The following is a 144,179-nucleotide window of genomic DNA, read 5'->3' as shown; positions in this document are numbered from 1 at the left end:
ATTTTCCCCTCTTTCTAATTCTGCTTATGAAATCATGTCCACAGAATTTAAGGGAAAATTCCACAGGTATCTGCAATCTGGTTGAAAGTTATATCATATATCTGATCCGATCTATTAAAGTAAGCCTTATCTCTAGGGCTCTGATAGCAGTCCCATCTCTTGTTTCTCCGAATACCAAGAATAATGTTTGGCTCACTATAGCGATGTAAAAGTATTAGTTGATTTTCTTATTTATGATGGTAATACTAAACTAGCTTTCAGTATTAGAGAGATGGTTCAGCAATTAAGAGCACTGGCTATTCTTGCAAAGGATCTGGGTTGGATTCTCAGCACCTACATGGCAGCTCAAAACTACTTGAACTACTTGGCAAAACACCCACACATACATAAAATAAACCACTGAAAAGAAAAGAACAAAAATCTAACACTACTGAATGCTGGAAATGGTCCATTTCTTCAGGAAAGAGTTTAAATTTGGCTTTTAAAAATATCTAGCTAAGTCTGGCTTCTGTCAGATAGGCAAGTTATCCTTTGGGGATAGTTTTTCACTGCCTGGTGGAAAAGTAAACATTATATGATTAAACAATAGAAAATACATCAACTTCTGAAGCAAAAATTTGGAATGAGTGACTGTTTTTAAATCAAGTGTGAGCTGACTGTTTTTAAATCAAGAATCACAATCTATAGAAGAAACCTGAAATTCCCTATTCTTTGATTGTTAAGAAGCAGGATCAGGAATCTGGAATATTTCAAAAGTTGTAAAAGGCCACACACAATGATAAATTACTAGGGGATGGAAAGAAATTCGAGAGTAGAATATGCTCAGAGAGCAACTAATCAACAGTAGAGATGAAGAATCTTGCAAAGGAAGTAGAACTTAGAGGACAAAAAAATGTAGAAAAAATATTAAGAGTTGCAAATTTTTAAACCTAGGGCTTCTGTGGATGAGGTAAATGGGAGTGCACTATAGACCTAAAAGGAAGTTGCTATTTGAAAAAAAAAAAGAATCCAAAGAGGTAGTAGGAAAAAATTCTCCTGGAATTCAGGTTTATTTTCTTCAAGAGGAAACTCCAAATTCCAGAATTTCTAAGATTTTCCAATTGTTCTTATGATTCCTGTTTCTTTGTTTTTGTCCTTGTATGGTCTGACTAATTCAGTAAATTCAGGCCACAAGTGAGAAGAGTGGATCACCTATCATCACATAGGCCAATGATTTGAATAGACCTGTCTCAGAAGAAGAAATAGAAAGAGTCAATAAATAAATGTTCAACGTTTCTAGTTACCAGAACGCAATTTAAAGCTACTTTGAAATTCCATCTCACCCCAGTCAAAGTGTAAACCATAAAGCAAACAAATGACAACAAATTCAGAAGAGGATGTTAAAATTTGTCAGTAGTGTAATCTAGTCCAGTCAATACTGGTAAGGATATTGGTGGAAGTACAAACTAGTATGAACACTATGAAAATCATTATAGAAGCTTCTCAGAAAACTGGAAATAGAATTGCATATGACCCAGCTAAATCCAAAGGATTGTATATCACAATACAGATATATTTACACATTCAAGTGCTTTCACAAAATCAAGAAAATGGAATCAGCCTAGCTGTCCCTAAAAAGATAAAAGGATAATGAAAGCTTTATATATATATATATATATATATATATATATAATAGAAATATTACATAAATATAATAATTAAAACATGATATGCATAATATATAATATTTAGTTGTCTGGAAAAATATTAAATAAAAATATCTGTAGAAAATAAGTGGTCCTGGAAAAATTATTTTGAAAACATTATATCCAGATCCACAAAAAATACTACATTGTTGTCTCCTATAAAGATCCTATTTTCTGTTAAATATGTATATCTTCTTGTAAGTGAATATAGGGAAAGCAAGGGAACTAGAAAGGGGCCTGCAAAACTGGAAAAAGGGCTTTTAGATATGGGCTAAGAAAGACAATAGAAAAAGTAGAAGAGAGGATTTAGGGGTCTAAAATTCAGTAAGATTAAACTGTAATCAAATTCGTATGAAAATTCCTTGGGAAATCTTTTACTTTTTAAACTAATTTTAAAAATAAAGCAATCTCGATGTGACATTTTATTCATTTAGAATTTCACACAATATATAATGAACATATCCATTCCCACATTCCTCACAGACCCCTTCACACCTCCCTCCTCCCCAACTTCATGTCCTCTTTTTATTTAAAAATTCATTGACTCCAGTTTGTGTTGCCTGTGTATCATTGGGTATGGGGTGGCAGTATATGGGTATGTCCTGTTTGTGAGAGTATTCCACAAACACTTATTCTTTGTGTTTTTTTATATTTACCATCTTGTACTACACAAAGAAACTTCCATGTTGAAGTCTGAGAGTTGCACTAGTCTACACATGCTAAAGGACACTTTTATATTATGTCCATTTACCAAAACAATAATAATAAGGTCATCTCTGGGACCTGTAAGGTCTCCAACCACAGGTTCTTAGCCAGATTTACAACATATCACACTGTTAAATAAAATTTAAGGAACTGCAGAAAAAGGTATATCATTTCCAAACTTTAGTTACTAAAAATTGTAGTCGTTGATACTTCTCTCTTTCTCACGCTGATGAAACTATCCTCCATATTCTACAGAGTGGTCCAAGAAGCAGAGCCATCTCTTCTGCTGCTCTAGTTTGCTTCCTGCTGCTGTGTTAAACTTCATCAAAAGCAAACTTGAAGAGGAAAGAGTTTATTTGGCTTTCAAATTTCAGTCCAGCATCAGGGAAGACAAACCAGGAACTAAAGGCAAAAACTTAGAAACAGGAACTGAGCCAGAGACCTCGGGGCAATACTGCTCTGTGGCCTACTTCTTGTTGCTTGCTCAGCCTGTCATTTTATACAACCCAAGACCACCTAGCCAGGAGTGGCACCTCTCAAAGTGTGTTGGGCCCTCCCTTGTCAATTAGTAAATAATTCCCCTCAGATTTGTTCGCAGACCAGTCTGATGGAAGCAATTCATCAGCTGAGGCTCTCTCTTCCTGGGTGTGTCATACTAAAACTGAAGTTAATTACAGCAATGTCTTTCCTCCAACAGCCTGTTCAGGAGCTGAGCCTTTCTGTTTCAGTGAACCTCAAGAAGCTTAATTCTGTCAATAGCCAAATCCTGTCCCAATGGATTCTAGAAGTGGCTATGTTCTTGGATGTTACCTTGTTTGTAGATTTATGAGATATTATGAGCCAGAGAGTCAAACAGTGGCATCCACAGATAGCTTATCCAATTGCACTGTGAAAATAGTGGTTCATTGTTGTGTGCCACTGACATTTGGGGTGCCTTGTTATGCATGATATACAATTGATATAACAAAATATGTAACCTCTGGGATCACTGAGGTTTCACACGGTAACAGTAATTTGTAATGTATACCATTTTGAGAATACAAGTGACAGCAAGTATTACATTATAATGATGACCATTACATGCCAGCAGAAAAGGGAAAGTTGTTTTCGATACAAGGTCTTAGAAAGGTCTTTTGTACTATTGTTACCAAGGATACATAATTAAATAGTATCAAGGACAGAGAACATATTTTCTACCAAGGGCTAGAGGTTAGAAACTCAACTGGCAGGCTTGGAGAATCTCTTAGATTAATAAGCTAAGACATCTCTCTTTACCAGAGACCTATGGGGACATAAATCTCCTTTATGACTTCCTTTCAAAGCCTTCACTTGAATGATAACAACATGGATGGGAAGGGTAAAATGGAAGGTCCCTGATGCATTCATTCTGGGTAAATGATAAACAGAATGTATGAGTAATTTACTATGGAATATTAAACTGATAAGTGTGGTAAGCAAAAGGCAGAATGCCTGTAAAGTTTGATGAACTTTTTCGTTGTCCTTCTGGACAAGAATTGGGGGTGGTAACATGGAGTAGCATGGTGATGAGAGCTGAAATATCAGAAATGCACTCCTCTTAACTATGCTCTAGTTGGCCTCAGCTTTGAGCTTTTTCTGTCAAAATGGGGATGGGGAAACATTTATAAATTTTGAACTCTAATTTATGTATTTCCTCAACCTTTACAGATGAAAAATATAAAGGTCCAGTATGTACACCTTTGAAGACTCTAGCACTATAACAGTCCTCTCCCTTCCATTGGCTTTCATTTGACTATCTAGAATAGTAGCTAATCCTGTCACAGTGTCACTTATGCCTTATGGATTTTTATTGTAGGAGTCTTACAATAGTACCATAATATAGATAATGCAGCTATTGTTATTTGTACTTTATGGATGAATAGATGGAGTGTTAAGGAATTTGATCAAGTAATATAAATGCTACAATCTCGTCAATGGCAGATCTCTTAAAAAAAACTGTCTCTTTGAATGCAATAGCCTTGAGAAAATTCATTCTGTGCTATTTTAGGATTACTTTGAGAAGAAAGTGTTAGAAATGTCACTGGTCATTACTGTATAGATATATGAGCTCTTTCAAAAATGAAAGGTTTATTTTTCCTTTCTGACCTATATAGTAAAGATACACATGGCTACATATATATATATATATGTTTAAGATACAAATGGCCACATATATATATATATATACACGTGTGTGTGTGTGTGTGTGTGTTCAAGATAACAAAAGATGTTCCTGTAAGAAAAAGTATCATGCTCAATCAATTTGCATATGATTGTCAAACAAAGATAGGTGAACACTGAAAATACAGCACTTTCCAAATCTTTTAACAAGATTGTGTACAATATAAGCCTACAATCAATTTTAAAATATTCAGATCTAGAAAATACATTTTGCAATTGAATCCATTTGTCTAAAAGTGTTTTATGGTACTAATATACATCAGAATATTGTTCATAAATCACAAAATGTTGGTTCACTGATGGGGAATCTCCTTAAGCCAAGGGCCTTTAAGAGGCTGTACAAGGTTGGGCATCATCTTGGTTATCAAAAGTAATCGGACCCACCAGCACACTCTGTTCTCATACCTAGATGTGAGATTCAGTTTCTGTTCCCCGTTGTGATCTGTTAGTCCCCCATTAAATAAAGAACCCCTTATTATACCTTATTCGAAGTTATTGTGGGAATATTTAATTCACATACACATTAATCTGATGCATTTCCCTTTATCTGGCTGCCCAATGTGGGATTGAGTCCACATTTACCATGACAGACCATAGTCCTTTTCCCAACAAAGTTTATCCTCAGGGTTAGAAAAATAAATTAGAGGCTGACTATAACTGGTATAGAGTTGGAAGCTGAGGTAGAAATTTTGTAGACTCAGGGATCTCACTAAAAAAAGGAAATTGAATGGGATAATAGGTAGATTAATGTGAACTTACTCTCATTAATAATAATAATAGTCAATAATTGAGTGAATACTTTTGAGCTATTATTTATGGACAATTTACATTGTTAATTGTCTTTAGGTATAGGTATAGATTCTTATATATTGATACAATTTCAAATTATGTTTGTTATATTGAATATGCTTCTATTTCTGTTTACAATATTTTATACCTATGCAATGTTATTTTGTCATATTGTTTCTACTTCTGTTTAAGACATTTTATTTATTAATACAATTTCAGGATTTATTTATCATATTACATTATACATTTCTACCCCTGATCAAGATACTTAGACATTGTTTACATTTTGAGGTCATTGTCCTCATTTGCTGCACAGTTGTTTAAAAATTGTTTAACATTCTAATATGAATCCTTAGTCTTTAAGTTATATAGGCATTAAATATTACAGTTGAATAGTCATCTGTTTGTCATACTTATAGTTAAACTAATCAGATTCTTTAGATACATAGAGATTGTATTCCGCATAGATAAGTAATCTTCATAAACTTCAATGAACTGTAGAATATGGCATTTAAATAACTTAGGGTTCTGTTGACATGAGACACAGTAGCTCCTGGTAGCACTGATCTGTTCCAGAGAGAATGTTGAGCACAAAAGACACTCTCAAGTAGTGTTTGAGAAAACTGGCCTTTGGGCAAGGAACTGCCCATGCCTTGACCACTGACAAAATGCATAGTGTCCAGACTGGACAAGCAGGATATAGGAAAAAAGACTGTCAAATGTTGCCAAGACAGGGTAAGATGTTTTTGAAAATTTTCCCACCTGTAAAAATGGTCTGTCAATTACTCTAGGCAAGTTGGTTGCTCTGACGTTGAAAATGAGACTTTCGGTGATTGCCCATGTAGCCAACTGTTTCTGTCATTTACTGCACATTTTGGAAGCTGCTTGATTTCACTTCTTGCCTACTCAAGAAATATCTCCCTTCTCAGGTTTTCAATAGAGTTGAAGACTAGATATTCAAAGTTACTTAGCCAATATCTAATACAAGACTTAGACTCCTTAGGATAGAATAATTATTGAACCATTTAGCATATTTTTCTTGCTTAATATTGTTTATGCTGGTTATAATTCCAATTTTTATACTCGACATTTGTTCTTATTGTGTATAGTTTTGTATTGGGTTTAGAATTCTCTTATTTAAATAAAAAGGGGAAGTGATGGTGAACCTCCTTTAGCCAATGGCCGATTTGGCATGGCCTTGGGTACCAAAAAGATGTGGACCCACCTGTGTTCCCACTCTTGCTCTCAATTCTCACATATGGATGCTGTGTTTCATTTCTGTTCCCTGATCTGGTATGTGAGTCCCCTTAAATAAAGAAGCCTTTATTATACCCTATTCAGAGCTAATGTGGAATTACTTTATTCACATTCCCATTTATCTGGTGCATTCTCCTTCAGTCCATAAACCACACATATAATAAATGTTACTACTAATATTATATCTTCAATTCAAGAAAATATATTGGAAAAAATGACCCCATCATTTGGCAAACCTATTAGACTTTGTGGATTGCCTAGAGCAGTGGGAAATATATTTTGAAACTATTTTGGTGATGCTTATTTATAATTTTCAATTATAAGGTAAAGCCTTTTTAACTACAAGTGGACCAGAAGAGTTTGGGAATGTGACATAAACACTTTATTTCTCTACTGAAATGTCATGTCTACCAGAGAATGGTATCTGAGTCCTCTGTGTAGCCCATAGACATTAATGCTAAATTGTGGCCTATTATTTTCTCAGTAACTGCAGAAGTTCTAGACTCTAGTTAAAGTTGATGAACTTGGTATATTTTGAGAATAGGGAGGGAGGAAAAAAAAGAAAGAGACAGGCACATACATACACATACATGGCTGGTTTGTAACTTTTATATTACTTAATTAAATTGCTTAACTCTCAATCTCTTCATCCATAAAGTAGGAATAACAATGGCTGTATTATCTCTAACATGGTACTATTGTAAGACTCCTACAGTAAAAAGCCATAGGCTACTTATACCTGGGCATGGCAGAAAGGCATAAGTGAGCCAATGGAAGGAAAAAGACTTTTATAGTGCTAGAGTCTTCAATGCTGTACATACAGGACCAATTACATCTTTGATCTGGAAAGGCTGAGAAAACACAGAAATTATGTATATATGGGAGATTCAAGAATATGCTTTTTTTGATCTCTGAAAAGTCTCCATCTGTAACATGAAGGGGCCTGCTTGTTTGTGTTTTCTGTCCTGCCCAGTTTTGGGCACCATTCTGTAACATGAAGGGCCGGTTTGTTGAGGTTGGGGGTTTCTGTTCTGCCTGGTACCCCCAGCTATTTAGGTCCCAAAGAAAATCACACAGAGATCTCTATAAGTTATAAAGCTGATTGGCCCATTAGGTCAGGCTACTTACTGGCTAACTCTCACATCTTGATTAACCCATTTTTTTTCTGATCTATGTTAGCCATGTGGCTCAGTACCTTTTTCAGTGGGGCAGATCACATCCTGCTGCTTCGGTGATCTGGGCAGGAGAGGGAGGAATCAACTTCCTCCTTCCCAGAATTCTCCTGTTCTCATTGCATCATTTCTACTTCCTGTCATGTTTTCTTGCCTATACTTCCTGTCTGGCCAATCAGCATTTATTTAAAACATGATTGACAGAATACAGACTATTCTCCCATACCATCCATCAATTTCCTAGGACTCCGAGTTTATTTGAATTTAGATACAAATGCAATTACCCAGTGTTTTCCAATGCAGCCAGCTGTGCTTTTGGTTTCAGCCCCATCCTTTTAAAAGAGGTGTTACAATTCCTTATAGCAATTATCCCACATGCTTTCAGTCACTCGAGTATAAAACTTCAACTTATAAATATGGTTTCCAAGAATATTACAACTCAGAGAGATTTCAGAAAACATAGAACTTTGTTATGTCTCAATTTAAGCCACAGGAGTGATTGTTTTTAAAACTTAAGGGTAAGAATGTGTACTTTTCAGGAGACATACTTGGATACTGAATCTTCCTTCCTCTAAGAGCTAATAACTTCTGCCAAATATGAAAATGGAAATGCTTAGATTATAATGATACTCAGATGATTGCCTTTGAGCCAACATCAGGATTAAGTGATTATGTAAAAAACAGCTGAGGTAATTGCTTAAAGTCTACATTCATGTTATCTCCTTTCCAGATCTTAAGTTCTTCTAGTGATTCAAATGTTTACCCAGGTTTGGAAACTAGTCAAATTAATGCATCAGAGGACCCCTCCCAGACCTTTTAGAGATTCCTGTATTTTTAAAAAGGAAAACACAGTTGTGATGTATGTTTATTTTACCTTAACACAAGCTAAAATCATTTGGAATGAAGGAATCTTAACTGTGGGACATTTGTTTTGTTAATGATGGTGTAGGAGGCACTAATCCACTCTACATGGTGTTATTTCTGGGAAAGTGGTGCTAGGTTGCATAAGAAATCAGCACAAACATACAATAGAAAACAAGCCAGTAAACAGTGTTCCTCCATGACCTCTACTTTAATTCTTGCCTCCTGATTCCTGCTTTGAGTTGTGCCCTGACTTCTCTTCATGATAGATTGTAAGGTATATGATAAAATAAACCTTTTATTCCCTAATTCGCTTTTGGTTTTTAAGTGCACTAGGAAGAAAACTAGCCCAGCAATTCTATGTTCCTGAAAGGATGTGATTGTTTTCCTGTTTATGGAATTGAGAGTGATCGTGTTAGGCAACGTTAGCAATATTCTAAAAGCCAAGTATTGCTTTGTCTCTTTTTATTTTAATATTTCTTTAAATTTGAGAGTTTGATACATTGCTTTTTGATGATTTTATCCTCTCAGCTTCAATCACCACTCCACACCTTGTGTCCTTGGTTTTTCTTTAAACTTATAGAATCCTGTTAGTGTCACCTGTACACAGATGTGTGTCTATTCATTGGATTGTGAACTGACTAGGAACCTCACCCTTAAAGAAAGCCAAATCTTCCTTTTATAGAAGTTCTTGCTTTGTCTCTTACATGCAGACACTGAATGAAAAACACTTATTAACACAGAAGGAATTGCTTTAGAGGGAAGTAAAGTAGCAGGTGGGGATGGAATATAAAAGAACATGATGAGAAGGAATATGGTCAAACAACATTGTATGCACACATGAAAAATCATATGAAACCAATTGTTTTGTTTAATTGGAGCAAAACTAGACATACGTGTGACATCTATTATATGCTACACACTTAGAATTTCATTTAATTGAATTTTCTTATCTGAATCAAAGAACACAAAAATTATTTCCTTGACAATCTATCAGCATTTTGACTATAGTGCATAACATATCCTTCTACATGTGTAAGAATAAATGGCCTACACTATATACAATGATTGCCTTAGAGATTTAAGGTTTAGTTATCTTGGTAGCTAATAAATATTACTAATGGAGCTGGGTGATGGCAGACACCTTTAATCCCAGTACTTGAGAGGCAGAGGCAGGCGGATCTCTGAGAGTTCGAGGCCAACCTCGTCTACAAGAGCTAGTACCAGGACAGACTCAAAACTACAGCGAAAGCTTGTCTCAAAAAAAAAAAAAAAGAGAGAGAGAGAGAGAGTACTAATGGAAAATATTTTGTGAAGAGATGAAATATCTAAAATTCAATATATCTTAATATATTATGGATGGGGGCTACTCTGTATGGACACCCCTTGGGGGAGGGGGTTAGAAGTTGCAGAGTCAATGACATAGACTCCAGGAGCCAGGTGTGTAGCAAAAGCCAACTTGCTTATTGAGTATATGAGCGGGCCTCTTATAGCCACTCTCAAGGTCCTATTGGCTCAGGTGGCTGACTCTGCTGCATTGTCCTTTCCTCCTTGGCATCTCCATGAAGGTGTCTCTGTGACAGCGGTCTCTGGGTGTAGGCCAGACCTTAGGTTGGCTCAGGAAGTACCTCTGTGCATGCTTATGTAGGCTGGTTTGGGCAGTGCAACTGTGGCTTGGGTAGACTGACTGACAGTTTCTTCTATATATTATGTCACTTACCATTGAGATGTTAACAAATGTTTCCTCATAGCAGATAGTGTACCTACAAATATATTATGTTGCTTTTCATTGAGAATTGGGAGCAAATGTCTACTCATATCATACAGTGTACCAAGAACAAATCAAAGAAATGATTCCATCCAAGTCTAAGTTTGTGAACCAGTGAGTTTACTGGGGTTAGGGATGGGAACATAACTGATTTCAAGGCAGAAGCATCACCTAAAATCTCCAGCCCAGCATGGGTGAGAACTCTTGAAAACTGTGTCCCCGGAATGCCTTGTACAAGTTGAAGCGAGTTTGACATGTTGGAGAGCTGCCCTCCTCGAGCAGTTCTTACTGGTTATACAACCTTGGGAAAGAACCTTGGGAGGCTTGTCATTTTGAGGACCTTCTTGACACTTCTGACTGTTCACATCCTAAGCGTTATAAGTTTTGCTTACTTCTTGTACTTTAGGGAGTCTCTCCACAGAATATAATGTTTAAATTTGAAGAAAGTTCCTACACAACAAAACTACAAATGGCTTATCTCTAAAACAGCACTTTCAAAAGTCTACCAGACAGTTATCTGTGTCTATCTCAACTTGAATACATTAAAAACATATGTATATATACACACACATCAGTAACTATGCAAAGCAAGTCGGTATTTCCAACAGTTATATCAGATACATAGTGTTAAACAAAGAAAGTCACTACTGAGATTTGGAGATTAATTTTTGTTTTTGATTTTTATTATTTATTTATTTATTTTGCATGCAACTGCAGTTTCCCCTCCCTCTTCTCCTCCCATTCCCTCCACCAACCTCCCTTCCATCCTACTTCAATCAACTCCTGCTTTGTTTCCATTCAGAAAGGGACAGGCCTTTCAAGGGTATCAACACAACATGGCACATCAAGTTGCTGTAAGACTAAGCACCTCTGCTTGTATTAAGGCTGGGCAAGGCAATCCAGTATGAGGAATAGGTTCCCAAGAGCCAACCAAAGCATTAGGAACTGCCCAATGTTAGGAGTCCCACAGATAGACCAAGCTACACAACTGTCACATATATGTAGAGGTCCTAGGTTGGTCCATTCAGTCTCCTTCTTTGTTGGCTCAGACTCTGAGTACCTATGAGCCATATTAGACGTTTCATGAATTTTCTTGTGATATCCTTGACCCCTCTGGCTCGTATAATTCTTCCTCCCATTCTTCAGCAAGATTCCTCAAGCTCGACAAATGTTTGCTTGTAGATCTCTGCATCTGTTTCTATCAGTTGCTGGATGAAGACTCTCTGATGACCATTGGAGTAGTCCCCAGTCTGATGATGCTGATGGGGATGGTCAGTTCAGGCTGTGTGTCTTAGATTGGGTCATATAGATTCTTGTGAGTTTCCTTTGCACGAGGTTTCTTCCTGATCCCAAAATGTGCCCCCTTCCAGTCATCTCTATCCACCCCCAACCCAATCCCTCAAGTTCCCATCCCCATCTTTCCCTAGTCCACCCAGGAAATCTCTTCTATTTCACTTTCCCAGGAAAGTCCTGTTTGGGCACCCCTGTTTGGGCATTCCTTGCTACCTAGCCTCTTTGGGTATCCTTTATTACACAGAAATATCCACTTATGAGTAAATATATGAAATGTTTGTCTTTCTGGGTTTCTGTTACCTCACTCAGGATGATTTTTTTTCTAATTTCATCCATTTGCTTTCAAATTTCCTGATGAAATTGTTTTTAACAGCTGAGTAATACTCTATTATGTAAATGTACCACATTTTCTTTATCTATTCTTTGGTTAAGGGGCATTTAAGTTGTTTATAGGTTCTGGCTATTGCAAATAAAGCTACTATGAAATAGTTGAGCAAGTAACCTTGATATGATTGAGCATCCTTTGGGTATATTCCCAAGAGTGGGATAGCTAGGTCTTGAAGTAGATTGAGTCCTAATTTTCTGAGAAACCACCATACTGATTTCCAAAGTGGTTGTATAAGCTTGCATTTCTACCAGGAATGAAGAATTGTACCTCTTGGCTACATATCCTCTCCAGCAGAAGCTTTCATTGGTGTTTTTGTTCTTAGCCATTCTGACAAGTGTAAGATGGAATCTCAGAGTCATTTTGATTTGCATTTTCCTTGGAGTTTAAGAATGTGAAAAATTGGGGACTGGAGAGATGGCTCGGTGATTAAGCGCACTGACTGTTCTTCCAGAGGATCCGGGTTCAATTCCCAGCACCCATATAGCAGCTCACAACTGTCTGAAGATCCAGTTGCAGGGGATCTGACACCTTCACACCAATGCACATAAAAAATACAGTTAAATAAACCATAAAAAAGAATGTTAAAAATTTCTGTAAGTGTTTCTCTGTCATTTGAAATTCTTCTGTTGAAAATAATCTGTTTAGGTCTGTACCCATGTTTTAAAATTATTTGATATTTTGATGTCTAGTTTCTTAAGTTCTTAATATATTTTGGAGATCAGCCCTCTGACGGAAGTGGGGTTGGTGAAAATATTTTCTCATTCTGTAGGTTACCGTTTCATCCTATTGACAGCATTTTTTGACATATAGAAGCTTTTCACTTTCATGAAGTACCATTTACCGGTGATCTCAGGATATGTTCTACTGGTGTTCTCTATTCAGGAATTTGCCTCTTTGCCAATGTGTTCAAGGCTACTCCCTACTTTCTCTTCTATCATGTTGAGTCTATCTGGATTTGTGTTGAGGTCTTTGATCCACTTGGACTTGAGTTTTGTGCAAGATAGTAGGTATGGATCTATTTACCTTCTTCTACATGCCAAAATCCAGTTAGGCCTGCACCATTTGTTGAAGATGCTTTTTTTTTCCATTGTATAATTTTGACTCCTTTGTCAAAAATCAAGTGTGGTTAATTTGTTAGCACAGTACAACAAACTTTATCTGAAGAAAATAAGTCACAAAGAAATTTGAGGAACATGAGTGATGGGTCAGTAGTTATAAGCACTGATTGCTTTTCTAAAGGACCTGGGCTCAGTTCCCAGTACCCACATGGTGGTGCACAAGTGTTGTAACTCAGGCAACAGCCGACTTCAGCTGAAAACCTTGTCAAAGAAAGTAGAAAAAATGGATGCCTTTAATCAACAAATAATCACTTATAAATTTCTATGTAGTAAGCATTATAGATACAAAGATAAATGGGAATACATAGATGTTCTTACATATTAATAAGAAAAATTCATTGTGCTATGAAGGAGAAAACATAGCAGAATATTATACTATATAAAAATCATGCTGTATAACAGAAATGTAATATACATGTATATTTTCCTGAGAATCATTCTATTGGATATGGGCAGAATAAAAACGCAGAAACCATAAGCCTATGCATTTTAGGTAAATGAGGAAGCTTAATTAAGAGAAAGAGGTATGTTAAACAACAGACATACCCTGGGATATGTTTATTTTTTGTAGATAAGCCAAAGTTTTGAATCATTAGAAGACCATTAACATGTGAAAAATTATCCCAGGAGACCTCTGACGGGACACTCAGTGAAAAATTGAGAAAATAGTATATTTAATCTTACTTAAGGTACACACAAGGTTTATTTCTTAGAAGTGAATATTTAAGGGCCATTCATTTGATTGTGTATCAGTTAATTATAACAAATTGAAACAATGCATTAGGACAATTTGTCTTAACCAATAGTGCTATTTTGGGAGAAATAGAATGTGATCATAATGTTCTACTAAAATTACAGTAGAAAAATTTAACTTGGTTAAGGCTCAAATTTGCTAAAGAGGTATCAGTTATTCAGAAGTCAGTGGCAATGCACGAAGCATTTCTATTATGTCTGTTTTTTTTGGTTTTTTTTTTTTAGATGTTCACTGGAGGTTTTGCAACTAAAACCTGTGTAATAACCCTTGAGTGATTCAAGTGTAATTTTGCAGACATCCAGATGGCTGTCTGACTATCAAATTGTGTACAAATAATGGGCAAAATCTTTAACCAGTATTAAAGGGAAGTTGAATAAGCTTTACAAATGTACTCCAACACCAACACACACACACACACACACACACACACACACACACACACACTACTTTCATCTAAATTAAAATGAGAAAAAGTTCCAGCCTTTTGAGATCCTAAGGGCATTTGATCTGCATTCCAAGTCAAATGTGTTTATAACCACCCACCCATCTGTAATCTTTTCTGTCACAATTATGGTTTAAATTCTTATTATCTACTTTTGAGATTACTTGTCCTAATGAAAACAGTTTTTATAACAGGAAAAAGAATCTATTCATCAGAAAATTGCTCAGGATGCATCCTTGGGTTCACCTAGTCTTCCACAATATTGTTAGTGGGAATTAGATTCAACTCAATTCAACATATATGATGTAATAGTAGGATATTAAGGTGTAGATCAAATCATGTAGAGACACAGCAGCAGACTAAATGCCAAGCTGTAGAAAGTTATTGGCAGCTCATAGCTACTAGCCCATCACTCTATAGAATGAAAATACATCTCCTAAAGTGAATGTGGATATTCTCTAAGCCTCTCCTGAGCCTCATTTTGTTTGTTTCTCTCTGTCTTTACATATTGCTGTTCCCTCCAGTTTTCTTCTGCTGCCACATAATCTTGGGCTATCTCTCCAATAGAGCCATGCCTATTACAAATAAACTATTACAAGTAAACTAAAGTTTATTGGACATTTGCACCTAAATACCTTTTTTGAAATGAGCTCAACAATTCTGTAATTGAGATTTTTGTTATTCCTTCTTAACTTTATTCTCCAATGTCATTATCTATTTAAATGATTTCTTTCTACTTACATGACTGCAACTGTTCACTAGTGGTGCAAGATGAGCAATCATTAGACCTAAACTTTCACTCCTCTCCAACTCACATTACCATTCAAATAATCTGGTGCATTTTATCTATTCTATTTTAAATGCCTGTCTGTCTTTGCCCTGTGCTCATTCTTGGCATTAGAATTTAGATAATTAGTGTTTGACATGTGCTGCTATCACCTATAGACTTAGCCCTTCAGCCCATCACACATGATGATGCTTCGGTGACTCATATGTCTTTATTGACTCATATCATTTCTCATTTTACTATCAGCCCCTCATGGAAAGAGATCATACATATCTTATTTGAGTCTTATCACTAAGATCTTGTTTATGGTCTGGCATAGAATAAACCAATTAAATAAATAAATGCATTACAGGGAAATTATTGCAATAGTCCTTTTCAATTTCATTCCTGAAAGATACTCAAGGTACATTAAATAATGAAATGGAAGTGAACTTACTTATTTCTTTATAGAGCCAAATATTCACTCTATCAGTGACCTAATCTTCCTAAGATCTCTTGTATTTGGGCCTTTTGACCTGTGCATGACAACAATATGTTTAAGTGATTGCTCACATTTGGAAAAACAGTGTCGCCTCCCAAAAGCTCATGAATTTAAGGTTTATTCTTGATGTAAGCAAGCTGAGAATTGGGACTTTGGGAACATGATTAGATCATAAGGTTGTTCCTTTATACATAAATTAACCTGTCAATAGATTCCAAAAATAGAACTATGTAAGATAGAACCTAAGTAGATGAAGTAGGTCACTGGAGCCATGTCATTGAAGACAGTATCTCTTGTCTTCTTGTTCTTCCTACAACAGTAACAGCTGCCATATGTTGAATAGTTCTGTTCAACTAGTCCTCTCTGCCATCATGGCGTATCTCATCACAGGCCCAGATGCAAAAAAGCCAGTCATCCATGAATTGAAACTCCCGTGAATCTTTTTTTAAAAAGATTTATTTATTAGTTATGTATAGTGTCCTGTCTGCATGTATCCATGCCTGCCAGAAGCGGGCACCAGATCTCATTACAGTTGGTTATGAGTCACCATGTGGTTGCTGGGAATTGAACTCAGGACCTCTGGAAGAGCAGCCAGTGCTCTTAACTTCCAAGTCAACTCTCCAGCCCCAACTCCTGTGAATCTTTCCTACATTAACTTATTTGCCTCAGATGTTTGTCACAACAGTAAAAGATGGAGCAAAACATTGAGTCTCTAACCAGAGCTATATCTGTAAGTTAGACAGTGGTAAGGGCTAGTAGTACTATCTTGTCTATCATGTTCATAACTATATTTACAGTGTCTATTCCAGTGTCTCTTATATAATAGGCACCCACAAGCATGTTGCATGAATAAATGAGGTAAGCAGCTCAGCTACATGCCTCCTGTGGTTGAGTCATTTCTTCTGCAATTATAAACCTCATCTCCACACAGAAGCAGGCAGCTATCAAAGCTTCTATCTTCAGAGCCTGGCAAGGAACATTACAATCTGATGTCACCCAATTAACACTCCTGAGGTAGAGTGCCATATTGTATAGAGGCCCATGTATGTCTTCTTAGTGCCTATATTTCTCATATGTACCTGGATAAATATATAGCAAATGTAACAGTAGCTCCAGTATAGTTGTTCAAAGTCTTCTTTATCAAAAGTACATCCCAAGTAAGGACATCTGAAGTAGAGTCAAGCAGGTTGTCACTTTTTATTTAGTGACATTAAACATTTAACATTACCATTTCCTTTTCTGGATAGGTGAATGCTCCCTCTGTCAACATCATTAAGCTTTTCTCTTTTTCAGTGAAGATCCCAGGGCAGACTCTCAATGGATGTGTGATGTTTGCGGAGAATGTTCAGAAGACACCTCCATCCCCTACCTCATCGTTTGTCTTTCACAACTTTCTTGGGACTCTTGGATGATAGATTGGGGCTAAAACAGAAGCTCTTCTTCCCATATACTCCCTTTTAATTCTTTTCTTTCTTCCTCCCTCTGATATCTTCAACTCTGCAAACCACAAACATATTTTTGAATGCTTATTTTGGGAGCTCAGCTAACAGATTGCAATTCAAGTGACGGCCTTTGTAAGTTGGAGAGACTCCTGAATTTTAAAGCTGGTCCTTCTTTTCAGAAATACCTTTGTGTAAATGGAAACATAGAGTGTGTCAGCATGGGATTCCCAAGTCAAAAGAAAGTTCACTATTTTCCACCAAACATGGCTTAATAAAAACCCACCCAGTGATAAAGATAATGAGTGCAGCAGTTATATAAAAAGGTGAACCTATGCCTGAGAAATTGTGGAAACCACCCTCACCCTTTAATTCCAGGTAGGCAACAACGGACCTGCTTATTTCTGTGAATTCTAAGCAGAGTTGAACTTCCCTGTAATTAGGACAAATCATCTGAATGTGTTCTTGAATCTTTTCTCTACTTAATGCACTTTTGTAAAGGAAGGGCAGCAAGGAGTGTCTGACACCAGGATTCTCAAGAGAGTCAAAACTTATTCAAGTTTGGTTTCCCAAGGTCATTTAACTCAAAATTAAATGTTTTACTTAGAATTTTTCGACTACGACATGTTTGTGTAATTGTATAAGTAGTCACCTCTTAATATAAAAAGATTAGCAATATTTTATCTTTTAAAAGACTTTGATCTCTAAAGGTGTTAACCTCAGCCCAAGAGGAAAATACAATTGGCAAGAAACAAAATGTACTGGCTTGTGAGATACTTCAAGACTCAGGAGAATGGAGATCATGATGGAAAATTAGACTGGAAAGTTCCATCTAGGCACTGAGATAAATCACCATAAGCTTTTCTTGCCTGTGGATGTTAAAACAGGAAATGTGCTGTCCCACTTCAAACCATACGCAGATACACACATTCACAAAATATAGACTGGGAGTTACAGAAACAAGTATCATCTTGACTTCCAAAGGTTTTTCACACAAGTGGATTTCCTATGACAACTAGTTTTATACTCTCTGACTTGCCTCTTTCACCTCATTCTAGACCACTTTTCACTAGGGTATCTATCCTCATTCAGTTCATTGAACACACTAAGCCTATCCTTTCCTTACTATCAGTGTGTTTTCTATTGAACTCTTTAGAATATCTAATCTCTCTCTAAATGAAGCAAAATGAAGCTCAGAGATTCTTCAGGCATCCTACCTAAAGTACACTATGTTTTTCATGGAGTCGGTATGTATTCTCTTAAATAACAATCACTGATACTTTTCAACTTGCCTATTCTTTTCGTTTGCTTTCCGTCAGCATTACACTATAACTATTATGAAGGTAGGCAGTCATCTCTCTTCACTGAGTCCCCAACTGCATTATGATGACAAGCAGTAAATACTTAAAATGTGTCCTGAATGGAAGAATTAATGCATGAAATGGTAATGCACTCACACAAATGACCGCCGTAATATGTAGTACAGAATAAATATTGTGGGTCAGTGTTATGAGCACTTTTTATTTCAGGACCTGTTTTCCATTAATTTTAATAATGATTATGTTAAAAACAATGTCTTGTGGGAAAAAGGGAGAGAGAGGAAGAGAGAGAGGGAGAGAGAGAGAGAGAGAGAGAGAGAGAGAGAGAGAGAGAGAACAAGAACATAATATCAGAGGAGAAAACTATTCATCATCAATCTTAATCCAACAATGAAACCTGAAAGCTACATTAATAACTTGCCTGGAAAGACATGCCCAGTAACTCAATAAGGGCATGGATGTCAATGGAGTTACAAATCACTTTCTGATCAGAATTAAGTCCTACTGTGATAAATACCCATAAGTGATACAATTGCCATGGAAAGAATGTGACTAGACAGGTCATTGACCTTAGAAGAGAACCTATTATTATGCTACTAAATGGATATATTATTGAACTGGCTGCAAATGTATTATTGTTATACCCATAGGTAATGTCAGGCTTCATCAAAGAAGTTGCTAATTTTAGTAGATACTGATAAACAGAGACCTACAACTGGTTACGGTAAAAAGAATAAAGGACTATGTAATGTTTAGCCCCAAATGTAACATCTTAATAAAGGTACCCCCCAAAGGTTCAGGGACATTTTCAGAAGATGGAAAAGAGTATAAGTGCCAGAGGTGGTGGATAACTATAAGAACATGGCATTTTATGAATAGAGTAGAGAAGCTGCACATATGCGCTCAGAGTGGCTGTGACAGTGTACACAAGACCTCTGCAACCCAAGCCAGACTAAATAGCAACATGGAGATGAACTTCCATGTATCACCAAGGAGCTATTGGTAATTGATAGCTTCTGTAATGAGAATTAGATTTCTTAAAGAGTATAGCCACTGCTTCAGTGGAAAACTATACATCCAAGAATGTATGGGCAGCACTAACTAGACTTGATGGGTATTTTTGAAAAGGAGGACACAAGGTTGTGTAGATAGGGAAGCTGTGGTAGCTCTGGAAGGAGTAGAGGTGGGGAATAACATAATCAAAATGCAGTACATGAAGGTTTCATAGAACTAAGGAAAAATTTTGAAGATTAAAAGTAAGAAAACTCAATCTCAAAAAATTTGCATAACTGTCTACAAGCAACTAAAGTATGTTCACTTCTTTAAGTGGCTTTAAACCATATGCTTACTGATATGACAGCAATATAACAAACATATATTATTAGAGATGTCTCAGACTAATTTTGCTATAAATGTATAAATTGCTTGGGCCAATTCATTTTCTGCACATATGATTACTTGGTCTTCCAGATGTGGTATTTATTATCAAGAGAAAGGGAAAGTGAAAACTTGGCAATCAATTGGTATTTGGTTTTATTATTCCTCAGACACTTACAATTAAATAAAGACTTATTTTCCAAAAGGCATATAAGCTCCTTCTTCTGTTCTAGATGGATAATTTTGGCAAAACCACATCTATAAAAAGCGAGATTACCCCATACAGCATGAGTTTAAACAAAGGAATCCACTCACTTCTTCTCCTTTGCTGTTGCCCATCTTAGATATACCTCAAACTTCTGTCTCTGGGTATTCAGCAGAGAACACTGTCCATATTGTCCCTGGTGGTACTGCAATGGAGCAAAAGAGGGAACAAAAAGAATTCAGAGGAAATCTGAAACCCAACCCAGGAATCGATCCCAGATCAATCCTTTGTTTGGGCAGGATTCTTTGTGGCCCATTTTTTTTACTGATATTTTTAAAGAATGCATACACAAACATGCTCATATATTCTCTTGCTCTCCATAGACAAGATGCATAGGCTAAAAGATAAAGCATAGAAAAGAAGCACGAGAGGAGCCAACTAGTGATAAATAGAACACAGTAAAAGTCAATTTAAGGATGATCATAATGTGAACTTCCTTAGAACACTCATTTTATGTTGTTAGCAGATCAAGTAATGATGTCAACAGTTTTATATATAATCCATTATTAAACTTATGCTTGAAATAAATTATATAATTTATGTATTTTATGTACACACACCTACATATAACCTTGTATAACAATATAAGCCCAGAATTTTAAGATATAAACCTTATGTTTCCTACTGCTTTTATTATTATGGGTGGTGATGGTGGTAAGCATACATATGTGTCTTTGTGTGATTGTGTGGGTGTGGGGAGGGGATCTGCAGAGGCCAGAAGAGATCATCAGGTATTCTGGGGCTGGAGGTTGAGGCTGCTATAGAGCTCCCAACAAGGCACTAGGAACTAAACTCAATCATCTGAAAGAGTGGCAATTGTTCTTACTTGCCGAGCCATCTCTCCAGCTCCTATAACTTGCATTTCTTAAAAATCATCATAATTTTCAGGATTTTTTGTCATTTTTATTTACGTTTATCAACAATTTTATAGAATAAGCTTAACAGGTACTGTTGTGACTTTTTAACAGATAAGTCAAAATTAATTGCTTCCCTTAGGTAAATAAACAGTAACACTGAGCTCCCTGAAAAAAGCCATGTGCTTTTTACAGTTCCTTCCTTTTCTTTATTCTATTAGCGCTCAAAATATTTTCAACTTTAATATCTTGAGCAATAAGCAAAAGGTTACTATAGTTGAAAAAGCACAGTATTTATCTCTTTGATTTCTAATATATAACAAGAAACATGGTTTATACATACCTATGAATAGTGAAAATCAGATCATCTGTGTTGTAAAATAACAAAAATGTGTAAGACTACTACAGGCCTGCTGTCTACTATGCCCATGACAGGTCTAATCAGTGTCTAGACAAGGTTGAATAACAAAGTTCATGCCCAATATTTGACCTGACATGCCAGCTGCTTGACTGAGTACAAGTAGATGTTCCATAAAATGTGAACAGTGAAGACTTTGGCATCAAGAATGGCAACTTCTGTGAAAATGCCCTTCTAAGCTCCCATGGTCTTTAGATCCTTATTTTCGTCATGTTACTGATTTTACCCCATATGCCCAACATACCTCTCCAAATAAACAACAATGAAAGCAAAACCTATGATTCCTCTCATTAAGCACTGATTTTTCAATGAAATCAAGATAAATAAAAGGGACTTGTTTTCCAACTCAAGTTATTCACTGTGGTCTTAGTGTTCTGTTGCTGTACAGAGACATCATGACTACAGCAACTTTTACAAGGAAACCTTTAGTTGGAGCTTGCTTAGAGTTTCATAGACTTAGTAGATTCTCATTGTGACTGGAAACACAGTGGCATGCAGACATACATGGTCCTGGAGAAGTAATCTAGAATTCTACATCCAAATCTACAGGCATCAGGGAGAGAAGAGAGCCAATGGACTGGCTTGAGCTTTTTAAAAGCCCCAAATGCACCCCAGAGGCACACATCCTCCAACAAGGTCACATCTTCTGCTTTGAATCCTTGTCAAGTAGTGCCACTCATGGATGGATTAAATGTTCAAGTATATGAGCCTATAGAGGCCATTCTTATTCAAACCACCAAAACTGTGAATGAAAAATGGCAAGTTGAGACTTCACCTACCCAGTAATATTTTTGTTTAAAGAGAAGGTCCTGGAGCCTTTTTAGTGTCCTTTGGGGGTTCCAACTACAAATATTTAATGTGACCATTTTCTACTTAAGAAACAGAAGCCCAACAAATTCTTCTGTATGCCTTACCATCTAATCCAACCTAAAGCATGGAACAGGAAAGATGAGGTCACAGATTATCTGAAGGTAGGAGTTGTAGCTTGTACCCTGATCAGCCCCCCAAGACCTGAAAGCATCTCATTGTTTTAGAGGCTATTAATTAGGGTTCACTACATAGAGGAGATGAGTTGTAGCAATGGTCATTTGTACCCTGAAGAGGCTGAGAACCTTGTAGCTTCTCAGTCCATGATTCTTGATGCTTACTCCCAATATGACATTGAAAGCCTGAAAAAATCATAGATAGCATCTGATATTAAGTTCACTGGAACCTGAAAAAGTTGGTTTCTGAAGCTGCTGAAGAGATGATGCAGCAGCAGCATCAGTAGTAATAGCAGTAGCAGCAGTAACAGCAATGATACTTGCAATGCCCAGCAAGAATCTAAGAAGAGTAAGCAAACAGTGTTGCTTTTCCCTTGAACCTCTAGGTCACTGAGAAAAGCTGTTTCCCACTGAGGAAGGGTCTTATGCCTTCTGTTAGTCTTTCTTAGAAATGTCATCACAGACACACCACGATGTGTGTCTCTTATTTACTTATTAATTCAATCAAGATTAAGCATTCTACAGATCTGGAAAAATGGGGTGGTTAAGAACCCTAGATATTCTTTCAGATGAACTGCGTTCAGTTCCCAGCACCTGAAGTGCAGCTTGCAACCATCTGTAACTCTAGTTCCAGGAAATAAACCACCTACTCTTCTAGGCACCGGGTGTACACATGGTTCACAGACATACATGCAGGCAAAATATTCATACATATAAAATAACAAAATAATTTTGGAAAAAGCTTAAGTATCATAAAAGGTGTCTTATGGTTTCTTCTAGAAGTACAAAAAGGGTGACTGACAAGTCTATTTCTCAATCTACTATATGTAGTCTGTAGATTTTATGACAGTTTGTGTACACTCAATTATTCAAAGATGCCAATGATAAAGATATGAACAAGACATGTTTATGAGACTTTGATGAGCTCAAAGTTTCAAGGGAAAAACAAGCAAGTAAATAACCAGCATAGTGTACTAGTGTGATTAATCCACTTTTCAGTCAACATTGAGCACATGTTAATCTCTGTTCTATTGCTGTGAAGAGATATCATGACCACAACTACTCTTGTAAATGAAGCTACTTAACTGCGAGCTTGCTTACAGTTTCAAAGGTCTACTCAGTTATCACGGTGGGGATCATGGCAGCATGTATGGTGCCGGAGCAGGAGCTGAGAGCTACCTCCTGATCCACAGGCTAAAGGAAAGGTAGACACCGGGCTTGACTTGGACTTTTGAAGTCTCAAAGCCCACTCCCAGTGGTACCCTACCTCTGACAAGACCACATCTACTCCAACAAAGCCAAACATCCTAATTCTTCTCAAAGACTGCCACTCTCTAATGAGTGAGCATTCCAATATGTGAGCTGAGCATATGTGGGACGTTCTTATTTCAGTCACTACAGAATCCTCTTTTAGGATTTATGGTTGATCCAGAATTCACTTGCGCTGCTGCTGCTTTCTTTTGGTCCTTTGATTCCATTGCTCTCTTGTCAATTGCGCTAGAGATTCTCTCATCCATTACAGACCAGCTATACTTATTGCACATGACACCAATACTTAGAGTAATTAAAATTCTGACTACCATAAAATGTCCTTTTCAACTTTTGGGGGACGAAACCACAAAGGTACTCTCAGTTTTACACTGAAGCTTTACAGCACACAGTAGTGAGCTAATAACATAGCCAGTAGGAAAAATAAAGGGACTCTTCTTATAGTGCTGAATTCCAAACATATAACAGCTACTTCTAGGAACTGAATCTATAGGTTTGTCATAGCAGGGACCTTGAGAAAAGGAATTTTAATTGTCATTGATTATTATCTGTTGTCCAAATTGAAGCTTAGTATTGGGCATAAATAGCTTTTGCCATTTCTGCAGTATAGTTTTGATAACATGTAAATAAAATATTAAGACCACCTAATCCAAAACTGCATTTCTAGGCCTAATCTCTTCCCCAGAAACACGTGCAACCTTATCTCATACCTCCTGAATCAGAATTTCTTGGCCGAGGTCCAATTATTTATATTTTTTCTTTGTGACTTAATTAATGAATTTAATGACATATAGGAATCAATGACTTGGAAATAAGTGTTCATGTATAGCATATGCACTCGATAAATAATTTTACTCAGATACAATATTCTAGATAATTTTCAAGTATACTCAGGGTGTGATATATCAGTGAGTGATGTTCATACAGAGATTTAGTCCCAATCCAGGGGCCACGGGGGTTTGGTTTTGTTCCTGAGATGGACTTCATACAGAACTTGAGATACCTTGCTCATGTTTGGACAGATGTTATTTTGCATATTACCTTAGTCGGAGTTCTATGACTGTGAAGGGACATCATGACCATGACATCTTCCATACAGGCTAGCATTTAATTGGAAGTTGCTTACAATTTTAGAGGTTTAGTCCATTGTCATCATGGCAAGAAGCATGGCCACACGTGGACATCCATAGCACTGGAGGAATAGCTGAGAGTTCTCTATCCAGATCCACTGGCAGCATAGAGAGACACTGAGAGTATTGAGACTACCTTGAGATCTTGAAAACCCAAAGCCCACCCCAGTGACACACTTCCTCCAATAAGGCTACACCTATTCTAAAAAGCCACACCCAGGCCTTCTCAAGGAATAGCACTCCATGTTGACCAAGCATTCAAATATATGAGCCAGTAGGAGCCATTCTTTCTCACAACACCACACATGTGAAGAAGTCACAAGAGTCAAATTTTTGATTCTACTGCTATTGCCTCCATGCAATCAAATGAAAACTGACAAGGAAACACAGTTGGCCTCCTTATTGGAAACTTCTGTGGTGAAGAATTTTTGGGAATTGGTCTTATTGACCTCATGTAAAAAATAATTTCTTCCTCAGTGGAGTGAGAGCAGTGTCTCTTGGTGTTCTGGCATATTTTGTTGCTACATGAAGCTGATATGTCTTTATATGGTTTCTGTTTATGTAGTACAAAGTAAACTTTTAAAACAATTAAATTTGAACAAATGACACAGGAGTGGGACTGAACCAGCTACCAAGGCATGAGAAAGCAAGCGCCTTGGGGGTAAGAGCAAATCCAGTCCAGGGACAATGTCAGACAAGGACTGAGCCAGCAACCTGGGTCAGAGCAGACCTGAGACAATGAACTCCACAGGAACAGGTACAGGGGAGCAACTACTGAGCCAGTGAGCCAGAACCAGAGACCAGTGAGGGTCCAGATGTGAATCAGGGACCTTCAAGAGAATAAACCTAAACTAGTACCCCTGTGGGTCTGGGTATGAGTCTAGACCTCCTAGGAATTAGGCCTGGTCCAGGATCTCTGCAGGTCTGGGCATGAATATGGGACCTCTGAGGGAGTAGGCAGGAACCAGAGATCTCTGCAGGGCCAGGTGTGATTCTGGGATCACAGAGGGATTAGGCCTGAGCCAGGACCTCTGTGAGTCCAGGCGTTGGTCTGAGATGTCAAAGTGAATAGGCAGGAACCAGAAACCTCTGCAGATCCAAGCATGAGTCTGGGACATCTGAGGGAGTAATCATGAGCCAGGTTCTCTGCAGGTCTGGTTACTCCCAAGTCTGGGAACTCCCAGGGAATAGGCTGGACTCAGAGTCCTTTACAAGACAAACCACAGGCCAGGGACCTCTGCAGGAATGGATCAAGACCAGGGACATTTACAAAAACAGGTCTGAGCTGACTACCTAAGCTAGAGCATACCTGAGAGAGCAAACTCCAAGGGAAATTAGCAAAGTCCAGGAGCACTGAGCAACCTCCAGGAACACGGAGTGACCAAAGGGGTAACTAGAACCATGGCACTGACTGTACCACGGGTAACAACCATCTCAGTCATGGATTCACTGGCACCTAGCATATTAATCAACAGAATCAAAGAGAGCCACAACCACACCTATTATAGGAAAAAAATGCATAGAAAAGAACACATGCAACACCACAAAGCAACACGACACCAGTAAAACCTAAAAACCCTCCAACAGCAAGACGTGAACAAACAAATAGAGATGAAGCAGAAGAAAATGACCCAAAAATAACTTCAGGAGAACGTCTGAAACTCTTAAAGAGGAAATGAGAAATTTCCTCAAAGAAATGAAGGAAAAGACAAAAGAAAAATTAGAAGACATCAACAAATCAAAGAAAACCAAGAGAAAGCAATCACACATATAAAAGAAACTATTCAAGACTTGAAAACTGAAATAGAGATAATAAGAAACACAAGCCAAGGGAATTTTAGAAACAGAAGTTATGAGAAAATGATCAGGAACCAAAAACGCAAGCAAGAACAGCAGAATATAAGAGATGGACGAGAGAATCTCAAGCACTGAAGATACAATAGAGGAAATAGACTCATCAGTCAAAGAAACATTAAATCAAACAAAAGTTTAACCCAAAATATCCAGAAATATGGGATGCCATTGAAAGGCCAAACCTGAGAATAATAGGTATAGAACAAGGAGAAGTCCAACTCAAAAACACAGAAAATATATTTAATAAAATCATAGAAGAAAACTTTCCCAACTTAAAGAAAGATATGCCTATAAAGATATAAGAAGCTTACAGAACACAAAATAGAATGGATCAAAAAAAAGTTCCCTTGCCACATAATAATCAAAGCACTAAACATACAGAGTAAAGAAAGAATATTAAGAGCTGCAAAGGAAAAAAGCCAAATAACATATAAAGGTAAACCTATCAGAATTTTCATTGAAGACAATGAAAGCCAGAAGGTCATGGTCAAGCGTTATGCAGACATTAAGAGATCATGGATGCCAGCCCAGACTACTATGCCCGACAAAACTTTCAATCACCATAGAAGGACAAAACAAGATATTCCATGACAAAACCAGATTTAACAAATACATAGCCACAAACCCAGTCCTTTACAAAATACTAAAAGGAAAACTCCAACCCAAGGAAGTTGGCTACATCAACAAAAACATAGACAAGTGATTGTCTCATAGCAGCAAATTCCAAAGAAGAGAAAAACGAACAAATGAACACCACCAACAATGAAAACTTAATTAATAGGAGATAGCAATCACTGGTCATTAATATCACTTAATATAAAAGGACTCAACTCACCTATAAAAAGGCACATGCTAACAGATTGGATATGAAAACAGAATCCATCCTTCTTTTGCATACAAGAAACACACCTCAAACTCAAAGACAGACATTGCCTCAGAGTAAAGGGTTGGGGAAAAATACTCCAATTAAATGGAACAAGTGGGTATAGCTATTCTAATATCTAACAAAATAGATTTCAAACTAAAATCAATCAAAAGATACAAAGAAGGACATTTCATATTAGTCACAGGAAACTCCATCAGGAGAAAATTTCAATACTGAACATCTGCCCCAAATCAAGGGCACACTCATATGTAAAAGAAACACTTCTAAAGCTTAAATAATACATTAAACCTGCCACACACTAATAGTGGGAAACTTCAACACCCCACTCTCACCACTGAACAGGATAGTCATACAAAACAATGAACAGAGAAATAAAGGAACTAACAAATGTTATGACTCAAATGGACTTACCAGACATCTATAGAACATTCCATCCAAACATAAAAGAATATACCTTCTACTCAGAACTTCATAGAACCTTCTCAAAAATTGACCACATACTTGGTAACAAAACAAACCTCAACAAATACAAAATAACTGGAATCACCCCATGTATCTTATCATATCACCATGGTCTAAAACTAGAAAACAGCAATAGTAATTAAAGAAAGCCTACAAACATTTGAAAATTAAACAATGATCACCTAAATCATCAATGGATCAAGGAAGAAATCAAGAAAGAAATTAAAGACTTCCTAAAGTTCAATGAAAATGACCACACAACATAACCAAATTTATGGACACAGTGACAGCAGTGTTAAGAGGAAAGTTCATAGCACTAAATACCTACATAAAGATGCTGGAAAAATCACAAACTAGTGAATTAACAGAACATTTGAAAACGTTAGAACAAAAAGAAGCAAACTCACCCAAGATAGCTAGACGGCAAGAAATAATCATATTGAGACCTGAAATCAACAAAATAGAAACAGAGAAAGCAATACAAAGAATCAATGAGAAAAAGAGTTGGTTCCTCGAGAAAATCAACAAAGGAAAAACCTTTATCCAAACTAACCAAAAGGCAGAGAGAGAATATCCAAATTAACAAAATAAGAAAAGAAAAGAGGGACATAACAACAGAAATGGAGGAAATTCAGAGAATCATCAGGTCATACTTCGAAAACCTGTACTCCACAAAATTGAAAAACTTAAATGAAATGGACAGCTTTCTGGATAAATATCACTTACCAAAATTAAATAAAGACCAGATAAGCAAATTAAACAAACCTATAACTGCTGAAAAAATATAAAACAGTCATCAAAAACCAAAAAAAGCCCAGGAACAGATGGTTTCAGCTCAGCATTCAATAAGATTGTCAAAGAAGAACTAGTACCAATACTCCTCAAATTATTCCACACAAGAGAAACAAAAGGAACATTGCCAAAGTCTTTTTATGAGGCTACAATTACCCTGATTCCAAAACCACAGAAAGACATTACAAAGAAAGAGAATTACAAACCAATCTCACTCAGGAACATTGATGCAAATATGCAAATTAAAATACTGGCAATTTGAGTCCAAGAACACATCAGAACCATCATCAATCATGATCAACTCAGCTTTATCCCAGAGATGCAGTGATGATTCAACATACTAAAATCTGTCAATGTAATTCAACATATAAACAAAATTAAAACCACATGATCATCTCATTAGATGCTGAAGACACTTTTCACAAAATACAACATCCACTCATGGTAAGAGTCTTAGAGAGAGCAGGGATACAAGGAACATACCTAAACATAAGTAAGGCAATATACAACAAGCCAACAGCCAACATCAAACTAAATGGAGAGAAATTCCCAGCGATCCTACAGAAATCAGGAACAAGACAAGGTTGTCCACTCTGTCCATATCTATTCAATATAGTTCTTGAGGTCCTAGTTAGAGCAAGAAGACGGGAAACGGAGATGAAGGGGATACAAATCGGAAAAGAAGAAGACAGGCTCTCACTATTTGCTGATGATAGTTTACATAAGAGACCCCAAAAATTCTACCATCGAACACTTTCAGTAATGTAGCAGGATACAAGATTAACTCAAAACAATTCAGTAGCCCTCCTGTACACAGATGATAAAAGATCTGGGAAAGGAATTAGTGAAACATCACCCTTCACAATAGCCACAAATTGCATAAAATATCTCAGAGTAACTCTAACCAAACAAGTGAAAGACTTGTATGACAAGATCTTTAAATCGTGGCAGAAAGAAATTGAAGAAGACACCAGAAAGTGGAAAGATCTCCCATGCTTTTGATTAGATAGAATTAACATAGTAAAAATGGCAATCTTTCCAAAAGCAATCTACAGATTCAAGGCAATGCCCATCAAAATCTCGGCAAAATTAGTAAAAATGGCAATCTTTCCAAAAGCAATCTACAGATTCAAGGCAATGCCCATCAAAATCTCGGCAAAATTTCAGAGACCTCGAAAGAATGGTACTCAACTTCAAATGGAAAAGCAAAAAACCCAGGATAGCTTAAACAATCCTGTACAACAAAAGAATTTCTGGAGGCATCACAATCCCTGACTTCAAACTCTACTACAGAGCTACAGTACTGAAAACAGCCTGGTATTGGCATAAATACAGACAGGGGGACTAATGAAAACATATCGATGACCCGGATATTAATTCACACACCTATGAACACCTGAGTTTTGACAAGGAAGCAAAAAATATCAAATGGAAAAAAAGAAAGCATATTTAACGAATGGTGCTGGCATAACTGGATATCAAAATGTAGAAGAATGAAAATAGACCCATATCAATTACCATGCACAAAACTCAAGTCCAAATGGATCAAAGACCTCAGTAAAAAGCCAGTCACACTGAACCTTATAGGAGAGAAAGTGGAAAATACACTTGAACTCATTGGCAGAGGAGACCACTTCCTAAATATAACCCCAGTAGCATAGACACTGAGTGAAAAATTAATAAATGTGACCTCCTGAAACAGAAAAGTTTCTGTAAAGCAAAGGACATGGTCAAAAAGACAAAAAAAAAACAGCCTACAGAATGGGAAAAGATCTTCACTAACCCCACATCAGACAGAGGTCTGATCTCCAAAATATGCAAAGAACTCATGAATAGTTCATCAAAAAAAAAAAACCCAAATAATCCAGTTTAAAAAAATGGAGTACACACCTAAACAGAGAACTCTCAAAAGAAGAATCTAAAATCTCTAAAGACACTTAAGGAAATGTTCAACATCCTCATTCATCAGAAAAATACAAATCAAAACAACTCTGAGATTCCATCTTACACCTGTAAGAATGACCAAGATCAAAAACACTGATTACAACTTATGCTGGAGAGGTTGTGGGGAAAAGGGAACACTTCTGCATTGCTGGTGGGAATGCAAGCTGTTACAGCCCCTTTGGATGTCAGTGTGGCAGTTTCGCAGAAAATTAGGAAACAACCTTCCTCAAGACCCATATATCCAAAGGATGTTTGGTATATATCCAAAGGATGCTCAATTTTGACATAAGGACATTTGCTCAACTATGTTCATAGCACCTTTGTTTGTCAGCCAGATCCCGGAAATAACCTAAATGCCCCTCGACCAAAGAATAGATAAGAAAAATGTGGTACATTTACACAATGGAGTACTACACAGCAGAAAAAAAGTAATGGCATCTTTAATTTTGCAGGCAAATGGATGGAGCTAGAAAGCATTATTTTGAGTGAGGTAACCCAAACACAGAAAGACAATTATCACATGTAGTCACTCATAGGTGGTTTTAAACATAAAGTGAAGAAAACCAGCCTACAAACCACAATCCCAGAGAACTTAGACAACAATGAGGACAGTAAGAGAGACATACATAGATCTAATCTACATGGAAAGTAGAAAAAGACAAGATCTCCTGAGTAAATTGGGAACATGGGGACCTTGGGGAAGGGTGGAAGGGGGGAGGGGAGAGGCAGGGAGGAGAGCAGAGAAAAATGTAGAGCTCAAAAAAATCAATAATAAAAAAGACAAGGAAGTTGAGACTCAAAAATATTATCAAATGTTTTATTTAAATGGGCAGAATTAATATTATAATTATACTTAACTAAACATTTTTTTAAAATTCAGATCCCTAGGTCCTGCATCAGACCCACTACCCCAAAAGTTCTTGGTTTTGAAACTCTTAAAGTTGTGTCACCCAAGCTTCCTGCAAAACTTCCAGTTCTCCCTGAATAACATATCTGGCAGAGCAGAAGAATTGTTATGATTATGCAAGTGGAGGGAAAAGGAAGAACAGAGCTAGAAAACATGAAGATTTTTTAAACCTATACAGACAAAAGTTTAAGCATTGCTTTCCTTTTGACCGTAAGAAAATATGAAGGATAAAAACAGAAAACAGAGACCCTTAGGAACCGATTCTTTACCAGGTCTCCGGCACATCAAAGTCCTACCTTTGAATTGCAGGAGTGAAATGAACATCTTGGCTGTTTTCTCAACTTCCATTGTACTCTTAGACATGACTTTGGTGATGGTATATACCTGTGGCAGGCAATGGCTTACAAGCACTGCACATCCTGTTCTACCTCAGACTGTGGTCCACAAAACCTCAGAATGAAACATTTAGAACTGGCTGCTGCAGTGAATACCCAAAGAGAAATAAAGGACTTAGATCTCAGATTCAGTTGAGCTAATTCTCTACTGATTGCTTTGATGTCTCAAAAAAAGTCTCAGAATTAAAAAACTTTCAGTCTCTGAGTTGTTTATAGAAAAATTCAGGGCAATTAGCAACAGGAAGCATATGCTAAGAATAGGCAATTAAGTCCAATGGATTATTTTTTATGTCTAGCCTTCCTAAGCACAAAACATTAAATCCAGTGACTCACACCTTCATCAGCATTTAAGAATTTCACTATTGGTTTTCAAAGTGTGATCTTTAACCCAGATACATTGGTAAGTTATCTTGTAACTTCTAGAAATGTCAATTTGGGACCTTCGTTTGAAATTTTCTAAATAGCATCTCAGAGGATGGTGCCAAGAGATCGTGATATTAACATGTCCTCTGTGGCCTTCTGAACATGGAACTACTGACCTCTCCTCTTAGATTTGAACAGTGAGTAAGCTCAGCAAATACTATTGCCTCACCCAGATGTTATCTGGGGAAGTGAGTGACCTTCAAATCAATCGAGAAAGAAATTAAACCCATCAAGAATGGAATGTTTTCCAAAAGTCTACCTTTATTTAAAAAAAAAAAGACTGGCTACACTCACTTGTCACTTATATACACATCCACTACCACAGCTCCCCTATATTCTAACACCTTCCAAAATTATTTTTCACAATTCACTGCTGGTCCTTTTATTCAGAAGGGACAGCCATCCACCAGTTAATACCTGTTCTGCATAGCTGTTCCATGTCAAATTATACCAAGGATATCAGTAACTGCACAGTTTTAATGGCCGGTTAAGAAAAGCTAACCAATGTTTTTCCCTTTCTTGTCCCCCCAACCACTAACAACACTTACTTGCACACAAACAAACATGTTAGTACACGTACCCAGGCTCCCTCCCCCTTTTCTTCCCCTCCTCACTCCCATTTGGGTAAATAATTAGCAAATGATACTCAAAAAAGTGTCAAGGCTATACATTTGATACACAACATTTTATATCAGGACACAAGTTTAATTATTACAAGGACAAGACAAATGAGTAATTTGAATTTTGTAGTAGAAAACCTGAAACCAAGCCTCCATGAAAACAAAAAATCTGTAGTACGGTTGGCTAATGCTCAGGTTCAGTGGACTTTATATAGATGTTAATACTTCAGTATTGTTTGTTTTTACAATTGCTTGCTTTATTTAAATCTACTATATAATGAAAGCCAAGTTAAATATTTCAGCTTACAAGTCATCCAGTATGGGTTTCTGCTTTACACTGAGTCACACAGCTTCTACTACAAAACATTGGCTGTCCTCAGTCAAACCCATGGATATACCTTACTTTTCAAACAATACACAAATCTTCAACTATGTTGTGCAATCTGCATGTAGAAGCTGCCTATTAAAAGACCTGTAATACCTGATGATGTAGCTTCATGGTTGAGCATTTGTTTAGAATGCAAGGGTCCCTTTAGTCAATCCCCAGCATTCTATTGGGAAAATGCTAGTAAGAGGCTTGGATTTAGAAAATGGTGCCTGCTCTGTGTAGAATCAAACACTGTGGTTTCCTCTCTTCATGTCTGGTAGTGAAGTACTCGTTAGTCAATGAGAAATAGGAGTAGGCAGAGTTCCTTCTTCCTGAACGTCTTCATCTCAGCCTAGTTTTCGTATAACTGTTCACACTCTGATTTTTCTTACACAGGGAAAATGCCACTAGTAACTAAATTATGTAATTTTACAAGCAAACATACAAACTGAATGTCAAGAGATAATAGGGATAAACTAAAATGCCGTGAAATACCTTTATATACCTACCAGATAGCTAAAACCTAAAAGGACAGACACAATCAATCATGGGCAGGATGCAGAATAACTGAAATTTCTGTATTCTGCTGTTGGAATTGTAAATTACTTTAATTGCTCTGGAAACTGATATTCTCTGTTAAAGTACAAATTTTGCCTATTGTAAGACCCAGATATTTTGATGCTAGATATTTACCCAAGAGAAATAAACACATATATCTAGACTTGTAGTGAATTATAATTCCATTCTATTTATAAAAAAATCAAAACTCAAAAATCTATCCATAATATGGGGAACAAAGCATATATATATATATATAATGCATGTACAATACATACATATATATCCATATATAATAGAATGCGCATTTTTAAGTAACTAATAAACCTCAAACTGTGGGATAACCTAAAAACATTACATGAAGCAAAAAACAACATAGCAGAGTATAAACTGAATGATTCCACTTGTATAAAGTTCAGGACCATGCTAAATTCAATTTGTGGTTATACAAATAAAAGACATGGTTGCAAGTTAGGGACAACATTAGCTCAAGGGAGACTTTTGGGGTGCTATCAGTGTGTTCTGTCTTGATTGGAGTGGTGTTTCTAAGAATGTACATTTTTGTCAAAACTTATTTTAGAATGTGTTCATCTTATGGTATTTAAAATATATCTCAAGAAAAGTAATAGAATATAGAAAATATCAGCTAAAAATGTTCAATACATGTAGTATATAAAAGGTTATATCGGGGCAAATAAGAAAGCCCTGCTTTAAAAGATTAAAAAATATATATCAACTGAAAATGTCACCAGTAATCAGGAAATGTCAAAGAAAATAGAAAACTATATTATAGTAAATTTAAATTAAAATTATTGTTGGGATCATAGAAAAATGTTAACTGTTTAGTTTACCATATTTAGATTAGTTACAAAGAGCACAAAATATTTTTAATTAAGACTATTCTGTTCATCTCTTATGCAAGAGAGGGCTGGGTAACTATATTTACATTAGACAAAGCATAATTAAAGTAAAAACATGGCAAGAGACAAGATGTTGACAAAATTTTGTGTCATCTGATCAAAATGTGTAACGATTATAAATACACAGTGAACTCTATAAAATACACAGTGACACAATGAAATAGGAAACAGTGATACAATAGTGACAGAACATTCTATGCCCTAATTTCAATAACAAACAGATTAGCTAATCAAAAACTAATAAGAAATAAATATGCATAATACTTCATATAAAATAGTCCAAACAAAAAAGAGAAAGCATTCTATAAGTAAGAATAATATACACATTTCTTTGAAGAGTACACAAAACATTCTCTAGAATAAATCACTTGCTATGATTGAAAATTAACATTAAATTATTTCAATATAAAACTAATATATGAACAACTACTCTTGAGCTTGAATATCTGTTCTATCATCATATGTTAACAGTCATAAAAGTGCTTTGCTAAAAAAAAAAAGTAAGTGCTTTGCTGTTGACCTTATCACATATATGATTTTTCTTATGCCTTGTGTTTTTTTTACTAATTTATAAAAATTTCTACTTTTTCCCCTTCTCCCAATACCCTCTCATTCCCCCCACTCCCTCTCCTCCTCCCTCTCCAGTCCTAAGAGCAGTCAGGGTTTCCTGCCCTGTGGGAAGTTCAAGTTCCTCCCCTCTCCCTCCAGGTCTAGGAAGGTGAGCATCCAAAGAGACTAGGATCCCAAAAAGCCAGTACATGCAGACAAAACAAGTCCCAGTGCCAGCTGGACTGGGACTGAACGAGCATGTGATCAAACCGGATTCTCTGGATGTGGCTGACATGGGTACTGTCTGAGAAGCCATTGTCTTGTGCTTCTTTAGTCAATACCTACTTTTATTCTTTTTAAGTAATTTACTATTACATAAGGAGTCGTATATATTTTTTAAAATAATATAAACATGATTGGAAGTGGTAGCACACACCTTTAATCTTGGCACTCAGGAGGCAGAGGTAGGCAGATCTCTGTGAGTTCGAGGCCAGCCTGAATTACAGAACAGGTTCCAGGACAGCTAGGACTGTTACACAGAGAAATCCTGTTTCAAAAAACAATGGATAAGTATATAACATTTTAAATACCTTTTTAGAAACAAATGTTACTGAAAACTGCTAAATTGGCAGAATAGAGGAGGGAATATGGGGGTACGATAGCAAACAATAAAGGCCATTTGAAAAGCCATATCAAAACCTACTACTAACAGAAGCTTCCTAAAATAATACACATATAAAAGCAGTTTAAATAGTGTTGTTATATAATGGGGGAGGGAGTTGCTATACCCCCAAAACATCATATGCTGCCAAATAAAACCACCAGTACCAGAAATGGGTCCGTCTTTCTGAGTCATTGACCAAAGGGGATCCTGTAGACTCCCTCAAATATTTGGGGCTATTGCTAATGTTGTTGGTTACCATCTAAAACAGTAAGATCCTGTTGTTGAAGACATTGCATATTTGAAACACAAAAATGTCTACCTGGTACTCAAGGGTATGTTTTGCACCTACTGGCATTCATAGGTCTGGAAAGTGCTATGTACAATACCAGAATCAGAAATTATCAGTCTTGCCCAACTATACTTGTTGCAGCTACATTAATGACATGCCTGCAAGATATGCTCAATGGTGCAATAGTGTGACAATTATTATAGGAGTAGTCAACAGCCTTTTCATTGGATTTAAGACCTGCACCATGAAGTGGTAGCCTCTTCCTGACTCTGTTAATGAAGCCAAGAAGAATCTGAGAGTAGATAATCCATGGTCCCTACAAGAAAGCCTAATATTATTATTCTTCTAAAGGAATGTAGCAATAAAATGACTCCTAATGACATGTTGCTATACCCATAGGTCCATGCATTATTATTGAACTCTCATCAGAGAATATTCTTGCTGTAGCTAGAAATTAACACAGATACCTGTAATGGAGTGACCAGTGAAACCACTAAACTAGACAACTCTGTTGGTAGAAAGAAAGATTTACTGGGAAATTCAAATAGCCAGGGCTGTGTCTTGGATGGGCGGGTGGAGGGGGCACAAAAAACAGGTAACTTCTTCACAATTGTAAGAGTAGGTATGTTGTTGCAAATGGGGTGGTGGGTGGCGTGTTAGCTGCCCTGGAACTAGCATAAGGGCTTTGATCTCTTGCAGGCTTGTTTGAGTTAATAAGGAAGTAGAAGCCCCATTGGCTATAAAGGGTGGGTGAGGGACATAATGACTTTTCCTGAATAATAGAATCCCACTTCACAGTGGTTTCTGAGGAACATGGTGCTTAGGCTTTTATTTGTTAGCAATTCTTCTGTTTCACTGGTCATAATACAGGCTGAGCTGAGTCTAGAAGGTTAGTGGATACATTGTCAACAGCACTGCCATTTTGGTGTGACCCACTTTGGACCTAATGATACCCGCAACTAGACAATATGCAAAGAGTGAGAGACCTTGAAGTACTCAGTCCTAAATTGGATGCCTCCATCAAGCACCTCTCCCAATGCTCAGGACCAATTTACAAGAGGAAATGAGAAGATTGTACAAGCCAGAGGTAATGAATGACTCCAAGGAAACAGTGTCTTCCAGTTGCAATAGGACTGACATACGTTTGGAGTCATAGAGACTGTGGCAATATACCACCCACACAGGTTCAAGCCAAATAGGGCTAAGCAGTGAGAGGAGAAAGTGGACACAGGGTTCCACCCATAACCAAGAGGCTATTGCAATTGATAGATGCTGGGAGAGGTAAAATCAATTTTCATCAATTCAGTGACATTAGGCATATCCAGCATACTCCAGAGCAAGCAACCTACTCAGAAGTAGTAGGCCAACACATACCTACTACTACTAAAGGGTTTTGTGAATATTTTTAAGAGAGGTAAGTCAGCTGCGTGGATAGGGGGAGGAGGATCAGAAAAGACTTGGGGGAGAAGAAAGAATATGATCAAAGTATGAAAATCTCAAAGAAGAAATAAATACAGGTCAAGACTAATTCATCAAATGAATTTTTTTATATGGGGGGTCTGGATATATAGCAAAAGATGACCTCAAACTCATTATGTTGCCTATGTTGGTCTTAAACTCAGCTAGCATCCTATCTGGCCCTCCCTAGTTTTAAGGTTATAGATATGTACTCCCATATTTGTCTAAAATTCATTCTTTTGTTATAGAAACTGAGATGCACTAATATGTCAGCAGTAGAGGGCTTGTAAAGCGTGTCAGCGCTAAAAATACCTTCTATTGGGCTCAAGAGATCAATCAGCAGTTTAGTAAAGCACTTATTTCTCTCTCAGAGCTCCCAATTCAGGCCCTAGCACCCACATGGCAACTCAAAACTGTCTGTAGCTCCCGTTCCACAGGATCTAATGCTGTCTTCCGAGTTCCAGAGACACAGGGCACACACATGATGCAAATACTCATGTGCAGGCTAAACACTCAAGCACACAAAATAAAATGCATCGATGTGAAAATAATTTTAAAAGGCATGAATATCGCTACAACTTCAAGGCCTGGGACTGCAGCTCAGTGACAGAACAGTTTCATACCATACACAGAGCCCTGGATCCAATCCCCAGAAATCAAAAACATTAAAAAAAAATAGAGAGAGAATCTGAGAACTCCTTTTTTTAGCCAAGATTGCAGCAATTGAAGTCTTCTTTTTACAATGTTGTGTAGTTCTTTTAATATACGTATTATATGTAAGAATCACATACATATATATATATATATATATGTCACACACACACACACACACACACACACATATATATATATATATATATATGTCTACATTATAGACATTCTTTGGAATAATCAGTGAAGTGCTGTAACTAAAGTATATCCACAGTTTAGAAAAAGCAAATATTTTAAACCATTGGATTTGCAAATAAAATTCTCTCTCATTTATTAGAGACCCCAACAATCAAAGCTAGAAAACATTGAGAAAGAAAATAAAACACACGAATTTAGTGATTTCTATTTTTACTTTGCTTTGTTGGGGTTTTTGTTGCTTTATTATTTGTTTTAGACAGCAACAGAGAGAGGGAGAGAAAGAGCATGAAGTTTGGTGGACAAGGAGGTAAAGGGATGTGGGAGGTCTTTGGAGAGGGAAAAGAATATGAATTGAAATTAAAAATTGAAACATTATAACTATAATAGTAAAAAATTAACTTTCTAGAAAGTAGTAAATAACAAAAAATAGCAAATTCGCATTGTAATTGCTATTCTATCAGATTTTTTGAAATATGTGAAATTTTCAACTTAATAAATTCTTTTTATAATTGTTTTCTACTATATATACTATCTAAAATATCACCGTATAATACGTTTTATGCATGGTTTTTAAAGACAGGGTTTCTTTTTGTAACAGCCTTAACTGTCCTGTAACAGCCTGTGCACCAGGCTGCCCTCAAAACTCACAGAGATTCATGTGCCTCTGCCTCCCAAGAGTGGAATTTAAAGATGTGTGCTATCACACTATGCCTATATAATACATTTTAGGCAAGGAAATGTGGTAAGTCTTGTGTTGTCCATCAACTTTGTATTTTATAATAGTTTTAGATAACCAAAAATTTTGCAAATTGAACAGAGACAGTTTCTATGTTTAACTCACCCAGTTTCTCACATGGTAGTATTTACATCACAATAGTACATGTATCTTTCGCTCTCTAAAATAAGTGTTTGTTCTCCAAGATAGCTGATTTCCACTGAGATTTGAAAATATAACACATCTGGTACTCACGCATTTGGGGCTAGACTGGAACTATGTACAGTTTTCTCGCAGCTTACTGACAGCAGTCTATAGGATTTCTTTGCTTATGTAATTACATGAGTTAGTCCCTTAAAAATGAATAAAAACATCTTTCTCAATGCCTGATTATAACCTATTGGTTCCTTTTCTATGGAGAACTATGATGAATACAATATGTATTAATTTCAAAAAGGTTATTGGTAATGAATACAATATAGCTGCATTTTATACATGTAAAATGCTATAATGAAACACATTACTTTATACAGTTGACATGCTAATAAAATGCTTAATGCCTTTACTCCTAGCACTTGGGAGGCAGAAGCTGTCGGAGCTCTGTGTTTGAGACTAGCCTGGTCTACAAAGCTAGTTCCATGACAACCAGGGCTGCACAGAGAAACCCTGTCTCAAAAATACCTACAAAACAAAGAAAACAAACAAAGATAGTGATTTGAAGCAAACTCAAGAACTGGAATTGATGCATTTGAAGTTCTTCTGTGAGTATATATATATACTCTCTGTATATATATATATACAGAGACATTCACACATGGGATATTTTAGTTTCTAATCTAAATCTTGTGAAATTGCCTTTAAATTTCACCCTAGACAAAGGTAAAGATACCTGACAATTAGTATGCACAAATACATTAGTAATTATCTTTTATTGTTTAGTAGTATTCAGTACAATTACACATTTGTCATAATTAGTGCAGAGAATCAATTGAGTGGGAAACTTTCCCATTCACCAATTAAACTGGTTTTCTAGAGTTCTAGGCACCAGCTTTCTCAGTAGTAGTTTAGAAACATTTTGTCCTACACTTTTACATAAACACATGTTCTGCTTTTATGATGGCATTTATTTTCTCTTTGGGGAGACTAACAACTCAGGGAGAGAAACTGCAGAGCCATCGGCAGGTGAGAGGAAGACAGAACATTAGCCCTGCCCTCTGTCTTTTACTCTCATAGGATGCTTCCTCAGCAACACTGTGGTTATTTTTTAATATTAGTAAAATGAAAGAGCACATCATTGTAAAGTTCGCGATCCGTGTGTTGCTTTCTGTAGTGTATCTGGCAATGGAGCTGTGAAGGAAAAATTGGAATAGGAAAACTGTAGAGGCCACCTTTGCTTCATCTATGTACATGGGAAGAGAATTTTTAAGAATTGATACAGGCAGAAATGAAAACAATGTTAGCAATGGAGTCTCTTAGTTGCTCACTATGTTTAGTTGCTGAGGAGATCATGCACTTCTTATGGAGAAGAATACTATTGATCTATGGTTGATTCAGGGTCTCAGAATGTTCTGTCATTTTTTAAATTTTGTAGTAGTTTCGATATAGACATTAATTATAATTTTGTAATATTATGAGTACTACGAACATTATGTTAGTCATAATAATGCTTGCATTGCATAGCACTTTGTGGTTATCAAATTCTTTTATATATGCGGCTTCTTATCATTCTAGCTTGGCCATATTTATACAGAAAACAATGCCTGGAAAGTTACATACTGTATTGCAGAAGTGAAAAAGAAGAATGGCTTAGCAAAATACCATGGGAAAAGAGGAAAATTAAATGCATCCAAGACATTCTTATTTTGAGAATCTCTATGGCGGACTGAGACAGTGATGAACCTAAAAGAGCATGTGTCCAAACTGTCAGCCCAGAGGAGAATAGAGGCATTTATGCCTCAGTTCTGGCTTCCATTGATCAAGGGTAGGCTGAAAGACAGCCTGGTTGACGGTATTGCTGAAATCACAGGATCAAGAGATAGCTACACTGAGTTAGGAGTAAAGCACTGTTAACAAACTGGGTGGAAGTATGAAAAGAAGTAATTTGGGCATTGTTTGCTAGACAATGATGTAAGTTCTATGATTTGAAGGGACTGGAGAATTGTCTTATTCATGCCCTCATAGCAACACTGTGAAACATGGAAAATATTAATTTTTTTCTTTTATTTAGTTTTATTACTTTAAAAAATACCTATCCAAATTCTCATTCCCTCCCCTCCTCCCACTCCCTCCACACACCCTCCCACCCTACCCCCTCCATTCCTAAGAGAGGCAAAGCTCCCTGTCCTATGGAAAGTCCAAGGCCCTCCCTACTACATCTAGGTTGAGCAAGGTATACATCCAAAGAGAATAGGATTCCCAAAAGTCAGTACATGCAGTAGAGACAAATCCCAGTGCCATTGTCATTGACTTCTCAGTCTGCCCCAGCTGTCAGCCACATTCAGAGAGACTAGTTTAATCCCATGCTCATTCACTCTCAGTCCATTTGGAGTCACATTTGGGGAAAATAACTGTACAAATAATTATTATACTATTGTTAATAGCTAATGTGAAACCCCCCCCCGCTTGCTTTGTATGGAAAATATAGGGTTCAATACCACTTATCCCCTCCATTATGAAAATAATAGAATACCTTCAAAGTGTTTTGATAGCTCAGAAGAATGCAGCTATGTAAACACAGTAGTGCTGTTGAGCTTCAGCCTCCATTTGAAAGCAAAATGAGACTTTCATCATTGTGAAACATTGAATTCTACATCATGCAAAGTTGAAAAATAAATGGAGGACCAATTTTATCTCTCATTCCTCATGCACATCTCCAGCAACTTTAAAGAGCTTGGCACTCCTCATGTATGCATAATTACACAGCGTAATGATAAAATTCCATATTTTAGTTCATGTATAATGAGCCTCAAAAGTCAACAATGAACTAAAAATATTTGTAGAAAATATTATTTTCTAATTTTAAAATTGGTAATTCAAAGCTGTTTCTGTTTATTTTGTGCATCAAGACAAACTACTGGTCTGATTCCTTCACAGAATACTTTGCCCCCACCGATCAGGATCCTGCATTTGTGGCATTCTTTGAAGGAGCTCATGTTAAACCTTAGTTGTATCCAGAGCCCTGTGAGAGTCCATGCTCTGTCAATACACACATTCCACCTAAGAGGAGCTTTTTTTCTCAAGTGACCTTTGTGAATATGGATAGTATAAAAATGCCGAACTGGTAGGCTGCTATTAGCTCATGATCTAGGCCTTGGGGAAAGTAATTTCCTGGAATGATTTGTTTTCTCCCAATGAATTGACAAGATTTTGGTGTACCAACTGAACAATGGCCACAATATTAGGAATGAAACCCTAGATCATCAGATTCATCTAAGAAATCAGGTTTGATGTTATAAATTATGTTATTTAGTCTTTGTCTTATTTTACTTTATATTTTGCTTTTTTGTGTTTTGTTTTCTATGTTTTTATTCTCTCATTTGTTGCATCCTGACCATGGTTTTTCCTCCCTCCTCTCCTCCCAGTCCTTCACCTCACCTCACTTCTCCCCCAGATCCCCTGCTCCTCTGTTTCACTTCAGAAAAGAGCAGACCTCTGAAGACTATTAACTAAACATGACGTAACACGGTACAGTAAGACTAGGCACAAACCCTCGTATCAAGGCTGGATGAGGCAACTCAGTAGAAGGAAAGTGCTCTCAAAAGCAAGCAAAAGAGTCAAAGAGAATAATCCCCCCATTCCTTAAATGTCTCATTGTCAGGGATTTTGTCACAGAAACAAGAAAAGTAACTAATATAAAACCCAAAATACTGGGGTTCGGAGACGTCCAGAAAGCTGAAAATGTGGAGGTCTATAAAAGGTGAATCACCAGGAAAGGACAAAGAAATTCTGTGTTTTGTCCTCATAGATCAGCCTTCACATATCTCAAAGTATATTCTTTGTAATATCCTTTATAATGAAGCAGTAAACAAAATTTCCTGAGCCCTAGGAACCATTGCAACCTATTAATCAAACCAAGGGAAGGGATATTAAAACTGATTTATAATCAGCTAATGAGAAGCACAGGTACAGCTTAGGGCTTGTGATTCGTATGTAAAATGTGAGTGACAGATAGTCTTGGAGACTAAGACCTCAATTTACGGGCTCTAATGCTTTTGTCAGACAGACAGAGCTGGACTGAGTTAGAAAACTCAGCTGGTATCTGCTGTACAACTGATTACTTACCTGCTGGCAGGAAAAAAAAATCCTCATATCTCTTGAGGATGCGAAAATGATCTGTGTTTTCAGAGTGTGAGAAGAAAAACTGTTTTGTCCTACACAGCAGGTCAAGGTAATCACACAGAGAGAAAGACAGACAATCCCAAGACTGCATAAACAGCTGACAGCTCATATCTTTTCCTTTTCTTTCTCCCTCTCCCTTTTCGTCTCCCTTTAATTCATCGCATGTGCATATTGTGTGGTAAGTTCTCCTCAATGTGCAATATTATCATACACTTTACTAATGAGAACCCTCGTAGTTGGGTAGATTAAATAAATTATTCAAACTCCCCCAGTGTCTTAGTGTTTCTTTTGCTATGATAAAACACCATGACCAAATGTAACCTGTGGAGTAATGAATTTATGTCTGCTTATATTCGGGTCATATTTCATCACTGAGGGAAGTCGGGGCAGAGACTTAAGGCAAGAACCTGGGTACTGAAACCTAAACAGTGTCTATGGAGGAATGATGTTAACTGGCTTGTTGCTCACAACTTGTGCCGCCTCCAGTCTTATACAATTTAGGACAAGTGGTCCAGGTCTGGTACCACCCTTAGGCTGGTTCTGTCAGCATCAACCATTAATCACAAAAATGTCCTACAGACTTGCCTATAAGCATTTTGATGGAAACATTTTCTCAATTAAGGTTCCTCTTCCCAAATAACTCAAAGTCTGTGTCAGTTTGATTAAAACAAAAACAAAATCAAAAACAAACAAAAAAAAACTGACTAGCATGCGAGATTCTCAGTGTTTGAGCTATATTCAAACCACACATTCTGGTAGTATTCTGATTCTGGTGAATAAAACTGTGGGGTTTTTTGTATTTAGGATTCTAATTTTTTCTTAACATTTTTCTTATTGATTTGATACAGACACATCACTATTCTGGTTCTCACTGTGGTCCTTGGACACAATACCAGGCTTCGACTCCGACCTGGAAACTTGTGTCTAATTCAATAGTCCTTTATATGGCAGTCTAGAGTTCAGAAACTTCATAGTTTAAAGTGTTTTTAGAGATACATCAAGAATCCTCCTCTGCTTATTGATCCATTAAAACATTTTTCTGGTGCAGTATGCTGGAAACTAGAAATTCAGTAACAAAATATTTCTTGTGGGGGGAGAAAAAGATTTATTTCAGCTCACTGTGGCATGTCACAGTCTGCCATGGAGGGAAGTTAAGGTAGGAACAGATGCAGAGGCCTTGGAGGGGTGCTGCTTACCAGCCTGCTCTCAAAGGCTTGCTCAGCCTGCTTTCTTTTTCTTTCTTTCTTTTTTTTAAAAAAGAAAACAAGCTATAGTTTTTTTTTTATTTTACATACCTATCCCAGTTCTCCCATTCCCTCCACCTACTCCCAGCCCCCCCATCCACTCCTCAGAGAGGGTAAAGCACATTGCTTTGGGGAAGGTCCAAGGCTCTCCCTACTATATCTAGGCTGAGCAAGGTATCCATTCAAAGAGAATGGGTTTCTAAAATGCCAGTACAAGCAGTAGGGATAAATCCTGGTGCCTCTGTCAGTGGTCCAGCAATTTGCCCCAGCCATAAAACTGTCAACCACATTCAGAAGGAGTAGTTTGGACCTATGTTGGTTCCTTCCCTGTCTGGTCAGAGTTGGTGAGCTCCTATTAGCTCAGGTAAACTGTTTCAGTGGGTGTCTCCATCACAGTCTTGACCTCTTTGCTCATATTATTACTCCTCCCACTCTTCAACTTGACTCTGTGAGTTCAGCCAATAATTAAAGATGTTTCTCAAACATTTATGGAACTTGCATTCTAATGGATGTAACAAAAATACAAACTGAATCATACACACATGCACTGCCATTTTGTAAACAGATAAATGAGTGAGATGGTTTTTAGTTTTGATAAGTATGGTGAATGAAATTCATAGGGTTTCATGTGGTAAAAAGTATAAAGTCATTTTGACAGAGAGTCAATACCACTTCTATCATTTGAATAAGTGTCTGCCAAAAAGTCCTATGTGTTGTAGACTTGATGGCCACTTCTTTGGGAAGCTGTAGAATTGTCAGGAGCTGGAGACCAAAGACACCCTTGGTCTTTGTGAGGTTGGTATTAAAGGGGACATTTGGACCATAGGTCCTTGCTCTCTCTCTCAATTTTCATCCTAGTCATGAGGTGAATGATTCTGTGGCAGAGTACTTCAAGAGTCTGCTGCCTTGTCACAGACCAAGGGCAAAAAAAAAAGAAAGAAAAAAATACATTGTCTGAAACTTACAGAATTGTGAGCCCAAACAAATATTTTCTCAGAGATTTTAACAACAGGAAGCTAGGTAGAAACAAGCTGTATGTAAAGCCAGAGAATCAATAAGCAGAGGGAGTAAAAATGCCAAAGATAGGGGGCTGTAGTGAGATTGGGTTGGTTCGACCAATGGAAAGGCCAGTGTACCTCGAGCTTAGGGAGCAAGAGAGTGATATAGGGGAAAGGCTGGAAATTTTGTGTCTGTTCTTGAAAATTTGTCTTCACTTAATTCATAAATCATGTAACCATGGAATTGCCCTACATTTTAAGTGAGAAAAAATTGTGAGCTGAGGCACATTGTGTAAGTTATTCTGGCTGCAGTGGAAAACTGATTTCCACAAAGAAAAAAGTAGAGGCAGGAAGATGAGTTAGGAGTGTCTCGCAGTTTTCAATTAAGAGCTGATAAACTGGAATTCTGGGGAGGGGCAGAGACAGGAAAGGGATGGGGAAGAATGCTGAGAAACAATATGTGTTATGATGGTGCAACCAATAAGATTTACTGAGAATGAAGACAGGAAAGAGAGTAATCAGCGGTGATTTCTAGGCCTTGACATGAGCAATAAAAGGATTTGGCTGCATTTAGCAAAATAAATGAGGCAGTGAAAAAAAACAACATAGAGCTCTACTTTGCCATTTTATCTTACCCCGGTTAGAATGGTTGAAATTTAGAAACAAAGACAACAAAGGCTGGTATGGATGTGGGGAAGAGGGTACATTTATTCACTCCTGGTGGGAATATAAACTAATACAGCCATTATGGAGATCCGAATGGAGGTTCCTCAAAAATCTGCAAATGAGTCTATCACATGACCTAGCTCTCCTACTTGAGCATCTATCCAAAGGACTTCATGTCCTAATATAGAAATAATGGCTTTTCTATGTTCATTGCTACAAAATTCACAATAACCAAGATAAAGATAGTTTAGATATCCACCAGTTAATTAATAGATGATAAAAATATGGTATAATTACACAATGTAAAATTATTTAATTATTTATGTAATTTTCATGTAAATTGATGTGGCTGGAAAAAGGATTTCTCGGTGAGCTAACTCAGACTTAAAAAGACAAACATCACTTGTTTTCTCTCATTTGTGGATGTTGGCTTTGAATCTTCAGATATGTGTGTTTCTTTTGAAAGATCCACAGAGATCAGGAATAGATGGCCATGAGTGGCAGCCTTCAAGGTAAGAGAGAAAGAATGTACTGGTATAAAGGGTTAAGAGGGAGTAAGTGGAAAAGAATTGGTTAAATTTGGGTAGAGGAGGGATGAAGATCAGAATAAAGGAGGGAATATGAGGCGATAACACTAAAGTTACTTTGAAAAAGCAATTTGTAAATCTATCTAAAACTTTCTTAGAAGCTTCCTAAGATATGTGTGTATTGTGTGTCTGTGTCTGCGTATGTGTGTCTGTCTGTATAATATATATATATCAAAAGAGTTAAAGTTGAGTTACTCTAAAACAGGGCAACAGTTTCCCCACTAGCACCACAGACTAATACATGGGCTACTTCTTTTAGAGTTGTCAGTTACTGAGGCCTCACACACTGACCTCCCAGACATTACAGGCCATTGTTAGTGCTGTTAGGTGCCATTCAGAATTCAGAATTAAATCCTACTGATGAAGACATCAAGTATTTGGGTCATATAACACTGTGAAATCAAGCAGGTAATTATCTGAAAGTGTCATCACTGTGGGTGAGCTTTTGTAATACTAGAAGGTGTTAAGAGTGCTATCGGAGAAGAAAAGTAATCATCAATGTAGTCATCAATTTTAGCCAGCTGTGTACTCTGTGAACTACAATAATGACAAGCCTAATAAGACATCCCCACTGGTACGATAATGACATGGACCTCATGGGAATAACCTATCAATTTCTGATTGAATTCAAGTCCTGATCCACAAGACAAAACACATATCTGGCACCATTATCAGGCCAAGAATCTGTGGCAACATAGGAGAGAACACATTACCACTATTTTCTTAAATCAACCAATTCCTAATGACTTATCATTATACCTATAGATTAATATACCTCTTAATCCTCATCAAAGAAGCTTCTATTTGTTGTAGACAGTGAGTAACAGAGACTCACAACTGAACAAGGCACAGGAAATAAGGGACTGTGGAATTCTCAGTCATAATCAGAACATATATACTATACCTGCTCTTTCCAAGGCTATGAGGTCATTGTGGACGAGAGAACGTGAAAGGGCAAGGGGTAAAGACATTGGATGACTATAAGAAAATAAACATTTTAGGGCATACAAAACAACTGCACCCTATGGACTCACAGCATTTGTGATATCATACATAGGACCTTTGCAAATCTGAGCCATACCAAATTCAGTCATGGAGATGGGAAATGGGCATAAAATCTAACATCTAGCTATGGAGCTACTGGCAATTGGTAACTGCTGGGAAAAGAAGAGATGGTTTTATCTTAAGAGTGTGGTCCTGGTTAACTCAACTACAGTCTGGTGGTAGATTATATATCCAAGAACATAAGGACAGCATAAATTGGTTTTGATAAGTTTGAAAATTGGGACATAGAGTTGGGTAGATGGGGAAGGCGGGGTGGATATTGGAAGAGCTTGGGAGATGAATGTGATCAAACCTCTTGCACAAAATTTTCAAATAACATATAAAATTAATGAAAAGAGTACTTTTCTGGCCACAATAAAACTTGTTACAAGTAGATAAAAAAAGAGTGAGTGAATCCTGGGGAGACTTGGAGTTACTATCTATAAATTTATGAATCAGAACATGGATGAGGAATAAAGCCATAAAGCTAAATGAGATCATTCTTTTAATAACTTTTTAAGTTTTAAAATGAAAAAAAAATGTGTGTGTGTGCTTGTTTGTGTGTGTGTGTGTGTGTGTGTGTGTCCAAGTGAGTGTAAGTACCACTTAGAGATGAGAAGAAAGTTGTCTGTTCAAACTGAAGTTATAAGCAATTGTAAGCCACCTGACACAAGTTCAGGTAACTGAACTCTAATCCTCTGCAAAAGCAGGAGATACTCTTAACTGCTTTCTCCGGCCCCTGTATTTCTTGGTTTCAAGCCTCTCTGTTGGCTCATGCCTAGAATGTAAGTTCCATTATTACAAGATGTTGTGTTAACCATCAAATCTCTGGTGTCTTTTGTTAATTGCACTTATTAAAAATTCATTTAATATGTACATTAGAATCTTGTAAATTTCTCATTAATGCATTTATCTCTCACTATTGTTGGGAAAGTCCCCCATATCAAAGTTTACAGATACTCAAACCCTTATATAAAATAGTGGATTATGTATATACAAACTGTGCACATTCTCCTCTGTACTTCAAATCATCCCTAGATCGCTCATTCAAAACATTTGCTGAGCTGTTATTATGTAGCCAACACTTCACTCATAACCCCAATGAGCAATGAACAGAAGATCCCTGGAACTTGAGATTCTTCACTACTTTAGTACACTAAGGATTTGGATAGGGATACGCAATAGAGAAAGACCTTTCTGGAAATCAAAATAACTTATCACCTAGTATTAGATGTACTGAGATGATCAAGGACCTGGCTCTCCATCACTGTTCTCTCACAGTGTGGAACACCAAGAGTGAAGGAAACACTGACCTAGTCTGACCAGTACTTCTCCTCTCTTACCATTATCGAGTCACTGGACAGACTCCAGAATGATGGTCCTATTGTCTTGCACCTTTAAATAATAGCAGACAGAGTAGCGCTCCAGGCAGATTGTTTTCCTCTTAGTGCACCAGGCTCGCCTGTGGGTACTGGCACATCTATGTCTTTTAACAAAGCAGACTGTTTGCATAAAGTCTTCAATATGGCCCTCGAAAAATCTACCTGAAGGCTGGGCTGTATCAGGAAACTGCGTTGTTTCATTCCTGAACACCAAGCACCTGAACTGTCCCGCTGCTTCCACCACCAGGAAATACTGAATGCTGTGCAGACACCCTGCCCTAGGATACTGACTAAGAATAACATAAGCTCAAAATAACCCACACTATCCCCAGTGGACCTTACTGCCTGTCAACTCCCTATTTATCCCTGTCTATAATTGGCTGAAGAGGCAGGTACACAACTGGTCTCTGAGCCCTGAAGTAACATTGACTATCGAAATAAATCTCTTTGATGGGTTAGCGTTCATCAAAGCAGAAGAATTAGATGCTTTTCACTCTGTTACTTAGTTGTACTTCAATGCTCTGGTACTACCAGCCTAGCATCAGGGGGATAGCACGTTCGTTTGAATAATAGCAAAGGGGGAAATGTCAGGAAAGATAGCTGGACTTCGTAACAGGAACATGGCAAGGAGAATTGTGCTCACAAACTGGGAACTCTGTTCTTATATAGGTACCTGGTCCTTATACATTGCTAAACGTTTAAACTCGCTGAATGTACAACAGCCAAGATATGCAAGCCTGACTAAGGGGAAACAAAAAGCACCGAGGATCAGGGTTGTCTCTGATCATAAAAAGTACGACTCTATTCCACCTCCTTCAGAGATAGGGACAGTCCTTTAAGTGACTACAAAGAAGTAGGTGAAAGCATTGGCGCTCACTAATCGACTCTTTTCTGATAAACAATCTCAAACAGAACTGAAGGGCCCCACTGAGAACTACCTAAGTCCTTCTCAACTTTCATCTCAGAAGAAGAATTTACCTCGTACTTAGCAACTAATTCTAGAAACACAAGATGAATTAAATTGTGTTTTCTTATGGGAAAGATATGGGGTACTGTTTTCCTCTCACTACTTGAAGAATTACTGATAGCAGGGCATAGGATACATAGATATGTAAGATTAGCAGACTTTCAGAATAATAGATTTTAAATGGCCTGCAGGAGAAAAGCCAGATTTTCCAGAGCTTGTTATTCTTAACAACTGACACTTTACAGCTCTTGGTAAATAGCTCTCCGTTGCCCTCTCACCCCGGATTCTAATTCCTCTAGTTTATTATGTGAGTTTGATTATTTTTGCTACCCCACATTAATAAAATCTTTGACTCAGTTATATTTTACTGAGATTAAAATTTGTTTAGATCTCACCCTCTTTCCCCTACCACAATAAAAGAACAAAATAAAAATACCAAAGATTCTCAACAGCAGTATGGAGCAAAGCAGAAGAGTATAGAAAAATTACGAATGTTATAATTATCCCCACCTTGAACTTGATAGTCTTAAATTAGCAAGTCATTCTTATTAATTTCCTAATTCACTGAAGAGGCAACAATGGCCCAGATAAGTAACATGACCTACTAAAGGTCACCCAGCTGAGAGCCATGCCAGGATCTGCCGGGCTCCTCAAGCACTGACACACCCATTACTTAGCCTACTTAAAGGTTTGAGCAAGAGCGACAGTGATTTAAAGCAACCCAGCATAAGGCAGAGCCTCTCTGTGTATGTTGATCTGATCAAGTTGCTGCAGCATAGTACTGCAGTTTAGGGGATTGAACAACATCTATGTGTCACAGCCTTGGCAGCTGGAAGTCCAAGAACAAGAAGTTGACGCATTGTATTTCTCCTGTGGCTTTTCTTCTTGGCCTTCAGAGTGCTACCTTCTAACTATGTCCTCATTTGACCTTTCTCCTATGCAACTGTATCTATCTCTTTAACTGCTTTTAATAAAGTCAATCATACTTAATTAGATCCTCACATTTATGCCATTTTTAACATTAAGTAATTTATGTGTGGTTTGAAACCAACATCCAAGCAAGGGTTCCTTGACTGAGTTACACCCCCATCACTGAGGTTATTGACCTTGTTAATGCACTGTATCCAAAATGAACTCACATCTTGAGGTTCCAGGAGTCAGGATTTCAACATATGAATTTGGGTAAAGGGTGCAGTTTAGTGCATATCAATATGAAAATTATTAAAATATCAATAATTAACATACAACACACTCTACATCCATAAAACATTTCATTCTTCCTTCCCAAAATCATGGCATAGATAATTTTCTTTCATATCTCTGATAAACCCCTACTAAGTCATTTGTCTTCTCTTTTTTTCTCCAACCCTACTACACCGTGTCTCTGTAGGTTTTTCCAGTAATCCTGTGGTTACTCCTGTCTTCTTCATGCCTTTTTCATATGTGAATCTAATGTTCTCCAACAACCTCTTTACTCATTCAAAGGCAAAATCTTCCTCCCAAACAGGCAAAATATATTTAGATACAATGAATCCTTATGCTGAAGTACCTTTATGCTGTTTAATGGCATGAAATGACAGTAAATGTCATGGTAGCCCGGAACTGTTGACTGAGCACTGTCAAGGGACAGAAACAGGGTCACTTCATTCTCCTCTCTGTCCCCCTTTCACAGTCTTTTTCAAACACCATGGAAAAGGTCTTGCTCTCTGTTTCTGTTAGACTGTTCTATTTTCTACCCTTACACTCTAAGCAGTGAGAAACTCAAATAAGAATAAAGGGCATTTATCTCACTTTGCGAGGCTGATCTTTTATTTTCAGTGCTGCTTTGGAACTCTCACTCTCCCAACTAAACAGCTCTGAAAAGGTATAAAAAGGAAGCCATGAAATTAGGAATAAAGAGCAGAAGAGCAGAGGGAGGAAGAATGGAAGTGGAAGGAAAGCATGGCCAAAAATTACAATGGCACCTGTCCCCCCCCCCCCCACTCTCTCAGACCAGGAAGGAACCTGGCTGTATTTTGTAGAGCATACATAAAGATAGCTTTTCTCTGGACAAAGACCCTAATGGGAACTGAAAGAGGACTCTCATCTTTTCTACTCTCACAGTTGTATTAAAAGTATAATTTCATCATCTGGCTCCTAATCAGCCCAAGAATGAGGTCAGCAAGTGCCTAGTGGTTTATTTTTATTTCTGATATCATCTTCCCGATCCCAGAGGGAGCCCAGCATGGCTTATTTAAGACCACACGACGTGGCTGTTAAACTCGTGTGTGCCTGAGGGACCTTTTCTATCCATTGTAGGGAGAAGAGAGAAGCGAAACTGAATATGGCATCTCCATGGCCTTCTTCCACATCGAACAATTGCTTCTCATTCATCATTTAGCAGTTCTGGACTACTAACTAAACACCAAGACTTTGCATGGGGGACTGTAGACCTATTCTATGGAGAACATAATCTATCATTCCAAGATCTCCATGATCTTAGGACAAGGTGAATCAAGAATGTATTTGATTGCCATTTAATCAATCACAACAAATGTAGCTCAAAATGGTACCCATGTATTAGCTCATAGTTCTGTAGTCCAGAATTGCAAGGTAAAAACTGAAAAACAACGGTGTGACATAAAGGCAAGAAAAGCAGAAATTTTCAGAGAAAAAAAAGTGGAAAAAGCTGGACTCATAAGGGCGCACAGAAACTGAACCAACAACCAGAGAACTCCCATGGGACTGGCCTAGGCACTCTAAATATATTTTACAGTTGTGTAGCTTGGTCTTCTTGTGAGACTTCTAACAGCAGGAACAGGGACTGCCTCTGACACTTTTACAGGCTTTTGGGAACCAACCCTTCATTCTGGGTCCCTTTGCCCAGCCTTAATACAAGGGAGGTGCCTAGCCTTGCTGCAACTTGATATGCCATGTTGTTTTGTGATGATTCTCATGGGAGACCTGTTCTTTTCTGAACAGAAATGGAGGAGAAGAGGTTTGGATGTGGGAACAGAGAGACAGGGAGGACTGGGAGAAGAGGAGGGAGAAGAAACCAGGGATGGGATATAAAATAAATAAGTAAACAAATTTAAAAAGTAAAGTATATGCAAAATTATCACAGTAAAAAGTGCAGGACGGTGTGAGCATCATCTCTGCTGAGTATATTGGAAGGGCAGAACAGAATTCTCTGCTGAGCTGCGTTTTCATTGGAAGGCCTGGGGTTCTTTAAAGCTCCGAAGGTTAGACATGGGGGAGTTCAGTTTCTTCCAGGTGCAGCGTTTCTTTGCTGGCTGTCGGCCAATCGGCCACTCTCAGTTTTCAGAGGCCAGCAGCATTTTTTTCTCATATAAACTCTTCCATATTCAAACTGGTAACAGCACTTTATGTCCCTCCCAATTTGTAAAGTTGATTTATGGCATCTGCTTCCCTTTTCTGCCACCAGAAAGTGTTTTCGGGGTTTATGTGATTAGATAAGACCACCTGAAAGAGTATTCCTATTTCAAAATCAACTGTGCTATTTAACATAACTATTGAAGTAATATTTTATAATATTATGGAGCACCATTTGTCCAGGAGTATGAAGGTGCATTTTTAGAATTCTACCACAAGTAATAAAAGAAACTTGCATAAATACATGTATGTAAGCTTGCATAGTCTTTAACCTTTCCAAGTGAGAATTATCCCCCAAATCTAATTTTTTGGTAATGATTTTGGAAATCATAGTAACAGTAAGTCATAGGTCCCATCATTTCAGAAAACATTATTGCCCTTGAATTTAATACACAGGAGTAACTGCATTACAACTGAGGCAGAACACTACTTTAAGAACACGCCCCCTTTAGTTGATGTAATAATTCTAAAAAACATTTTTGTTTAGTTTTTGTGAAATTGTTCAACCATACATAGTGCTAGTATGTTATTCATTTATGTGTGATCAACTGTCTGAAACCCCAAATCCTTTTCAGTTGCCCATATTTCAATTTATCAGCATGGTCATTTTTTTCAGTAATGTAGGAATAAAATAATTTCTTAGTATGGTCTCACTTGATAGTCTAAAATATCTGTGTAAGGAGATGACAGCACACATGGCTGAAGATACCAACTAAGATAGGGTAGAGGTAGTGACATGGCTGAAAAATGAGACTCTATAGGGACTAAAATTAATGCACTGTGATGAAGAGTTACAGGAGAATAAAGGTATTTCTTATTCTTCAGAGCTTAAGATGCAAAATAAATATGATGATGCTAGTGCAGTGGTATGAAAATTGGATTAATGAGAATCCTTGCCATTTCCTTTCCAGAAGGAAAGGAATGAATTACAGAATCTGACCTCTGTTATACTTCCACGCTATAATTGCACTATGCTTTACACTTAGCACAGTGTTAGATAAGAAGATTGTGAGTTTCAGTACAGTCTTGTGCAAAAAAAAAGATGGGGAGTGGGCTCATGAGGAAGAGGAAAATAAGGAAGGGGAGGAGGAAGAAGAAAGGTGAGGAAGAAGAGGTGGAACAAAGGGTAAAGGAGGATGTGTACATTTTATGGACTCCTTGGAGCTTCTCCTCTACCCTATAAAAAGAACGATAATGCAAATTTAAAACAATCTCTTTCCAAATTTGCTAATTGAAAACAACCTAGTTTGGCAAGAGTTTAAAGTAAAGAAAGATAATTGCATTGTTAATGAGTTAATGTTCTACACAGTCGCTGACTCAGGCGTAAAAAGATAGCACTAGAGGACCATGTGCCTGGGATACAGAAATACGAAAGAGCTCGGAGCCCTGAAGCGAAGCCGAGTGTCAGAGAAGAGGGAAGCTTGCATAACCATGAGAACGGGCCCTTTGCCAAGGTTGTGTGCCAAAGGTTCAGAGCTTGCTTCAGGATCCTGGAATGCTACTGAGTCAGAATTCTGTACAAATAATGAGAGCATGTCTGACCTAGAAATGAAAAGTGAATTACACAAAGTTCAGACAAAAAGGACTTTGCCTTCACGGGGACAGTGTCGATGAGACAAAAATTGTAACACGTGGGGAGGGCACACAAGGAAACTTCAAGAAGAAAGAAAACTGCTAAGATATTATCATATCTCAAACTACAGTAGGCTGAAGGAAAACTACTAATCAAGTGTCTTTAATTTCATTAATTGACATTTACCTTGGAAATCCTTATTAAGAAGAGAAGTATAATTTGAACCCTGATTTGGTGACACATTTCTGTAATCCCAGAATTTGGAGAACTGAAATGGGAGATTTACTAGTTCTACCTTAGACTGTCTCAAAGAAAAAGAAGGAAAGAAAGGAAGGAAGGAAGGGAGGGAGGGAGGGAGAAGAGGAAGAGAAAAGGAAATGAAATATGTGTATACTGTGATAATCTGCTATATATATATATATATATATATATATATATATATATATATATATATATATATATATATCTCCCATGGTCCAAAATCCTTTGGGAAGGTTACTAAAATACTGATTTCTAGGAAGTGCTATAGACCTATGAGTTGGAATTCGCACAAGCCAAGTACCACTGAAACTGAGAGAAGGGCTGAGCCCCTCGGGAGCATGGTTCTTCAAGAGGCAGACAACTCGGAAAATAGAAAATAAATACTATCTTAAAAGAGAGGCTTTGAAGCAGTTCAGTGGAGGCCAGCTAGTCACTCATTTTCACAGGCAGATATTTTTGATTTTCTTTCCAGGAAATAAAACAAAGACAGATTGATTGAGAAGTATAACCAAAGCCACACCTAATCGGTGAGATCCAGAGTAGTTCATTGTCATTCTTGAAAGGAATTTACATTTGTAGATCCACTATCTTGGGTTTATATTTGTTTTGTTTAGTTTTTATAATTTTATTTCTTTTATTTTTTAAAAAGAGAACAAACTAACTTTTTTCATTTTACATCCCAATCCCAGTTCCAACTCTCTCCCCTCCTCCCATTCCTTTCACCTACACCCACCCCGCCCCCCTCCACTCCTCACCAATACCTTACAATAAAATATACTCAAGATACATGGACCTTCCCCAAAAGCAATGTATCTTGAGTATATTTTATAGTAAAGCATTGATAAGAACATTAAAGGAGAAGGAAAGAGGACCCCCACATTGTTTGTCAGACATACTACATGTAGTGGATAAATTAGTAAAACAAGTCATTGGATTTATTGAGCTTGGTAGTTTTGATGGGATGGTTAATACTGATTGCTAATGTGATCTAGACTCAACAAGAAAACAAAGCTCTGGTCATATATGAGTATTGTCTACAGTGAGTTAATTAAGGTAAAAATTATGCCCACCATAAATGAGGGTGGCGCCAATCCACTGGCTGGATTCTAGGAGTGGAATAACACTGAGAAAACAAGCTAAGCACCAGCATCCATCACTCTGTTTCCTGACTGTGGATGCCTCAGGCTTTCTCCCCTTGACTTTCTTCCTGGGATGGATTAGTCTGAAATATGAGGGGAAATGCACCCTTCCTTAGGTTACTTTTGGCAGGCATTTTGTCTCATCAGTATATGAAGTATCTAATCAGGAAATTGGTACAGGAAGTGGTGCCTCCATTGTGATGAACCTAGACATGTGATTCTTAGGCTTTTGGACCTGGTTTGTGGGAGGAATGTGTAAAAGTTTGAACCATCAAGTTAAAATGCTCTTGAATACGGAAGCAGACCTTAATAGGCCATTCTGGTGGGAGATTGGCAGGTCGGAATGTAACATGAGTGGGGCCTGTTTTTTTGTGTATCTGTCCTGCCCGTTCCCCCAGCTGTTTAGTGCCAAAGTAAAATCACACAAGGGACTCCATAAGTTATAAAGCTGATTGGCCCGTTAGGTCAGGCTTCTTACTGGCTAACTCTCACATCTTGATTAACCCATTTTTCTCATCTATTTTAGCCATGTAGTTCTGTACCTTTTGCAGTGGGGCAGCTCACATCCTGCTGCTTCGGTGATCTGGGCAGGAGAGGGAGCAATCAACTTCCTCCTTCCCAGAATTTTCCTGCTCTCCTTGCATCACTTCCACTTCCTGTCTGGTTTTCCCACCTACACCTCCTGTCTGGCCAATCAGCGTTTATTTAAAACATGATCGACAGAATACAGACAATTCTCCTGAACCATCGGAATGCTGAAACAATAAAGGCCTGCCTCATGAGGTTCTAGAAGGTAATGGAGACACTACTGGAAACTGAGATCAAGGCCATTCTTGCTACACTCCATCAAAGAACCCTGTTGCAATCTGCTAGTATCCTCAGAAGTCGTGTGAGGGTAAATGAAAGGTTAATGGACTATTTTCGTGAGCATTTAGGCTGTGGCAGAGCGACAGCTCTGTGTTCTGAATCATATCTCTGGTAAGAAAGGAAAAATAAAATGAAAATGTGATGCCTACCGAGGAAGGTTATGTGAGAAACTTTTAAATCTGGGACAAGAAAAGTGCGGAGGAAAAGTATCTGAGTGCATCACTGTCTCTTACTGTTCACGTGGTGTTCAGTAGTGTGGGACTCTTTTTGAATTCTCATCTATTGTCAGCCGCTCCTCTGATGGCGGCTGAGCCAGGCACCGCTCTGTAGGTATAGCGTTGTATCACAAAGAGTCATTTCATGGAAATTGTTAAAAAGAAAATTCACCCTTTTTATTTAGACAGTGAAACTGATACCTTGAAGGGAAGAGGATACAAATTAAAGCCTTGTGAAAACAAAAATTTGTTTGAAGGGCGAAAACCTGAACTTAAATGTCACTGCAAGGGTTGCCTGCTTGAAAACATCACTTAAAACAAAGGAATTTCAGAATTACAGAAAACCACAACCAACCAGAAGGCAGAGTTGTGGAGGCCAGTTCCAATGGATACATGGACAAAACACTTCTGCACCTAAGGCTCCAGGAAGACAGCAGAAGAGGGGTCAGAAAGGCTGTAAAGAGACAGAGAATGGAGAGATTCTACAAATAAAGTAAGTCACACCTATAAAACAAGGACAACTACAATGGGCATGCCAAAGTGGATGGGGAAAAGCCCACGAAGCCTCAACTCAACACTAACTGTTATAGGCAACTCAGGAGAGCATCAATCTGTCCACTTTGAACCTGATAGAAGAGAAAGTGGGAAGTAGTCTACAAGATATAGGCACAGGAGGCCACTTCCTAAGTAGGACCCCAGCAGCACAGACAATAAGAGAAACAATGAATAAATGGGACCTGCTGAAACTGAGAAGCTTCTGTAAAGCAAAGGACACTGTCAGTAAGACAAAAAGGCTGCCTTCTGACTGGGAGAAGATCTTCACATACTAGTTTTGTAGTATTTTTAATAGAGAGAGAGTGCAGAGGATATAGTAAAAGTTGGGAGAAAGGCAAGAATATGATCAAAATATATTGCATGATAAAATTAAATTTAAATAAAAGAAAAAGTATGTACTTTAATTCTGTTTTTAAAACTTTTTTTGAGGTTGTAATCTAATTACAATGTTTCTCCCCTCCCTTTCCTCCTTCCAAAACCATCCATGTGCTCTTCTCTGATCTCTTTCAAACTCTTTGCCTTTTTTCATTGTTGTTGCATACATATATGCATATATATATTTATATTCTTAAATATGGCATGTTCATTCAATATACTGTTATTTAGGTGGAAATCAGTGTGGCGGTTTCTCAGGAAACTGGGAGTCAACCTCCCTCAGGACCCAGCAATTCCACTCTTGGGAATATACCCTAGAGATGCCCAAACATACTACAAAAGCGTTTGTTCAACTATGTTCATAGCAGCACTATTTGTAATAGCCAGAACCTGGAAACAGCCTAGGTGCCCCTCAATAGAAGAATGGTTAAAAAAGGTGTGGAACATATACACATTAGAGTTTTACTCAGCGGTAAAAAATAATGACATCTTGAATTTTGCATGCAAATGGATGGACATAGAAAACGCTTTACTGAGTGAGGTAAGCCAGACCCAAAAAGAGGAACACAGTATGTATTCACTCATAAGTGGATTCTAACCATAATTAAAGGTCTTTGAGCCTATTATTCGTGATCCTAGAGAAGCTAAATAAGAAGACGAACCTGATGAAGATTATTTACCTATCCGCCAGGAGGTAGGAAATAGTCAAGAGTCCCAGGTAACCTTGGGTGCATGGGGGGGGGGGTGGGAGGGTTGTTGGAAGGGGAGAGGGTTAGAGAGAAGGGAGTAGGGGAGGAATGGAGAAAGCTCGGTTGACCGGGATGGGGGGAAGGGAGGAAGGATGAATGTGGGATCAGGGAAGAATATATTTCAACTAAGGGAGTCATATTAGAGTTTACAGGAAACTTGATTATATATGGGATCCCAGGTCCAAGGAGAGATCCCCAGATTGTTCTCTGGACAGAGGAGAACAGAGGAGGGGGTGCCTGAACCGGCCTTGGCCCGTGACCATACTGATGAATATTTTGCTTATCACCATAGATCCCTCATCTGGCGTTGGATGACGATACAGATGGAGGCCCGCGTTGGAGCACCGAACTGAGCCCCCCAAGATCCAAACGAGGAGCAGAAGAAGGAAGAAAATGACGAAGGACTGCGAGGGATACTATCACCCACTGATACAAGGGGTCGGATCTAATGAGAGTTTACCAAGGCCAGATGGACCATGACTGAACGAGCATGTGATCCAACCAGATTCTCTGAATGTGGCCGGATTTTCTGAATGTGGCTGGCCTGCAGTCTTTCCGAGAAGCCATTGACAAGGACACTGGGACTGGTTTCCTCTGCATATACTGGATTTTTGGGATCCAGTCTGTTTGGATGCTCACCTTCCTGGACCTGGAGTGAGGGGGGAGGAACTTGGACTTCCCACAGGGCAGGAGACCCTGACTGCCCTTGGGGACAAAGAGGGAGGAGGAGAGGGAGGGGGGGGAGTGGGAGGACGTTGGGAGGAGGGGCATAAATGGAAACTTTTTATAATTTAATAAAATTACTAAAAAAAATACTACAAAAGTGAAAATAAAAATTCAAAGAAATATACAAAAACAACCCCAACACACACACACACACAAAAAGAAAACCACTTGGGGTCATTTTGATGTTGGCTAACTATTCCTAGGCATGGAACCTGCCTTGGAATGAGGTTGATATATCCAGTGACACTTCATTGTAGAAAATGGCTTTCCTTTTTCCAACAAATATCAATTAGAAATCGATTCTGGGTTAGGGGTGGGACGTTGTGTTCACTTCCTCCTCTCGGGGCTGGGATTTTGTCTGGTTTGAACTTGTGCAGTCTTGTTACTGCTGGCACAGTCTTTGTAAGTCCATATGTGGTTTCAGTTCTTTAGTCAACCACACATGAGCATTCTTATGTACTTCTGTAATGTTTATGAATCAATCAGAATTATTCTCAGGAAAATATGCAGCCTTATAATCATGAGAAGTATATTATAGCATTCCCTAGCCTTAGAACACATGATGCTAATAATACCTGTGGAGTCTTTGAGTTTGATATCTAATGGCAGTTCTAACAAGATTGGAAGAGATGATTGTGTCTAGAAGAGTTAAACATAGTCCTCAGAACACGGAACATGGGAGACTACCATTAAACACTTTTTACAAATATCCAATCTTGCTTATGTATCATAAGCACCAGAAAATGGGGCAAAACAAAACTATGAGCAAAGCATGACTAGAGTTTCCCTTACTAAAACAATCTTCAAGTATTCTAGTTTTTCATTTTCATCAATATGTTTGTTGGTGTGTTTCCTTTTACATACATGCCTGTGGCTTCCTTTTTTGAATGTTAGGTTTCTCTATTGAACTAATACCAATAACATCACCAAATAATTCTATCTCTTACGTTTGATAATATTATTCCAATAAAAGTGGTGAGATGATACACAAATATTCTGAAAAAATAAAATATATGCCTAACAAAAAGTATTTTCATATATTTCCAAACTTTGTGTAAACGGTACACAGAAGCCATTCTGGAAGTTACCTTGCTAAAAATAATGTTTAGTGCTACCCTAACATGTGACTCCAAGTCATTTGTTTATAACTTCCCTCAAATATTTTATCAAATTTATTTTCTTGTTTCTTTAAATATTTATTTGATAGCTCCATTTTGAAAATTAATGGCACTGCCAATAACTATTTCATATAATTTTGGCCTCCTCTACTAATTATTCTACAGCATGTTTGTGAAGATAAAACTTCCAGATTTAGGTATATTGACACCTACATTTTCACCTTACAGTAGACCTTTTTCTTGTGGAAGGTCCATGGCAATTGTTTAGTATTTGCAATTAACTTGACACAGTCTAGAGTCACCTGTATTCCCAAATCAGTCTGGTCTGAAACATATTCATGGGGGAGTTTGATTGTCCACTGCTGTGGATGTGCCCAGCGCATAGTAGGTGCTACCATTCCCTGGGCAGATAGTCTTAGGCTGCATAAGGATAGCTAAGTATGAGTCTTAAGTCAGGAAACAGCACTACTAGAAGTTTCTGCCTTGACTTCCCTCACTGAATGACTTTACCTGAACAAATAAGACGAATAAACTCTCTTCTTTCCTAACTTGCTTCTGGTTGCAGTATTTTACCAGAGAAGAGAAAAGAAAATAGAAAACTAATTTATATTCCAACTAACTTGGATAATTCTTATTTCTCACCAATAATATCACTATATTTTCACCAATATAAGAAACGAATGATTATAAAATAGTGTTTTTTGCATTTAAATCATTTACACTGCTCACTGAATTACTTTTACATTGATTTAGATTTCCTGAGTTTTAGACAGTTAAGCAACTTAACTGAGGTTTTTCTCAATACTCAAGTACTTGTTCATATCTTTTGCCTGCACCTTCAATTAAATTGTTCATTTTTTCATTTTTGATATGTAATTCTTTAAATATTTTAGGTTGTTTAAGCCTTTGTTGTAAAAATCTTCTTTACGAATATCTTCTTTCTAGTCTTGGGTTGGACCCTTCTATTTAGTTATGAATATGCAGTACTGGTTGGCTGGAAACACTCCTCCATCTCATCCTCTTTGCCTCAGGCTGCCTTAAGTAGAATGCTGCCTAGCAACATGGGAGAATGGGAAGAAAGCTTTGCAAGGACTCATACTGGCAAAAAAAAATGCAAACACTTAACTTTGGAAGTGGCATATGTCACAGTTCCTCACAGCACACTGGCCAGAACTAATCAACATTTTCTGCCTCACCACAGAGGCCAGGAAAAAATCAATCAGACGTTTTCACTGAAGGAACTTGTATTATTTATTTAAAAGAATCAGGTATATTGGTCCTTAGATATACAGTTTTTGCCTTTTGTGTCTTATTTGGAAATTATTTTCTACTAACCATTGTAAATGTATTTTTTTCTATTTAGTGATCTATTTGTGTATGTATTTGTCTGTGTGTGTTTTCCTGTGCACTCATGTATAGAGATCAGAATTCTGGACATGGAGTGTCTCCTTTTATTGTACTTCATCTCAGTTTTGAGATTGGATTTCTTACTGAACTTGTAATTTCGCCATTCAGTTAAACTGGCTGATCAGCTGCCCTCCTGTTTCCAACTTCCCAGCACTGGGATTGCAGATGCACAGCCCCGTACTCAAATTAAGACTTTCATCACGCCTGTAAAATTTGGGCATGGTGGTGGGCATCTGCCATCCCAGTGCTGAGGATCTGAGAAGACAGTCCAGTTGGGAAACTGCTTGCTGAACTGTCTTCCCAGAACCTTATAAGCCCATTTGCTTATATTTTCTCTGTAAATTGAGGATTATTTTTATTTGAGTTGTTAAATCATTAGAACTGGTGATCGTCATGTCAAACAAAATAAAACAGACGCAAAAAGACATATTTCTAATATGTTCTCTCACATGTGAAATTTAAAACACACACAAGCCTGCATGCATGTGCACACACATGTACATGTACTCACACACACACAATAAAGTAGGAGAACTATTCAGGAGGAGAATGACTACTAAAAGGAGGGAGTAGAGGTAAGAAAAAGTAATGGAGGGAAAAGACAAATATTACTTTTCCTGAACAGCTGAATTTGAAATTATTATAAGTAGGTATGCTGGATATATATATATATAATTTATATTATATATTATATATATTATTTATATATTTATTTATATATTTATGTATATATAATTTTAATGTCCAAATAAATAACATCCCAGTATCATTTGTTGATTTGTCTAGCCTTCCTTCACTGACTTAAACTATTTTTCTTATAGATCTATTTTCCTTTAACTGTGAGTCTGTTTCCTGATCCTCTAATCTCTTCATCTATTTGTTCATCCCTGGGTCAATATTACACTTGCGAATCATTAAAGCTTTATGTTGTCTTGATATCTGAACACAAATGTGGAGATTATAATGTAAATTACACAGAAAAATGGGTATTTACTGGATTGACATTTAAGTAAGAAATTCCTTTGATAATAACTAATATGCTGTCAAATATTTCCATTTTGAAGCCTGCTCTCTATCTTTAATGTTTTATAAGTTTTGCTGCATTTTGTGTAAAATTTACTCTTCGGGGTCTTAAGATTCTGGTGGCTATTGTAAATAGAAATTTTTTTCTTGCCCTGTCTCTTACTCAAATTAAAATGTTTCTAAAATTGAATTTTTTAGTCTGATATTTCCTGAAGCTCGAGAGATATGTTTTATCAGGATAGAATACTCCATTTGAGTCTGCGCTCTGCTAAGACCTCTTTTTATCACTCATGTCTTAGACTGGTAGTAGTACAGATAAGAGAAGCAGGCAGATAAGCAGTATATCTTGAAAGAAAAATTGATAGACTTGCAGGTGGATAAAAGGTAGGAGTCTAGGAAACAGAGGACTCATAAATTCCTCCCAGCATTTTTAAATTGAGAATTTTACAGATACATATAATGTGTTTTAATGAAATTCACCCTATTGCCTCCATTGTAATTCTTCTTCTGTCTCACTACTTTCCTCTCCTCGCTTCATTTCATTTCTTTCTTTAAAAAACAACCAACTGAATCTATTTAGGGATTTTTGTGTGTACATGGATGTAGGGCAATCTGCTAGAGCATGAAGATCACAATCATTGAAGGATACTTACTTCCTATCTTAAAATGGATACTCCTGCAATGAACACTTTGACCAAAGGCAAGGTGAAGAAAAGGGTAATACGGCTTATATTTCTGTATCACTGTTTATCACTGAAGGAACGAACCCTAACAAGGCAGAAACCCAGAGGAAGGAACTGATGCAGAGGTCATAAAGGAGAGCCGTTTACTGGCTTGCTCTTCATGGTTTGCACAGCCTTTCTTATAGAATCCAGGACCAACAGCCCAGGAGTGGTACCATCCAGTGGGTCAATTCTTTCCGCCATCAATCACTAATTAAGAAAATGCCTTAGAGCTGGATCTTATGGAGGCATTTTCTCAGTTGAGATTCTCTCCTTTCAGACCACTCTAGTTTCTGTATCAAGTTAACCTAAGACTAGCCAGCATAACTGACCCCTTGTCAACTTGCCACACAAACATACCACTATTAAGCTACTACCTTTCCTTTCTTATTCATCACCAAGATCTCACATCAAAAACATAAATAAGTTTAATAAAATGTCTCACATTCTTTACACATTCAAGTACATTAAAATTTCAGTCACTTTCAAATGTCTGATCTCTCCAAATCTAAAATCTCTTGTCTTACAGCTGTGGGCTCCTGTGAAAAATCAAAATTAAATTAAATTCCTTCTTATTTCAAGAGGGAGAATCAGGCCTAATCACAATCTGAACAAAGTAAAACCAAACTCCAGCAGTATAAATAACGCAACATCCAATGTTAGGCATTCACTCATGATTTTTCTAGGCTCCTCCAAAGAGCGTAGGTCACTTCTCTGGCTCTGCCCTCTGCAACACATACAACTTGTCTTCTAGGCTCTGGCTGGCTTCACTCCACTGCTGTTGTTGTCTGTGGTGGTGACCCCATGGTACCGGCATCTCCAAAATGCAAGTGTCTTCTATTGCAAGTAGACTGTGTGCTTACCAATAGCCTCTCCTTGCCAATCTTCGTGGTGCAAAGCCTCAACTTTTTCTTCAATACTGAGGCTCCCATTGCTACTTTGGCTGCACCTTCACCAATGTCCTCTCCTGGCCTATCCTATCACAATGCCAAGTCTCACATGCTCTCCATGACCCCTTTCATGCCTCCAGAACCAGTACCTCTGGGTTGACATTTATTCTAACAAGTTCAGTTTCCAGTTGAGATGCAACCTTGGCTGCCTCTGGAGCACAATTTCTGTGTGCTGACTCTCGGGAAACACTGCCCAGAAGATTCCTTCTTCACAGCGCTGGTCTCATCTTAATCACAGCTAAATTCTCAGTTCCAGCAGTCCAGCATGGGGTAGCCCGGCAAAGCAAATGATTCACTTTAGTATTTCTGGTATCTTGATATTCTTGACAGAATCTTAAAGCAAAATTGCAAATGGCCATGATAGAGTCTCTAAATTTTTCTCTGCAACTTCTCAAGCCAGCCTCCACCCTCTACACTGCTCCCAACATTCTTAACTTCCAGGTTCCCTCAGAGCATCCCACTGAGCTCTCAACACTCAATGGCCTATCTAGCCCCAAAGTTCCAGACTCCTTTCATCGTCAGGTCTGTCATACCTTCATTCCCACCGCAGCCATTAATTGCTAAAAAGCTTCTCAAAAAGGGATGAGACTACAAAAACCTTCCCTTTATCCATGCTGGGATTTTGTGTATTTTGATCTTGCACTTGTTGTCACATTTCTGTGACTTTAGGTATACAAAAGACCTTATCTTGTCTAGCACACAATGTTTTCCTACAGTTGTTCACTCCCTTGGGCATTTACTATCTCTGTCCCCTGTTCTTTGATCATGACTGATCCTCAGGGTTGGTAGGGGTGGGTGTTAATTTAGGAATCCAATTTAGAGCTTTACACTCCAAGGTCTCCTCTTCTTTGCACACTGATCAGTCATGAATCTCTGTATTAGTCTCTGGCTATCGCAAAAGGTTTGATAAGGCATGAGAAATGCCCTAATCAAAGTGTATGATGATAATGGCTTTGGGGCTATTTAAATAATAGGTCCATTTAATAGAACAATAGTATGAAGTTTTCGCTTAGGGCCTACAACCTATCTATTCAATCATAGCTTTTGGACCCAGTTAATACTATCACACATGAGTTCTGTCCTGTGGTGCAGAAAGTGGTTAGTTACTCCTACAACACTCATGCCACTATGGAGCTGGTGGAGATATCTTGCCAACTTAGTCATTATTGTAGCTCATAGCTGGATAAGATTGACGACATTTCTTCCCAATAGTGCACACAGCATTTTCCAGAACTCTGAAATCTATTCAGTAGTAATGAAGCTTACTAGTAGGTACCAGCTTAATTTCTCCATGTCCCATTACTCAAATGTGTGCTATCTTCAGCAGCAGACTCTTTCTATCATGTCCCTGAGGACAACCAAGAACAATGGCAGTATCCTGTAATATTGGAGGGGTTTGCTATGGGACCTTTGTTGGTTAAGTTTTTGTCTTCTTCATGCAAACTAGAGTCATCTACAAAGAGAGAACTTCAATTGAGACTATGCGTCTATCAGATTTGTCTATAAGAAAATCTATAGACATATTTTCTTGATTAATGATTGATGAAGAAGGGCCCAGCACAAAGTGAGCAATACCTCTTCTGGGCATGTGTTCCTGGACTATATAATAAAGCAAGCTAAGCAAGTCATGGAGAAGAAATCAGTATGCAGCATTACTTTACAGTCTGTACTGCAGCTTGTGCTTCTAGGTTATTGCCCTACTTGAGTTTCTGTATAGGCTTGCCTCAGTGATGGACTGTGATCAGAATATTTAAGCTAAATACTCACTTTTCTCCCCTACTTGGCTTTGGTCACTGAGTTCATTGGATCAATAGGAAGCAAACTGGAACAATAACCCAGTTGCCAAGGTCTTGAAAAGAGGTAACCCATACCAGGCAATAAGAATTTTACTCGACAGCCTATGATGTCCCCTTGCAACCTTTTTTTGCAAGAATAATGAGAAGGAATAGTGGAGAAAATTACTAACTTCCTTTAGCACAGGTTAATGTAATATATTTAAGCCACTGCCTCATAAAGATGTAAATGAGATATCTTGAATATATTTTATATATCAAGAAGAACTATGTACACTGGAAATTTTCAATATGAGTATAGAGAATACATGGTGTAGCTCAGTGATACAGTGCAAGATTAGCATAAACAAGTCTCTGGATGTGATCATCAACACTCCCACCCCCCCCCAAAAAAAATAATGTTAAGTGGATACAAGAAAAAGTGAAGTGCTATGCAATACGCTAGCCAAGAAAATCAGCTAAGGTTCATGTCATTTACTTACAAAGATAGCACTAATTAGAAAGACTTGAATAAAATGGCACCGCATAGACCCATAGGGAGTGCCACTGTTAGGCGGTATAACCTTGTTGGAGTAGCTGTGGCCTTATTTAAGAAAGTGCATCACTGAGGAGTGGGCTTTGAGGTTTCAGAAGCTCAAACCAGTCCTAGTGGCTCACTGCCTCTCCCTGCTCCTTGCAGATCCAGATGTAGAACATTCTGCTCCTTCTCTAGAACCATATCTGCCTGCATGTCACCATGGGTCCTACTATGATGATAATGGACTAAATCTCTGAACTGTAAGCCACCCCAATTATATGCTTTTCTTTATAAGAGTTGCCATGGATATGGTGTCTCTTCACAGCAGTAGAACCATAACTAAGACAGAAAGCTTGGATCTTGGTTGTAAATACATGTAATTTACAAACCCTACTAGACATCCAAATAGCCACATGGAGTAGGAAGCTAGACACATTAGTCTAGAATTCAAGGAAATTTTCCCTTGAACCAATAGTTTGTGTATCAATATTTTATTCAGTAGTTATCATTTATGGGCACACATTAAAGTATATAACTTATTGCAGAGCCTAATGGTATGCCACTGTGTGACTGGAACTTTCTAGAGCTGCTGGAGTGGAGATCAAGAGTGTCAATAGCAGATTGTATGTTTTATAAAGTTTAGAAACTGAGAGAAGTTAAATAAACTAACAATAGGACAAGGAAACTAAGAAATATTTCAGGTTACAACTATTTCTGTCTGGTTATAAAACCTGAGCTATGTTCACTTTGCCTTGTTGCCTAAGAAGAAAGTATTGTTTTTAATTTTAAATTTTTATTCATTTGACATACCAACTACAGTTTCCCCTTCTTCCCCTCCTCTTGTTCTCTTCACCCCTCCCTACCTCTATCCACTACCCAAAAAGGATAAGGCCTCCCCATGGGGAGACAAAAAATTCTGTCATATCAAGTTGAGGCAAGACCAAGCCTCTCTGCCTCTGCACCAAGGCTGAGTAAGATATCCTTCCATTGGGAAGGGGCTCCAAATAGCCAGCTCATGTACCAGTGACAGATCCTGGTCCCACTGCCAGGGCCCCCACAAACAGATCAAGCCACACTACTGTCACCCACATGCAGAAGGCCTAGTTTGGTTCCAGGCAGTCTCCCCAGATGTCTGTTTAGAGTCCATGAGCTACCACAAGTTCTGGTCAGCTGTCTCTGTGGGATAGAGGACAGTCCTTTAATGCACACGGTACCAAGAGACACCTTATGAAGAAAACAGCCCCAAACGTCACTCTAGGAGAGAAGAGTTGGAGGCAGAACTGCTTTTTTATGAAAGGAAGATGTTTAGTTCTTCATTTACCCTATTTTATTTTTCTTGAACTTTCTCTGCTTCCCATCTACAACTGCTCAGCACCTCTTAAGAGTAGAGGGACTCTATAGAAAAGGGGGCCAGGACCTGGGTGCTTCCCCTACACATGCAGCCTGTTATCAATGCTCCCCGTCCCAAGTACTGTCCTCTAGGGCTTCCTTTTGGAGAAGGAGAAGGCGCAGCGTATAGTGCTGCAGTCAAAACCAGACAAACATTTTGTCTCCTCCTACTTCTGTCTCCTTACATATCAGCAGCTTCGTATAATGAAAGTCTAAATCATTTGTGTGCACACATAGCAACTGTTTATTTGTTGTTAGCTTTGAGGACTCAGTGGGGGTTTGATGCATTTAGAAAAAAGATCAACCCTGGAGAGTCTAATCTCATAAGTAGACAAAAAGAAAATTGAAACTGAAAATGCTTCTCCCTACATCTGAGGGACAAGCCAGGGATAAATTATCTTTTAGCCCTACCCCCTCCAGTTCTGAAAAATACTCTCAATCCAAGAACATAGAGGGGAGATGATTCCTTGGAAGGATCCTGCTTACTTGGCCTGGTTGGAGATTGATTGTGCATTCTAGAAATAGCATACCTTTCCCCCCAGGCCACCAAGTAGTATATCTTTCACCATTTGTAAAATGCATCCACTATTTCTGTCTTTGAAACTTCTTTTTTCCCCATCACTAAGCTGTCGTGGGATAAAATCAATCTTGAAACTGATATACATTTATATTTCTATGGAGAGTGAATCCTAGATTCTAAAGAAAACACTTGCCGTGGTTAAGATGTGGTTCTTCTCTCAACCAAAGGTCCATGAATGGAGAATGTTGGGATGATTTGGGTGTTGTGATAGATAGATAGATAGATAGATAGATAGATAGATAGATAGATAGATAGATAGATAGATGGATAGATAGAGATATATAGATACATATATAGATATAGATACATACATACGTACATACATACATACACACATACAGACACAAACACTCTTGGAAAGAATTAAAATGGTTTCCTTGCAAGTCTCATGAGAGTAAAGTATTATATAAAAACCTTAGTTCAAATCTTGGGTCTCTAGATCCTGTAACAAGGTATACACTAAGTTTAATTGTTTCCATTCATCTTCATATGATACCTCCAATAGAACCTTGACTAGAGGTGAGCCAATGCAAGCATTATGAACTTGAACTTTGGCAACTGTGGGCTAAATATCTTTCCTTAACTAAAAGCCAGTCTTAGGCATCTTACTGTAAAGACAAAATGTTGGCTACTACTGTATCCCTGAAATATTTTGAAGGGACCAGTGTCCTCTAGAGCAAGGTTCCTTTGACCATTTGTGAAGTGACTAATTTGCAGAAGCCTTGCTCAAACCTAGGGTCTCTGAGATCCCCTTTTCTCTCATTCAGAATCTCACAAAGCCTATGTTTTATTTTCATTTCCACACCATTGTAGCCAGAAGACACAAATTTAGTCCAACACTTATAACAAAATAAGGCTTGGTGGAATAGAACCAGGTGTATGGAGGAAAATTTAAATTCATACTGAAAATGTGGTTGTTCAGGACTGATTGCTTCATAAGAGAAAAATCTTCTTCAAATATGGTCCCATTTTTCTAAAAACAAAGGTAGTCTTCTACCTACAAGTCATTTCTAAAATGTTTCTTATATTTTAATTTTGTTTTCAATACAGCCCAACTGCAGTTTCCTGTTCCTCCACTCCTTATAGTTCCCCTCCTAGAGGCTCTTTCAAATTAACATCCTCCTTCTTAGCCCCTCCCCCAATCCTTACCCCAGCCAATGCTACTCTTTTACTGTGTTTGGCTATCTGGGCTGAAAGGGCAGCTAGACAGGCACTTCTTTGTAGGCAGTGTAATAGGAATTGTCAGTTGGGGAAATTCAAACCACTCACAGGGTTGTTATTTTCCTTTTACCCACATATCACCAAGCACCATACTTTGACCTTTACCTGACACGATCTGTACCAAAGGAAGTTAACTTCAGTGGACAATAGCAAAGATTTCCTTACCATTGAGCGTCTGGTTGAATCTGGCTAATGGTGAGCACTGGATGAATATCAGAGAACAAAGAGAGTGAGACATGTATTCATCATACTCTATCTCCTTCCATTTGTCCCTCAGTTAGGTGGTAACTGCATGGTGCTATCTCAAGCCACAACTCCTATCAGGTAGTGCCTTCCTTTTCTTCCAATACAGTTACCACTGGGTTCCAATAATGTCATTTCTTCTCTTTGCCACTTCAGTCTTAAAACTGAGTGTGGCTACCCTTCTATTCCATAGGGGTTTTATGCCTGTCATCTTTTATTGCTTGTAGGTGCCCTTGACCCTGCACATACCATTATAAATGGTTCTTTCATTGCACTTGTCCCATCGAAACTCCTTGAGTATTGCTGGTGTTTGCCCCCAGGATACTAGTGTACACATTCACTTGCACAAATTCTGTCCCATAGAATTCCAGAAAGTTCCATAGCTTGAAATGTGAGATCACCTAGTTGAGTTACCTTTCCCAAGAGAGTGATCTGCCTTTTCCTGACCATTTAACATGTTCCCCATGGATTGTCTTCTCTTAAATTAAGATTGCATTGCAATGTTTATAAAATAAACATGAGGAATGAGTTGGTTACAGATTTGTTTTAGCTATACTGAGTCACCTTTACTTGGCTAAGTGGATGTTATGAACTCGAGATACACTGCTTTCCAGAAAGTTTTGTCAAGATGCTTTACCTTATACATTTAATTAATCTGTGTCCTAGGAAGAATTCATATTTAACATGAATTTGAACATCAGTTGCTTATGGGTCATAATACCCTTCTTGATATTACCCATGTACTAGAGTGATCATTCTAAACTGTTACTTGGACTTACCTACATATGTTGACAAAGAATTGACTTCCTAGGCACAGAATTGAGCATCCCTTATTCAAAATGCTTGGAATTGTAAGTGTTCTTTTTTCCAGTTGAAAAAGTTATGTATTAACAACTTAAATCCAACTAAAAGTGTCTTTAAAAGACTAGCACTATTAGATCCCTTTTGAAATTTTGACTTTGGGAACAAAAATTAGTCAAATGTTTTAGTGACATGGTAAATTATAAAAACCACACAACCATATAAACTGTTGAAACATGCAGTCAAATTACTGCACATTTGTTTTAAGATGTTACTAGTATACTTCAATGAGGGCCAAATTGCCTATGCCCACAATAATAAACAATAAAATAAACATACCTATTTAAGGTATTGTATTTTGTTTTATAGAGTACTTTTTGTTATTTTGCTTTTTAGAGGCAAATTCTCATGTATCTCAGGCTCATCTTGAACTAACTATACAGTTGAGGCTGGCTTTAAATTTTCAGAGTTGTTTGTGTTTGGAATGTTGGCATAAATTATATAAGTTGTTCATTATTAAACAAAAATAAAAAAATATTAAATGGAAATGCTCTGGAGCATCTTTTTGAGGAAAACAATCTTAAATTACTTTAGATTTGGAGGCGTTTTGAAGTAGAAAGTCTCAATCTATATCTTTTGTTGTATTCACCCTCCTTTCCATCCTTACTCCCAGTGTATTCATTTTGACCTAGGTTATGTAACTATTTCTATCCTCTCCCCATCCTCTTTAATTCTTTGCTGCAGACCTTTGGAAGAACACAAATGTACTCATGTCCTGTACTCTTCATTGGCCATCCATCATTTAGGTTAAAATTCGAACTCATTACTTTGGGCTGTAGAGAATCTGGCTGTTGTTCCCTTACAGTGCTGTCTTTGCCCATTTGTTTTCAAGCTCGGCTTTCATCCTCACCCTGTCCCTGTACTTTTGCTCCTGTGCACTTCTTACCTTTGATGATTAGCTCCACCCCTTCATCTTTCAAATCCATCTTAGTCATTGCTTTTTAAAAAACCAAAACTTTCCTGCGATTCCTTAAGTCATCAATTTAGTTTTGTGGCTGTTCTGTGATCCTTTAGCCCCTCTTCACCCACCTTCAATTTTCTAGGACTTAACACATTGGCAATTATTTATTGACATGCCTGTTGATAACTCCTCACTATTCATTTTAGGCTGAGAAGCTGTTTTCATCATTTAAGCCTAGTGCTTGGAACAGAATGTTGAATGTTTAAGAAATGTTTCCTAAATGAGTGACTAAATGAGTTAATTATGAGTGATTATGAATGGAGTATATGAATTCAGTTGCATACATAAGGCAAGTATAAGAACTCTGACTCTTTATGGGATGGTCTACCATTAATCAAGCCAGCTTTGTTAGTATTTTTCCCCTCTAGGTGGACAAAATCTATGACAGAATGTTTAGGAATAGAAACAGATGAGTTGGCTTTTTGCATCACAGTCCCTCTCTAGTCCCTGAAGCTGGAGTTATGGAATAATAGCACTGGTCTTAATTATCTCAGGGAAGGGGTGAGGCTAATTTCCCTCAGGGAGATACCAAATTCTTCACCATCCATCAGCATTGATCACAGATGGGATGGAAGTCAGGCCTAAAAATACTTCAGCCCTAGGTGACATCATGGCTGTATGCTTTCAGATCTAAGTCACCCCAGATGGAAGTGAGAAGATTTGAAGAGCAGTCTTTAAAGCAGACAGGGAAGCTTATATCACACTACAGATGATTACTGGGACAAATGTTATTCTAGACTTTCTAGTCACATAATAAACTCAGATAAAATTTTTAAGTAGAATAGAACAAAGAACATCCTTGCCTTCATCACTGTGATTGTGTATTTATTGAACACCTCACAAATGTTAGACTTTGCTCAAAATATTCAATGGACAACATTTCTTTATCTAGAAGGGGTTGGGGAGTAATTGTAATATTTTGATACCAAATTCCCAGAAAGAGTAGAAAATGAACTCCTATCAATATTCTAAAGCATAATGTGGAAGGTGCCCCAGATTATATGCAAAAAACATGATTAATGTTCTCCCCCACTGGAAATTACCCTTTCACCAAACTTTCCCATGCTTGAGAGGGAAAAATGGGACCAAGCATAGACCTAAGAACGTCAAAAATGATTTGCATATTGATACTCGAGATATGTTTGTGGGCAACAATAAATATTAGATGGAGAGCCATGGAATTAAATGTATGGGAAGCAGCTTAGTCCATTTCCTAGTACCTCTGAGTAAAACTGCTCCTGAAACCTCTCAGGTTTAAAATTAGTGGAAAGCGTAACAGAAATCTGAGGGGTTTCTTGCTTATACATTTAACGTCCAAATGAGAACCGTATTTTGTACCAAGGTCTCAATGGGACTTGGGTGGTCAGTGGAAACTCTGCCCAATGAATATTTGAGAGCATCATTGTGCCCGATGAATTGTATAAATAGGTATGGACTTAGAGCTTTATGGGGACGTGAAAATGAATGACAAGTGGTTACAAAGCGTGCAAGCACTAGGCTACCCTACCAGTAGATGACTGTCTTAGCATAGTACCTCTTCTCAGGGCTTGTTTCCCTCCCATTCCCACCCTCTTCGGACGATCTTCTTCAAGGCTTAAGGTTTGAGACAGTGATCAAGTTCCACAGCGTAAGAATTGGTATTCCTCATGATATTCTCCACCAACATGACTGGCTTGGGATTTCTTCCAGCAAAACAAGAGAGCCAGGTACAAATCAACATGGCTGCAGCAGCTCCGCCCCCAGCACAGTAATAGGCCCAGCCAAGTCTACAGGTACCTGCGGAAAGAGGGATAGAGATATAAATGTTGATTTGTCTTTTCATATATCCTTTTTGGCAATAAACTGTAAACATAATCTTTGAAAGTATATTTTAATTAAAATATAATTATGCTATAGAGCTTTGCATTGGTACAGATTTTGGTTTATTGATACAAATTTAAGGTCAATTTTATTATACTGTGTATATGTATTTCTGATCTTGATTAAAGTATTGTGTTTGTCCAGCTCATTTATAAACGTAATGTATAATTAAGAACTATAGTTTAATAGATAATCGCCTATAATAGTCAGGCTTGTAGTCATGTTAGTTAGATTTTCTAGGTGTATAGAGATATATTTCAGATGGATAGGCATTCTTCAAACCTTCCAAAGACTACAGAATACAGCATTTAAAATGTTTTAATAACTTAGGACTTTTCATGACAATGAGACACATCTGCTCCTGGCAGCACCAATCTACTTCAAGAGGAATATGGGCATCGAAGTGGCTCCTTATGGAGATGGTTAGCCATTTGGGCAAGAAACTGCACTTGCCTGGACTGCTTGATGAACAGGACATGCAGGACCCATATAAAATTGACTGCTGAACTTGCCTAAAAATGAGTTGGTCCTTCCGGGTTCCTACTTCATGAAAGAATCAGCTAGACATTCTGCAGGACACAGAAAAGAATTACTAAAAACTACCAATATAGGTGGAACTGTCTTTAAAATTTCCTGCTTCATGGAAAAGTCTGCTGGATACTATGCCTCTGTAGGCTGAAGATAGATGCCCCAACATTACAGAAGAACTTAGGGTGACTGTCCAGGCAGTAAGATGTCTCTGTCAATTTAAGAGATTTGGAAGTTGCTTACCATGCACTTTCTATTTATTTAAGTAATATTATATCCTCCTGGAGTCTTTGATGGAGAATTTATAGTTATAGTTTTCCTTAGTTACAATAAAAGATTATATATATATATTATATATATATATAAACTGTAATTCTTGCTTGATAACTGTTTCATATAATTTTACTACGTTAAAGTTACAACCTTCCTTTTCTTTTTAAACAGAAAAAAAGAGGTGATGTGAGATTTCCCTCTGTATGCTGTGATTACCATTAATGAATAAATAAACTGCTTTGGACCTATAGCAGGGCAGAACTTAGCTATGCAGGAAAAACTAAACTGAATGTTGGAAGAAAGAAGGGCAGAGTCTGAGAGAAGCCATGTGGCCCCGCTGAAGCCAGACGAAACTTTTGTCAGTAAGCCACAGCCACGTGGCAATACACAGATTCATAGAAATGGGTTAAATTAATATGTAAGAATTAACCAATAAGAAGCTTGAGCTAATAGATCAAGCAGTGATTTAATTATTATAGTTTTCTATGTGGTTATTTCAGGTATGAGCTACCAAGCAGCCGGAAATGAAACAAGCGGCCTCCTACAACACAATTATATAATTTTCCTCTATTACCTATTACCTTTCCTTTTTCTCAAGCTCTGCTGGCCCCCTTCTTTCTGGTCCCTTCCCTAGCTTCTACCCGTGTGTGTGTGTGTGTGTGTGTGTGTGTGTGTGTGTGTGTGTATGTGTGCACGCGCTCGTGTGTACACTTTAAATTGGATAACAAACTGAGGGATTCCTCCATGGAAGAAGACGATTTCTCCCCTACTCTCAACACCCCTTAGTTCTCTGTAGGTCTCTACCTACGAGTGAGGCCCCATGAATCTTTTCTCTTATAAAAGTATATTCTTGACACATCTTCTTTGGGATGTGATGGTTAAAGTAAGGAAAGAAAATAGATATGTAAGCTAAGTTTTCTGTTTCCTCCTTCCCTCCTTTATTGTTTGCTGGTCCATGTTTTAGCAAGACCTTATAAAACCATATTTCCTATTAGAGTAGGAACCGGGAAATGGTGCAGGTGGTGACATTGCAGCAATATTGATTGCAATGATGACAGGAGAAAGCTAATAAAATATCAAAAATTATACTAAATTCTTTACACATTGACCTCATTGATCATCACAGCAACCTCATGACCCAGACACTCTTGTTATCTTATAAATGATGTGGCAGACACGGTAAATACTGTGAACACACACACAGCTAGAAAGTGGTAGAATTGGACTACAGATCATGCTTAAAGATGTTTCACAAGCACTACATTTTTAGCCAAAGAGATATATTACTGTACATCTGCGTCTTCAAAAGATCCTTGTCCTGAATCATCAGAAGCTGAGACAGCTGAAATCAAGTCCCTTCCTTCTTACTATATGTCTATATTTTAACATAACCGTTCAGTACTTATTAGAAAGTATACATTGTAATCAAAGTTAACTTTAACATGGAGTAGTTTCCATTTGAAAGGTAAGAAAAAAGTGCCACGTGCTTAAACACATACACCTCACCTCCTGCCATTTTATAAAAGTAGGTCACCTTTTTTGACAGATCTATGCTTTTAGTAAAAAATCTTACAGGAAATATTAACTCTTTCCCAGAGAAAGAGCTATTCTTTAATGAGTTACTAGAATGACTAACTGCTAAAATGAAGTGTTTGAGCTAGCAGGATTCTAGAAATGGTGATAGGTGCCCAACTATTCAAATTTAGTCCTGAAGAGAGAAATAGGCAGTGATCTCTCTCTATCCTACAGTCTTGCAGAAAGTTAAATGGCATCAAAGATACCAATACTAATGTTTATTACAAAAACTTGCATTTTCAAATCTACATTTGAACAAATACTAATTAGTTTTGTTCACATGGGACTCAGTAAATCTTAAATTTCACATCAAAATTGCTGATGTGTCATGAAGTTGCCGATGGGTTCAAATTATGATGCTTTACTTTTCCATTGTTTGCCTTTTAGTTTACACCACATGTCCCACCTCAGTTGTCTTTACACTACCAAGTCATTGCTTGTACTGCCTAGTTTTGTGCCAACTTGACACAAACTAGACTCATCATAGAGGAAGGAGACTCGGCTAAAGAAATGCCTCCATGAGATTCAGTCGGAATGCTTTTTTCTCAAAAAGCATTGATCAAACCATTTTTGATCAATGGCAGATGGCACAGCCTATGGTATGTGGTGCTACCTCTGGGCTGCTGGTCCTGGGTTCTGTAAGAAAGTAGGCTGAGCAAGCCATGGAGAGTAATCCAGTAAGCAGCACTTCTTCATGGCTTCTGCATCAACTCCTGCCTCCAGGTTCCAGCCCTGTTTGAATTTCCATACTGAGTTCCTTCTATGATGAACAGAGGTATGGAAATATAAGCCTAATAAACCCTTTTATTGGTCATGGTGTTCCATCACCGCAATAGAAACCCTAAGACAACACTCATGCTATAACTTCTGTGAAAAAATACCTCCTTCTATCCTCTTGTTCACTGATTCATATCTTACACAGAATACTGTTCAGGACTTGGCACCTACTGGAAACTTTCCTTGATTCATTGCAGGAGGCCCAAGTCATCCCAACCAATAAAGGTCCATGAATTCATCTGAGCATCTCATATACGGCTACTGCTGTTGGAGAAAATATTAGGAAGAAACTTTACATTTCACATAGTTTGTAATCTGCCAGTTCCTCCCTTCACAGTAAAGGGGACTTTGATACATTTTTGCTGATGATTTCAGTGTTTTGGCCATAGTGAGTATAATTTCACTATGTCAGATCTACTCTAGCAGTATTTTGAATTTTGGTGTACTTTCACTTTCCCACACATCAACGCAAAACACTTTCATCTAAATTTTCAACTGAGTTTGAAAACCCAAAGTAATAATCTATTGATGTCTTGAATGTTCCATGGCCCTTTTACTATAAAACATATGCATATTATGTTTCCTCTGCCTAAAATGCTTCCTTCTTGTGAATCTGTGTGTATACATACACTTCCCATCACACTCTCTGTTTATCAAAGTTCATATGATCTCATTAATTACTTCCTAGGAGTTTCTTCCTGAACTAAGTCAAATTCCCTCGCAAGAGGATGTCATACTACCACCCTTCCTTTCTTTTGTTCTTGAATAGCCATTCCCTTATTTCTTATCCTGACATGTGCCAAACATCAGTCATTCCAAGGAGTACTACTTTGCCAATAGACCTAGGCAATGGAAAGTAAACAGAAGTTTCTCTGTCCCACCCGGTCTTATAGTTGCTTCTAAATAATTACTCGGAGGCTAATACTAATTATTAATACTTGACCGAAAGCTCAGGCATATTACTAGCTAACACTTATGCTTAAATTAACCCATATTTATATCTATATTTATATTTTTGCCGTGTGGCTCAAGGCTTGTTACCTCATTTTCTACTTCCTGCTTATTCGGTGACTGGCTAGTCAGTATCTTTCTCGACTTCACTCCTCCTCATCTGAGTTCTCAGTTTGATTGTTTGCCCAACCTTATCCTGTCTGGCTATTGGTCAAATAGCTTTTATTATTAACCAATAAGAGGAATACATATTCACATGTACAGAAAGATTATCCATCAGCAATGGAACTTTTCCTAAACTCCTGTGGTCCAAGGCAAAATAATAGTGAAAATTAGGTTACCAATGCTATCGGAGAGATGAGAGAGGATGTTAAAATACTTTTAAAATTGCTATTTTAAATTATCTATGCTGGTTTGAATGACATGGCCACCATATGTTCATATATTTGAATGTTTGGTCTATAGATGATAGAACTGTTTGAGAAGGATTAGGATGTATGACTTTGCATGCAAAATAATTGTTTTTATTATATTTCCATACACGTGTATCATTATGCTTTGTTCTAATTTGTACACATACCCTATTACCCTCCTCAATGCTCCCTGTCTTGATAGGGCATAGTTTTAATAGAGATGACTCCTTTGATAAAAGAATGCCTCTAATTCCAAAGTAGTTTCAACATGATAAAAAAAAAACAATGGTGGAGTGTGGGTACAGTACATGACAGTCTATTTTGAAGTCATTTACCAATATTTCTATATTATTTCTTACCTTAGTTTTCCATAGATATGAGAGGTGACTTTTCCCAATTCATTAACACATTCTAAATAAATGCTTGGGAAATCACATTGAAAATGGAGTTGGGAAATCTTCTTCAGAAATCATTATATTATATAAATTATTCAAAAAGTTGTACAGGCTTAGAAATAAACAAAAGGCTTAGTAATTGTTCCAAATTCCTAAGGCAGAGGCAGGAATTTAGACTAAATCTCTAACCCTCAATCTCATATGCTCCCTTATGGTACTCTTAGCCTTACTCTTAATCTCCCACAAGGTTACCTCTTAAGACTTGATCAACTCTGAAGAGCAAACCCTGGAATCAATTTCCAAAATACTCCTAGTGAACCTCTCTTCTTGCTTCATCAATTAAAAAGTGCTACCATTGCGGAATAGGCATGAGCCATTGCAGAGATGGAGCCATCCCTGAGGTGTGTACCCTTTCTACAGAATAGGCACAAGCCATGGCAGAGATGGAGCCATCCCTGAGGTGTATACCCTTTGCTAAGCAACTTCGCGTTCCTCAGCTTTTCCTTATCTAGCATAGAAAGGGCATCACACTTCCATTTCTTCTCTCTTCTTCCAGGTCATCCCCTCATTAGAGCAGCAGGAATATTTTTATTAGGTAAATGCACTCTGGGACCAGAAAAAGATTTGTTTTTTTAGATGAAAAGAATATATGCATAGCATGACCTTACCTCAAAGCCCTAATCAGGAAGCAAACGACCAGTGTGAACAGCTCTATCGGGTAAAGAGATGTCAATAAAGACCTAAGTAAGCATTTCAAAGGGAAGAAGCAGTTACCACTGTGTGAGAAGTCAATGCCAACGTGCCCCTGTAGCCATCCCAAGTGCATTCTGAATTTCCTCTCTTAAACACCCTCCTTAAGACACTCAATAATACCTAAGTCCCAGGCTTCTTATGTACAGGAAGCTAAAGAGAAACAAAAGACAGAGAGCTTTCATCCCATACCCTCCTCACAGCCCTGCATGGTTTCTGCTTGAGGGAACAGAGGATCTGTAAATCTTCTATTACCAAAAGAAAACAAGCAAAAAATATATTTTTAGAACTATTATTCCACTTTAATAATCACTATCGGTCACTCCAGCAAGTGCTTGGGCAATGATAGAAGAGTCTGACACGGAAAGATGAAGGAACAGGGAGCAACACCAATGTGATACCACTCTTCACTTCTAACCACTTCTAAGGAAAGTCCACCAGACTGTCGGCAACTCCTCAACCATATTATCAGATGTACTGACTGTTGGTACTCATATTCTGGTCACAAATATTTACCTAATAGGAACTATGTATTATCTTTTTAAAGACATGGTCTCTCTTTGTTGCCCATACTGGATCCAACCCTTTACATAGACCAGGCTTGCCTCAAACTTGCCATCCTCATAGGCATACACCATCAGCCCTAAATAGAACCCAATATTGGGAGTACTGCAATTTCACTTGATTCTCACAGCTATCATACTTATGTCTGTTCAAGTGAGTTTCAGGAAGGCAAATGACTTGGCCAACTTAAAGTTTCAGAGGCAAGGTGTCAAGGCCAGGCCTGATTTAAAATTTTACAGATATCTTCCAGCAATCTCAGGAGAAAAAAGGTTTGGCAACACAAATTATTATTATCTAAATTTTATGGGAAGGAACAATCAATCATGTCACTTTTCTGGGCCCCAGTACCACACCCCTTGTTTTAAGCAAGTGGTGTGGGAAGTCCTTCTGTATATGTGTTGCTTTTATTGGTTAATGAATAAAGAAACTGTTTCGGCCAATGGCTTAGAAGAATAATGATAGGCAGGGAAAACTAAACTGAATGCTGGGAGAAAGAAGGCAGAGTCAGGGAGACGCCATGGAGCTGCCAGAGGGGAAGATGCAAGGTGTGAGCTGGAACCTTGCCAGTAGGCCACGAGCCTTGTGGTAAGATATAAAATAATAGAAATGGGTTAACTAATAAGAAACTAGAGCTAATAGGTCAAGCAATGATTTAAATAATATCGTTTCTGTGTGATTATTTCAGGAGTCTTGGTGGCCAGGAAATGAACAAACAGCCTCCTACAGCAACCAAAGGATGATTTGAAAGAACAAGCTTTGTTGATTATATTTTATATTTATATTTCAGGGTAAACAATTCTTTCATTTAGAGTAGGGATGTTCAGAGAGTGGTTATTCTAATCGTTGTGCCTCTCTGGCTTCTATTAGTTGTATAGAATAACTTTTGACTTACCCTGCTCCAGTTTCAAAATTATATATATATATATATATATGTGTGTGTGTGTGTGTGTGTACATATATATGTATATACATACATATATTTGTACATATACAATTGTACAAACACACATATATTTACAATTATAAGTAGGGGAGAAGACTGTTGCTTCTCATTGAGATCCATTATGTTAAAAGCATAGTTTGGGAACCTGAAACTTCTATGGAAAAGATTGAAGTATGTGGTGACTTCAGAGAATAACTATTAACCTACACAGTCAAACACACTGTAAACACACATCTAACAATACACAAATCCATTTTCTATGACAAAAGTAGTCTAACCAAAATATTGTTATCAAGTCTGAAGAACCTTTACCTAGGCAAACAGCAGATGTTTACTATTTATGTTTTCTTCAAAATGCATCTGATATCTGAGGAGTTAGCACAACAAGATGGATGTTCTCAGTTCTGAATAGCTATGCTTCGCTCCTTATGGACTTAGGAAGTAACTACGCAAAAAGGAAGTCTGGGAAACATCAAGTAAAGACATTTCTAAAGGTATTGAGGGAAAAAATACCAATTTCCTTGGATTTTGGAGACTGTAGAGTTAGAAAAATGTCTCTTAAATTCACAGGTGTAAGCTCTCCATTAAGATGGGGAAAAGTAATTAAGTAGCTCCCCAAAGATGAAACACTGGAGCCAGATCTGTTCTTAAAATCTCTTGAGAAGCAGTACTGTTCCTTGTAAGTAAGTTCCAGTAAGAACACTTAAAATTCCCTGCCCTTGAATCGAATGCGCTGCTTCTGAACCTCTATTCTAAACTTATTCCAGGGCCTGTGTCCTCAGAAGATAACGCTGGTGAGTCGGCATCACACCTAGAAGTTTCCCTGCACATCCGTACATGAGTGTCTGCGAAGAGGAAGCTTGGGTGGCAGGATAGGGGAAGAGAATCGACTCTTACTGCAAATTAGCTTTATGCAAAATTTTTGGATGAGCACTAAGATAAGTCTGTTCCTTTCTGTGTGCTCCTGCATCGGTTCTAACACCCTTTCTGAGTCATTCTATTCCAGTGTTGAATTTGCTGTGACAGAATCCCTCATAAAAGTTATTAAATCATCACTCAGCAGTGGGCCTGACATTTAAATCAAGACATGTTGCTTTTATTCCAAGTCACAAATCAATTTGAATTGGAGTTTGTGACTGTTTCCTTTGATTCAGCATTAAGTTGTTGCTGTCTGCTGTGAATGGGTGGGAGGGAGGCAGTGAATGCCACTTAAACTGGTCATCCTCTGTAAAGACCCAATTCTATGCTCTTTAGGAGACTGATGCCTGACAGTGGCCACAGAATTGTGATGAGCCCCTCTGAGAAGTTAGCCCCAAACTAATGCTTGTACTGTGGATTTGCAGTGGGTACTGTGAATTAGCAGTGGATACTGTGGATTAGCACTGGGTACTATAGATTTGCAGTAGGTACTATGGATTAACAATAGTACTGTGAATTAGCAGTGGATACTGTGGATTAGCAGTGGGTACTGTAGATTAGCCGTGGGTACTGTGGACTAGCAGTGGGTACTATAGATTTGCTGTAGGTACTGAGGATTAACAATGGGCACTGTGGATTAGCAGTGGGTACTATGGACTAGCAGTGGGTAATTTGGATTAGCAATTGGTACTTTGTAGTAGCAGTTAGTACTTTGGATTAGCAGTGGGTACTGTGGATTAGCAGTGAGTACTATGGATTAGCAGTGGGTATTGTTGATTAGTGGTGTGGGCATCAGACTTTGTAATCAGAACAAGAAAGAGTCTGAGAGAAAGTCTATTCCTTCAAGGGGCCAAATTCAGAATGTCAATTTAGTATTAAAAAAAAAATTCTCAAGAACTTGATCAAAGAAAAATGTCTTTAGAGGGAGAATGGAAGTATGGTGATGGTTACAGACATATAAATTGAGCAAGGTAAGTATGTCTTTTGAGTTCTCCGTGTCTTCTCTTGAAGAAAATTATCTGGTGCTATTTCCAGTCCCTGGAAGTCTGGAGGGACAGTTGCAGAAGCAGGAATGTGACAAGTACATAATAGCTAAATCGTATGAACTGATTAGGGCTACGAGATATACACAACTTTCAGATGGATAAAAGTTTGACTAGGTGTAAGTGTTACTAAGAGTCAAGCTCTGAGCATGTCTACTATAGGGAAAACCATGATGGTGCCCAAATATTAGAGGTAAGGTGTCCCAGATATCAGTGGCAGGAAGGATAAGATTGTTATGAAGACTGGAGCTCCAGAATAGGACAAAAAGGCATAAAGCTGTAGGGGAGAATGTGAATAATTCAGGAATGTACCGAGCAATCTGTGTTTCTGTACAGAGGAAATCTATCTTGATGTGGTGGCACATGCCTTTAATCCCAGCAGTAGGGTAACAGAGGTACACAGATCTCTCTGAGTTAGAGGCCAACCTGGTCTAAATTGTTCCAGGACAGCTAATGTTGCAGAATAAGACATTCTCTCAAAAATAAAAACAAAATAAAACAAAACAAAAAGATGAAATCCAAGCTGTAAAGATTCTTGACATTAGAAGAATGAAGAAATGGTTCAGGTAGAATGCCGAGAACAAAATTGGCATCTTTTTCCCATTTGGTATACTCAAAGGACGAGAAATGGAAGAGGTTGTATTTTAGCTTGAGATGAACAAGAAAGTGGAATAAAGTATAGAATAAAAAAATTACATATCTCCTTTACCCTCATTTCGAGTATATCTATTTTCCCAGATAAATAGAATTTTGTTTGTCAGTCAACTCAGGTAGCTTTACAGTGTCCCCCATTCAAACTGGGTTGTTGATATTGATCCCAAGAAGATGCTCCCTACAAAAAGATACCTAAACATCCCATAGGAATCAATGAAGTAGAAGGTTAGGAAAAGAACTTGAAAGGGATCAAAGACTAGGAAGAGACTAAAGAGGGCAGTTGAGGCAAGCAAAATAGGGTTAGAACACCATCCATGACCATGGTACATGAGGACAAAGAAGAGAGAACTGAGCCTATACCAGACCTCTTCCTAATGACTACATTATTTCTCCAAAGCCAATTCAGTTCAGGAAAGCTAACTGCTCTTCCCATTACCGTGGCTCACCTAAATTTATGCACTTGGTCACAACATCTCTTCCAAGCTACTGTTGGTGCATAACATGAGAATGAGAAAGACAAAGGCTTCCCATTTTCTAATTTGCTATACTTTTGCCACAATGGCTTGACTCTTTTTTTTTAATTAATTTATTTAATAGATTTTAAAAAATACTAATCTAAATTCCCACTCCCTCTTCTCCTCCCATATCTTCCACATACCCTCCCACCCCATCCCCATCTAATCCTCAGAGAGGGTAAGACACATTGCTTGTGGAAGGGAAGGTCCAAGGCCCTCACTACTGTATCTAGGCTGAGCAAGGCATATATACAAAAAGAATAGGATCCCTAAAAGCCAGTGTATGCAATAGAGATAAATCCTGGTGTCACTACCAATGACCCTACAGTCTGCCTCAGCCATGCAACTGTCAACCATGACATTCAGAGGAAATAGTTTGGTCCTGTGCTTGTTCTTTCCCAGTCTGACTGGAGTTAGTGAGCTCCTATTAGCTGAGGTAGACTGTTTCAGTGAGTGTACCCTTCATGATCATGACCTCTTTGCTCATATTTTCATTCCATCCACTCTTCAACTGGACTTTGGGAGCTCAGTACAGTGCTCCAATATGGGTTACTGCCTCTGTTTCCATCAGTTGCTGGATGAAGGTTCTATGGTGATATTTAACATATTCATCAGGCTGACTACAGGGCAAGTCAAGATTGGGTCCCCTCTCCTCTTTTGCTTAGGGTCTTAGTCAGTGTCATCTGTGTGGATTCCTGGGAATTTATCTAAAGCCAGGTTTCTGCTAACTCTATAATGGCTCTCGCAATCAAAATGTATCTATCTTTCCGTGCTCTCATTTCTGTCCTTCCTCCATCTCAATTATCCCATTCCCTCAAGTTCTCCTCAACACTTACCTTCTCCCCTCCTCTTTCCCTTCTACTCCCCATTTTCCCCCACCCCTGTGCACAGTCAATAAGACAAAAAGGCAGCCTTTGAATGGGAAAAAATCTTCACCAACCCCACATCATTCAAAGAACTGATCTCCAAAATATATAAAAAACTCAAGAAATTAGACATTAAAATTCCAAATAACCCAATTTTTAAAATGGGGTACTTAACTAAGCAGAGAATTCTCAACAGAAGAATCTCAAATGGTCAAAAGATACTTAAGGAAATGCTCAACATCCTTAGCCTTCAGGGAAATGCAAATCAAAACAACTCCGAGATTCCATCTTACACCTGTCAAAATGGATAAGATTAAAAACACCAATTATAGTTTATGCTGGAGAGGATGTGGAGTAAGGTGAACACTCATCCACTACTGGTGGGAATGCAAACTTTTAAAACCACTTTCGAAATCAGTATGGTGGTTTCTCAGAAAATTGGGAACCAACCTATCTCAGAATACAGCAATGCCACTTTTGGGCATATACCCAAAAGATGCTTAATCAGTAACTACAGAAGCATTTGTTCAACTATGTTCATAGCAGCATTATTTGTCATAGTCAGAACATGGAAATAACCTCAATGCCCCTTAACTGAAGAATAGATATAGAAAATGTGGCACATTTACACATTAGAGTACTACTTAGTGGTAAAAAAAAATGACATCTCATCTTGAAATTTGCTTGCAAATGGATAGAATTAGAAAACACTATCCAGAGTGAGGTAACCCATACTCAAAAAGATGTATATTGTATGGACTCATTCATAAGTGTATACTAGCCTATATTTCATGATTATTTTAGAGAAGCTAAGTAATGAGGTGAACCCAAACAAAAACATATATAGATCCACCTGGAAATTAGAAACAGACAAGATCACTTGACACACAAAAAAAAAACCTTATTCTTATGGCAACAGATACTGTGGGGCTTTGGAAGAAGCCAGTGATCTCATTTGTCTTATGATGGCTTTAAATTTTAGACTTTCAGGGCTTCTATAGGAAGCAACATAAGGAGATTCTTCAATGGAGCAAAAGCTAAATGAACAGAGAACTTTCTGTACTAGGTTTGAGCAAACACACATGAATAATCTTCAAAGAGAAAGCAAAGTCAATGAATTCAAGAACAATTGCCAAACATATTACCTCTCCCACCACAGCCCCCAGTTAAAAGACAGCCAAGCCTATGAAAACATCTCTTTACTCACACTCCAAGCTGGGTATGTATGGCACCAGCAGCCCAGATTGGAGGCCCAGAACCCAGTGAATATTCCAGAATTCTGCCAAGCTCTCTTGGCAGAGAGGGAAAAAACACAGAAAATTTCAGTTGTTTAGGTAAGCACATTATTGTTGTTAGTACTAACTTTAACCCAATCTGATCGGCTAAGGAGTAACACATTCTGGGCTCACAAACTCATTTTGGTTCAATCCAGTGCTCTGAAGAGGAGAAAAGACCAGACGTGGCATTTGCAAAAATGCCAAATCTTCATGATGAAAGATGTGTCCTTGTTTGTCTGATTTTCCTCTTCCAGACACACATTTCAGCCAAGCAAATGGATTCCTATTGAAATCTCCCTTGCCAACCTGTATTTCCTTTTATTTGATTTCTTATATAGTTATCGGTCTTAGCAGTCTTTGTTTATCTCTTTCTTCAGAGGGGAAAAGCATACCTCAGAGCAATTTACACTGTGTTTCTCTGTCTTTCTTCAGACTGACCCCCCACCCCTTCAAAATTGCCTGTATCATCATGTTGCCTTTTGTACAGCTCATTAATTATACCTAGAACAGCTCCTTAGAATAGCTTTGGACATCCTCCCTAAGGAGAGAAGTCAAAACCTAGCTAAGCAAATATTGGACTGCATTCATTCAGCATGAGCTCTCTAGGACACTTGGCTTCTAAGCAATTGGTCCCTCTCCTCTCATATCTGCTCAATAGCCCTCTGCTTGCATCCTCTCGAACTTTCTCCGCATAAGCCAGTAACTGAAACAGAAGTTGTTAATATCTGTCAAATACTTCCACACGCCAGGCACTCTTTAAACAAGTTGTTCTGCCACAGGTAAGATCAAAATCAGGAAGTAGCGTGAGGAAATGGTCCAGTAACTTGGCAAGTGCTACGATGCAGCGTCATACAAGGATGCAGACAGGCGAGCGAATCCAGTTTAAAGGGGAAAAGACTTTCAAGTGAATTAAGAATTTAGTCATATCAGAAAAGGAAAAGAGACATTCTTAGGTAACAAAGTGACAACAGCAAAATTACAGCAGTGGGAAGGACCTGGTGTTTTCAGGCTAGCTAGGTAAGAGTGGAAATCCTGAGTGTGGTTCATGCAGAACTTGTTGTGGAGTCTAGACTCCATCCTGAAAGTGATGTGGAAGACACAATTAGTAAAGAAGAGGTGTGACATTAGATTTGCATTTCATAAAGATCATTTGAACCATAGAGTGAGAAAAAAATCAAGGAAATTGTCTGCAGGATCTTTAGGAATCTAAAGACATGGGAGAGAAAGAGGAAGAGGAAGAAAGAGATGGGAGGGGGAAAGAAAAAGAGGTCTCTGGTAAGCCAAGTGGGAGTGGATATTAAGACAAGGAAGTCATGATTCTAGAATTCTCCTTGAGTGCCTTAGCATTGTCCCATTTGTTGCTACTAATGTCATATATTTGGATTAACATCATGATCTGTTATTTGTTTGTCTCCCCAAACAAACTACAAGCTCTTTGGACCCATTTTATCGTCATTTATTCAATATTTTATATATAGTGAACATGCAAGATATAAGAAAGTATTAACTCTATCTTGATATATCCTTAAATACTAAGAATGCTAAAGAGCCAGAGCCAGAAACTAGAATGTTCCCAGGAATCAGGAATGAGTGTATCCTTATTCAAGCAGTTTACTGGGATGTATCCTGGCAATGCCAGCTTTAAGCATTAGCTACTTTTTTTTCTTTTTTGGTTTGTCGAGACAGAGTTTCTCTCTGTAGCTTTGGAGCCTGTCCTGGAACTCACTCTGTCAACCAGGCTGGCCTCGAACTCACAGAGATCCGCCTGCCTCTGCCTCCCAAGTACCAGGATTAAAGGCGTGCGCCACCACTGCCTGACAGCATTGGCTATTTTTATCCAGTCTTTATCACCTAACAGAAATATGTCAATCCGCCCCAAGAGAAGTGAAGAAGTAAAACATGCCCCACTGCAATGCTGAAGCACGCATGGACAGTCTGTTTATATTGGGTTTCATGGTCTGAGTTGATGAGAATGACTGACCAGGTCTCTTCCTCAAAGAACAGGTTCCACTGAGATACAATCACTGGATTGAGAGTTTAGAGCATTATCCATGACACCACAGGAGCTGGTGCCTATCAGTCCTAAAGCCCTCAGTAATAGCAAATTCTTCAACTTATACCATCCAATATGAGTGCAGTGCTTCCTAATCGACAACATATCTTTTCCTCCCACTATCCCAGTTAATCCTGTTTCCTGAGTTTTATTCATTCACTAAGTCATAGCTGTTGACAGGAATATTATTCTCCAAGAAGGAATTAACAGAGAGATGAAGTGGCTCTCAAAGTCCTCGACTTAGTCAGGATGTACAGCGACTGGGATTATGCAGTTTTGGACCTGGAGAGTCAGTGTGGTTCAGGGAGAACCACTTGGCACGGCAGTTATAGGGAACTGCATTTGAGAGCATGCCCTGCCCCTTCCAAACTGGATCCCCATCTAGCCTTTTCGAGCTTCTCTTTCTCATGGGGAAAGCAGAAGTGGCATTATTTGCTTTACAGTGCAACTATGATGGCACATAAAAAAGCCCACAAAGCAAAAACAACACTTAGTGCAGAGCCTAGCATAAGCGGCCTGCAGCACCTCTTTCTCAGTCACAATCCCTACAAATACTTGAGACATCAAAATGCAGACTTCTAAGCTTCTGTACAGATCCCTTGAACCTGTATCCTTGGAGAAGAATCCGTGGATTCTTAGATCCAGCTCACTGGGGCCTGAAGTGGGGTGTATCATTAGTCCATGAAAGAAAACATTGAAAAGAATTCACAGTTTATTTAGAATTTACCCTATTCTTGATGCTGTGTTAGGGACTTTCACTTGAGAGATAAATTTTTATCTTTCTCACCATTTCTTACAATTCACTTAGATGAGGTTTAGTGACAGTTGTACACAGGAAACCACATGACGTAAACCTAACATATCCTTTTGCCCCTGTAACTGTCACCTCATCAGGGAATTGCTCCGAGGAGTTTGGTAGTGCTAGCTTTTCTTCTTTGCAAGCCACTTCACTTGATAATCAACTTTCTGGGTTAGTCTGACCTATAAAAACAATAATCCTAGTTCTGCCCATGGCCATTTTCCTTTGCACGGTGCGGGCCCTACACTGAACATCATTTGTATATTATCTCACTCCATCCTCCTGTCAGCGTCCTATGACTGGGTGCTGCGCATTAACATCTACTCTTAAAAATAGAGTCTGAGGTTCTGCTTTTAAACAAAGGCTGAAGATAGAGAATCGTCTTACAGTAGAAGGGAAAAGACTAAGACACAATAAAGGTGAAAGAGGAAGCGGAAATTGACATTCAAGCTTCCAGAAGCAACTCCAGGGCAGGAAATGGAAGCAGAGAAAATGTGTGAGTCACAGTCTGTAAAGTGAAGACCTAGAGGGTTAAACAAAGTGAATTTGCCTTGCTTTACTGCCATCGTGTGGTTGTGTGATGTATAACAACCAGTTCATAGACCTGTTTTGTTACAGAGCCTAGAAAGCCCTCAGCAAGACAACAGGAAACAAGGGCAAGCAGAGGATCTGCCCTTCAGGGATTTGTGAGAGCCTTCTCTTCCTCTGGAGTTGCAGAACTGGAACTGGAACAAGCAGTTAATTTGGGGCTGAACACTGTTTCTCAGGCGGACTATTTCAGGAACGAGGAAACTGCTTATAAGCACCTTTGTTACTTTTCCTAGTCAGAACGAAAATAGTCTCATGTTCCCTGGGATGCGTAGGGTGTCGTTGCTTTAAAATGTCTCATTATGTTGAATCTAGAAGATGATCAGTGAGATCTAACAGATCAGCTTTCTAATTCTCACCCCTCACTCACGAACATAGTGTTTCAAAACTTCTCTGCCCAATTTTTCTATGCATGGTCAGAACCATTTCTGAAGAATTAATAGATATCTCTCATTGTCTATAGGAAAATAGGCTTAAAGAAGAGAAATGGGTCATCTATGGCACAGAGAGTAAGATGGTCAGATTGCGGTACAGCCATTGCACTACCTAAAAGTTTGTTAGGCACCAGAGATAAGCAGTTGAATGAAGTTGTTCCCCCGCCCATTGATTTCTTCCTGCCTCCTCCAGCATAGCCCAGTTTCTCCCCAATAGAGACACATCTCTGTGGTCGTTAGTGCAGACAGCAATGTGATTTTCAGCCTCAAATTTTCAAGGACTGTCAACTTCCAGCTAATGCTACCCCAAAGGATAGTGGCTCCGGGCAATGCCCTTGGCTAAATCCATCTTACAGGCAACTACCAGCAGTATCCTTGAAGTATCCGTGCTTATAAGAGGATTATCCTAAATAAATATTTTTGCTCTATGTTTTGATGTATATGACATGATATTTTGATCTTTCTGTAATAAAATAATTGCTTGTCAAACAAATGAACACATCCATCTCCTGCTACATATAGTTTTATGTATGCTAAAAATCACTTGAAAATCTACTTTTCTCTTGGAGAACAAAAAAGACAATCAAGGAATTAATTGTGATTAATGGAAAGCAAATCCCAACAGGGAGCTGAATAGGCATATAGCGCCTTTGATTTTCTGAAGACAGAAACATTCAGACTCACAGCCAGGCTTTGTTACCGGAGCTGGTGGCACAGTTATCCACCCATCTAGTTCAGGGTTCTCTGTATAAAAGCAGGGAAACCAGGTCTCAAACAGTAATGTGCCCTAGCAAGCTTAGGAATATTGCAAACAGCATAAGCAGGTAGGCTGGTGAGGCTGATTTCTCCCATACTCTACTGCCCCGCTGTGGACATGAGGATGGTTGCTAAATTGCCTGATTGTGCTCTGGTGAGCGCAAGACAAACAGACTGTCCACACAAAAGGAAACTGACAGAAAGGAAAGGTAGCAGGAAATGCCTGGAAACTGAACCCACAAAAAAAGTCTCTATGAAAGGCTTTGAACTGGCAAGAATGAACGGAAATATTGAGAGAGCAAAGGAAATGAATCCCAGAAAAGGAAATTCAAGGAATGTAAGGAACACACACACTTGGCCTTTGGTTAGCCTCTATGACAAGCTTTTGCCAAGATGGGTCCTTTTGGATGTGTCCTTCCTTGCTTTTCTCCTTTCTGAAATCCAAGTTTGGGCCATCCCATCCAAAGGGACTCTCTGACAACTGGATCAACTGTCCACTAATGTTATACTAAAGCAACATTGTGCTTTGCATGCAACTATTACTTTCTCCTATCATCTCGATAATCCTACAAGGAAAAATACTATTACCAATCTCCATTAAGGGAGCTACTTAGAGGTTAAGGAGTGTGGCCAGATCTGCATCTAGTAAGTTGCAGGACTCACATTGGAGCACTACTCTTGCCCACTTAACTTGTGCATTTATTCTTCATGCTATAAAGGTCACAGGTTCTAAAACTGTTGGTCATCATTCTATGGGGTCATATAACAAATTACAGGAGGGAAATGAAAAACTTAATAACAGCAAATTGTTTTTGAATTCACAATGCACACAAATTGATTCAAAAATCAAACACGTGATGAATTGAAGGTGTTTCTGGCATCACTTCGCCCAAGCTGCATTGCGCAACTTCACTGCAGTCATGGTTCCGAATTTAAAACATGGTACATTTAGTGCTGCCCGTGCCCTCACCTCATACCACGTGATGGCAATAAGCACAGCCTGAAACATGGGCTCGGATTCAGGACTGTAGCTTGTTATAAACTGCAGGGATTTTACTATATAAGCAATGTTTGCTGATAATGCAGAAACCGTGGCTTAATTATGGAAAACAGAATCTTTTAATATCTTCCTACCTATTTCATATTTTCTTTAGCATGTAACCATCAAAGTAGTATATCTATGGATTATATTGTGTTAGTAAAGTTTCCTTTTAAAAACTGCTGCTTTGTGCATGGGGTCTACAGATGTCCAAGCCAAATGAGGTCCCAACATTGAGAGGGGAACTGGAAATGAGTCCCCATCAAGAAACTCTTTAACTGACAGTTGCTCACAAAAGAAAAAAAAAACCAGTTTTCTCCAGTGGCAATTCAGGGGGTATACAAACCATTCTTAAGGCCAGGTTGCCTGCCCAGCCAACACAAAATAAACTCAGTGGTATCTTTAGGGACGTTTTGTCTCATAATGTTTTGTTTGGGCATATTTTTACCTTACCCATCTTTTGTTTATCTATTCTAGTTACCAATTTTGCCTTCTTAAGGAATTTGTGTGAGTGCTTATGTGTCTCTATGTGTGTATGGACTACTCTAGCTTTTTCCTTGCTTACTATATTTGTTTTCTGTATGGTCTGTTAGTCCTTTTGCATTTGCCTGTCTGCTGTCTGAAGAGAGAGAGAAAGAAGACATGTATGGGTGGAATGGTGGCAAGAATAATCTTAGAAGAGATAAGGAAGGAGACACCATGTTCAGAATATACTGTTTGAAAAGAAATATTTTTAAAAAATTGAAAAATATGTTTTAAGTAAGATTTTGATATAGCAAGAAAATAAAGATAAAAGCTACTGCTTGAGTTGCTTAATTGAATTTCAGAAAAAGTCAGTGAAATTAAATTGGTGTTAGAACAGAATTCCCAGCAGCTTTTAACATGGCCCTGAAGACACTTTGCTATTTTGTACTACATATTTATGTGGAGTTGTACTCCAAGCATTTATAATTATGAAACCAAAATACCAATCAAATGAAAACTGTGGAAGATGCTATAAGACCTTTCATATTTAATATTCAACTAAAACTTATTTTTATATCAAAGCAAACGCATCCTTTCATTAGTTTGCAAATTTGCTTCATCTGTAATGAATGGTAGAAAATATATATCAAGGTTGTTTTAAAATAAATTGATTTATTATTTATTATCAGTAATTTGACTTATATATCTACTTTTATATATAAATACTTGGGGTTTTATGAAAGTTTTTTCAGGGAAATGGTTCATAAGTAGAAAATTTAAGAAGTCCTATAGACATAGAATATCTCTTTCATATAATTTTTTATTTTTCTGAAAACTAAAGCAAGATATATTAGGGTATTTTTGTCATTTCTCTGGCCAAATTCCTGAAAGAAAGTACTTCAGAGCAAGAAAGAAGTCTTTTGGCTCATGATTTAGTGAGCATAGTCCCTTGGGGCAGGGAAGGCAGCAGGCAACTTGCTCACAGCTAGGAAGATCAGGACACAGAAGCAAGAATGCTAATATTTTTCTAGCTTTCTTTTTTTTCTTTTTCTTTTTATTGTGGCCAGGACCCCAGTCTGTGGCACTGTTCTACTACATTTAGAGTGAGTTTTCCTCCCTCAGTTTAACTTCTCTGAAACACCCCACAGATGTGCACAGATGTGTCTCCTAGGTGATTCTAAATTCAGTCAAGTTGGTAATAAGTGTTAACTACCACACATGAGAATACTTTCATTTTAAAACTGGCATCAGTGTAATGATAATGATGACATATTATGTCATATGCTAATTGATGTCAATTAGCAGACATTGACAGATTACTACATGCCAAACACTGTACTGAGTGTATTTCATAAATGACTTTATATAACCTTCATAAAACCTATATAATAACAAGCTAATGATTAGTGAATAACTTGCCCCATGTCATATATTTGTCTATTTCATTGTGGAAAACAAAAACAAAAACACTCACTTAAAAGTATATTTCTTTTCTATGTGTTTGGTTGTTTTGACTCCATGCATGTCTATTTACCATATATATGCCTGGTGCCCATGAAGGCCAGAAGAAGGCATTGGATTCTCTGAAACTGGAGTCATGGATGATTGTGAGCCACCATGCAGGTACTAGAAATTGAACCTGAGTCCTATGGAAGAGCAGCCAATACTCTTAACCACGGAGCCATAAGTCTAGCCACTTCCAGTCTCCAAAAGTAACACTTAACTTTAACCAATCAAAATTCATTCATTTTTCTCAGAGTTCTGATCTGTTCCTTGCTTCCTACTGCTTTTGATGTCAATTCAGGCCTAGATGAAGAATAACTGGAGAGGGCAGGTAAATAGATTATTTTAGCATTAGAGTTTTTAGACATTCTTCTTTGTGAGATCAATTCCATAAACTCCATTTAATGGTAAGAGTCCAGTTAGCAGCAAACCACTTTTCTCAGTGATGGAAGAGGGTCATCTGTCTATGTGCAACTTTCATTGGTTAATAAATAAACTGCTTGGCATGATAGGTCAGAACATAGGTAGGCGGGGAAGACAGAACAGCCATGAAGCTGCCAGGTCAGGCATGCTGAATCTTTCCCGGTAAGCCACAACCTCGTGGTGACATACAGATTATTAGAAATGGTCTGAATCAATATGTGAAAGTTAGCCAATAAGGGGCTGGAGACAATGGGCCAGGCAGCGTTTAAATGAATACAGTTTCAGTGTAATTATTTCAGGGTAAGTTAGCTGGGATCCAGGCGAGAACACAGCCCGCTACTCCTTCTACATTATCTAGCAGGGAGTCAGGGAGCTGGGTGGTGGGATGCAGCCCGCTGTCCCCTTATTACAACAGAGTGGTGCCAAATAAAGAAAAATAAGCCACATAAAAATGAAAAATTCTCAGAGAGCCTGGATTATGTGTATTATTGTGTTTTCTTTAAAATTTTTGACTGTGAAGGAGCTAAGTACAGTGGCACATCTCATTGTGTGGGCTGCTAAGATAAACCACCAAGACGTATTATTATAAAGCTATCTTGACCTCAGAATTTGAATCTAAGAACATGATGCTTTGGAAAGGAGGTACTTCTTTTGTTTTCACAGAGGATGAGGCCCTGTGGATTGCTTCTATCACAATATGGTATGATAGACCACGTTCTCCTGAAAGGTTGCTGTACACACACTCAAAAAATTACTTCACTCAACTGATGGCTGAGTTAAACCTGGCACACAAGTTTATGAAAGACCTGATTAACAGTGCCCCTATACAGCAGGAAGAAGTTTGGAGAGAAATAACTACGTCCATATTCCCAGATATTGTCTATAAATGTTCTTTTACATTTAAAGGGGGATATAGATATGAATAATTTGCCTTGGTATGGATTTTAAGGTCAATTTTGTTATATGTATATGTATTTCTGATATTGATTAAGGTATTGTGATTGTGTAGTTCATTTAAAAATGTAATGTATAATTAGGAAATATAAGCTGTAAATGGATAATCATCGATAATAATCAAGCTTGTAGTCATGTTAGTTGGATTTTCTAGATATATAGAGATATACTTCAGTTAGATAGGCATTCTTCATATCTTTCAAAGACTACAGAATATGGCATTTTAAATGTTTTAATAACTTAGGGCTTTTCATGACAATGAGACACATCTGCTCCTGGCAACACCAGCTACTTCAAGAGGAATATGGGCATCGAAGAGGTTCCTTATGGAGTTTGATAGCCATTTTGGCAAGAAACTGCTCATGCCTGGACTGTTGCATGAATTGGACACAGAGAACCCACAGAGGACTGCTGAACTTGCCTAAAAGTGAGATGGTCTTTCGGGGTTCCTGATTCATAAAGATGCTGCAAGACATTCTGCAGGACACAGCAGATAATAACTGAACTGCCTTTGAAATTTCCTGCTTCATGGAAATGCCTTCTGGATACTATGGGCCTGTAGACCAAAGATGGATGCCCCAAAGGTACAAAAGAACTTTGGGTGACTGTATAGGCAGCGAGATGTCTCTGTCATTTCTAGAGTTTTGGAAGTTCCTTACTTCTTGCTTACTTAGGTAATATTATATCCTTCTGGAGTCTTTGATGGAGTTGAAGAATAAATAGATAATTATAGTTTTCCTTAGTTATGATCAAAGATAAAATAGATATAAATATTGTAACTGTAATTCTTGCTTGATAACTGTTTTGCTATATGTAATTTTACTATGTTAAAGTGAAAGCTTTTCTTTTTTGTTTAAACAAAAAAGGGGGAAATTAAATTACTGCCTGAACCATTATATCTAGCCTCTTCTTGGCTAGCTCTCACATCTTGCTTTATCCCATATCTAGTAATCTGTATAGCACCACAAGGTCACGGCTTACCGGGAAAGATTCTAACCACCGTCTGTCTCAGGCAAGAGAATCATGGCATCTGCCACACTTTCCAGCATTCTGTTCTGTCTACTCTGCCCACTTAAGGACTGCCCTATCAAAAGGCCAAGGTAGTCTCTTTATTCAACCAATGAAAGCAACACACAAACAGAAGAACCTCCTACATTAATATATTATATGTATTTTGATAAATAAATCTTGCCTGAAGACCAGAGGCAAAGTTAAAGCTACTAGAGGTCAGGCAATGGTGACACACACCTTTAATTGGGAGACAAAGTCAGATAGATCTCTGAGTTGAAGATCCTTATGGGCTACACAAGGTCAAAGCAGAAACAAATCCAGGTGGTGTCTCACACCTTTAATCCCCCAGTCCTAGGGAGGCACATAACTTTAATCCCAACACTAGAGGGAATATAAATGGGAGGAGAGAGAGGCTTATTCTGCTTAGTTTGTGGTCACCCAGTCATGATAGAGGTAAGATTTCTCTAGTGGCTTGGCTGCTTTGCTCTTCTAGTTTTTGGGCTGAATCCCAATTTCTGTCTCTGGGTTTTTATTGTTCGTGCTACAACTTCACATAAATCACTTTACCTCTTCATGTTCCAGGGTTATGTCTTTATAACAACAGCATGTTACGATCAGTTATGCATACATATTCCTTGCTTATTTATTGTCATGAAAGTTTACTAAGATGTTTTTGTCATAAAACAAATACAAGTAATGAAAAGGAAAGCAAATTGGTATTATTTGTACTTAAATATGACCATCTTCTTAAAAAATAAAAAAGTAAGCAAAAAGATATCATAATAAATAAACTTTTACTTACCCTTGTATTTATATCTCCAGTCACCTTCAGACCCCGCTGTAAATCCCACTGCCTTCACAAGCTAATGCTGTGTACCAATTAGACTATAAGAATATGTAGTAGCATGGTTTGTCTATAGATGCTACAGAACTTACCTAAGAATTAAGTGTTATGATAGCAGTCTTTTCATGAAAAGATGCTATGTTCCATTAGAAATATTTAGATTCTTTAAGTTCTTACTGGGCTCTCCTTGGTTAATGGTAGGATTTCATGTCTACCTTTCCTCATACAGAGAATAAGAGCAGGAAGAATTCTCACCTATAGGATCTAGCATCAGAGAATGACTACAAAGAACTCACAGTGGTTATGACAATATATACAAGCCCCATGCAAACAGTAAGGCTGTTGTGGTCTAGATACTGTTTGTCCCCCAGAAAATCAAGTGCAAGAAACATGTTTCCCCAGGATCAGTGTTGAGGTAGCAGAACCTTTAAGAGATGAGGCTTAGTGGGTTAAAAGACCCATAAATGAATGAATGGTGTTTCAAAGGACTAAAGGACTATTTCAGACCGTCCAAGAGCAGTCTAGTTCCCAAGAAAATGCAGGCTGTCATAAATGAGCAATCTTTACTCCCTTTTGTCCTTACACAAATACATTACCCTTCTGTGCATATCCAATTCTTTTTCTGTTTCTCTACAATGTCTTGACACATTCAGACTCTGATATTTTTCAAAGTTGAATATTTTGTCTTTATACATTGTCTAGTAATGGGAGATCACTATAACAACACAAGATAGTCTAAGATATAGGCTGATAATCCTTTCCTAGCAGATTGATGTACTGGGTGGTTATGTGCATAGTGAATGTCACGCAGGAGTTTGTATTTTCCAATTTTATGTGTTGAGAATTTCCAAGGCTTCGACTTTACCTTTCTTTTTACTCATTTTCCATCGCTAAACAGATCTTGTAAAAGTAACTTTACCTGTTTGTAAATCTCACCCTCACAACATGATAGTCATTAATAACACATTCATTCATCCTTATAACTATATCATATATATGCTAAGAACTCCCAGTTTCTAAACTTGAGACCAGATTTCTCAGTGAGATTCAGATCACATGCTTGACATTAACATTTAAGCTACACAGAGACATCTCACAAACAACTGAACTGACTTTCCTGTTTTCCTCCTCCCATTCCAACCACAGTTGTTTCTCCTCTTGTCTTCCTACTTCTTGTCTTCTCTTACCCTCATCAAAGATAATACCTTCTACTATCCATTGAGCATTTTAAATACACATCTGTCCCTCACTATTTACTGGAGATTGGGTCTAGCAACCCACACAAAATTTGAAAAATTTCAAGTCCCTGATATAAAATGATGTTGTAGTTACATAAGAATTATAAATTCATTATATATTTCAGTAATTTCTATGTTATTTGTTTAATACAAAGTAAGTTTTTGTAAACACTTTGCTATACTACATTATTTACAGATAAGTGACCAAAAATATGCATTTGTAGTACAAGTACAATTTGTATCAAATTTAATTTTCCATAGTTGTTTGAATCAAAAAATATAAACACTAACCCAAGGATGCAATGGACAATTGTGGTTTTTTTCATTAAAAAATTTCGTATATCGGTACTGTATTTCTACCATCTTTCCCTCTCTCTCCTCCTTCCAAGTCTTCCACTACACACTTCCCATCAAATCCATGCTCTCCTTTTTAAAATTTTTATTGTTTTATGCATGCTTATGTATATACACACACACGTGCGTTCATTACATATGCATTAATATATAAATCCAATCTCCTGAATTCATTTAGCATTGCTCATATGTATATAATTTGGGGACTGACCAGTTGGGACTGGATAACCCATTGAGGACTCATCCTGAAAGAAGATGGATTCTCCCTCTTTTAGGAGCTATTAATTGACTGTAGCTATTGATCTAGAGGTCAGGCCTTGTGAGATTTCCTGCATCCGTGCTGGCACGTCAACTGGTGTTGGTAAAGGACAACTCTATTGCAATCGGTCTATCTACTTTATTCAGATAGCTGATCCCTATGCTTTTATTTCTGCCTTGTCTAAGACTATCCTCCCATTTGACAGCTTTCACTCCTGCCACTAGCTGCAGTGCTATCCACTGCAACTCTGTCAGAAGAGCAGGGTATACATTTCCAGGATGTAAATCACATCTTGTCTCTCTCCTTCACAAAGTCATGCAATGGCTTCCCACTGTAGGTAGGACGAAACACAAAGCCTCGTAGAGTTGGATTGCTGTTCACAATCCTTCAGCTGTCTGTTATACTTCTTGCCACTCACTCAGCTTCAGCAACACCGACCTTCCAGTTCTCCAACATCTATGTCCTGCCATTCCCACTTCAGAGACTATTGTCGTTTTCTCTGTGGAGAACTGTCTTCCTCTTATAGTTACCCTGTTAGTAGTACTAATCTCAGTTTCCTTCTAAAACGATTACACTTCGTTAGGAAGGTCTTCCCTAATCTTTCCCCAGTTGAGGTAGGAGTGTCCTTTATTTTTCTCTCTCACAGAAACTGTCTTCCTAGAGCAGTGACAACTGCACAGTTTCGCGCCATACTAGTCTCTGTCCCATCCAGAACACATGAAAACATATGGACCTAGCCTGAGAACACAGGGGCGTGAGGTCAGGAAACTTGGACTGCGTGATCAGTCTCTGGACCTCTGGCTCCATGTCCTTAAATTGAAAAGGTGAGACCAGATTTATTCATGCAAAAAGTATCATTTGCTTATGAAAAAAGATGAAGTCTCTTCTATCACAGAGCTTCCGCTGCTTTAAGGAAAGCAGGTGGTCAAATAAGACCAAGTAACTGCATGTTTTGTGCTACACAGGAAATCAGTATGTAAATATATGGTGGTGAAGGAATTTTGAAGTTGCAGTGTGTGTGTGTGTGTGTGTGCGTGTGTGTGTGCTTATGGTGTATGCATGTGGAAAGGTGCATCCATGTAGAGGGTCTAAATATGTGCTAATGTGTAGTGTGCTTAGAAGTCAATGGTTGGAGTGTCTTCCTCCATCATCCCCCATCTTATTTTTCTTGAAACACTGCTTCTTCACTGAATCTAGAGCTCACCCATTAGCCAAGAATACTGCCCAGCAAGCTCTAAAGATCTGTCTGGCTCTGTGTGTTCTCAACAGTACAGGAGTTGTAGATGAGCATAGCTAGTCCCAGCTTTTTACAGATGTGCTGGGGATCCAAACTCGGTTCTTGGGCTTACATGGCAAGCACATTATCAATTGAATCACCTCCCAAATCAGAGATCATAACATTTAATATAAAGGATAAGAAGAATAAGCAACAACCACAGCCAAGTAATAGCTAAGACCTTTCTTGTTCAGATAGTTTATGATTCTGTGTAAAATTATGCTGAATTTTCCAAGTACTGTGTAGGGAATTGATGCTTCATTAAAACTAATACCCAGTTCTCTGTGTATTCGGTAAAAGGAAATGAAAGTCTTAAAACACATACTCATGGAGTTGTCTGAAGAATAAAATCTGATAGTAAATATTAAGTTCATAGTACAATCACCATTTTGAATATATACATGAACTTTAAAGCATGAAAATCAGCTGCACGGTGGTGGTTCATGTCTTTAACCCCAACATTTGGGAGATAAAGACAGGTGGATCTCTGTGAGTTCGAAGTTAGCGTGGTCTACAAGGACTAGTTCCAAGACAGGCTCCAAAGGTACAGAGAAACACTGTCTCAAAAAACGAAGAAAAAAATATGTAAGTTACAGATAATAGCTACCTCTGCATTGGGAGATATAATTAGGACACGCTATGTAAAACAACGTGTCTTTTCCTTTTATTATTATTTATTTAATATTTAAACTAATAGTTTGCATTGTGGCCCTTTCTAATGTATATGTGTCAATATGTTTTGTACTCAATCTTCTTATCCACTGTCTTCCTCTGACCCCTTCCCGCTCTGTGAGTGCTTCGCCTCCCTGTCAGTCATTCTGTTTCCTGGTTTCATGTTACAGTTCACTATCTTTTCTTTCACTTTTATCATTCCTTTTAGACCTCCTCCTCTTCTCTCAAAATCCTCTTTTTTTTGTTTTGTGTTCTATTCACACAGACATAGCAACACCTAAATTTAAATCTAGGGTTCTGCTTAAGGAAGAAATATATGATGCCTTTGTAAGTTTGACTTATTTCACTTAGCATAATTATCTCAAGTTTCAGGCATTTTCTTGAAAATGTCAAAATTTTGTTCTATTCACGGCTAAAATACTCCGTTGTGTTTCCATGCCACATTTTCTTGTTTTTTTCTTATTATTTTGATCTACATATTCACTTGATACATAATTTTCACTGTTTATTCTTATGGTGAAGAATATTAGGTTGATTCTGTTTTTTCTCTATTGAGAATAGTACAGCAATAAACATATACAAACTTGAATTAAACCGTGATTCTTTTAGCTAAAAGTTCTATGTCCACGGGCAAGTTAAAACTACCTTTATCTATTTCCTCTTCACTGTCCTCATAAGTTATAATATAATGTATGAAATAAAATAAATTCTCAAAAGCATCTTAATTGTTATCAACATTGCTTTTATTCTCCTCTACCCACACAAAGGTAAACTAGAAAAGATTATAAACTCTGGAAATCAATCTTTCATTATCTGTCTCATTCTTTTATATTCCTCCTCAGTTAAGTGAGAGAAAACAACACATACCAAAAATTTGTCTGCATGCCAAATACTTCAGATTTTTCTATAGTTAGTTTCTCTAAACTGGCCAAAATGTATAAATCACATATAGAGAATTAAAGAAACAGAATTTTAAAGCCAAAGCTTACAAGTTTAAAACGGCAAAGGAACACAGACAAACCCACTGCTTCCTACAAGTTTACAATATGACAGATATGGACAAAGAGGACTCTCCAAGAGGTAAACGTTTTGAAGCTAATTTTCCCATAAACCATCACTGCCATTCTGGCCATACTACCTTACCTAACTGAAATTGATTGGAGACATTTCCACATGTTTGCATTACCTCCGGACTGTTCCATCCTAAAGGATATAGTGCACAGCCTGAGCTTATCAGCAGCCCTGGAAAGAAAAGCACACACACAAGTAATAAAACAGAGCAGTTTTTTGAACATTTTAACAACTTCCTTGGACTGCTTCACATTAAATTCTGCCTGACACTTATCTCTACAATACAGTATTTTTATTATATTGTCATTTCAACAGGATTACAGTGTCATTTCATAGGTAGTGAAGTGTGCTAGATAGATGATAGATAGATAGATAGATAGATAGATAGATAGATAGATAGATAGATAGATAGATAAGTAGGCAACTCATAAAGACAGAATGAAATTAAGATAGGCCAATATTATACTTTCAGCTGCTTTTTCTTTCTTGGTCACAAATGATCTCACTATGAGGCCTATTCTGATATCAAACTCTCTGTGAAGCTACCAAACAGAGCTATAGGCTTCATACATGCTGAGGATGCATTACATGGTAAACAGGGTATTATACTCCCTCTTCTTCAAAATATTATTTCAACCAAAACCCGAGCCTTCTTTGACTTCTAATAGTTTCTTTGACCTGTAATGATGAAATTTGACTGTCACCTTGGTGGGATTTATATTAACCTAAGAGACACACCCTTGGGCATGTTTGTCTGTGTGACCCTTTCTAGGGAGGTTTCACTGAGATGGAAAGAACTGCTCTGGGTGTAGGTCATACCAGTAATTCTGGGCCTTGGTGTGCTAGTCTGAACAAAGACAAGAAAGTATGAGCAGTAACGTTCATCTCTCTCCGCTTCCTGACTGCAGATACCACGTGACCTCACGCTCCAGTCACCACTTTTGGGAACTTCTCGGTGCCACAACCTCTAATTGAGAGCCAAATAAATTTCCTTGAGATTTCGTAAAGTATTTCTTCACAGAAACACCAAATGGAACTAGTAAAGCCCCATTCACTTATCTCCATTGGCTTAGGCTTCTTGGCCATGATCGGGGAACACTGTGGAACTTTAATAAAAACCTTACTCTTCAAACCACAGCTATTTGTCTGGGTTTACTTGCCACCATGGTGTCCTAGGAGTACCTGACTCATTTTTTACAGCCTGCGACCCTACCAGGTCTTTAGCTTCAGTAATTTAGAACAAGCATTGGTACCTGCAACTAAAAGAAACCAAATTCATTGACTATCTAGTAATGAGTGCCATCATAGCCAGACCTCAGGAAATAAACAGCACTAGATTTTGACCTATGAAACTTTTAAATAACATATAGTGGTGGATAATAGTAATCTAAGTACTTTCAGAACCTAAGGTAGGAGAATTATACTTCAGGCTGGATTGCTTGGCATATGCAAAGGATTAGTCTGACAACTTACGGAGAGTCTGTACGGAAATGTAAAGAAAGGACAAACAGGCAACAAAACAAAACAAAACATGTAAATGCTGGCATAATTCACAGATAGCACTGGCATTGAAGAAAAACAATTGACGAGGTAGATTCAAGTCTCTATGAAGCTAAAGTTACAGTTTATGATTGAAATCTGAGAAAGTTAGACAAAGCAATTGGTGGAACAAGTAACTAGGTAGAATAGTGACATGAATCAGACACATCATGAGATAAATCCCTTCCTGCTGATGACATTTAAAATGTAGAAAGCAGAAGCTGTTTCTTTTTGTTAAGTGTCTGGTCCCAATATTCTAATGTATGTGTATTTTCTTTTTCCCCAGAGAAGACTCAAGTGAATCTGTATATTTTAAACCCAAATGGCCTGATTTCAAGACCCTGTATGCCACACCTAAGAGACAAGGAAAAAACACCTGTAAAGAATGCGCTGAAAGGAAGCAGCGGACATGTAGAACACAGGAGCAGATGTGTGAACGGCGGTGACTAATTGGCAAGCTTTCAAGTTCCAGAGTCCTGGTGTCAGTCAGACAGGGAAAGTAAGGCTGATTTTCACTTTTAATTCTTCACTCACAGGTTCCCGAAGGCATTCAAGAAGCCAACTTTGCATAAAGAAGATCTCAAATTGAGCAAGTGAGTTTGTCTGGCATATGGCTATTGGCTTTTCCCTATCCCCAGTGAGGCTACAGGAGAAATGAAGGATCTAATGTATAGAAAAAATAGTTTAAATATGGAAAGAGGAAGAACTTTCCTGACTGGCAGTGAGAAGAAGTTTGTAAAATAAAGAGAGGCCCAATTAAGTCTTGAATCCTGCTTCAGTGAAAAGCTTCAAAAATTAGAGAGTATCCTTATCTGTCTTGTTGTCTTCCGGGAAAAGAAACTAGTCACTCAGAGACCGTTCTAGACTTTGAAATTTCTCCAGTGACAATTGAACAATGCCCTTCACTTAAATTCTAGCTAAACTGAAATGCTATAATATGAGACAGTTCAGAGTATCCACAATGAGTAGAGACAAAAGTAGAAAGAAAAATTGAGCCCTTTCTTTTTGTGATAGAAATAGTGACTAAAAACTGGGAAGTTGGGTATGGTAGCTTTTCATAACCCTAGCACTTTAGAGGCTGAGACAGGAAGATCATCATGATGACATAGCTTGGGCTACATAGGAAGTTCCAGGCCAGGGATAGCTACAGTGTATGGTCCTATCTCAAGGAAAACAAACATGAGTAAGAAAGAAAAAGAAAGGAAAGAAGGAAGAGGGATGGATGAATAAAGGGGGAAAGGAAAGGAAAGAAAAGGAAAGGAAATGGGTAGACAGGCAAACAAAGAGAGAAAAGAAAAAGGAGTTTTCCCATTTTCTCTCAGGGTAGCCTTCTGAAGGAATTTCCTCAGCTGGATATCCTGGTATAGTCAATAGCATCTTTTCTATTCTAAGACATTATGTTTATTTTGAAAATTATTTGGTATTTTTAGCTTGAGAATTTCAAAAATGGGTACTATATTGGCATAATTTCCCACCTCAATTTCTTCCCTCCAACTACTCCTATCATAGAATCCTGCATAGGAAAAGACCTTTAGATATTTTGCCTATATTCATAAGATTGTGCAGGTGGTCATCGACAGGACACTTCTAATCTAAAATTGATCAACCATTAGAGTCTCTGTTATTCTAGAGTTCACTTTTCAAGAATGACTACTTTTGGAGAAGACAAGTTCTACCAGGCCTTAGGTATTTCACAAGCATGAAATCTGGACAAATCACGAAACATGACACTTTAAGTGAACAAGCTCTGGAATCTATCTTCCTAGACCTCAGTTGAAGGTTCACCTGACCTCAGACAAGCTACTTGATGTCTCACTGCCTCAATTCCCTTAATTTTATAATGGAAATGATAACAGTAACATATACTATGCAGACATTTGATGTGGGAGTCCCCTCTGTATTCTGTGACTATTGCTGATTAATAAAGAAGCTGCTTTCAGCCAATGGCTAAACAGATTATAGCCAGGCTGGAAGATATATATATATATATAGAGAGAGAGAGAGAACGCAGAGTCAGAAACACTATGTACCTGTCAAAGGAGATGAATGCTGGAACTGATAAACCGTGAGCCTCATTGTGATACACAGATTAATAGAAATGGGTTAATTTGAGATGTAAGAGGAAGCTAGAAATATGCATATATTAATAGGCTGAGCAGTGTTTTAATTAATGCAGTTTCTGTGTGGTTATTTTGAGTCTAGGCAGCTGGGAAACAAACGAGCAGTCTCTGCCTACACACATTTCAATAGCCAACGAGATTAATAAATATCAAGTGACAGATACTTAAAGTACTTAACTAAGATTTGTTTTTATTAAACAACTGCTTTTCCCCATGGCTCGTCTCCCAATTTCTGACCATATTCCTCTGTTAATTGTTCCTCACTTTGCCTTCACAACAAACAGCTGAAAAGCCAAAAGTTGAACAGTACTCCATTCAAAAGCTGCCAAAGTGAAGTCATTATTTTGCAATTTTTCAGAGGTACCTAGTGACAGGCCAGGGTTCTCTTTGAGGCATAGGTCCTGTCCCAACACACATGCAATCATGCTCTGCTCCAACTGCTCCTCCAATGCCCGTCTCTCCTACTGTCTTGTAGATGGTAAGTACACTAGAGTGTAAACACACTTCATGTACATATTTCCCTTGCAACTAACAGTCTCAAAACATTTTATCATAGCTGTAAAATTTTGTCCCAGGGAAACATAGTAAAAAGAAAAAATGAAATCACAGGGTAATTCTTCCTCAGTTAGATTTGTCCCCACCAATTCTCCTTTTCTATTTGGAATTGTTACTAGCAACAGGGAAGTTCTTTGCTAGTGCTGGAACCTGGAACTTTCCAAGACAGCAGCAACTGATTAAAAATGTACATTTGATTTTTTTGTTTTATTGTCTTTTTTTTTTGGTTGTTTTGATTTGCCTTTTTCAGTTTGGGAGGTTTATTTGAGAGACAGAGAAAGAACATGAAGTTGAGTGGGTAGGGAGTTGGGAAGGATCTAGAAAGAACTGGGAAAGGGGAAAGAATATGGTCAAAATATATTGTGCGTAAATTTTAAAAATAATAATTTCAATGAAAGAAAATAAAATAAGTAAAAATGTGCATTTGTATCTATACATAAAGGACTCTAAATCAGCATACCACAGAGACATCTACAAACCCATGGTTAGTTTCAGCACGATTTACAATAGCTAATATATGAAACCAGTTTAGATGTTTGTCAATAGATGAATGGATAAAAAAACATAACACATATACACACAATGGAATTTTATTCAATCATAAAGAGAAACAAAATCATGAGACTTGAACGAAAATGGAAGTAGAGATCATTAAGATAAACCAAATAAACTTGACTCAGAAAGACCTACATTGTTTTCTTCATGTAAGGTACCTATTTTTTTAAGCGTATATGTAGAACAAAATGCAGGTGGGCATCTATATCAGTGAATGAAAGGATCTAAAGATCAGAGAAACAAGGTAGGGAAGTGAGTGAAAATCGTAGCAAAACCCATTATTTTCCATTCTGTTTTATATAAAGTAACTTTAAAGTTACTAGCAGTAAAAATGTAGATTCTTGGGTTTTATCACCAGGTATTTAGATGCATACCAGGAATATGCATTGTTAAAACTCCCTGTGTGTAGATGTATATGCTTCTGGTAACAATACTAAAGAAAAATACAATCATATTCACAAAGCAGGTGATTGGGGGAAAACAAGTTTAAAATCCTAGCCCTGCCACATATGAGCTGTAGCTTTGGTTGGTACTACCATAGTGTGTTCTTCCTAACTCCTACTTTTACTGCCTTTCTAACCACAATACATCTGCTCCTACTGGGTATGGTGGTGATCATGTTTAATCCCAGCACTCAGTAGGCAGAGGCAGAGGCTGATGGGTCTCTGTGAGTTCAAGGCTGCCATCCTGTTCTACTAGCAAGTTCCAGGACAGTAAGGACTATGCATTGGTAACCTATCAAGAAGAAGAAAGGTAAGAAGAAGAAGGAAGAAGATGGATGAAGAAGGGGAAAGAAGAAGTTGTTTATCCAACTTAGTTTCACTTGCCAGTAAGAAGGCAAAGAAGACCTTCTGGAGGCTATTGTTATCCTTCCTTTCTTCTGCTGGGCAAAGCAGGTGTCCAATGGACCACCATCACACCATCTCCTATCCCTTCATCTTGTCCCCTTCTAATGTGGTGGCTAACACAAAAGCAAATGTATTACTGTAGTTTGAATTCCCTGTGCTGACCACACAGAGGCTTGGGGTGATAAGTATCAAAACAAGATACAGAGGTAAAAATCTAAAATAACATGAAACCTTCCCTTTAATTAACTTACTGCTGTCCCAGGCCGTCAGTCACCCAGAACAATTATTTTCCATAGTCCACCAGCAGCTGTATAACCCTCTCTCCAACACATATCCCCAATAGGTTTGTGCCTGATTTTTATTTACGGGAAGTATTAGCCTTCCTATTGGTTATTACAAACCTGTATCATCCTTCCTCCCCATCCATAAGTGAGCAGCCATTTTGTTAATTCCCTCCAACTACCACCAAGTCCCCTACCTTTCTAGTCAAGATTGGTTAGGTAGGCTCAAAAGTACTATCCCAAACGAAAGTATGTAGTAAAAGGAGGAAGCAGCGAGCTGCATCCCACCACCCAGCTAGCTTAACCCCTGGAATAACCACACAGAAATTGCATTAATTTAAACACTGCTGGCCCATTAATTCTAGCCTCTTCTTGGCTAACTCTCACATATTTGTTTAACCCATCTCCATTAATGTGTATTGTCACTTGACTGTGATTTACCTGCATGAGTCTAACCAGTGTCTGACTTGGAGATGAGAGCCATGGTGTCTGCCACACTGCCTTCTTCCTCCCAGAATTCTGTTCTGTCTACCATGCCCATCTAAAAGCTGCCCTATCAAAAGGCCAAGGCAGTTTTCTTTATTCAACCAATCAAAGCGACACATAGAATGATTCTCCTACACCAAAAGCATAGTAGGTGTTAAAGATTGCAAATTTGCTCAGTTCTTACTCTTACAAAAATCTCAAGTAAAATGTAATTCTGGAAAATTGACAAGTATGCACTCTGTTTTCCTTCTAGTTCACTTCCATTCATTTGACCTGATATCCTCTTTCAGAGCTGTAGGATAGCTTATATCTGCTAGTGATGGTAAAAGGCCAATGAAAACTTTACATACAGGCATTGAATTAGAACTGGCCTTTGAACGATGAGTAAATATTTACAGGCAGAAATAATTACAAAAAGATACAATTTCATGAAGTGACACCGTTTCCTTAAACATTTTTTGTGTATTCTGAAATCTTTCTCAGAACCTTTGCAGTAGAGACCTGGAAATGTGATTAGGGTATGTAAAATGCTTCAACTATACTGTACTATTGTAGTTCTGGGTTGTGCATATGTTTGAAACATTTTATAGTATATTAAAAGTAAACCAGCCTGCAAGGCTGTGTGAAAAGCAGATAACCAGGGCCCTGATCAGCGCTGAAACAACCAAAAATCTGTATCAACAAACACTACAGGTACTTCATAAGCACATGGTTCATGGTCCATTCCACAAATCAATATCCTAGTATTGATTTCTGAAAGGGAAACAAGGAAAAATTAAAAACACCTGTGAAACCCTGAGATGGCACAAGAGGAAAAGGCATATGATGCCAGGCCTACCGACCTAAGTTCAATGCCCAGGACCCACGTGGTGGAAGGAGAGAACCAAGGGAACTGAATTCTTTAAGCTGTATACACACATACACACACACACACACACACACACACACACACACACACACAAAGAGAGAGAGAGAGAGAGAGAGAGAGAGGCAGAGAGAAACAGATAAACAAAATTAATAGAGTGTAAAATGTTCTTTAAGATCCCAAACTGAAAGTTAGAAAAATCTAACTCACCTCACTTTGCTACTTGACTCTTGGCTGGTAGGTAAACCTCCTTTATTATCTTACAAACTCATGGCAACTTTTAACATCCTTTCTCAACACAGGAAGAATAAGTGGCATGAAGTCTGGTAAGCATCAGAAGAAATTCATAATTTCAATAAAGGTTAGTGGTTTTCTTTCCACTGGTATGGAATCAATTCATGGAGTTGCAGTTATCCTAGATTCTGACTATTTATTGTAGTGTTGCAACAAGCTAACAATATATGTAATAACTTTACTTTATGTTTCAAAATAAGTAAAATAGTGATATTGCAATTTTTTAACCTCAGTAACTAATAAAAGAATTGAGATGATGGAAATGCTCATTGCTCTGATTTGGTTATTATACAATGTACACACGTATTGAAAGATAACAGTTTTCAGAAAGACAGTATCATTCCTGAGATCAAGTTCTCTGTTATCTCTCTTCAGTGCCAACATTTATTCAGTTGGAGTCACCTAATATTGTGGGCTTACACACAACAGTGCACTGGTGACTGTCAGATGTGTAAAAGTCTCCCCTTCACAAAAAGTATATGTCCAAGGCAATGGGTTGCTTTTGGGTTTGGGAAAGGCTCCATAGCAGAGTTTCTGGGGATATTAAAAAAAAAAACACAGAACTTTCCACCTGTTGCTGCGTATATCAGAATGGAAAAATAAACTGGAGAGTTGGAGAGTTCATGTTCTTTTAAGCATTCCAGGTGATTCCAATACATTTTCTGTTCTAGAAAGATTCTTGGCTTACTTCGAGTAACCTGATCCAACATCTTACACTTTTTTTCCTGCCAAGAAGTTCCTTATATTTACTTCTCACCTATTCTTTCTTTGTTTAGTTCTCACTGAAGAGAAAGGATAATTCATAAACATCTTACATGTGTATACACAGGGGAATGTGAATAATGATCATTTTCTTGGGGACCGAGGGCAAGTTAGTTGGAAACCTCAGCATTTCCGGTGTTGAAATAATCTCTTGACCAGATGTTTCCTTCACTGTTTGGAACAGGGCACAGGGATCCCAGTGGAAGACTCTCTGGACCCTAGCTTGGCCAGCTGGATCAGCTGCAGGTGGAGCAAATGGGACCCAAGGGCCCCATCAGGTCACCTTGCTGAGTATGAGTCAGGCCAGCAGCTCTTTATTTCTTCCTGTCTCCCCCACTTCCCACCACTCATCTCTGTGGGCAGCTGCCAGAGCAGGGAACAAGAGTCAGGCAGGGAGAGGAGGGATTTCTTAATGGATCCTCCATCTCTTCAGTGGTTTGGGGTCTGGCAGAGATAATCCAGACCTGAACCAAATTGGCTCCTCCCCTGATGGATTTCGGTTAATGCAATAGCTGCCGAGAAGTAAGGCGGTCTCAGGGAAACAAAATCAATTTCCCCTAGCTGCCCGAGAAGCACAGATCAAAGCCCACATGCCCTTTTTTCTTATTTATTTATTTATTTATTTGTTTTTTTTTTTTTTAGTCTGTCTGCTAGCCACGGAGCTCTAATTGCTGCTCATGGTTGGCTTCTTGCCACTGAGGAAGCCTCTCTCTTAGTATCTGACCCAAGACCTTTGAAGAGACATAGGAGTGGTCAATTGCCAAGTGAATCCTAGAAACTCTGGTGATCCAAAACACTGTTCCCTATCCCTTCACATTGGATACAACTTAGCAGTCACCAGAGTCAGCAAAGGAGGCCTGGCTGGCTGTTATCTGGCTGGTTACAGACAGGGAAACAGCAGAAGTCTAGCAGTCTATTGCAATATCATTCCACTGTCAGGGGATAATCCTGATAACACATCCTTACTCCTTTTCCCTTAAGCTAGCATACAACATATTCCATTTCTTTCTGTCGTCGTCATATGTAATTGCTGTTGATCTTTGTAGACTATTCTTCATCACCGACTCCGAGCCTTGTATCCTTCCACCTCCAATGCTCTGTTCACTTACCTGTCACACTCATTCAGTTGCCCTTTTGCACCTCTCTTCTACTCCTTCCCTTCTTGTCATTTTCTGGCACATTTCATTGTCTGCATCCACACTCACACTCATACATGTGTGTGTGTGTGTGATGTGTGTGCATGCACATATGTGTATAGATATGCATTAAAATTTAGGACTGCATATCTGCATATGAGAGATTATACGGCATTTGTCTTCTGAATTTGGGCTCTCTTGGTTAATATAAATTAAATTATATTAAATTTAAAATTATTATTAAATTAATTATAATTATTAAATTAATTATATTAAATTAATTAAAATAAAAGATCTGTCTATTTTCGGGAATTTTCATTGTTTCATTTTTCTTCACAGTAAAATAAATTTTTATGTTTATATACCCATATTTTCATTAAAATTCATATGCTGATAAGAATCTAAACTGATTTTGTTTCTTTGATATCATGAAGACCAGGAACAAACAAGGATGTATATATGTCTCTGTGGTAGAAATACAGTCATGTACGTGTATACTCAATAATAGTATAGCTAGATCATACGGTATTTCTTATTATTAATTTTTTGAGAAAATTCTAAGCTTATTTCTAAAGTGTTCTCAGCAGTCTGAATTCCTATGAGCCATGAATAAGACATCTTTCCCCACATTTTCATCAACATTTATTGTTATGTGTTTCCCTGATGATAGCCTTTGTCACTGGGGTGAGATGGGCTCACAAATCAATTTAACTTGCATTTTCTAATGGCTAAGGATGTCGACCACTTTAAAATATTCATTGACCAGTTGTATTTCTTCTTTTGAGAATTGCCTGGTCATTTCATTAGGCTATTTATTGGTTGACAGTTTATTGGTGAGCATGTATGTGTTGCTTTTTTTAATTCTACATATAGTTTAGATATTAACTCCTTGTCTGAAGCATAACTGGAAAAGAATTTTCTCCCATTCTACAAGATTTCTAATCACTCCAATGACAGGATTTTTTAGCTGTGCAGAAAATTTTTAAAATTTTATCTAGCCTATCACTTGACCTTTCTAAGGCTGTTGTAGATGCCACTTTATTTGTGGTTTTAAAGATGCCCAACTAGATGTAAACACTGCAAGTATATCCCCATGAACCAGTACCTTAGGGAATATAAGGTGACAGAGTCATCTGAGTACCAAATAATACCTGTCACCAAGCCAAAGTTTTATTCCAGACATCTTGGGGAATGTCAAAGTCCCCATTCTCATTCCACATTTCACCTCAAAATTTTTCTTTAAGTTTCTAGATCTTGTAGATGAGATCAATGGAGGGGCATTATATAGAGAAGCCTAAATGTTATAAAAGTCTCAGTTGGGCTCCAAAGAGGAAGCAAGCGTAGAGGACAAGGAGCTAATAACGCAGTTTTATAGAGGCTGCTGTTACAGTCCTTCTGGTTTCTGCCACTTGCAGCCTCCTAACTTTCAGCTTGGTGCTCTCAGAGATGCAAATGGAGCTAAATTGTCACTCTCCTGTCAGATGAGATGGTTACTCAAAGCATAATAGGCATAAATAAAAGAGCCAGGCAATAGTGGTTTATGCCTGTATCCCAGCACTTGAGAGACAGAGACGGGTGTGTCTCTGTGAATTGAAGGTCAGCCTGGTCTACAGAGTGAATTTCAGGACAGCCAGGGCTGTTACACAGTGAAACTGTGTCTTGAAAAACAAACAAGCAAAATGTCTATAAAAGAATGAACAGATGGAAACTAACCCAAGTCTCACATGTTCACATTATCCCAGAAAACAGCAATCACCCTCTCTTATCAGTCAACTTTCACTTACTGAGGAAATATATTGAAGGAAATGTTGGGCTAACTTCAGCATGCCCACAAACGTAGGTGAAAAGTTAGCCAAAGGCTGATTTGTGTTACTCATGGAACTCTCCAAGAGAAAACAAGTATCTGGTTTCTAGCAAAATTAGCAACATGTTTGGTACCATGGCATTCAGGAGGAATCAAATTCTACTTTTGATTTCTCTAGAAAACCTTTAGCTGCAAAAAAGTAGAAAAATTAAGACATATGAGAAATAGAATGATAACACATATGTGAAAGATTTATAGTGAAACTGAATAAAGGAGGAACTAGAAAGCCAAGGGCTTCTCAGAGGCACATTTTTTTTTCTGAGCTTTAATTACCAAAATTTCTCCAAACAAAGCTAAATACTCTCTGTGGAAAAGAAGATACAGAACCAAGTCTCTCCAATCCCTACTCCATTGAGAATATTTGTCTAAGTTCATGACCATCTTACTCCAAGACCACCTAAATGCAGTCTGTCACTGGAGAGAAAAATGAAATGCATATATGAATCATATTGCCAGGGGATATATTCAATGGAAGTGAAATACAAAAAAATTAATATCATTAGCATAGGTAGGCACAGGTCCATGTCACAAACAACTGGAATCCAAGCATCCTGACTTTTCTTACCACACTGTGATACTAGTAGAAAAGATGGTGTTAATGGAGTGGATGAAAACTCCAAAACTTGCACCAACAAATGTCAGCAGTGTGTTCTACAGTAGTTCTTCCAGGGCCCCATGGAAACATACAAAATAGTACAAATATTACATACATTTTCCTATCTAAATTGAGTTTTTATTCTTGGTTCAAATTAAGCTAATCTCACCATCTTCTTGCGATCTTCAAGTTTTGCATTTTTTTTCTTTTTTAGACCACTATCCAGCTACCTGCATCCTAGGCCGATTGCACTAAAATTAAGGGAAGCCTGAATAAGGCAAAGAACAAAATAGGGTATGTCAAGGCCACAGGAAATCTGGGTAAAATTATTTTATGGATACCAAATGGTACTAACCTTGGATATAGACCAAAAAGTATTTATGACTGTCTAGAAAACAAATAGCATTTACTACTAATAGAGGTATTTTTTTTTGGTGGGGATAACTGATATTTACCAAGTGTGTATATATCTAGCTGATCAGTATCCTCTAAAGTAACTACCAAAAAAAAGTTCATAGAGATCACCTTTATTAAGGATCACTGATATTATACTGGACTATTATGCTGTTATTGGAAGTCAGAATGGATAAAAAGTCTTAAAAATTTTATTACATTTGGAAGTGTTCTATGGTATATAGACTTGAACTGTGTACTAAACTGAGAATTATGTAATGACATATTTTTGGTTTGGTATCATTTTATTTTTAATTGACACATGACTTGAAGCACTAAGGCTCTTCTCATTCTAGTTTATAGATTTAGAAGATATATAATAAAGTACTGTTGACTACTGTCTCCATACTTACATATAGAGACAGAATGAACTCTTCCTATGCAACTGTATTTGGGTGCCCATTATTCATTCTCAACTGCCCTACCTCTATTGATCATTGTTCTTTTCTCATATACCTTGATGTCTATTTTAGACAATGTTATTAAGTAGACTCCCTGTAAGTGAGAAAAAAGGAGACAAAGATAATGATAGCAACTCTGTCTACTACCTTAATTTTCTGTGAATTCTCAATGAATTTCAAGGAAATCTCACTCATAGCTTCAGATTAAGAGTAGAAGAGGTGAGAGTGTATTTTCCCATACTGCCATTTTCCCCACTTCCATTACCCCAAATCTCCACAACCTACTCAATCCCTAGGATAGTCTTACCTCCTACAAACTGTGCAGCTCCCATGCAACGCCCCATCATTCTAGAGATGAGTTCCTCCATGCAGCATCCTAAGACAGCAGCCATTGCTACCAGGAGTAACAGCGCACAGCCAGCACCTGTCACCACTGTACACATCTGCCATGCCAGGCTTGGGATGGCAGTGAAGCTGGCATAGCGCCCACATTCTTCCACCATGATCAGATTGTGCCCGTCTCCCCGCACAGGATAGTTGCATCTCCTGAAGGTGCTGAAAGAGACTGGCTTCCCTAGCTGTGATCCAAACAGCCAATAAGGAAGGAAGTAACTGGTAGAACTCGCCACAGCAGTAACTAGGGACAGGAAGGCCCAGAAGGTGCCTACCAGGGTGAGGCTGCTCCTCATGCTCTCAGGTTTCTCTGAAAGGATGGGAAGACGAGATGATTCACAGCAGCAAAAGCAAAAAGTCACGATGTAGGCTCCACTGGCCTGTTTTCATCAGGTTGGCAGGTTCTGGGGCTCACAGGTGTGCCATGTGGCTCTTGCTTCTGGAAGAGATCATTCTCTCAAGTGTCCTTTGAGTCTTTGTGGGATATTGCTTTCCATCATCCTTTCCTTCTGAGTTCTATGGTTCAGAGTTCTATGGCCGCTAGGCTGCAGTGGAAAAGTCACAGAACTGATTTAGTGACTGCTATGGTAATGCATATGGAGCCTGATCAGTCAACGTATTACTCTTGTCACACAATATGGAACCAATCATGAGAAGAGAGTATGAAAGTAAGACTGTCGCAAGACTCCCTGGGGATTCTAGTTAGATGAGTTTTTGACACAGTTCTTCAGAAAATAAAGAGGAACAAAGATCACGCATCTGCCCCTATTGTAGAGGTAAGATGGCAGTGTGAGATGTTCCATTTTGACTTAGAGTGTCCAACAATGTGTATGCTTTTCACAGAATAATCAAAACTAAACTGGTAAGATAAAATAAAAGCTGCCTAGTTCTGTATTGTATAACTATTACTGGGTCACATCCCACACAAGAACTAAGCAATAACCTGCCAGCCAGCAGCACTTATGCCTAGACTAACTACCAAGAAAATCATCCACATCCTATGCTGGGTACAGCTAATAAAGCTTCTCATCTCCCAGAAACATATCAAGATCAGGCTTCCTCCGGGGAAGGAACATATATGTACAGCTGCATGGGACTTTCAAGATTCCCTTTGGAACAAGTAAGCTCAGTTTCAGGATACTGGCTTTCCAGTGCTAGTAGCCTCAGCCCAGCTCACAAATGGCTTTCCCAGACTCTCCTCTGTCAAGAATCAACCACTTCCTTTCCAATCCATTAACCTGCCATTGCTTTCTGGCTAGTTTCTCCACTAATGCAGCTAGAGGCCACACTGTAGCTTGATGAAATCGCTGTAAATGTCTCTAGCAGGCAGATGGAGGAATATTTCAGAAACTTCTCTCTGATTCACCACCACTTCTTAGAATTTTAAGTTGTAGTGATATTGGAAAGGACGAGTGCAAAACACAGGGACTAACTGTATGAAGCCACCATAATGTCACTTTGAGAGATCAACAGGAACAAACCTTACCTGTATCTAAGGTGTCAGGATCTAGGTGTATGTGATTTGTAAGCATCATCAGATACTGTTTGGCACAGGGTATGCAGTCCAATTCATGTTTGCTTAATGAACTTTTTTTTTAAATCATCCAATTCCAAGACTGGCAGAAACTTTAATGAATCACCTAATTCAGCCTTCTTGTTTTACATATGTGTGAGTTTGGCTCAGTAAAGCAGGAAGTGATTTTTTTTTCAGTCACTGTAACCAGACACACCGGAACCAGAAACTGGAAATGCAGATTACTAGTCCAGAGTTTGGAGACCACGCAGTGCTAACCTGCCTTCGCCTATCGTTTTACAGATGTGAATCTGTGGAGGAAGTTCTTTACCCAAGAGGGAAAAGCTAGAGGGATACACAGAACAAACTAGGGTCCAGTGATTTGTTCCCCAGTATTATGCTCTCTTTCCACTCCATCACAATTCCCTTCTTGAAACGTATGTGTTTTGTGCTGTGTGCTTTGTGCAGGAAGGGAGCCGAGACCATAAATTGCAGGTGCTTACTTTGGAATGTTAAGGTTTGTAAAGAAAGTACCATGATCTGTTCCCCTGAGGATGAGGCTTTCTGCCTGAGAGTTGGGAAAATGAAAGAAAGATGTGGTGAGGGACTGGAGGCCAACAGGGGAGGGAGTGGAACTGGTTTGAGTAATTGCTTTGAGAAGGCAGGTATCCTTTACCACAATGAGGTAATGCTTCTGCGTGTTATGCTGGCATTTGTAAGAATATGAAAAGCACCATCAGTGCTCCATCATGGACTTCTTGCTGAGACCAGATGGGGAGAAAGAGAAAGCTAGTGAACAGCTACTGGCATCATCATCAATGCCCTTTCTCAACCTATCATTGCACGTCCTGTGCTCAGAAATCTTCTCGGGTTTGTAAGTATTACAATTAGCTCTCCAATTCCATATAAGCAAACTGAGGGTCTGAAAGTCAAGTGATTTTCACAAGGATACACGATGACTCAATAATAGAGTTATCATTTCTCAGTCTCCTACCTACACACAACCTTCTCTTCTTGCACAGTGTTACCCCAATAGAATTATAGCATCATCCTGCATTATTACACTTAAAAATCTTCGTAATGTCATATCCACAAAAGTACTTCAGAATGGGGCAAAAATTACAAGCCAAGACAGAGAAGTTCAGAGGAATGTTCATTTCTCAAGACATAACATATAACAAGAGTGTCGACTGCTTCAAGCCCAGCACTTGTAGCCTGACGTCATCACTTTGAGCTCATCCAGCATGATGACTAGGAAGAATGGCAGAAAATATAAGGCAGAAGAAGACAGTGGCATCAGTGAGTAATACACTGTGGTAGAAAAGAAACCCAGCTTTGTAGAGTCCACACCTAAACCCACAAGTGCTGGAGAGGAAAAGGCAGGGGGATTGAAAGCTTAAGTTCATTCTGGGCTACACAGCCTGGCATTCTTAAATTTTAGTATGAATATATTTAGCTAAAGAAAACTCAATGTCTTTTAGAACTTAAATACTTTAAACTTTGAGAAAAACGAATTCCCTTATTTTATTAAGACTTGAGTAAACAACAAAAGCTGCCTGGAACTGAAGGATTTTCTGTAAGTAATGTGGGCTTGTCTGTGACAAATTCAGAAAAGTCCAAAGCTACCTGCAGTGAGATGATTTAGAATTGCAGATGTGGTTAGTCAGCATCATTAGTGGGCAGCAGGTTGAGAATCACTGCCATCGATAACTCTCTAACGGGCTCTCTTCATGACTCAAAAGATATGAAGTTAAAACTGACCAAGAAAGCCAGCATTGGAAAGATGAAATGTATACATTTTGCCTCATGCCTCTCTCAATCATGGACTCTTGACCTTATCAGATTAATGCTTAGGTTGTGGGGTTTTGGTGGCTTATTATTCCTGGAGCACATAATGAGAGTGAGCCTACCTTTCCCTAGCTGGGCAGAGAACCAGAAGTATGTGTGGAGTCTGTGCACCCACATTCCTGCATGTTCCCAGTTGTTGGGCAGTGAAGCACAGTTTAGCAACTGCTTTTAGTTACATCACCTGGAACGGAGTAATCCCCTTGATGGCAGCCTTCTAAAGCAATCCGAGTTCATTCCCAGAAACTGGTTCAGTCATTTTATTCTCACCTCAATAAATATCACAAACAATGCTGTCCTTCGTTGTATCCTAATGACCCAAACATTTCGTATGTGTGCTACCTCTGTTTCCCTGTCCTGAAAGGTCTAGCTATACAGACACCCTGCATTTTCGGAATCCAGACATCACCACCGTACTTCCATTAGCCAAGCATTGGTAGGTAGAGATTTCACTTTGGTTTGATGTGTTCTTTTATTAATATATTTTCCATCCCTCAAAATGAATACTCTCCTTCTCTCTATAGCAACCATTATCATAGATTTTTCTTAGGTTTTGCTATCACATTTATCTACTCTGATGTGATCACTTAATATCAATTAAATTAGAGACATTTTATATTTATGTTTTGCATAATGGAAAAGGTGAGGGGACATCTTCACCTATCTCACCTCTTCCCCAGTCCTGGTAGAAAAGCTCACAAATGTTTTCATTCCCACTGGAGTACATTGTATAAATTCTGAGTTAAAAATAAATAAAACAGTTCCCAAGGGCAACAGGATTCACACAAAAGAGACTGAGCTGCAGGTGCTGAGCAAAAATGACTGCAAGCATGCTTGAACGACAAGTTGGTTTATTGGCATTAGTGTGAGTAAAAGATACAGACAAATCTTTCTCCTCAGCTCCCGGGTAGCGTGTACTGGCTACCTGCCAATTCTGTTACATGTATATCTTCTTCAGTGTTGACACATTACCGGGAAATGAGCAAGACGTGCAGACATGTATGTCTAATAGGTGGAGTTCTCTTGTATCAGGCTGACTATATAGTCAGTCTACCCATTATAGACCTTTCTCATTTAAACAATACCTCAAAAAAGTCTACCATGTCTCAATCATTTCCTGACTACCTTTTCTGCCACCTACACTCTCAGAAGCTTCTCCTCCACAATAACAAGTGCTCCAAAGTCTTCTGTGCTTGACTCCCTCTCAAGAAAATGTCACTAAATAGGTTTTATTTTCTCCTGGTACCTTTGTGACTCTAAGAACAACTCACTATTTTTTGACTTCAGTTTTCAAGATTGCTGGAACTTCTTCTAGGTTTCCTTCCCCAGCCATGCCTCTCTTTTGTGTGGCCTGGAAAGCGTTGCAAAAGCAGCTGTGTTGGGTTAGTTTGCTTATTTGCCTGTACATCACCATCCTTAAGTACAGCTCTCCGAGACTAAAACTTGAGAATATATCCAGGAAGCAAGACAGTAAGTGGATACAGAGAACCACCTGAGCAATCAAATATCTAGAAAATTGAGGTCGTTGTTCTGATACAGTCACGCTCTCTGAACCTTTGCAATACACTCATTCAACTTAATAAAAAACCTAGAAGGTCACCTCTAAATAAAAGTGCTAACCATACACTGTTAGGAAAAAAAAAAAAACAGAAAAGTGCCACATATAGTAAGTCATTCTCCTTCTCAAGAGTTTGGGGTTGAAAATGTGGGTACTAGAATGATTTTTCCAAATTTCATATGTGCATCTCCTGACTCTGAAGTCTACTTCTGAACACCCATCTGTCTAATGCTTTATCAACCAGCAAGGACGATAGCTAGGCAGAAGGCCAGTACCCCATCTTCAATGATCAAGTGGTCGCATAGAGAATCTTCCCCACACTATCGGCTCATTCAAAACTGCCCCTCAGTTGCCCTTTCAAAATAAGGATAAACCCTATGCACACATTTTCCTCCACCTTTAGATTCATAATGACAGCCTTCTATTGTTGTACAATAAACCTTCTTTTACATGTCCTCAGACAGAACAAAATGCCACCACATCTGAACAGAAGGCAGACTAAATGGTTTTGCCTTCAGTTCAGAATAGTTGGGATGCTGAAAAGTCTCTGATATTAGGGAGCTCTACCTCCCCTGCATCAGGAAGCTCTTTCAAAGAAGAAATTGTAAATCTCTCTCTCTTCTCTCTCTCTCTCTCTCTCTCTCTCTCTGTGTGTGTGTGTGTGTGTGTGTGTGTGTGTGTGTGAGTGAGTGTGTGTGTGTGTGTGTGTCTCCAAGAGCCACTGAATTCTATTTAATGAGAATCTGTAACTTGCAATTTTTTAAAACCTCAGTCCATTCTGCCATTCTGATGGAAACTCGGGACTGAGAAATACTCTTTTAGTGGAAACGAGTGAGATTTGGGAATCAAATTTGATGCAGACACTTGAGGTTTTCCCCTTAAAGGTGACATGACTATGGGAGAAATCACTTCAAACTTCTGGGTTTCTGTTTCATCTATTCTGGAAATAATGCCCAAAGTTCAAGTGAAGCACGGTTTACCTGACACCAGAGTAGCTGTCAGTCATCCTTTGTGCTGCCAAAGAATACAACATTCTCTCATGCTAGAGATAACTTGATATTACTCAAAAGAACGAAATGTCTTCTATTCTCCCCTCACACGCTACCCTCCTCCCGCCCTCTGCCTTCCCCCTACCCTCTGTCCTGCCCCCCACCCTCTCTCCTTGAAACTGCTCTAACAGTTGTTGTTCCCGGGCTGTTTAACTTCTCCTTTCCCACTATAAAGCGAAACCACTTGGCTGAATGTTCTTTGTTAGCATGGCTTAGCAGTTAACTTCTTTCAGCTCTCTTGTAAATCATCCTGCTTGGCACATAGTAGGAACTCATAAACATCTTCTGAATGAATGCCGTGATTTAACGCCAGCCCTACTGCTCTCAACATCTGTGTTTCAGTTTAGCCTGATCATTGTTTCAGTCCCATAATTTCAATTTAGGCAAATCTAAGACATGGCCCTACCACATCGGGAAATCCGATCCATTTTTACTTGGATGGACAAGTCAGAACAAAATCCCTCCCTCTACTCCCAGAGCCTCTCCTCTCCTCAAGTTACCAACTCCCTTGGGGGAAAGCAGCTAGCTCTTAACCCTTAGGCCTTCAAACCTTGTCTATATGAAATAGGAATCCAGTACTGATCCCGCTTAGACTGTGCAAACAACCAACTATGAGGAAAGAAAATTCCACCAGGCTGCCCTTGGGAAGAAAAACAGCTTCTCTGAGCCTTGACATGAAAGGACAGGAAGCCTGAGAAAGGAAGCGGCAAGGAAGAGCTGAGCAAGGGAGCAAAGCAGGGGGTTTTGCCCAGCTGCTTCAGTTGCATTTGGCCGAGATGCATATTTACCTTCGAACCATGAAGGCTGATTGACTTGTTCCCTTTCTTCTGGTTCAGATTTGAGAAGAAAAAAAAAAATAAAACTTCTCCTCACAGCTTGTCAGACAGGGATGGGAATCCCAGTTGCTCTTTGCAGTGCCGCCTGAAAACCTAGCTGTACCTTTGGGAGAGAGGGGCGGAGTCCAGTGTAATGGGAATTAACTCCAGCTACGCTGGAGGCTTCAAACTCAGCCTCTGACATGCAGACACTTGAAGTAGAAACCAGCTCAGCGGGCACTAAGCTCTCAGTTCTCACTCCCTTACCTCCCAGCTGCTGAAGTCAGCTCTCTCGCTCTCTCTCGCTCTCTCCCCTCTCCCCCATCGTGTGAGTGTGTGTGTGTGTGTGTGTGTGTGTGTGTGTGTGTGTGTGTGTGTGTGTGTCTATACTCATTCTTAAACTGCATTTTGATGGCTCAGTTCCTCACCTACTGAATGCCAGGTGAGGAACTGAGGTTCTCCCTAACTTTTTCTCCAAAGCTCAAAAAAATCTCTACCACGGGGATTAGATAATTGAAAAATAAAAACTGAGAGAACACACTCACCCTTAAACAGACTTTTCCTTTAAACTGATGCCTATTATTTGGGGGAAAAATCATACTCCAATAGAGAAATCTTTGACTGTGCGATGATGCAACCTAACCTCTAAGAAAAATACTGAGGACCGGAGAGATGATCTCATGTGTAAAAATGCTTGCTGCCCATGCTAGAAAACCTGTGTTTGATCCTCAGAACCTATTGTAGGAGAGAACAGACTCTGGATAGTTGTTTTCGGAACTCCACAGGCATGAGGTGGCACAAATATGCATGCATTCACAGCCCCATAACACCCACACTAAGAGTAGTAGCAATGCATAGAATTAAAATGTCAAAAGACGAAATCGTGAAGAGCCAGATGTGCCGGCACACAACTGTAGCCCCAGTATGCCAGAGACTGAGGCAGGGCAATCACAAGTCCAAGGCTTACTTAAGCCATACATTAAAAGAGTTGTAATACCTTCTGAAACAGTGTAGCACCAAACATCAGTGTCTAACATATCTAAAAGCACAAGGAACTTCTCTTTTCTCTTTGGGAAAAGAGCCCAGTGATGGGGGGATGGCTAACTTCCCTGAAGCCCTGCTCCAGTCTAATACCGTCTCTCTCATCTCTGAGCATCCCGGGCACACTGCATTTATTTTCGGAAACTTGTCAGCATCCCTCTTGTACACTTGTGCATATGGATCTTATTTCACCTTCTATCTAGATGCCTTGTGAACAGGAATTTGGCTCAAAATGAGCTGTAAGAAGGAAGGCTTAGCAGAGCATTCTCGAATGATCTAAAGGTGCCTCTACAATGACTCGATTACCTTCAAAGGGATGCTCTTAAAGCTGTCAGTCTTGTTTTTCTGCATCTTACAGCAACAATACAAAAGGCAAAGGTAAATGAATTAGTAGCTTGATATATTCATTGTGCTATAATTATTTAATGAGCCTACTAAACTGTCTGCTTGGACACACACATAAATCCTGCCCTGTCTTTTATCATCTATATTCATGCACACATTCATTTATCAAGCTATTTCCTGTCAGCAATTTTTAACCATATTTTTTCTTCCCCAACCCCCTGATAAACCACATTTCCATTTGTAATAAGAGCTTACTGAGGCACTTCCTGCAGGGAGGTACAGATGACTTTTCCCATAGAATGCCTGACTTTTGGCAGTGTAAACTCATCTGAAATTTTCAACAAGCTCCTAGTTGTTACCTGCCTAGGAGTCACTACTTCAGACATAGGACCATGTAGAGCAGTGGTTTTCAACCTGTAAGTTGAGACCCCTTTGGGGGTAAAATGACCCTTTCACGGGGGTCTCAAATCAAATATGTATATAATGATTCATTACAGTAGCAAAATTACAGTTAGCAAGTATCAACACAATTGTATGGTTGGAGGTCACCACAGCATGAGGAACTGTATTAAAAGGTCAGAGCATTAGCACAGTTGAGAACCTCTGGTGTAGAGATGAGTGTATGCCTTCTTTCATTAAAACAATTCAATATGTGCAGACGTATAGAACCTGTGAAAGATAAGCTGAAAACTTTGGCAGGTGCAAAACAATTGGTTCTACTCTGAACTCTGCATATATTACATTGTATTTAATAACTACACCCATCACTTGGAAAATTGTCAATATTTGGAACTCAGAGAGGGCTGCCTTTTTTACTTCCCTCTTTTTAATCTTTTTCTGTTGGGCCTCCAGTTCTCTCGAATGGGATAGTAGAGGTACTTACGTACATATTGAATAATGATAATGTTTATTTTTCTTATTTTTAACCTAACAGTTGAAAAACTGACTCAGAAAGAAATACTTTTGACCTTGTGGGACTGGATTTCTGTTCATTTAAGTATGCTATTTAGTTGGCATGAAACTCACACCTATAATCCTAGAACTCTGGAGCCTAAAGCAGGAAGACTCCAAGTTTCTTACCAATCTGGCTGCATAGCAACAGTCTACCTCAAAAACAAGGGAAACGCAAAACAAAGGAAAACAAAATAAATGACTTTAAACCATGCTTCAATAAGACATTTGAGACAAATTGAGAAGTAGAACTTCTTATATTTAAGCAATGGAATGGTGTACAGTAGTTATAATAATGTTAAAATTCCTACCCATCATGGAACATCTAACTCTTCTATCTAAAATATACAAAAAGAACACGTGGCTGATGGGTGATTCTAATTCAAATGGCCATCCCTATCCCTAGTTTCTCAAACATTGCCTTATACATTCAGTAGCATTTTCCAAGCAAGAGTAATACTCTCACAACATTTTGTTGTCTAGACAAGGAGTCACCAAGTCAGAACCCTTGCATGCCAAAGCTAGTAGGCTGCCTGTTTGTCTAAAGCTTTATGGGCACACAGCCACAGCATGTTCATTTCTGTATTATCTATGACACTTTCATGCTACCACGGCAGACGTGAGTCGTTATAAAAGAGATCTTATGGTGCACAGAACCTGAAGATTTATTATCTGGCTTTTTACTGAAACAAAATGTGTTAAGTCCTGGTATAGACTCCTGAGCTATAGATTATAGCAGAGACACCGTGCTAATTGTAAGGAGAAAGAGTTAAAAATAAAAGAGGGGAAACTACACAAAGCAGAAAAGCCACTTGGTTCCAGCTGCGGTATACTGCCAACCAATTCATACCATTTCTTTAATTTCTACCAGCTAAAAGTCAACAATACTCTAGTGTTCACTATAATCCGGAAAGCTAGTAGTGATGTGAAACTTTCTCTGTTAACTAATCCTTTGAATCTGTATCCAGATTTCTCACATTTCACGTTTTGCTTTTAGTTAGAGCTGCTTATTCTTCCATGTTCTTGCTTAGGGTTTTATAAAATGTAATTATATGTGTTCCAAGAAGAGCACATTTATTTTCAGGCTATTTGTAAAGACCCATTGTCCTTGAATTCTGAGAAGTTGGCATATAAGTGCTTTCAAAATTTAAAAACACACAGACTCCATGATCTGTCAAGCATGGGAGTCGAATACAGGAAGATATGCAGGCCAGTGGAAAAAGTTTCAGTTCTCAGAGCTGAGAAAGTGAGTTGGCTGATAAAGTCTTTGCCACACAAGCATAAACACCTTGTCTGAATGCTAGCAGTCAGGTAAAAAGCCTAGTACGGTAGTGTGTGCTTAGAAGCCCAGGGCTAAGGCTATGAAAAGGCTTGAATTGCTGGAGCTTACTGACCACACACACCATAGAATATTTCCCCCAAAGTTTTAGCTCTGTACTAAAAACCCAGAAATTAAACTTATACTCTTTTTGTATAGGAATATCAGAAATGGGGATTCTGGAGGTTGCTTAGTGAATAAATGTTCTTGCCATCAAGCCTGACAACTTGAGTTCAATTTCTGGAACCCATACGGAGAAGGGAAAGACTTAATCCCTGAAAGTTGCCCTCTGACCTCCACTTGTATGACATAGTATATGTTCATACATGTGCGTGCACATACCTAAATAAATGATAATGTAAGAGTTTTACAAAATCAGAAATAATAACTTCTTTACTCAATTTTATTATCAATTCAGCAGATGAATGATGTTAGCCGTAAACTGAATCAGCTACTTGTCTCATTGCAGTAATTAGATACATTTTATCATGAATTTAATAACATGTATCTACATTGCCTTTATCAGCAACCTAAGGATGAAAGATTTATTTTGGTTTAGAATTTGGCTTCTACAATTGATTATGGTAAAAAGTGTGTGACTGATACAATCAAATGTAGTAGAGAGTGTATGGCAACAGGAATTTGCTTATAACTACATGTATCAAGAAGCAGAGTGCTCATCTGATTTTCTCCATTTCTTTCTTTCTCCCATGCGTATGTGTGGGTGGTATGTGTTCTTGTGTATGGACATGTGCATATGGAGGCATGAAGTTGATGCAGAGAGTCTTCTTTGATCACTCTACATTATATACTGAGACAGGGAGTCTTGGTTGAGCCCAGAGCTTGCTAACAGTTAGTCTGTTAGTTAACTTATTCCACTGATCCTTTCTCTACATTCTGAGGACCCATCCATCCTTCACATTGGTTCTGAGTATCCAAACTCTGGTCCTCATGCTTTCAGAGGAAAGGTTTTAACCACTCATGGAATGGTACCAACCATATTCAAGTACATCACTATATACATCTTGCCAGGTTAAAGATGAACATTAACCTGGGGCTGGAGAGATGGCTCAGAGATGGGCTGCTCTTCCAGAAGTCCTGAGTTCAATTCTCAGCAACCAAATGGTGGCTCACAACCATCTGAAATGAAAACTGATGAAAACTGGTGCCCTCTTCTGGTGTACAGGAACACATGCAGGCAGACACTGTATACTATATATATATATATATATATATATATATATATATATGAACATTAACCATCACAGCAAGGCCTAGTGTAACAGTAGATGTTTAATAACTTCCTTCAGAGTCTGAAGACGAGGCGCAGTAAAGCTCTGACTTTGGACAACACTGATTCTTATAGTCCAGTCACATCAAATTTCAAGTTACTAGCTTGATACCAATGAGGATGATATTGAGAAGGCATAGCAGTCAACTTTAACAAGCTAGTATAAATTATCTCCAACACAGCACAGGAACTGAGAGTTTGAAAAACTGTCACACACACACATACACATACACACACATACATTTGATCTATATCCATTTGTAAGCTATATACACTAATGAATTGGATAACTATTGTGATCGTTTCATCAGGTACACATGGTTTCTGCTCCACCACACCATGTGCTAGCGGGCACCAAAACATTTGAAAGATGTTTTACTGGGTACCAATTTTTAGCATGCGATTTCTGGGTTATTTGGAAGTAAATCAAAAATAAAATTGTTCGTGTTTCTTGCTGCTTGTTTTAACAGCTTTTGAAGGAAGATATTTATTATATTTATAACAGATAAAAAATAAACTAGAACTCATTTTCTTAAAAACTTAACCCATGTACAAGATTTTGGTTCAAATTATATGGAATAAGTTAAAATAAACTGCATTATATTAACTGCTATGGATGCGTGTTTATACTGAAATGTAATTTTAGTGAAAATTTCCATTGGGTTGTTAAGTTCCCTAAAAATTCTTATATTCACTGCAAGAACTCATCACTCATGTTAATTGTTGCCAAAGGCTACCAGTGAGCCATTACTTATGGCCTTCATTTGAATGTCTGTGCTCCAAACTCGTGTTAACAATGAGTTGGTATGATATGGTGGAAGCTTTAGAAATTTATGATTATAGAAGTGGTTTAAGTAGTATTAAGATTCTAGCCTTTCCTTTTGGCAGTGTGAGGACACAATGATCCTGCCCTCTAGCCCTTCCATCTTTGTCATGTGAAGACTGCATTCTTCTGCTCAATATATGCAGAAATAAGGGCCAGTTTCCAAAGCAGAGAGTAACCCCCTCCAGAAACTCAACCAGCTAATGATTTGTAGACATCTGATCCTCCAGAACTATTAGAAAATATATTCTGTTTGTCACAAATAATGAGGTGAAAATTTTCGTTATGTCAATACAAACCCATTAAGAAGTTTGCTAATCCTCAACTTACATTCAACACTGTAGGAACTTTAGGAAGCACACGGTTAAGAAGATAGATGGGGACCCTGACCTTATAACATTTTTATTTTGTAATCAGGTAGATGAAGATACAAGAAAATAATTAACATGAGAAATAGTAAGGACCTCTATGAGTGGTTAAAAATACTTATTTGATAACGTAATGTAGGTGAGGCTTCTCTGATGTGTCACAGAGATACAAACTCAAAGGATAAAATGGCTTGAATGTTAAGTGGTCCCATAAGCTTACATTCTAAAGAGTCTCATTGCCCTTGAATTTTGAGAACTATGCATCTAAATGCTTTTAAAACTTAAACACAAGCTCCATACACCAACACCCAGGAACACTGAATATAGGAAGATTCTCAGATCAACGGAAAATTTTTAGTTCTAGGGTCTAGGAAAATGACATGATGATGAGGACCTGAGTTGGAAGCCTAGAAGCCATGGGAAAAAATCTTCTGTGGCGGTATAAGTGTAGAATCCCACATGGAGGATGTGGAGACACATGAACCCCTGGAAAGTTCTGGCCAAACACACCATAGAGATTTTCATTAATGTTTTCTGTTCTATTATGAAACTTATAAATTAAATATGTATTTCACATAAAAATCAGAACTGGAAACTAGCAATATTTCTTGATGAGTAAAGGCTCTTGTCACTGAGCTACTATGGTCCATGACAACCAGACTCTATCCTGAGGTAGCAGCAGAATTTGGCAATACGACCTGCATGGCAATGATTTTTCAAGAATAAAAGACCCAAGATTGAAGAAGTAATGGGATCTTGTACCTTAGTTTTAGAGGATTGATAAGGCCAAGTAACATGTGATAGAATAAGAATCCCTGCAAGGAGATCACTAAGTGCCGGCAAGACCACTGTGTGAAATTATGAAGGTGATATTTGAGTTGCAGTGGACATCCTAAGATGCTGAGGAGAATAGAATCATGGGTTTTGTACACAAGGAAAGCTGTGTACCTGGGGCGGCTAACTCCCAAATGAGGTCTTGCTTTGATTGAATTTTTCCTGGCTAATCGCCCATTAGAATTAGAAAGTATACTTTATGTCATTGTATACAATTTTACAGAGCTTCACCATTAGTAGAGTCCCTTGTGTCTCAAAAGGGACTTTGGAATTTTGAATAGTGTTGGGACTGTTAAAGACTATGATTTAAATACTATGAATGTTGTGGAGGTTTCCATCCTGCCTGGTCCCATAATAAACACAAAGAAACTATATTATTTGCAACACTGTTTGGCCAATAGCTTAAGCGTCTTTTTAGCTAGCTCATATCTTAAATTAACCCATTTCTATTATTTTATACTTTACCACAAGGCTTATGGTTTACCAGCAATCTTTTGGCACATCTGTCTCTGGCAGTGGATGTCTGGCTTTCCTGACTCCGCCTTCTTTCTCCCAGCATTCAGTTTAGTTCCTTCCTACCCCACTGCCCAGACCTAGCTCTATTCTGTCCTGCTGTAGGTCCAAAGAAGTTTCTTTATTAATCAATGATAATCACAGAATACAGAGGAGAATCCCCCATCACTATGAAGACTTTGGAAGTTAAAACTTAACACATTTTGTTTCAAAAGACAGCAGTGAGTACATGGGGATCCCAAATGGATTGGTATAGTTTGAGTGTGAAATGTCATATATAGGCTCAAAATGTTTGAATACTTGGTCCCAAGCTAGTAATGCTGTTGCTAAGAAGGTTGTAGAACCTTTAGGAGATGGCAGCTCCCTGGAGTAGATGGTTCACTGGAGTGATAACTGATGATTTATGTACTGTTACCACATAGAGGTTACTTGCTGAAGGGCTTTTAAGGCCTATGCATAGCATACATGGTGGCAGCAGGCATTTCCCTTCCCACTTTTCTCTCCCTTGCTAAAGCATTAGATTCCCTTATTTAGGCACTTCCATAATCCCATAGCTAGCCATTAAGATTCATTCCTTTATACGCCCACTTTCTTACGCCTGACCGATTCCTGAGGCTGATCACCAAAGTGCAACTATCAAAATAACCAAGGTTCATCAAACAAAATTCATTATATGGCTACACTTGCTAACATGTCCAATCAGGACTGACCAACTTATCCTAGCACAGATTCCCAATTTTTTCCTTATAAACCACTTCTGCAGGGACACATGCTGTCTGATCCAGGAGCAGTCCCCAACTTGTCCCCTCCAATGTAAATAAATCACCATTGTGCTGAGAATTTTTTTTCTGTGCTTACTCTGAGGTTCCTTTACTCTCAGTTTCCTGAGAATGGATTCAATGTGACCAGGAAGCCTCCTCCTCATGCCAAAATGCCTTCCCTACTATACTAGATTTCATGTCTCTCTCACATTGGTGGACTTTATCCCTCTGAAACTGGAAGTGGAAACTAATGCTTTGTTCCTTAAGGATTGTCGTTTTGATTTTGGGTTGGTTTCTTGGTCAGGACTTTTATGTCATAACAATAAAAAAGTAACTAAGACAGATTAGAAGCCGTAAAGAGCTAAAAGAAACCAAGAGACAATTATAAATCCAAAGACTCAAGGAAGTGAAAGGTCTTGGCATGCTGAGAAATTATAAGATCCGTGGGGCTCAATCATGGTGAAATGGCCACTAGGCATGGAAAGATAGGTGACAGATAAAACAGAGGCTGATAAAATCATATTTTCTATTGAATGCCTGCGGACAATCTCAGTGTGACAAAAATAATAATTTTACAAATAAATAGCTGTGTCTAGACAGGATAAATCCTAAACTGCCGATGTCATTTGTTTCCTACTCCAACTCTCAAAACTGACCACATGACCTCTGGAATGTCTTTGTGGATACTGGAGTAGCAACAGGAAAATAACTATCCATTTGCACTTTCATCTCAGGGTTTTCTAGGAATTTCTATTAATGTGTTTGGTTAATAATAAAAGTCATTATCCCTGGCAGTATTTGTTCCACCTGGCTTTCAGGTATGGCAGAGCTCAGACTAAAGGGCAGGCACTGAGTGGCTTAAATTATTCTCTAACATATTTGGAAAGCTATCTTTTTAGGAAATATAGAAAGCTGCAGTATAGGCAGTGCAAGACTACACTTTTCTATTTCTCAACATTTCTTCTTTTTCTTAGTGATCATCTTGCATTTAGAAGCCTTAAACTTTTTGTATCGTTTTTGATTTCTGCATTTATGGTAGCCTATACTAAACTGGCTATTAGTTTGGATTGTCTAGAAAAAGTCGGCCCTCTCTTATGCTTCAGTCAGTGAACGATTCTATAGAATTCTATTTCTAAAGCAGCCACCTAAATCATAGTTCAGAACTGAAAGAAAATAGCCTCCCAACTTTCTCAACAATATTCTCCCTATCATTCTTCCTCTCCCCGGGCCACTCACCAAAAAAAAATTCTTCATATTGTTTTTTATTAGTTCTTACCTTATCATTTTAAATTTAGCATACAAAGTATCTGGTTTCATTATATTGCGTCTGTAAACACATATATTATTATTTTCGTCATACTTTCTTTTGAACCATTTTTAACAGTACCATACATGATACCAAATGCTATAGGAGACTATTCTTCTTTTTCAATCAAATTCATTTTCTAGAGAATAATTTAATTTGGTTTCAGAAAATTCTATGAAAAAGAGAAATAGCATTCCAGAAACAATCATTATTTTTCCCTGTATCTACAAAGACAAATCACAGAGCTTTGAGAATTGGGTGACCTGAATGACACAGACAGATCTTTAGATATCCAATCAGTTGCTAACACCTTCACTACACATTTCTGCTTTTGTTGAATGGTGTAGCTTGACAGATTAATACACAAGTACAGAAGAAAGAAGAGGAGGAGGAAAAGAAGAATGGAGGGATACATGAATAGACAGAAGGAAGGAAGGGAGGGAGGGAAACAGATGACTAAGTCTTCCATATCAATATGCATAGAACATCCATTTCCATAGTAGTAATCTGATAGTACAGCTGGCCAGCCAATGGAGACAACTCTACCAGCCAATAATTTGCCCACAAAATACCATAAAGCAACAGCTGCTGGAAACAGGCCGCACAATAAGAAAAACTGGCCAAAGAACCTCACCTCTGTACTTTGGGTACATTTTTTTGGACTAGATTAATACTACTCCAAGGAAAATTTGGGCATTTTATCTAGTAACTTACAGTATAGCTCATTTTTTTCTTGGCAATGTAAAGTTAAAAAAATAGTAAAAAACATCATTTTGTCCCTTTGTTGGTTGTATTTTTTTCTTTCTGGAGACATCATAGATTCACAAGCTGTTCTTAAAATGCTGTATCTGAAATACCTTCCAAGAGGCTGTACCCAAGTATATTTGCTGGAAATTTTCAGCCAATGTTTATCGATAGGGCTTACCTGAGGAATCCTCTCAAATGGTTAATTTAATCTTCAAAACAACCTTTTAAAAATCACCTTTTTAGAACAAGAAACTAGGGTTTAGGAAAGTGTTTGTATTTTTTATTGGTGTGTGTAAGAGAGAGAATGAATGTGAAATTGGGTAGGTAAAAAGGTAGTGAGGATCCAGGAGGGGGTGGGGAGAGGAGCTAGGAGGAGTTTGGGGAGGCGAAATATAATCAAAATATATTGCATAAAATTAATAAAAGGAAAGATTTACCAAAACCCATGGAACTCTTGGGTCTCCTAAATGATGGATTTAGAAAAGGTCTTGGAAAAAGACAGGCTTAATGAGAATGTAAGGGAAATGTCAAAATGGATATGAAGAAAAAGGAGAAGTATGTATGTATTTGTGTATATGTATGTGTGTGTATATATATATACATATGTATATATATATATCCTACATTGCTTTTAGAAGATGAATTCATAAATTTCATTTATTCTACATGATAGAATAAAACCATATACAGCAATGACCTTGCTTCTCCATACCTTCTCCTTGATGGGAAAGTAGGACCATGAGCAAATCATTGAGTTTAGCATGTACGATAGATTCAAAATGTCTCTAAAATTTCTCAGAAGACATGTGAAGCATATATATCATTACATGAAATTAGAGATGAAACGAAGGTTCTAGGATTAAATTTCATATGCAAGATGCTAATCCTAAAAGTAGACAATATGATCAAGGTGTCTATTAAATAGAAAGAGTCAATAGGCTAAGGATGTAGTTCAGCGTTCTTACCATCCTATTTCTAACACACCACAGCCTCTTAAAGACAAGTGCTGGGCAGGAAGGATGTGGTAATGTGAGAGCAAGGGTTGAAGGAGGCAGAGTATTTAAAAGTCCTTCCATTTTGAGCACTTTATCGACCAGGTGTTATCCGGAGATAACCAAAGATGAGCTGAGAAAACAGTCTCACTCAGAAATGCAACTATATGTCCAACTTGTGTAAAAAGTGTTTTCCATTTTTAAGAGTTTTGATGTAGCTGGTTAAAAGTTGCTTTTCTTGATGGCTATCCATTAGCTCTAATTTTCTTACCACCTGGTGTGTCATCTCCCGCCCCTCCCGGACTTAGAAAAATTTCCTGGAATGAAATAAAAAACTAAAATCAAGTTCAGTATCTTTCTCCTTGATTTTTGTGTGATACCACAAGCTAAATTACTGCTGTGGGAATCACTTTAAACCCAAGTCTCTCTTTTTTACTTTAAGCAGTCATTTTCATCCAGAACTTAATTTTTCTATGTACGAAAAAGAAAATTACAACATTAAACTCATTCTATTATACTGAGGAAACAAGTCATTCATTTAGTTGCAAACATAATTTAGAGACCACTTTTTACTATTACTAATACTTACGGGACCCCCAAATTTGTTCTACAATGATTTTTTATCATCTAACTGAGGCAGGCACTGGAAAAAGATAATAAAAAGGAAACTTACATTCTAATAGTGAATACATGCAATAAAACAGATGGACCATTAGTGAAACAAGGTGGTGTATTCTTCAATAAAAACAGTATTTAATCTTAGAGTAGGATGCTGGAAGGGGCATTTATATTAGATGGAATATTTAAGAAACACTGTGAGGTAAAATTTGATGTGAGACCCAGACATATTAGAAGGAGTTCAATGTAAAGAGATCGGTGGTGAGAAAATTCTGAATGGAAAAGAGCTGCAAATGATGAGGCAATGTGGTAGAAAAATTTATCAGGGTGGACCCTATTGATTGAATCTTATAAACTAAAAGTCCTACTCTGCCCCCCAAACTCTGCAATTCACCCTTTTGTGACGTAAGAGGAACTCTGAAAAACAGACTATGACTGCACAGAGAGGACCAAGAGGCTGCAACTGCACAGAGAGGACCAAGAGAACAGACCAAGAGAACAGATTAAGAGAGTGGACAAAGAGAGCAGGCCAAGAGAGATCTCAGCAGATCCCTGAGACATAGAGAGTGACAGTACAGAGCAAAACAAGAACAGTTCTGAAAGACACAGACAAGTGTAAGAGTTGGAATAAGAGGCAATGACACCACCTGCACCAACTGGAGAAGGAGATTGGTAGGCACCAATGCAAGAATTCATTCAACAACATGAAAAGCAACATGGGAATACCAGAACCCAGTGATCATACAACAGGAAGACTTGTACTTTCTAACTCAGAAGAAGCAGAAGAAATCAATTTTAAATATAACTTCATGAGGATCATGAAGACCTTGAAAGAGGAAATGAAAAATTCCCTTAAAGAAATGAAGGAAAAAACAAAGAAAAAATTGGATGAAATCAATAGGCCTCTAAAAGAAACCAAAGGAAAAAACTACCAAACAGGAGAAGCAAACAGTTCAAGACTTGAAAACAGAAAGAGAGGCAGTAAAGAAACCATGAAACCCAGAAGGTCCTGGGCAGATGTGCTGCAGACACTAAGAAACCATGGCTACTATACTCAGCAAAGTTTTCAATCACTATAGACGGAGAAAACAACATATCCCATTACAAAACCATATTTAAACAATACCTAGTCACAAATCCAGCCCTACAGAAAGTACTAGAAGGAAAACTCCAACCCAAGTAAGCTAACCACACCCACAAAAACACAAGCAGCACATAACCTCATATCAGCAAACCCCAAAGAAAGGAAACACACAAAAACTATCACGGAAAAATAACAGAAATTAACAATCACTGGTTATTAATATCTCTTAATATCAATGGACTCCATTTACCTATAAAAAAGACATAGGTTAATAGAATGGATATGAAAGCAGGATCCATCCTTCTGCTGTATACAAGGAACACACCTCAACTTCAAAGACAAAAACTACCTCAGATAAAATGGTTAGGAAAAGATTTTCTAATCAAATTAACCTAAGAAACAAGTGGGTGTAGCTATCCTAATATCTAACAAAATAGACTTCAAACTAAAATCAATCAGAAGAGATGGAAAAAGACACTTTATACACATCACGGGAAAAATTCATCAAGATGAAGTCTCAATCTTGAACATCTATGCTCCAAATACAAGAACACCCACTATGTAAAAGAAACATTGCTAAAGCTTAAATCGTACATCAAACCACACACACTAATAGTAGACTTCAGCACCCCACTCTCACCAATAACAGGTCAACCAGACATAAACTTAACAAACAAATAAAAGAACTAACAGATGTCATGACTCAAATGAACTTGACAGATATCTAGAGAACATTTCACTCAAACACAAAAAAATATACCTTCTTCTCAGCACCTCATGGAACCTTCACTAAAATTGACCACATAAACGGTAAAAAGAAGCAAACCTCAACAGACACAAAAAAATTGGAGTAACCCCCTGTACCTTATCAAATCACCATGGTGTAAAGTTAGAATTCAACAACAATGCTAATTGCCAGAAACCACCAAACTCATGGAAATTGAATAGTGTTTAACCGAATCACCCCTGGGTCAAGGAAGAAATAAAGAAAGAGAAGAATTCCTATAAATCAACAAAAATGAAGGCACAACCCATGGGACACTATGAAAGCAGTGCTAAGAGGGAAGATCATAGCACTAAGTGCCCACATAAAGAAATTGGAGAAAGTTCACACTAATGACATAACAACACACCTGAAAGCTCTAAAACAAAAAGAAGACTCACTCAGGAGGAGTAGACAGTAAGAAATAATCAAATTGAGGGTTGAAAGCAATAAAATAGAAACAAAGAAAACAATGCAAAGAATCACTGAAACAAAGAGATGGTTCTTTGAGAAAATCATCAAAATAGAAAAACCTTTATCCAAACAAATCAAAAACCAGAGAGATAATATCCAAATTAACAAAATAAGAAATGAAAAGGGGGACATAACAACAGACATGGAGGAAATCCAGAGAATCCTGAGGTCATATTTGAAAACCTGTACTCCACAAAATTGGAAATCTTAAAGGAAATTGACTACTTTCTGGCTAAATGTCACTTACCAAAATTAAATCAATACCACATAAGCAAATTAAATAGACCTATAACTGCTAAAGAAATAGAAACAGTCATCAAAATTCTCCAAACCAAAAAAAAAAGCCCATAACCAGATGGTTTCAGCTCAGAATTCTACATTGATGCCAAAATACTCAATAAAATACAGGCAAATAGAATCCAAGAACACATCAGAACTATCATTCACCATGATCAGGTGGGCCTCATCCCAGAGATACAGCAATAGTTCAACATATGAAATTCTGTCAATACAATCCACCATATAAACAGACTAAAAAATAAAAACCACATGATCATATCACTAGATGTTGAAAAATACAACATCCCTTCATGATAAAGGTCTCAGAGAGGGCAAGGATAAAAGGAACATACCTAGACATAATAAAGGTAATATGCAGCAAGCCAATGGCCAACATCAAACTAAATGGAAAGAAACTCACAACAATCCCACTGAAATTAGGAAAAAGACAAGGTTGTCCACTCTCTCCATATCTATTCAATATAGTTCTTGAGGTCCTAGCTAGAGCAATATGACAACAAAAGGAGATCAAGGGGATACAAATCAAAAAAGAAGAAGTAAAACTCCCACTATTTGCTAATGATAGGACAGTTTACATAAGTGACCCCAAAATTTCTATCATGGAACTTCTACAACTCATAAACACTTTCAGTAATGTAGCAGGATTCAAGATATACTCAAAGAAATCAGTAACCATCCTTTACACAGATGATAAATGGACTGAGAAAGAAATCAGAGAAACATCACCCTTCACAATAGCCACAAATAGCACAAAATATCTTGGAGTAACTCTAACCATACAAGTGAAAGAGTTGTATAAGAAAAACTTTAAATCTTTAAAGAAAGAAATTGAAGAAGACACCAGAAAGTAGAAAGATCTTTCATGCTCGTAGGTAAGTATAATTAATATAGTAAAAATGGCAATCTTATCAAAAGCAATCTACAGATTCAATGCAATGCCCATCAAAATCCCAGAAAAATTCTTCACAGACCTCAAAAGAACAGTACTCAACTTCATATGGAAAAGCAAAAAACCCAGGATAGCCAAAACAATCCTGTACAATAAAAGAACTTCTGGAGGCATCACAATCCCTGACTTCAAACTCTACTACAGAGCTACAGTACTGTAAATCAAAGACCCAAATATTAATCCACACAACTACCAACACCTGATTTTTGACAAAGAATATAAATAATAATAAGAAGAAAAAACTCAAAGCATATTTAAAAAATGTTGTTGGCATAACTGGATATCAACATGTTGAAGAACGGAAATAGATTCTTATCTATCATCATGCACAAAACTCAAGTCCAAATGGATCAAAGACCTCAACATAAAGTCAGCCATAATGAACTTTATAGAAGAGCAAGTGGGAAGTACACTTGAACACATTGGCATAGGGGACCACAGCAGCGCAGACACTGGGAGAAACAATTAATAAATGATACCTTCAAAACCTGAAAAGGTTCTGTACAGCAAAGGACACGGTCAACAAGACAAAACAGCAACCTAGAGAATGGGAAAAGATCTTCACCAACCCCACATCAGACAGAGATCTGATCTCTAAAATATCCAAAGAACTTAAGAAATTGGTCATCAAGAGAACAAATAATTCAATAAAAAAATGGGGTACAGACCTAAACAGAGAACTCTCAAGAGAGGAATCTAAAATGGTTGAGAGACACTTAAGGAAATGCTCAACATTTTTAGTCATCAGAGAAATGCAAATCAAAACAACTCTGAGATTCCATCTTACACCTTTAAGAATGGCCAAGATTAAAAACACTGATGACAACTTATGCTGGAGAGGATGCGAAAAAAAGGGAACACTCCTCCGTTCCTGGTGGAAATGCAAGCTGGTACAACCCCTTTGGATATCAGTATGGTAACTTCTCGGAAAATTAGGAAACAACTTTCCTCAACATCCATTAATACCACTTTTGGTTATATATTCAAAGGATGCTCAATAATACCACAAGGTCATGTACTCAACTATGTTTGTAGCAGCATTATTTGTCATAGCCAGAATCTGGAAACAACCAGATTCTGCCCCTCGAGCAAAGAATGGATAAGGAAAATGTGGTACATTTATACAATGGAATACTACACAGCAGAAAAAAATAAAGACATCTTGAAAATTTCAGGCAGATGGATGAAGTTAGAAAACATTATATTGCATGAGGTGACTCAGACCCAGAAAGACAATTATTATATGTACTCACTCGTAAGTGGTTTTTAAACATAAATCAACAAAAACCAGCCTACAAATCACAATCCCAGAAAACCTAGACAACAATGAGAACCCTAAGAGAGACATACATGTATATAATCTACATGGGAAGCAGACAAGACAAGATTTCCTAGTAAATTGGGAGCATGGGGACCATAAGATAGGATTGAAAGGGCTGAAGGGGAGGGGAGAGGAAGAGAGAGGAGCAAAGGAAAATATATAGCTCAGTAAAAATCAATAAAAAAAATAGTAAAAAAATAAAAAAATCACCAAAAAAAGAAGAGGGAAGAAGAAATAGACCACAAAAGGAGGGACATCCCTGCAAATCAATAGATATGATAATGACCTGATATGGGGAGGGTATAAACAACAAAACTGTAACCAAACTTGGAAATGGAGAAAAAGTTTGAGTATATATTTTGTTAAATACAGTATGCTCAAAAATGTTCAACAATTTAGTCATTTGGGTAGTATAAATCTGTTCTCTCATAGGCATGATTGTGTAATAGGTAAAACTTCTTCAGGGATAGAGAAAACATTCTAAAAGAATTCAAAGACACTGACTGCCATTTTGAAGAAAGACTAAATTAGATAAGTGAATTCTAAACTATGTGTACCACACATCAGTAATATACGTGATAGGTAAACAATAAAAAACAGAAGTGAGAGCGATGTCATTTTCCTATAATCACATGAAGTTCTGAATCAAATAATGATCATCTTTGGCTGAACAGCTGAATGGCTTTGGTTTCTTTGAGTTAGGCACAGCTCTTTGTTTGCCCTTTAGAAACTGACTTTAAAATCAAAGACCAGAGCTCCACAGCAACTCTGTGGTAAGGAAAATATTTACTGCTACAGAATAAGAAGGTGTGAAGTTGTGTGGGTGGGAAATTGAGGAGAACTGGAGGAGGGGAGACTGTGTATGATCAGAATATATTGTCTTAAAAATGTTATTTTCCAAAAAATGTTCATGAAAAATAACCAAACACATGTAGTAAGGATCACTACCCTCCCTAGTCATATGTAGATAAGAATGTCTTCTGTGCTCCTGACCGCAAATTTTCCTGATATGCAAGAGTGCTCCAAAAAGTAATGGAATCAGAGTACAATGGAGAGAGGATGTCTTCTACAGCACATAGCATAGGAGGTTTGATGCCTCCCTGTATCACATCAACAGCTCTCTGTGCAGTCGGGTGTTGGTGGCGCATGCCTTTAATCCCAGCACTCAGGAGACAGAGGCAGGTGGATCTCTGTGAGTTTGAGGCCAGCCTGGTCTACGAGAGCTAGTTCCAGGACAGGTCCCAAAGCTACAGAGAAGCCCTGTCTCGAAACAAAACAAAACAAATAGGTTCTCTGTGCTCAGACTGTGATCCAACCATTGCCTTGGCTAACGTCAACACCTACACCTATTAAACGCTTAATGTAAACAAGTGAGCATGCAGCAGTTATCTTGATTGCCATAACACTCCCGTGAGAATTTTTGTACATTTTTCTATCCAGTTTCACAGCTGCACAAACTGATGCCAAATTGCCCTAAAATCTTAACCAAAATTATAGACAAGAAGAACTAGTTTCCAAGTTCCATGTAGCTAAACCTTCTGAATGCCACAGAATACTAGCTTGTCCCTTCTGACACAGAGGAGTGCTCTCTAAAGGGATAGGAAAGAGAGCACTGAAATTCTTTTGTGAGTTCAAAGTATTCACAGAAAGTCTTGTATTTTTTATCGTTATTTAACACATTGTCAGAACAACATGGTTAGGTCACTTCTCTGGCCCAGATGAAGTCCTAGAAAGGACAGGGTTAGAATCAGTTTCTCAGCACGGTTCCAGATATTTTGCTTCCCTCACTGTGGGAAAAATCATTACTCTAAGATTGCCTCCTAAGTATGTCACTAATGTTCAGAGTTAACAAGTACAAATCAAGTATTTTGATGACAGGCCAATTTTATGAAATTATTTTCTCAACTGAGTTTCCTCACTTCAGATGAGGCTAGCTTTAGTCAAGCCAACACCCATCCCCCGAAAAAAAAAAAAGAAAGAAAGAAGATAGGGAGAAAGAGAAGGATGGAGGAGAGAAAGAAAGGAGGGAAGGGAGGGAGGGAAGGAGGGAGGGAGAGAGGGAGGGAAGAAAAATTGATGAAAAGGATATAGGGAACTAGTTTTCCTCACTGTAAAGGTAATTCACATTGTTACACATATATGAAAATCTACGCACAATAAAAGGTAGCTGCCCCCTTTCTCCCCCTCGTTGCTTCAGGTAATACCCACTATGCCTCTACTGTCACTTTCTAAGACTTTGAACATGTTAGATAGATATGTAAGGGGAGTCATGACGAATTTTCCTTTTCGTGACTGAATCATCTTACCTTATTTTACTTCTTAAGGATATATTCCCAGAAGTAGGGTTCTTGAATCATACAGTAGATTTTGAAACAGTCTCATTATATAGTTCAGGTAAGCCTTGAATCTTCAGTCCTTTTGCTTCTACATTCTAAATGCCAGAACATCCTTAATACTTTCCTTAGTGGCTTGCATTGTTTACTATTGCAGTAACAGTGTACAATGGTTGCAACGACTCTTAATCTTTTTCAAAACTTTCTTGCTAGACTTCTAAAATCATGTTGAATAACAATGACTAGAATTATCTTTTTTCCTGTTCTTTATACTTGAGAAAAACGTTCCTCATGTTAGCAAGTATAATGTTAGTATAAGTTTTCCATTTGTGACCCTTATTGTGTTGAATAGTTTCTATCTATTCCCAGTTTGAATGTCTTAATCACAAAACGGTAATGAATCTTGTCAAATGCTTTGTCTGTATTACTTAAGATGATCCTGTGTTTCTGTCATCGATTCTGTTTATATGGTGTATTACATAAATTGAATTTTTATGTATTTAATTATCCTTCCTTTCTCTAAAATAAATTTCACTTGGTCATGAGGTATAACTCCCTTAAGTTTCTTTGTATTCAATTTGTTGATATCTCATTAAGGATTCTTGTATAGTAATTAATTAGGGATATTTTTTAAAGTATTTTCATTATTGAACCATTTTCCATTCTTATTCCTATTCAGTTCAGATTTCTTATTTCATTATGATTCAGTTGTGATGAACTTCACACTTCTCAAAAGTAATCCATTTCTTTGAATTTACAAAATGTTAATAGTGTTCTATTATTTCCCTATTGTGATGCTTTGTATTGTCTGTCTCCAATACTACTTATCACTAAAAGCTGAGCTGTGTTGTGGGGATTTCTAATTCCTTTAGCCTCTTTCTCGTCTTTGGCACTATTCACCTCTAACCTTCATAGTCTACATCAGTTTTACTCAAGAGCAGTGGAGATTTTTTAAATTATTTCTTGTGAAGCTGGGAAAAAAAGAAAAAATATAAAACAAGGATTCTCATCAAATCTATAAGCAACTTCTCTGTAAGTTGTTCCTTCTCAACTAACATTCTTCTATTTTTTCACGGGGCACACTATTGTTTATATTTAAATGCATAGGTCCCAGGCCTGTAGTTGTATCTTTTACCAAGTGCCATATTTCAAAGCAATGTTTCTTTTTGAAACAAGAATCTCTTTGCCTTTCTTTTCCCTGCAGTAGAACAAGAATGATGTTTTTGCGTCTAAGCCTTTCCCAGTTCAAGACTATACTGTCAGGGAAGTGGTCTCCTGACAAAATATAGACTAGGAGTACAGCCGCCCACTGTCCTGGAGATGGGTATAGTTAGAGAGGTCAGGAGGCCACAGTACACAGTAAACTGTGAGAAAGCAGAGAGGAAAGTGGGTCACAAAACTACCACCATCTTACTTTACTTTCTGTTGCTGTGATAAACCCTAGGGCCAAAAACCAACATAGGGAGGAGAGGGTTTATTGTATCTATAATCCATCATCAAGGGAAAGTAAGGAAGGCACTGAAGACAAGGACCTGGAGAGAACTGAAGTAGAAACATGGGGGAACACTGCTTACTAATCTGCTCCTCTGGTTTGCTCAGTTACTTATGTAGTTCAGGTCTCCCTTCCTAGGTATGGCACCACCCACAGTGGGTTGGTCCCTCCTACAGCAATTGACAGTAAAAAAAAAAAAGTGTCCCACAAGCCCACATGCCAATCTGATAAAAGCATTTTTTCTTCAATTGATGTTCCCTCTTTCCAGGGGACAATAGTTTGTAGCAGTTCAGCCAAAACAAACCATCACAAAGTGCTTAGTATGTATACCAACAACTG

The 144,179-nt window shown here is 38.0% G+C and overlaps 1 protein-coding gene across 1 annotated transcript; it reads right to left on the bottom strand.

Annotated features, from left to right (window-relative positions):
• Nucleotides 1-74,056: 74,056 nt before the first annotated feature.
• Lhfpl1 (LHFPL tetraspan subfamily member 1) lies at nt 74,057-123,451 on the bottom strand. The gene is made up of 4 exons (XM_048442090.3): nt 123,190-123,451; nt 116,351-116,981; nt 103,362-103,460; nt 74,057-75,024 (listed from the first exon to the last, which is right to left on the bottom strand). The coding sequence occupies exons 2-4, from the start codon at nt 116,730-116,732 to the stop codon at nt 74,843-74,845; spliced, it is 663 nt and encodes a 220-aa protein (XP_048298047.1). The 5' UTR covers nt 116,733-116,981; nt 123,190-123,451; the 3' UTR covers nt 74,057-74,842.
• Between the last annotated feature and the right edge of the window lie 20,728 nt (nt 123,452-144,179).

This window comes from Myodes glareolus, chromosome X, assembly GCF_982192425.1.
Source record: "Myodes glareolus chromosome X, mMyoGla1.1, whole genome shotgun sequence".
Taxonomy (NCBI): Eukaryota; Metazoa; Chordata; class Mammalia; order Rodentia; family Cricetidae; genus Myodes; species Myodes glareolus.
Note: the sequence above shows the minus strand (reverse complement) of the source record. Positions and strands in the feature narration are given on the sequence as shown.

Bases quoted from the DNA above. Each gene is read 5' to 3' on its own strand.
- Lhfpl1 (XM_048442090.3), bottom strand. From the start codon at position 116,732: ATGAGGAGCAGCCTCACCCTGGTAGGCACCTTCTGGGCCTTCCTGTCC. The intron at 103,461-116,350 runs GTAAGACTATCC...TTTTCTTTCCAG, and splicing joins AGCTGCACAGTTTGTAGGAG to GGCTGCTGATAAGCTCAGGC. The intron at 75,025-103,361 runs GTAAGGTAGTAT...CTCTTTCCGCAG, and splicing joins CTCCAATCAATTTCAGTTAG to GTACCTGTAGACTTGGCTGG.